The sequence below is a fragment of the Corticium candelabrum genome, chromosome 12 (assembly GCF_963422355.1).
Source record: "Corticium candelabrum chromosome 12, ooCorCand1.1, whole genome shotgun sequence".
Taxonomy (NCBI): domain Eukaryota; kingdom Metazoa; phylum Porifera; class Homoscleromorpha; order Homosclerophorida; family Plakinidae; genus Corticium; species Corticium candelabrum.
Genome location: NC_085096.1, coordinates 5,911,331 through 6,054,321, shown reverse-complemented (window position 1 = coordinate 6,054,321; position 142,991 = coordinate 5,911,331). Strand labels below are relative to the sequence as shown.

The window sequence follows — 142,991 nt, the reverse complement described above, 5'->3', positions numbered from 1 at the left end:
TTAGCTCTTCGATGTAGCCTTAAGGATTTTGAGGGTGGTTGAGAGGTATATCCCAAAGACTGTCAGACAGCATACGGGATGACCTGCCGTACACAAGCATTGCCGGTGAAAAGCCCGTTGAGGAGTGATTAGCCGACCGATAGGCGTCAACAACCATCTGCAACCACAGGTCCCAATCATGTAGGCTCTAAGAACAATATTTGGCTAGCATGTCAATAATGGTGCGTATCATTCTTTTTACTAGACTATCGCACTGTAGATGGTACGGAAAAGTACGCACCTTCTCCATCCCCATTCTACACAGCTCCTTAATGAGGTTGCCTTCAAAACTTCGTCCCTGTTCTGAGTGAAGTAAGTGTGGCACACCGTGTCTCGTTATCACACAGTCGATAAGTGCTGTAGCCACCGTTTCGCTTTTAGTCGAACAACACGACTGCTTCCACCACCGGGTGAAGTAGTCCGTAATAACCAGTGCGACTGTTGCTTCGTGGTGTGCGTGGTAGCTCTAGAAAATCCATCGCTAGCAATTATTATGGTCCACCTATTGAACTCAGAGGTGCTCTGGAGTCGGTCTGCCAAGCTTCCTTTCTCGCAACGAAGTGACTACGGGTACGGGCCCGTACCCCCAACTTGCTCCGGCTACGGGTACGGCACACTGGTCACATGACGCGACACGTTGGTCACATGACAGCTTTGCTTTTTTGACGCTTGCGCATTGTTTGCACGTGCCGGTGACTGTCTGCACGTGCAGACTTCAAAGTTATTCGCGTAAATCTCCCCCGCGCAAGTGTGTTCTGACCACCGCTAGTTTCTTTCGCGCCCAAATGTTTGCGAATTTCTCAAGCTCGACAATCAAGAGCAGGTTAGACAGTCAGTGACTGAAGCCGTACATACATGGTGAGCGGTTCCGATAACGATTCACACTCGTAGGTCTATCAGAGAGCTGACCAGGCAGGAATGCGGTAGACTGAAGTTTCCTAGTGTGAGTCCAGAGCAGGGTCAGGTCATCACTGTCCCCAGAAGCACTCTTTTCAGCAACCCCCACACCAGTACTGTGATGCCCAGTGAGTCTGTGTGCAGAAGACTAGCCGAAAAGATCAATCAAGACTGTGACTGTAAAGATGAAATCCAGGCTGCTGGATTCGAATCTTGTTTGGTGTATTTGATCTTGATGGAATTAGAGAGTTCCTAGCAATACACGAAGCTAAATTCATCGCCTCACAGGTAAATTTGATTGATGCAAGAAAGAATTAACACATTGTTTGTCGTACTGACCCTTGCATACATACTCTTGACACGAATTTCACAGAAGCATGCACGCACATGTATCTGGTAAATATAAGGATTTACACATTCAGTTGGTGCCAACAATACTGGCTGACTTGGAACAAATACCGTAATTCACACCACTCTGTGCCCTCTGTCATTTATTGTAATACATCTTCAACGTAGATACAGAACATACTTTAAAAACCAGCAACAGGTCTCAAAGCAAATTACCATATGCTATACAGACACTATATAAAGCAACTTCTAATCTTCAAATATAAAGTAGTCACGTCACCTCTTTCTCGCCTAACGAAGATACAGAATTGACAATAAATATATCATTCCTCTTGTCCTAATTCAACTGCTTCTAGGGAAGCCTCTAAAGAAGCACTCATTGATGATTGATTTCCGAACTGTGAATTAGTTCCTCATACTTTGCGACTCAATTCCCTCTTTGAACAGAATAATCAGCTTACCACAAAAAATTTCTTTCAGCATGAGTAAAGTATGGTCCTAGCAGGAAAGTTGAGGAGTCATATAAATGAAGCAAACTACTATCAGACAGATCATATTCAATCACACACATTCAAATCTTTCAATTAAATCAATCAATATTAAAATCATGTCACAACTTTCTAGATTCCGAAACTAGTTTTATCAGTTTTGCTTCTCTACCATATAATTATGCAATTCAGAAATAGTGCAATAGAAAACGTTTCATAATTGCTATTACTTCAGGATTAGGGTTTCATGCTTAGGCAACTATATGGTGCTAATTCTTACATAATCGGTACTGCTCCAAATTGCAATAAAATTTTCAATTAATTATTCTTATACTTGGATGTACCAACAACTGACATTAATAGAATATCACTGTGCCACAACTGTCAACATTACCATGCGAACAGTAGCCCTGTTAGCAACATAACTCCATTGTGAAGATGTCTACCTAATTCTGCACTAGGGGTAATATGTTCTTTAATGTTTCTCCATTTAATTTTTTGTTAGGTCAAACTCTTGAGAAAAACTGGTTTTCTACAAATTTAACCATTCCTGACTTCTTGGATGTGACACCACTCAACAACCAAAGTTTCCAGCTATTCAAAAACATGTTATGGAACCAACCAGCATCTGCCATAACAACGACATGTGGTGACTTAAGCAGTCATCAAATTTCCATGTTGACTTGCAATCGTTGGCTAACAGAGGACATTCTGCAATATTTGTCTGATGTCTTAAATCAACGTTCAAGAGACTGTCTGTCCATAGTTCTCTCTGAGTATAACAAAACACGATTGCACGAAGTTGTTTTAGCAGCTGCAGAAGGCAAGGAAAACGTACGTCTTGCATTCTTGATCTTAAACGTTTCAGTAAATCAATTACTTCAGACCACCATGGCTTCCAACAAGTTGCTAACAGGAAATCACTGGGTGGTAGCTGTAATAGACGTCTGCGCTGAAACTACCTACTACTGTGATGCCTTAGGTTTTCCTATTCCCATCAATCTGTCAGTCGAAATACAGCAGGTTTATTTAGAACTGAAGAGGGTTCTTAGCAAGCAAATGAAAATGTTCTATCACACGATTGCTATGCATAAGCCAATGTTTGGCCCAATGGTGAACACATCTGTTCTCGAAATTGTTTGAACTTTCCTGTTTGATGCTGTTCTGGATGAGAATGTAGACACTCATTTAATCAGGAAGTACTTTCAACACGATGCTTGGCTGCTTGTGACCCAAGCTGTACGGCAGAAGCAGGAAACTCAAGGATACATTTGCAAGTACTGTTCCCATGATCTAGATGATGAGTCACAAGCAATTTTGTGCAACCACTGCCTTCAGTGGTTTCACATAAAGTGCGTGGAGCTGAAACAGAAGCCAAAGAAAAAGTACTGGTTTTGCAGACATTGCCACCATGCATGCCCAACAGCCGCGGATCTAGGATTTTTAGAAAGGGGGGGTTGAAAGTTACAACTTGCCACGCCCCATGCCCCATGTTGTACTGACATGTGACTTCGTCATTCCATTCAATTTCTCGTCGCTTCCATGCACGTTGTCGCTCATAGGGTCTCTCAACTCTAACTAGTTACGTACACAGAGACCAAGTCTTGCCAGTAATCAGCTCAATTAATCACCTTTAAGAGTTTCCTAATCACCTAATCCAGTCACGAGTATGCCTGGATTCCCTCCCTTTGAACCTCCCCTCTGCGGGTGTTCGGGAAATAGGATGCAATACCGACAAATGCCACCTTGCAGAACATTGCTGTACGAAAGCCACTCGTAGTCTTCCATCCATTTTCTCTGAAAAGACACCTTCCAGCGTTTGCCACTCTTCGTCACCTCATGAAAGTGGAGGACATCTGATGGAGCAGGTTTGACGTGAAATGTAAGGTGCTGCATTTTTTCGGCATCTGACATTTCATGAATTAATTGTCTAAGGCAATCAAAAGATCTATTTGCAGCTAGTACGAGGTTGCCCAGATCTATTATTTCTTCCACCCCTGACAAATGAACTGGCCTGTCGACAGCCTTGGAGCTAGTACTCACTGACCCGAAATCGCGACTCCGAGGACCTGAATCCGGGAGACTCAGACAGTCTAGAGGCACAGGTAAAACAGAACTGCTTTCTTCGCAAGCCGCTGTTGCTGACTGTGACGGTTGTCCAAGACAAGCGGTAATCAGACGTTGCTTTTTTGCTGGAGGTTGTCTAGCGGCTGCTGCTTTATCTGATGCGAATCTGTTACGCAGTGGAGAATCTGTTCAGAATGCTTACAACACGAAACCTAATTTTCTATTCATGCCTACCTTTTCAAAGCAGAGGACATGTTTACGTCTTTCAGTAAAACGCACGGAAGAAACACGAACACCGCCAAACAGGTAACGCGAGTTACGCAGCCTCGATCTCCGGACGTCTGTTTAGTGAAGGATACTCTGACTACTAGTAGACGTACTGCGTTTGCCCAATTTTTATTTTATTTCTGTCACTAGCTAGTGCTAAGTACTTAGTTTATGTATACTTTCTGACAGACTGAGAAGCAAGTGACTTCACTGGTGTAATTATTACCACACTTTGTCTTCCTACAACAGCGCCAGAAAAGGGGGGGGGGTTGCAACCCCAGCAACCCCCCATCTGGATCCGCTACTGCCCAATGTAGCTAGTGCTCTACCACGCTAGCTCTAGCCATATTTACGTATAGATAATTATCTAGACATACCTATTGCCGACTAAGATTATAGCTTGCGTATAAACTAGCTGTGACAACTCCGTTGGCTTCCTGTTGGGGTCTCAGGCGTCGTGAGCAGACAAGCAATCGATATACTCTGCATCGTTTCCCCATTTCAATCGATAACGACGTAGCAAGGGTTGTCGCCAGAGCCCACGAGAAAACGTCTCCCGATCTGAACAGTGTCGGTCGCACTCGTAGGCTCGTCATGTTCTAGGAGATCTCCTGTCATTAGTGTACTAAGTAACTGAACTACGGATGAATTCAAACCGTGGATTCTAAGATGACGTGTAATTGACGACGACGAGAACTCGGCGCAAGTGCGCTACTATCAGCTACTTGTACACGCATGCGCTCATTGATTGTTGTACACAAGTTATACTGTATAAACTGTATATACTACAGAGCAAACTCCCTTTACTGTGACAAATGTGTACGACAATTCATGACAAATCAAGGATAGAATGGCATAATTGTGACAGAGGAAAGCAACCAGCAAAATCAAGATTGCAGCGTGTCCATTGCAAGGGATTTTCTTGAGAATCTCTGACATGAAAGACTTAAATGCCGATAGCCCGTACAAGGTTGACACGTTTCGTTTTGCTGCTGGCCATCATCCTTTGGGATGGGCTACCGAAGACGGTGTGTGTGTGTGTGTGTGTGTGTGTGTGTGTGTGTGTGTGTGTGTGTGTGTGTGTTTGTGTGTTCGCGTGCGTGCGTGCGTGCGTGTCGGCTCTGGAAGATTTGATCTTCTCCGGCTTACCATCTGGCTTCTGTGATATCTTCAAACGTCATCATCGAGATAAATCATCTCAGATCGACAGAAGTGCCACACCCAGCGTTTGGGAGCGAGCCTACGGCAACATGTTTCTTTGCGAAAAACACCCGTCGCGCTACTCCTACGTTGTAAAGTGCTTCGATTGATTTCAACGTCGAAGTACTCATTGTCGTGACTTTACGTCTATTTCCGGTTATCGCCGATGGAGACGGAGGCCACGTGCACATAGTCCAGCAGTGAAAATGGCGTCTCTGCATGGACAAAAAAAAGTTGGTCTCCAGCGTGGAAAGAAGTAGCGATGGTCTATGGTGTGTGCGGGAGATCTTTACTGTTGGGTTAGCAATAAGCAGCAGTTTGACATCTCTTGCTGTGTGGAGAACTAAACGATTCAGGACACTGTACAATATATTAACAATGTACAAACTGATAGTGGATAAACTGAGTATAGATTTGCTTTTTTCACTGTTTATGCCATCATCTTTTGAGATGGGCAGGTTTAGGGTTTAGTGTGTGTGTGTGTGCGTGCGCCTGTGTGTGCTCGCGTCTGTTGCTACTAAAGGAGGTTATATAGATGTACAGACTAAATGATGGAGGCTGCAACATTGAGAATGGCCAATAACTGTCAGAGAAATAGTTATTGCGCAGTGTTTAACCAGTTTGTCTAGTGAGACAAATCATTGAAATGGTTATTATGCATGATTCAACTGTACGTATTTGCTTGTTCGACTTATCAAAGTATCCAGACATGCTCTTTTCTAGCTGGTGTAAGCTATAAGCTCTAGCTGGGGAATGTTTTTACTGGATATAAAGGGACTCATGAGAACAGAACACGACAACTGCGATGTGTAAGTAAGAGGGATCTGCGAGTGGTGTGTTGTCAGATGGCTCATGAGAATGGCAGCAATAGAATGAAGGCAAGTTAAGCTCTAAGTGGTAGCGACGAAGTTGTGGCCACGGGGTACGATAAACAGAAAAGACAGAAAGTTGATATCAACAAGTTGTATTGTTGTCGCGCGAGTCTGTTGTAGTATTAGATGTTGTTGATGTGTAGCTATCAGGTTGACGGTGCAGTGTAAGTGTATCTAGATACTTGATAAAAGAAACTTTGTAGATGCTGAAAGAAATTGCCATCAATTGCTTTAACTCTATCAAACAGCAGAACATGCACCAATAGAGAAAGCACGTGGTTAGTGTGTAAATGTTTGAAGATGTAGAGATCTATTGATATTAACTTGTAGTGTAAGTGTATCTAGATAAACATAGATTGCTGGGTAGGCTTTGAATTTAGCGGCTAGTGTCTAGTTATGAAAGTCTAGTCTTGTGCTGAACAATACAACGCTCTAATCGACTACGCGAACACGACTATGTCTCTCCATAACACATGGTGGCAAAAGTAAGTTTCAGTCGTCAGGAGTTTTCAGAGTAACAACCGTGAGTATGTCCACAGCTCAACTAAATACTCCAGAACCATTCGACTTTGCGATACCGAAAAGCTGGATCAAGTGGCGACGCCGTTTCGAGCGCTACAGACAAGAGTCAAACCTAATTGAGCAGTCCGGAGAAATGCACGTTAGTAAGCTAATCTACAGCATTGGCGACCAATCCAAAGATATACTGGTAGCATTTGGACTAACCGAAGACGAACAAAGAATTACAGCATGGGTTTGGCAAAATTTGACTGTTATTTTGTTAAAAAACCAAACGTCATACACGAGAGTTGTTCAATCAACGAATACAAGCGGAAGGAAGAGCGGTAGACAATTTCATTACTTCGCTATATACGGATTAGTGAAACACTGCAAATACGGATCTCTATGAGGCGAATTGATCCGGGACAGGTTAGTAGTCGGACTCCGAGATGCAAAGCTCGCCGAACAGTTGCAACTGGAACCCGAACTTAACTTAGAAAAAGCAGTTAGCAAAGTACGGCAATCCGAAACACTAAGACCGCAGCAACCAGTCGCAAGGAGCGAACATTCGAAATCGAATAGCCCAGATACACAAATGGATAGAATTTGGAAAACTCGAAAAGAAACCAAACCAAGCTTGCCTTCGAAGCAGCACGAACGAGACAAGTGTCCGAGATGTGGCCAATTTCCAAATCATAGTAGTAGAGACTGCAAAGCAAAAGATGCTAAATGCAGAAATTGTCGAAAGATCGGTCACTACTTTTACGTTTGCAAAGCAAGCAAAAGTCATGCGCCGTCAAAAGTCCATAATGATTTAGATACAAAATTGTAGTATATTGTAGAGCATGCGCAGTTGAGTGACTAATTGAGTGTATCAGAATTTATAGAATACCACAGTGGCGACGAGGATAGCGCTTTTAGAGCCATTGAACCGTTATCAACGAGACAAGGACTTTGATGAGTACATGGAACGGCTAGAGCAGTTCTTATTAGGCAACGACGTTCCCATAACGGGTGACAACCTGACATCCGCTCAGAAGGCCAAGCACTGGGAAATTATTTTGTCATCGATAGGACCCGATACTAGACGCTTCTAAAGGATTTAGTAGCGCTGAAGAAACCGACCGAAATGCCTTATTCGGACTTGAAGTCGCCATTAGCCCGCCATTTGGTTCATTATTGCAGAACGTTTTTTTCCAGGTTTCACGCGAAAGTTCATGGCGCAGAGGAATCCGTCACGTCCTTTGCGGCGGCGTTACAGCACTTGTCGAAAACGTTTACCGTTACAGATGAGACTCCTAATGGAATATGGGGAGACAGGTTTGTTCGTGGGTTGCGCAAGAATCGATTCGGAAGAAGCTACTAAGGAAAGAAGCATTGACATACGAAACAGCGTTCAAAATAGCCTTGAGCTATGAAGGAGAGGAAGAGGAGGCAGCACAAATCTCGGGGCCGTCGTCATCAGCGAAGGAATTAAGCGGTTGCAGTACACAAAGCTTTCAAGCTTCGTCCTGTTGAGGTACAAAACGTGGAGCGTACCAACAACAAGTGGTGCCTACATTGTGATAAAAGAAAACATGACTCACAGCAGTGTCGATTCAAGCATGTTTCCTGTTTTGAGTGTGGAGAAAGAGTCACATTGCAACCGTGTGCCCATCACGGAAACCAATAAAGCAGCACAGTGATAATGCAAGGGAATCCTGTCAAAATGGAAGTGGACACAGAATCCTCCAGGACCTTGATGTCACACAAGGAGTTGAATTGCCAGGAGACTCCGATGCACAAGACAAATATGAAACTACAAACATTTACAGAAAAAGAAATTGAAACAGTTGGAGAAGCCAAATAATGTTATGTCATCACTGTTGGGTAAGTGATGCTTATCGTTTGATCTCGTTGGCACCGCTAGTTGATTGACCCGTAGATCCTACGCTGCTCTAGGTTGCCTCTCTTTCGTTTGTGAGTTGTTTTGCGGTGGAGTGTTATATATTATTTGTTTGTTGTGTAGAAAAGAACGATGTATTGGTTTAGGCGGTGAGCAGACGTGATATTCAGTCAGTGACGCATGTTTTAAAAATGGAGTCGATATCAATCCACGTTACGAGTATGGGGATGGTTGTGTTGTGAGTTAGAATGTGTGTACAGTATTCTCTGTAATTTAACGAATCAAAACACGCAACAAAATTTTTACAATTTTACAGCTTGTTCTTAATTTTGGGGAATAATAATTGGCGAGCGAAGCGAGCCTCTCTCTTGTCATGTCAATTGAGCTCGAGATATATTATATATCTATATTTATATATTTATATATATACGTACGTCAGTATTTGTCATATCGATTTACGGCAAAACAGAAAGACAAATCGACAAAACGACGATGCCAGATGAATGCAATTTTGACTCCGTAACATATGCGCTAAAATTTGAAGCAAGGGATCCCTTTTGAGGGGTCGACTCAATTGTAATTTGTTGGCGATAAGACTCAAACGACTCTCGATTTTGCTCCCTTACGCGACTAAAGAGCAAAGGAGACCGATTCGTGACAAGCGGAATGAAAGGAAAAGCTAAAAGAAGAGAAAAGTCTGTTTTTTGAGTTTCCGCGCGTTACTTTGATAGAAATTATTGCTACGCAACCATTATCACGTGACTATGCGATCATTGTTACGCGACTATCTCAGTAAACGAGTGAGACGATTGAAGCGTGAACGAAGAATTGAAGACAAAAAGAAGAAGAGCAACTGAAAGTCTTGAATTGGGCGTTCAGTTATTCGATTTGGGCCTTCAATTATCCGACTCATGCATTCAATTATCCGATGTTCTGTCTTGAAAGTGCTAAATTTATAGAAATAATTATTTCAGTCTGATTAGAGTCAAAACCGCGCACATTTCTTTCATGACGTCTTTCTATGATGCTCACTCACGTTTCAGCTGAACGATAAAAGATTGATTCAAGAAAGGTGGGAAGGTGAAGTAGTGAAATTCGAGCTTTTGATTAGCTAAAAACCCGCTACGACGCATGATGGACTGTTGCATGGTATCACGCAGGACGCGTGGTTTACAAAGTATACGGGTTTAATTACACCACGATGACGGAGTATTAGGTGTTGATGTAGGCTTCCTAGATATGTAGATTTAGTTCGCTCCCAACAGCTCAGATAGACTTCCGCAGAAACGTGAGACACCAAGATTAGTACAAACGAAATTATCCTACAACACACGCTAAAAATTCACGCTGAAGTCAAGATTAATTACAAATTATTGCATCTAGACTCTCAGTGATGATTTGTTTTATCTGGGACGTCCAATAGTGAAATTCTATGATAGAAGAATTTTAAAATTTATTATGGCGGAGGTAAAAAGTTCTTTGTGAGTGCACTTGTACTCTTTTGCAGCTGCAAGAGTAAGTTCACAGCTACACGATTATGCAGCAGCAGCAGCAGCCACCGACGCAAGCTCAACAACCTCAACATGCTCGAGACAAGGTGTGTGTGTGTGTGTGTGTGTGTGTGTGTGTGTGTGTGTGTGTGTGTGTGTGTGTGTGTGTGTGTGTGTGTGTGTGTGTGTGTGTGTGTGTGTGTGTCACAGCACCACACAGCTGTTACTGGCCATTGATCAAATCACATCAGAAACTGAATCATGAGATTAATTGCCGAGCGTAGCGAGGCTTCTATTCGGGGTTGCACAACAGAAATGGGCGTGGTCCTATATGGGTCTCCATCGAGCTTTTGGTATATATATATATATATATATATATATATATATATATATATATATATATATATATATGTACACACAAATCTCAAATTTCTCCTCCCCATGACCACGTTTCATGATAGGACCTACCTTAAAATTCGTTTCCGTGTCCGACTACAGATGAGTCTAAGAACGATTCGTGCAAGTGACCAAACCACGAAGAAAATGCTTCATGAAGTTTCGTCGCCCCATCCTTTTGTATTGTAGCTAGGGATTGTGTGTACTTGACAACCAAGAAACACCTTCAGGAGTTGAATGCCACCTTCAGCCAACTATTCACACCTCCCATACTTACAGTATGCATCAATCCTTTACTACACTGTGCTGCATCTAACACTGTTGATAGTCAATGTTTGCTGATATCAATTTCTATGTCAGTAAATACCATACCACTGTCGTTACAACGGAACTGAGTGCATACCTAGACTGTACATTTCAATTGTCTTGATCAAGATCCCAAAACGATGACTACCTATACCAGGCCTTTAGATGTAATCTAAACTACTAGGAAGTTGCATGTTTACTTCCATGACAGCTAGGTCGGGTTTCAACAAATACGTATTGTCTAGCTAGTATATTTATTGGCGAGCGAAGCGAGCCTCTCTCTTGTCATGTCAAATGAGCTCGAGATATATTATATTATATATATATATATATATATATATATATATACGTACGTCAGCACTTGTCATATGGATTTACGGCAAAACGGAAAGATGGATCGACAAAACGACGATGCCAGATGAATGCAATTTTGACTCCGTAACATATGCGCTAAAAATTGAAGCAAGGGACCCCTTTCGAGAGGTCGACTCAATTGTAATTTGTTGGCGATAAGAGTCAAATGACTCTCGATTTTGCTCCCGTACGCGACTAAAAAGCAAAGAAGACTGATTCGTGACAAACGGAATGAAAAGGAAAAGCTAAAAGAAGAGAAAAGTCTGTTTTTTGAGTTTCCGCGCGTTACTTTGATAGAAATTATTGCTACGCAACCATTATCACGTGACTACGCAACCATTATCACGTGACTACGCGACCATTGTGACGCGACTATGTCAGTAAACGAGTGAGACGATTGAAGCGTGAACGAAGAATTGAAGACAACTATAGTATTTTGCGTTCAAATATTCGAACTCGGCGTTCAGTTACCCGATTCAGGCAAGCAATTATCCGAATTGAGCGTTCAGCTATCCGATTTGGGCATTCAATTATCCGATGTTCTGTCCTAATTAGAAGTAAGAAATATAGAAATAATTATTTTAGTCGCACATTTCTTTCATGACGTCTTTCTATGATGCTCACACACGTTGCAGCTGAACAATAAATGATTGATTCAAGAAAGGTGGGAAGGCAAAGTAGTGAAATTCGAGCTCTTGATTAGCTAAATACCCGCTGCGACGCATGATGGACTGTTGCATGCATGCTAGCACGCAAGACGCGCGATTTACAAAGTATGCGGATTACACCACGATTGACGGAGCAAGGCGTTGTTGTAGGCTTTCTAGATATGTAGATTTAGTTCGCTTACAACAGCTTAGACCTCCGTGAAAACGTGGGACGCCAAGATTAATGCAAAAGAAATTATCCTACAACACACGCTAAAAATTCACGCTAAAGTCAAGATTAATTACAAATTATTGCGTCTATACAGCTGATGAATGATGATATTTGAGCAGCTGCCCAACCGCAGACTATGTAAGTTATTTAGTTGCACAACAGCCGTAAGCAACGGATAATTGAACGCAAAATACTTTAGAAGAGCAATTGAAAGTCTGTTTCCTGAGTTCCCGCGTTTGTTTGACAGAAACTATTGCTAGGAACGCAACCATTGTTACGCGAATTGGTTAAGACAGAACACCATCGCTCGCCAAACACAATGCTAACCGAGCATTTACTAGTAAATAAGTTTAATTGACGAGCGAAGCGAGCCTCTCTCTTGTCATGTCAATTGAGCTCGAGGTATATTATATTTATATATTTATATATGCGTAAGTCAGCACTTGTCATATGGATTTACGGCAAAACGGAAGGGGCTTGCTAGGCCAACCACACGTGCGAAACCACATTAACATATACACAGGTGACAGCTAGAACACGTGGTGTAACAACCTAGTGCGGAGGAGGACTGGGCAGGACCGGGCACGAGTCTAGGTGCTAATAACATAACATTTTAGCTGATTAGTATGTGTTGCAGACAAATTACATCAATATTATGCAGGGATAATAAAAGCACTGTCAACCACTTGCTGAAAGTAAAACAACACTCCATTCCAAACCCTCAAGAACAATTCTCAGTAATGAGCGGTAGAGAGAAATTTACCAGACTGGATTTAGCAAACACATACCAACAAATGCTACTAGACAAAGTTTCAAGAGAAATGGTCATAGTATATACACAATCATCGAGAGTTATACAGGTACCTTAGACTGCATTATGGAATATCATCAGCACCAGCATTATTCCAAAGAGCAATGGAACAAGTACTAGCGGGTTTGGACCATGTGGAAGTATACTTTGACGACATCTTGGTAACGGGCCGAAATGAGGAAGAGCATTCACAAACATTTGCTGAAGTATTGAAACGACTGGAAGCAAGTGGGCTTAAATTTAGGAAAGAGGAATGCCAGTTTGTCTTAGATAAAGTCGAATACTTAGAATTCAAAGTGACAAACCTAGGAGTGGGCCCAACAGTGCCAAAGTGGAGGCAGTAAAATAAGCTCAAAAGCCAAGAAACACGACACAGTTAAGCATATTTTTGTGACTAGTAAACTATCATCGACAATTTATTCCCAACATGGCCAACCTCTTACAACTTCTAAAAGACTTGCTTAGTGCGCAGAAGTCAATGACCTGAACTGCCATCAGAGGCGAAGCAGGCATTTGAGATTATGAAACAAAAGCTAGCGATGGCACCTTGTTTAGACCACGTCCATGCAGACGTACCTGTGTTGCTGGCAACTGATGCATCTCAATATGGAGTTGGAGCTGTACTACAGTATAACCTCGGTTATCCGAACCCTGCGTATCCGAAAAGGAAATGACGTCACTAACCCCTCTGCGCAAGCGCAGAAACCTCGTGGGAGTCGAGCGCCGCACACGTTGTGGGAGTTATGACAGAAAAAAATGAGTGCGATCCATCAAAGAAGCGGCGTAGGCGTACAGTTCTTACCATAGACGAGAAGGTGGATATTCTCCAACTGTTCGAGGCATCGTACCTAACAGCGATTGCCCGGAAGTATAACGTAGGTAGGTCAACGATATCTGACATCAGACTCAATAAAGAAAAGATTCTTTCGTATAAGAAAGACATGGTAGAAATGGGAATGTCCCGACCAGCAAAAGTCATGCGAGTAGCGGATGACTCAGAATTAGACAAAGCTGTCTACGCATGGTTTCAATACAAAAGAATGGAAGGTATGCCGATCACTGGTGCGATACTCTGCGAGAAAGCAGTCTGGTTTAACGAGAAAATGAATGGTGAGGACACCAAATTTACAGTTAGTTCAAAATGGCAATGGTGGTTTCGTGGGAGGCATGGAATAAGAAGCCTTTCAGTTCAAGGTGAGAAACTGTCTGCTAATGATGAAGCTGCTGAAGACTTTCGTTCCACTTTCCAATCGTTTGTTCAAAGTGAGAATCTCTCCTTACATCAAATTTTCAACTGTAATGAAACTGGCTGTGCTTTCGCTTGTTGCCAACTAGGACCCTGGCAGCATCATTTGAAAAGTCAGCAGATGGGTACAAGAAGTCAAAAGATAGGGTGACGATTTCTGCTTGTGCTAATGCTTCAGGAACTATCAAACTTCCACTGCAATTCATTGGCAAAGCACAAAGACCAAGGTGCTTCAGGAACATTAGGACTTACTTGCTCCCTGTTTACTACTCAGGCCAACGAAACGCTTGGATGACATCTTTTCTTTTCAAGGAATGGTTTCACAAGAATTTTGTTCCGTATGTCAAGGAGAAACTTTCATCAGATGGTCTGAATCCTAAGGCAGTCCTTCTTATCGACAATTGTTCAGCCCACCCTGACCCTGAGGAGTTGGTTAGTGCTGATGGAAACATTGTGCCAAGTTCCTCCCTCCTAATGTGACATCTCTTATCCAACCAATGGATCAAGGTGTTTTAGAATCTACGAAGCATCGGTATAGGAAAAAGCTGCTTCAAAGACTGATCATAGCAGATGAGATGGAAACATCAATTATTGACTTTTTGAAGACAGTGGACATGAAGATGGTAATAGAGTTGGTTGCAGAAGCCTGGGATGAAATCTCATCTAGAACCTTACAAAGATCATGGAAAAATTATACCTCTTTCCTCTAATCCTTTTGACTCAGGTAAGCACTGTAGCACTGACACAGATGAAAGTTATTGTAATATAGCACTGTAAATTTATGTGAAGGAAATGAACCAGCAGCTGATCTGACTAGACTGTACAGATGAGTTTATTGCCGACTTTGCTGCACTTAACTTCCAACTCAGTGCAAATAAAGTTTCCGAATGGCTTCAAGCTGTCTTGGGTGATCCTGGTGTCCAAACTTTTCCTGACGATGAAATCTGTGAAATGGCAAAGATTGATACTGCAGATGAAATAGAAGAAGCCGATGAAGCTGGAGAAGACACAGGTAGCACCTGCCCCATTAGTCATTCGGAAGCAGCTATAATGCTGGAACGGTGTCTAACTTGGATGGAATATCAATCTGAGGCTTCTGCATACAAAACATCGATGCTTCGAGAACTAAAATCAATTGCCATTCGTAAAAGGGTAGACACTTGAAGCAATCAATAGTTATGGACTACTTTTCCAGTCAGACTAACCATTAGAGGATGTGTGTGCATTGAGGTAAAGCTCTTTTGTAGGGTTATGTAACTGTTAATTAATATACAGCTGATTCTCCTCTTAACGTATTAAGCCTTCAAGCAATAGAAATTGTAACCAGTTGTATGTAAGCAATAGCTATTACAGTGTAAAGTAGTACAACAAGTTGCGTTGATAAACATGTGTATCATGCAGAAAGTATGGTCTGGGACTCCAAGGGGCTGTGTGGGACTCCGATGCTTCACTTATCCGACGTTTTTACGTATCCGAACAGCTTGTTGGTTGTCTCTGTCCAGAGGTGTTCGGATAACCGAGGTTATACTGTACTGCACAAATACCCGGATGTAAAGGAGACCGGTTGCATATGCATCAGGACAATTGACAACAGCGGAACGAAATTACTCGCACTTGGAAAAAGAGGCGCTCAGCATTAGATTTGATGTGCAGAAATTTTATTTGTATCTATACGGGCGTAAATTCACGCTTGCGACAGACCACCAACCATTGACAACCATATTTGGGCCTCATTCAGCTGTTCCACAAATGGCTGCTGCGTGACTGCAACGATGGTCGGTCATTATGTGCGCTTACGTTTATGACACCCAATTCAGAGGCTCAAAGAAGAATATTTGTTCTGATGCTTTGTCTAGACTAAAGTTGCCATTGCAGGGTGCATCTAATTTGGGTCAACAGCAAGTAACAATACAGGTATGCTGTGCACCAGATTCTAGTTTACCAATGACAGCTGAGCGCATAACCAAAGAAACCAGACGAGACAGAACATTGAGTCAAGTTATTAATTTCACACCTAATGGCTGGCCAAAACGGGTACAACCGTATCATATTCAAACGTATTTCTGCAAACGTCAAGATTTATCAGTAGAGCAAGGTTGCTTGCTGTGGGGTCAAGAGTGGTAATACCACCAGGATGTCATGCTGTACTCAGAACATTTGGCTATTTGCAAAATGAAGTCAGTAGCCAGAAGCATAGTGAGATGGCCAGGCGTGGACAAGCAGTTGGAAACAGTAGCCAGGCAGTGTATTGTTTGTGCAGCTTCACAGAAAGTACCACCTTTAGTAAGGGTCCTGTTCATTCATGGGTATACCCATAGGGTCCATGGGAACGAATTGATGTTGATCTAGAGAAGCAAGGCAAAGATCGCTACTTGTTAGTTATAGATGCGTACTGCAAGTGGCCTGATCTGTCTCCTGGGATCAGACACTCACACTGTGCAAAATCGTGAAGAAGTTGTACCTATGGATTGCCTCGTATACTTGTAAGTGACATGGGCCTCAACTAAAAAGTGTCGAGTTCACGCAAGACAATGGGCTACTGCACACGAGAACGCCACCGTACCATCCAACCTCGAATGGTCTAATTGAGCGCTTTGTACAAGAACTAAAGAAATGCCTCAAGAGAAGTGAGCGAGGGAACACACAGACAGAAAAAACAGCAGCAAGTAGACAATTTTCTGTTGTGTTATTGCTCAACTCCTCAGACAGCTACAGGTGTGTCGCCAGCAGAACTACTGTTTCCAAGAAAATTAAGAACTCGCTTGAGCCTTCTACACCCAGATTTCGCCAACAGCATAAGGGAAGGTCAGGAATGATAGAGCAAAAAGACAGATTTAAACTCTTGGAGCCAGGAACAAGTTATGGGTATTGAAAAAAAGGCCGAAACAAATTCAAAACCATGTGGATAGAAGGAATATTGGCAGAACGTTTGGGCCTAGTAAATAGCCTAGTTCAAGAGAAAGGAACCATGCAATTGGTTCATACTGACCACATCAGGAAATGAGTTGGGGAGCAAGAAAAGGAAGTAGCAAGAAAACAGCAAATCCTGGCTAAACTCAGAGAATGCATATGCCACCCTCATATCTGACAAGTAAACAACAAACGATTGCTCAGGAGTTTCGCGAAGAGGAGGAAAGAGTATGGCACCGCTACCTGATTCCAATTGCACGGAAGATCTGCCTGAAGGTGGACACGTCAATGATGAATTCCCCTGCACGAATTCGACAACTACGGAAGAAGATCAGGAGGAATGTCGCTATCCCCAACGAGAACACAAGAGGCCAGAACGTTTGAGGACTTTTATTGCTGAGGACTAATTCTCATTTTGTGTGTCGCAGTTTAGTTGCATAATATTGACAGCTGCTTAGTAAGGCTTAGAATTCATGGGGAGGGAGCGTGACTGCACGTAGTATATAGAATATATAAAATACCACAAGAATGGCCGTATCAAGAATGTATTGCCGCAGATGTACTCAGAACCAAGTGTCAAAATCCACATGTGGATCCTTGGTGGGTGACGCTGCAGATAGACGGAATCCCGTTGAGATCGAACAAGATACTGGAGCAGATGTTACTGTAATTTCGTATAGACTACTCACGACCTGATTTAAGAACGGTCAGAGAAGAGTGGCAAATGTTTGAAAGAACCGAGCCTGCAACCACTGAATGTCAGGGGGACAATTCAAATGTTCTTTTGGAAAAGAGTCAAAGAAATATCAAGAAACAATCTACCTAGTACAAGGACTTTAATCAACCTTTGGTAGGACGACCTGCTATCCAGGCACTGCACTTGATAGAATTCATCAGAAATATTGGAACCCAACAACAAGTCTTTACGCAGTATCCAAAGTTATTCACAGGCTTAGGCAAAATGAAGCATGAATACCACATTCAGTTGACGGAAAGATGTGAGCCATATGCTGCGTCAAGTCCACGCCGAGTTCCAATACGTACCTTTAGTCCAAAAGGTGAATGAAGAGTTGCGAATAACGGGAAAATAAGACATAATAGAAAAGTAGAAGGTCCGACTGACTGGTGTGCAGACATAGTTTCAGTTATCAAATCAAACAATACAGTCACAATTTGTGTGGATCTAACAGAATTGAACAAGGGAGTACGACGAGCACGCCATATTATGCCAAGTGTCGAAATGTCATTAATGCCAAAGTCTTTACTCGATTAGACGCCAACGCTCGATATTGCCAAATTCCGTTATCGCTTCGAAGTGCCAAATTGACGACTTTCATTACCCCGATGGGAAGATATTTCTCCAAGAGGTTACCGTTTGGAATCACTTCAGCTTCTGAGAGTTTGGACAGAGATTTAGAAAAATTGATAAAAATGGCAAGAGTAGAATAAAGGTTATGGTGAACAGCTGGAAAGTATAGTTCAGGTTATCTATTTAACCGATGTGTCGTACAAAGAGAAAGTATAAATGAAACGTGAAGGAGGTGAAAAGGAATCACAGACATTTTCTGTCAGAAGCTGTGTAAAAATTTGGAAGATCATGATCAATCCAGTTTTTTGCAAATATTGAATCAAGGTATATACACCAAGAGGGACAAACCTGAAATGAGGACGAAGGAAGCTCCTTTGAGGAGGATAATCTATCCTTGTAAAGAGACCATATTGGGAATGTAGCCAACAGTCGATCAAAAAAATGACTGAGAGAACAACACTAAACATTACAATTGACATCAAACAATCAAACACAACGGCAACACGTAGTAACATCAGTTCATCTAATAAAGCAAACTGTATTAATATCAAACCTCATCCAACAATCCAACAGTCAGTGCTCGACACTTCATTTCTCCATCTCTTCACGCACGGCAGCGTATGTAGGATTGGCCATTGAGTTACACGCTTCTAGCAGCTTGTCTGCAGCTGCCTTCCCTCCCATTTGCTGTGCTAACTGATCAAAGAGAGCCTGCACTTTGTCACTGTCGTCTGGTAAAGACTTGAGCTGCTGGAGTTGATTAAACGTTTTGCCACAAGCAGAACCGATAGCATACCACCTGCTAGAGCTGACATTCTGAATGGCACGTACAACACGAGACACCCAAACAGCACATTCATCTTCACTCACTGATGCAACTGACACAAAACCAATATTACAGAAAATAATTACAAAACAAAACAACTTGTGAATTGAAATAAACCAGACACATTTCACTAACTGTCTGATCGTGTGTGTGTGTGTGTGTGTGTGTGTGTGTGTGTGTGTGTGCGCGCGCGCGCGCGCACGCGTGTGCGCGTGCTAGGGTGCTCTACTAAGCTAACACAATTTAAATGATTAACATAAAACACAATCTGTCCTCGGTTCCCAAACCCATTTTGTGAGTTATCAAATCCTCATAGCCATGTACAGTGGTTTGCGACAACAAGACAGTATGCTTGTAAACATCTTGCAGCTGTTTCCAATTGAAGATTACTCTTTATGTCATTACCTGCTGCCAGTGACAACATCTGACCCTCCGCAGAAGTCGTGCGACCTTTACCAACCTGCAAGACAAGACAAAGAAACATTCAATCACAAAGACAAAGAAAAAAACCCAATTATTCCATCTCCTTCCCCACTCTGACTAGCTCATGCAGTTAGAAAGTCAAAACAACAATAATTAAAAAAGCAATATCCTACATATCTGCAAGCTCATAGTGTGCTTGTCCTACCTTCTCGCTGGCCACTCTGCTAACTGTAGCAAGAGCAGACACAAGACATCTTATTTCCTCCTCTTTCTGTTGGATCTCCTTTCTCAGTTTCGTCAATTCACTCTCAGGGACTGATTGGCTTAATTCTTTTTTGATCTTCCTGATGTCACTCTGCAGTTCAGCAATCTATGCAACACAAACACAACTTGTGACACAAATAACTATAGATGAAAATGTCATATGTTACTTACTGTCTGTTGGTCTTGATGTCTGATAACAGACACATGACCCTCCATATAGGGATGAGATCTCACTGTAAGACAAACATCAACGTCACTCAAACTGTGCAATTAACATGATGGTAATTTTACACACAACACACACACACACACACACACACACACGCACGCACGCACGCACGCACGCACGCACACACACACACACACAGAGAAACAAACAAGCAAACACCGTCAATATAATTCAATTAAACAACAAGCAATCTCAGTGTATCCAACATGACCAACAGACAAAAATTAACTAAAGACAAACAAAAATACTTTACACACTAAAAAGAGTGCAAAATGATAACCATACAGATATGTAGACGAGAAGACAATAGTAAAAGATTATTAACTCATTAACTGATTCAATTGACAAATGGACAGACACAGAAACACAAAACACACAATAAGACAAGCAGACACGTCACTTCAACCCAAATGTTGAAAGCAAAAGAAGTGAAAAATGGAAACCAGCACATCGATCACTACAATAGCTCGTCACACAATTAAGATAACAAGCAAATCTGACCTCACACCAAATCATGACATTAAGTCAAAGAAGAAGAAAGACAAATTAATTGTTTCCTTCACTTACATCTTATGGCTTCTTCCATCATCTTAATCACATCAATCAGACCACGTCGCTTAGCAAACTCTAGTGGTGATCCACGGCTCCTACTATCACACAATAACATCACGTTAGTAATATTATTGACTGAATGATATTGAATGTATCACCTCATATGTCGGGGATTCGCTCCATGTTTTAGGAGAACATCAACACAACTCACACAACCACCACGGACAGCAAACCACAATGGTGTACGATTACGAAAATCAATGATATCAACAGGAACAGAACAAGACAGAAGTCTCTCTACAATGGCCACATGATTCGCCATTGCAGCATGATGGATAGCCGTCTTTCCCCACTGAATAAACAAGAAACTGATAAAATAGTACAAGAATGCTTATGTTAGAACATGCTAAAGTAACAAACATTCCATTCAACTCACAGAATCAGACATTCAATAGAATGATCAATACACAAATTAAACACAAACAATAGAAAAATGAGTGGCTTACACTAACAAATATGTTTAATAAGTAATACATGCACAAAATACCATAGTATCAACTGAACCTTTCAATACTCAAACTCACACAATCTCCCATCTTCACATCAATATCTTTGGTCTTTAATATTATATTCATAATATCTTCTGATCCATCATCTGCTGCCATCATCAAAGCAGTCCATCCCCACTGCATACACAAGAATGTATTATTATCACTATTCCTCCATCATACACTACACATGCTGGAAGTCTAAAATAGAAAAGAAAGTAGAAAATAAAAGACAACCTGATAAGAAAATAACTTGTGCAAAATGTTCTCCAACAGTCCCAGTAGAATAAATAAAATAAAAAACCATATAATCTCTGCATGCAATGCATAACTGCTTCAGCCGGTTACAAGTCAACACTGCTGCATCTTGACGAGCAAGAAACAACCAAAACGTTGATTGTTGGATAGGATTGTTACATCTAGTTGATATCTTAGAATCTATCATCTTATCAACAACACATCACAATTTCATACACTGAATCAACTCACCCTGTCTCCCTTATTAACATCTGCTGATTTACTGAGCAGCAACTCCACCATCTCCTTTTTATTATTCCTACACGCTATCATCAGAAGTGTCTCCTATTTGAGATCAAACATCGTTCAGTTCATATCAATTAACATTGAATACCGTATTTCCAAAATTTAACAAATCCAATAAATAACAAATTAAAGCATCTTAGGGGATTTTGGCGCCCAAGATATTTTTCCATAGGCATCTAAAAGTAATTTGTCTGCAACACCTACTAATCAGCTAAAAAGTCAGTAGACACCACGTGCGCTAGCTGTCACGTGTGTCTAAGTCCATGTGGTTTCACAGGTGTGGTTGGCCTAGCAAGCCTTCTCCAAGTAATTAACACCTTCAAATGATGATGATCATGTTGTTCCACTATTATTATTCCCCAAAATTTAAGGAAGCTGTAAAATTGTAAAATTTTTGTTACTCACTTTTGATTCGTTAAATTACGAAAAATACGGTACACACATTATAACTCACAACACAACCACTCCCATACTCGTAACGTGTATCAATATCAACTCCCATTTTCAAAACATGCGTCACTGCCTGAATATCACCTCTTCTCACCGCTTGAACCAATACATCGTTCTTTTCTACACAGCAAACAAACAATATAACACTCCACCACACAAACAACTCACAAACGAAAGAGAGGCAGCCTAGAGTCGCGTAGGATCTACGGGTCAATCAACTAGCGGTGCAACGAGATCAAATAAAAAACAAACGAAGAGCATCACTTACCAAACAGTGACGACATGACAGCCTGTACTCACCGCGAACAAACGAACTGATGGTCTACAACAAAGAAACAGTCCCTTTAGAGTGACGTAGATATATTCGACGCATGCTCAAACTATTATATCACGTGACTATTTAAGACTTGTTTACGTTCAACATTTACAAGTACTTAAGCTAGAAACCACAATGACTACATACAAATAACCAACTACAACATGCACAATGACCACAAAATACAGATACGTCTCTTGTTGTCAACTTAACTTCACCACGATTTTAGTCGAGCCAATTTCTGGCCGGTGCAAATTTAGCATAATTGATGGCGTGTTTGCCCTATCTGGGCGTAGTGGTACGTCTGACATGCTTGCGCAAGTGTCGTGTTAAATTCAGTTGGTGTTAAAGAGTATCCGTGTTAAATTGAGTCGTTAAATTGAGTCGGACGTTAAAAACACTTTGTTAAATTCAGTCTGGCGTTGAAAAAACAATGTATCATAGTGACCTCAATCACTTGGTTACGCGTAGACTTTTATTAACACGCGTACCATTCGCCCCGACTGTTTTTAACAATGTACACTGTTAAAATTCAGTCAGATAGCGCGCATTAGACGCTGCTATCAATAGCAGACGATGAACATTCGGGTACAACCGAGAGTCACAGGCTCTTAAGGCCACGAGAAGGTTGTTGGGTATGACCTTCTTGCGCTCTTGCCCTCTTTCCCTTGTTTCTTGCATTTCCTGGTATTTCCTCTGCATTATGACTGCAACTTTGACACTCCACCTCGTAGAGAATTCGGAAATGGAAGATCGGCTTGCCAGTGCAACATTCCATTTACGCTTTCCATTGCGTCAACGTCAGAACAAACCAGAAAGGTAAGCACTAGACACAACAATGCTCGGACATTAGGCCGAGCAGACTTGATTCACAGTTTAACGTCCAGCTTTTTTCACGACGGCATGCGGGCGGGCGGTCATTGTTCATTATTCATCTAATATTTTAATAATAATTGCAACCTCGGAGACAAGGGTCCCGTGATGACCATCTATGTACCACAGGGCGGAGCACACTGTGTTGACATAGGATCTGCCGGATTCTAGTTGGTCAGAAAGGAATTTCAATCCTTTCTCTATGGTGCAAATGTAATCAGAATTTGGAGAGAAAAGAAAGCGATAGAAATAAAAAGTAGGTAAAAATAGATAAAAAGATAGATAAAAAGTAGGTAGAAGTATTGGATTGCTCGAAGCTTTGCGAAGTACGACGACACGTATGGTCTACACAGGACTGGTGAGGGCGGGTGTTCAAATGAACTGGAATGTGCAGAGTTTCCGCCGTCGAGAATTTTTTAAGCAAACCCTACCCTTCGCGTGCCAATTTCGGTTGCGAACGGACAAAAGACGTGGCCACGTATCGCGAGCACACACACACACACACACACACACACACACACACACACACACACACACGCACACACAAACAATTTGAGCTTTATATATACTAGATATTTACAGTTCTGATGAAAGTTTGCAGCATTTCTAACTAATGTATGAGAGCAGTTGCCACCGAAAATTTATCTGTGGGGGAAGCAACCAAATCAGAAATGGCCATCAGAAATGTCTTCTTTGTCTGTAATCCTTCAGGGAATTCCATGGCGTCTACCCTATTCCCTAACAACACTGTACAAAGGCACATAGTACCAAAATGTTCTAATAGGAGCCTTGCAGCTAAATGCGGGGTAATACGGTAGAAGGTAGCGCATGTCGAAAGAAACGTGTAACATGGATTCGGTGCAAATGCAATATCAGAATTTAGAGAGAACGCAAGCGCTAAAAGAGTAATTTTGATAAAAACACTTTGAAACGTTCGGTGAAAACGACACGTACAAAGGACTGGTAGGGGTATGTGCATGTGGGCGAATAAACTGGAATGTGCTCTGTTTGCGTGAGCAAAATATTTTACGCAGGTTTGACCCCTCCAGAAGATCCTGTGTATTCATAAAACGAAACACTGCTACGCGTATATATATAAGCATGCAAACGTTCGCATACAATCTCAGTCGATATATAGAGCACGGACGTCGTACCCGCCGTACCTCACTTGCATTTCAGACAGTATACTGGACCGATGAGTATTAGTGTCGGCTGACAATTGAGCGAGATGGCGCGGTCGTGCATGTGCTCTATATGCGCGCTTGAACCATTGGTGACCACTTAAGATGCATTCAACTCAATTTCCAGCAACGCACAATAAACTTAACAAGTTCTGGTTATAGAACCTAACAAACAACCTTACTCTATATTATTGCTAGCGTAAATTAGAAATAATGACAACACATTACTAGTAGCTAGACAACTCCAAATCCAGTATATTGAATGCCAATCACAGAATTTACGCTTTGCACGAACTACTCCTACGTGTGCATTGCCTAGAAAGTTCTAAAATTAACGCACACGTTGAAACGTTTGGATAGGCGGATCGAATCGACGAAACCAGGAGATTTCCGTCAACCCCTTGCAGAGTATTGGAACAACCTGCCGAGTTTTCTGTATCTGAAAAAAAACAATAATACAAGTATTTTGTTTATTGCAAGTCTATATTACACAAATAAATGTACCCGCAGCCATAATGTAGCGCAAGAAGTATAGTCTTTCAGGTGTGCTGGAAGTGTTGACTCAAACTGGAGCATTGACACGAACTCCTGTGTGGTTAGTTTTATGTCAGCGAAAGTTGCTAGAGGCCTCACAATATCGGGAAATTGTTTGGCAAGATCACCAATAGGTCCAAGTCCAACAACAAATTGATCTATTTCAGCTTTGCGGCTTACTATGAGCTCATTTAGCAGTATAGTTGTTATTGCATCATCTCTATTTGAGATGGTGAGAGGATGAGGACACCCGGCCGCTATAAGTGCATCCGAAATACTTCTAGACTCACGAAGAAATTATCTGTTTTACAATCTTCCAAATCGCTAATCTATACAACACATACAAACATACAAAACAATAACTTTTGACATATACACTGCATGTTGTACGTTTATTACTCACATCATGCGTTTCTGTCATGATTTTGTCATAGCGCGACTAATTACCTTCAAGGTGCATACCGGCCGAGGGTTTGTACTTCTAGTGCTTCTTCATTTTAGTAGCACTACATTCATACATTAGAGTAGAACTTTGTTATCTATATAAAAGACCATAATAACAAACACCTAAAATTAACAGTTTGCGCTTAATTAAAACTTACAAATTATTAGCTTCTAACTGGTTGTACACTTTGAAAGATTAATATACCGGCACTTTTGCAAAGAATTTGGTCAAATGTTCTCTTAGATCTGTTTGCATAAATTCCAATTCACAGTTGTCAAACTTCATTCTAAGACCCAGACGTGGATAGTTGCTACGCTGTAAAAGCAATAATGTGCTAGCGCTAAAGAGATAGTCAAAGGCCATGAACCCTGTGTATCCACGGAAGATGATATAAAAATTGTGATATTTTATGGAAGCACTTCACATCTATGAATATCGAGATTAATATTAACTACAGGTGCCATCCTTACTTGGAAGGGTGCTACCGTACTCCCAGAGCCTTATATGCATCTAAAGCAAAACCAGCTATATTGAAAATAACAACTTTTAGCTGCCCACTTTGCTTTTGAACATTTTTCATGTTCAAAAGCAATACCTGATTACTATAATTCAAAGACCTTAGAATTACCTCAACATGAGTTATTGAAAGAGTTTGACAAAATATTTGCTAATTTGAAAGTAAATGTAGGTGATTTTTTGTTCTGTAAATGTTCAGTAAATTTGTGTTATTTGTTAATGTAGGTGACCCCTGAGGAAGTTGATTACATCAAAATTGCAAATATCGCGGACAGTCTGCCACGTCTTGGAGACTGTATGCAACACCAGTCCCTGTATGCCCTCAACAGACGCCATAAACGGATTTGTTACTCAAATGCCTTCACACCCTCTACAAAAGCACCCAAGGACAATAAATGTACCAGACATGCGTATCTTTACATATATGAATACTCCATTTTCTGACGGGTGAGATGTAGGCACGATACGAATGCTGTATAGATAGGTATACAAAGCTACTGTTCCATCCCGGCAAGAAGATTTTCAGCTTATGAAAAATGGGATTTCATTGACGTAGACAAACCCTTTATTGGGGCATCGCCACCTACTCAAGCAGCAGTCGCTCAGTTTGGTCTACTTTCACGAGTGCGAGCTGATCGAGGCGTAGAGAATGTCAGAGTCGCTGAGTACATGCTAGTAGCAGCAAGAGGAACGGGGAGACATAGCTTTATTGCCGTTCGCTATACACAACCAGAGGATCGAACGTCTATGGAGAGACGTAACCGTGGGAGTAACATCGTCATAAAAATATATTTCAGGATTTGGAAAGGCGTCAGCTACTAGATCCAGGCAACGTTACTGACTTGTTCTGCTTGCAATATGTCTCTATTCCCAGAATTCAAGCCAGTTTTGATGGATTTCGTCAAGGTTGGTGCAGGCATCTTGTGTCCACTGAACATGCAGAACTCCGTCGTAGGTTAGAAATTTTGATATAATGTTTCTAAATACGGTATTTATTGTAATTTACGGTTCGCCTGTCCAGTTATGGATATCTGGCATGTTAAGAATGCTGGGATCAAGCTACTCCGTAGCCGATGCATTGACCGTAGATCCAAGCATTTTGGAATAGATTGGGACGGTCCAGTCTCCCTAGACAAAGAATCGGATTCAAAAGGAGTTAGTATGCCCTTGGACGTTGCAGCTCCAATTGTCCCACGAGATCTAGAGGAACTAAAGAGAACTTACGCGACTTTCTAACTCACATCCTTAAAGATAACGTCTTCCAATTTAATAACAAATATTATCGACAGATACACGGAACAGCGATGGGAACGAAAGCAGCCCCGACGTATGCTTGTCTCTTCATGTGGGACTTGGAGATCGATTTCTTTAATAAAGCCAGAATACTAAAACGTAAACCAACATTATGGTATCGTTACATTGATGATATCATAATGATTTGGGATGATAGCCACGAGGAACTAATGGATTTTCTGGAAGAACTTAATCACTCCAATTCCCACATAAAATTTACTTGGACAATCTCGCAGACACAAGCAACATTCCTCGATCTCGACATCCATACATGGATGGAAAACCCCAGAAATGAAGCGACAGCGGCCAGTTTGTGAGCGACAGAATGCAAGGGTTGGTAGGCTTGAGAGCAGCGAAAGCGGTGAAGGTTTGGATGGAATTGCAGAGGTGGACGGTAGAGAACGAGGAAGGAAAGAAGTGGCATGAGGAGTAAGTAACCACATCTGACTGTTGTTTGTTGTTGTTGTTGTTGTTGTTGTGTGTGTTTGTGTGTGAGAGAGAGAGAAAGAATGCTTTACTATTGTATACTGCACTTCATAGAAACAGTGAACGTTGTATGTATTCTCCAGTGGAGCCCAAAACCGGCTGGACTGAAGAGAAGAGGTTTGTAGGAATAATTAGATAATACAGTTGGCTGGCGAGGTAACAAGAAATACATGTATTTTGTAGGAGACTACTGGCACTAGAGACACACTACCCCGACTGCGAGGATGTCGTCATCACTCCTCCCCTATTTGAACCCACACGTCCCGTCGGTGCACATCTACCCCGCAACCTTCCCGACAACCCAGCACCTATCGACCTCTTCAACCTTTACTTTAACGACGACATCCTCCTCAAGATTGCGGCCTGGACCAACAGCAAAGGGAGATATAGGAAAGCCACCGAGAGGAGCTTCCAATGGCAGCACGACACCACCCCCCAGGAGCTCAGAGCCTATTTTGGCATTTTGTTGGGCATGGGATTAATCCGTCTGCCCCAGATCTCCCACTACTGGTCCCAGAGTGAATTCTGGGGCCACAGCTTTTTCAAGCGTACCATGTCGGCACGGCGGTTTAGGGCTAGCTCTGGTGCATTGAAGGTTAGTAAATAAGCAATTTCTGTGAAAATGGAAAAGGTTACAGAATGTTTCTTGCCTAGATGAATGAATTTGTTCCACCTAAGGGAAAACCGCCGTGCCAGGAGATCGGGGCAGAGGACACAGCACGCCTCAGAGAGCCGGTCCCTGGCCCCAGCACAGGGGTACAGGAAGAAGCACCAGTTGGTCCTGTTGCTGAGGGCCAGGAGGCACCCAACCCCAGTATCGGGGATCAGGGTGCCACTAAATCAACACCAGACCGGCTCTTTAAGATTCGACCAGTACTACAGCAGGTATGGAGACGTGTCACAGCTTGTAGTATGAACAATAATTGTATGTGACGATAGATGAGGCGTGCTTGCCGCATGTATTGTCAACCCGGACAGAAACTTGCAATAGATGAACGTATGCTTCGTTTCAAAGGTTAAATAAATTTAATGTAAATCGATACGTCTGATTGTATTGCAGTTCTATTTTTAGGAAGGTCCGGCATGCGGCAATATATGCCCAACAAACCCATCAAGTGAGGCTTCAAGCTATGGGTCTTAGCAACATCAAGACTCATCCTCTCCCGGTGGAGCCGGTTACGTCGTCGACTTTGACGTTTATGTAGGCTCCCAGGGCGTTCCGGAAGAGGGCCTCACTCAACGGGTAGTATTAGAGCTCCTGGAGCCTCCTGCCAGCAGCAATCTTCCATTGCCTGTCCTTGGGCTGGGTTACCATCTTTACTTAGATAATTACTACACTTCCGGTATGGGTTATATTTTGAGTGCATTGATGTAGTAGGCATTGTGTGTTTCCTCGTAGGTAAACTATTTCGCCAGCTCAGGGACAAAGAAATATATGCTGCTGGAACAATGCGCCGAGGACGCTCCGGTTTACCACCGCAAATTGGTGGACCAATTTTGAAAAAGGAGGACAGAGGCAGTTGGCGTTGGACACGTGACGGCGACTGTCTGTACCTAGTCTGGGTCGACAACAGTCTCCCTGTCTTTTGCTCGACCCTGCACCAAGGGTCGAGCAAGAACCTGAAAGTCAAGAGGAAGGGCAAGGGGACTGGTAAGTAGCGTGAGAATTTAACTGTTTTGTAAATTGAATTACTTAATTAACTTTGAATTTAGGAAAAGCAAGGGAATTTCCTTGTCCACCTGTCGTCCCAGACTACAATAGGTACATGGGTGGAGTCGACATCTTTGACCAGATGGCAGGTGCCTACCCGGTCTTGAGGAAGGTCTTCTGTTGGCCAATCGTCTTTTTTTACAACTTCCTCGAGACCGCGGCAATGAATTCATGGCACCTGTACAAACTAACTACCAATCCAGAAGTAAGTATCATAGGTATGAATTCTCTACGTATATACAGTATAGCTAGTTGTTCATGTTATAGATGAAACATATTGACTATCAAGAACGTCTGGTCAAAGAACTGGTTGCTGCCGAACAGGAAGCTCAACAACATCGATCTAACAGAGGTGGTCGACCACAAGATCCAGTCGCTGCCTCTGCAGCTTCCTATATTCTCCCTATGCACCACACTCCTACGTTTTATGAGCACCCTGCGCGCCGGTGAGGGCAGATGCATGCTGTGTTCAGTAGTACTGCTTCTTAAACCTGTATTTTTTAGTTGTATATATTGCTATTTCCAAGGCAAGAAGGCAGAGGTGCGGAGTTATTGCAGGGAGTGTGGTGTATTTCTCTGTTTGCGTTCAGGCCACAACTGCTATAAACTTTATCATAGTAGAACAAATAGATTAGCAATAGAATGTAGGGAATTTGCAGTTACTAAGAAGGCTACTAAGCCAGGGTTTATGTGTTTTGTGTTAGGGGGTGGTGGAGATGATAATATATAGCGTAGTTCATAGCATAGGTGTACTGTTCATAATTGTACATATGCATGTATGTATGAGTGTGGCCAAAATGGCTGCTATTGAAAATTGTGGCACTGTACTTAATTTCTTCCTTTCATAGGTAAGTAATGCTTAAAACCGTGTAGAGTTTAGGCCGTTCCATCTTCTCATTTCGTTTGTGTGGTCGTATTGCTGTATTGTAGGCTTTGCGCTAGACCATTGATATTGAAGGAGGAGGGTCCTAAAAGGGACCGCCTTTGGTCGTTGATATCAAGCTTTTAAGATGGCAGCTCGACGGGTAACGTCGACGACTACCAGTGTACGAAATGGCAAGTCTGGAGCTGCAAAGGTAGATTTATAGTGAATTTTAGAAGCTTTACATACGGGATAGAGACGCCATATTAAAATAACGTGAAAATGCAAGGGATTATAGCAACAACAACAACGACGACAACAACAACAGAAGCAAAAGAAGTTAACACCATAACTAGACTAACTGAGACGCGGTGTGCTCCCCCTGAGGCTACCCCCCACTTCCTAATCAAAATCTATTCGGAGAGTCATGGTACAGATATTGATCCACTGTAAATGGTAGCTCGTATACGTGATCAGTATGAAAATTGAGATTTGTAGAGTCTCTCTAGAATTGCACAAACACACCCGCGAATCTCTTGCTGTGCGTCTTCTTGCTTCATAAATTTACTAAATTAGTCTAGATCACGACATTTAGTTGATATCATATACATGTCCGCTAAATATATATTTCTTGTCTAATTAATTTAAAGATATATGTTACTATAATTATAGGATGTAATTAGCTTGCGCGGTTTGCACCCTTTACACTACTTGTCGTGTAATACATATAGCGAGAAACACTTCTATTTGAAGGTGGAAACAAGAGTCAGCAAAACCATGTTGCAGGACGCTTTTATGATGAGGATTCATCGCACCCTGCTGGTACATGCAGCTGAAGTGAGTAAAATTGAAATTTACTAAACAAGCCAGAAGCGTACGCCGTTAGGGTTTTGCGCCAGAGTGACCGTCATCAGCCACCCACACCGTGCTCGATACTTGAACAGAAGCTTCAAGGTTTCTTGCGAGACATAGGTACATATCTACTGTCTAACTATTTCACCAACTGTTGCGTACAGCTATAAATTACTTACTAATTTCTAAGGTAACAACGCTAATTAAGAATCGAGGGAGACGCCGGTATCTAATATAACGCAATTTTGGGTCGCACATCGAGCTCTAGAAAGAGGCTGACATGACATTTCGAAAATACCAATACCGTGGGTCATGCTGCACGACCGGACCAAAACCTACGGCACGCGGCAGTAATACGTACTAGACACTAACAAAACAATAAGCAACAAACAGTCGAGAACATCGAGGACACTATATATAATACCAGTTGCATCGGTTCACTAAATATCCAGGCAAGCGACCTCCGTCTTTGCTTTCAGGTTCCTTCACCCGTTACTCAGTCCAGACATCTCCGCTCTAGAAAAGATGAATGGAGAAATCCGCAGTAAACAACCAACAAACAGATGTCTACAGCATGGGGATCACTCTGGTAGAGCTGTGGAGCTCGGCAAAAATACTTCTTTATAGCAATGGTTTCTGTGTCTAAGTCAAAGATATTACATGCGTACATCGACTTGCTTCCTGCTCCGGGAAAAAGTCATCAGCTGCACTACCTCAAGAAAACTATTGGGGAAAGTTTTGTTGAAAAAGACTGATATTTGGCAGAACTATTTTCAGATGACACATCACTGATGGAAGATGAAACTTTTAGTAAACTAGACGAGTGGGTCGTAGTCTTGCCTCGTGAAGACATGATGTTGGCAATGTTCCTCTTCGCATACTTCCAGCGAGAATATGGCGTTGGGACATTCGCAGCTTCACAGAAGGTTGCTGATGATGTTCACCATCCTTGAAAGAACCACTAACAGATGGAAAACAACTTTTCAAGCTAATGGTGAGTTTCCAGTCTTGCGATTGGGAAAGTATGAACGCTCGTCTGTCATCTATGATGAAGTGTGGAGAGAAGCAGTTGCATGGGCCCGAGAGAATGCTAATGTTAAGGAAATGCCTAACATACTGTCCAAGACGTTGGTACCTTAACAATGATATTCTACCCTTTATTTCTTCTCCCCAGGGTTTCCCAAGAAAGTATGTCTAGAAATAGCCAGAAAATTCCTTCACGACTTGGAATTTGAGAGAGTAGATTGTGGCAAAAAGGGTGTCTATATTGATGGGCATGAACGACCTGATGTTGTCAAAGCACCAGCTTCAGATGGGAACATCCTGTTCAATTCCGGCCCCCTATGGTCTTTCTTATTCAGGGGACCGAGACCTGTCCTCAGACTTCACCCAAACATATCCAAGGTTTCGTCCAGTTCAACAAACGACTTCGAATGCACCAGGTCCGTCATTACATTGGAAGCGGAGTACATGTGGAACATATGCGGGGAACGGCCACACAGGCTCACAGGCTAGAAATTACTGCCGAAAAGATGAAAACTTTACTGAAGCAGGCAGTATCGTCCTTGCAAGTCGCCCTAGAAATGATCCAGAACCGCAAGGAAGAACAACACGTCGAGGTGCACGAGCTGATAGGCGAGCAGATGCGTACAAACAGCTACGTAGCCGGACAACCACCATTCACCAGCTCGTCAACGATACACCAGACGACGTTGCCTGGATCCATTCTATCGCCCGTTACGGAAGAGGACGAAGTACACATGCGAAACTTATGTTCCTCCAAGGAGCAACTGGAACTGGAAAAACCACATCAATCGATCGAGTGTGCGGACGAATGTCGCTACACTACTACAAGAAACCGCCGAGTGACAAATGGTTTGACGGTTACATGGACGAATCACTCATTGTGATCGAGGAGTTCCGTACGTGTTTTACTCTAAGTAGCATGCTTGTGTTAGTTGATATTAATCCTCCACCTTTACAAGTAAAGGGTGGATACATGCCTAATATGGATACCCATATTATTATTACTAGTAATCTGCCGCCTGAGAAACAGTATGTGAACTGTGATGAAGCATGCAGAGCTGCTTTTATGCGTAGGTGTAATCCTGTTATTTGCACTGATGACATGTAATTTGCTGACATTGAATATTGTATTGAGAAATTTTTAGCTAACTAATACAAGTATCTATTAACTACATCGCCCACTTATTGTTCTGAAATACACCATTACGCCCCCGGAATTCTATTTCTACATCAAACCAGTACATTAAACTTGCATTATCCAAAGCGTTAAGGCCAGGCATGCCACGGCACGAGACCATAAACGGCTCGTAAATGATAGTATCCAAGTTCGACTGAGTTGTGGATATCCAAGTAAGGCTAGACGACACCAATACGGGACTTGTACTTGTTGATGCATAGTGGGTTTCATTAATGGGGATCTTGAGATACAGGAACTTGCATGCCAGTTGATTCTTCGGATCATAGCCGGTATCCTTATTCAAAGTTTGAAAATACATTGTCTTCAATACAGCACCGCTTTCGTCGAAAGCACTATCGCCCTTGACCGTTTGATTTGCACGCAATCTCCTAGGGATGACAGTAGCGTAGCTAGGCATGAGGCAGTGAGGCAGTTGCCTCGGTAGGAAAAATGGGCGTGGCATTTGTCACGTGGTCACTTTCAGGTCACACTTCTATCACGTGTCTGTGCTTTATTATGGCAGAGCCGCCAAAGAAGAAGAGAAAGCAGCTGTCTATTCAGTTGGCCTTGGGGTAAGCATAGGATACTAGACTGTGTTTTACGTTGGGCGAGGCCCCGTTGTAGTTTGAGTTTGTAGGATCACGTGTCATAGTCTCCCCCATGCAAGTGCTCCCCAGTCACTGCCATCTAGCTCACTGGTGGGAGTGCGTCCCTATACTCAGGCCTATGCATGAATTATCAGTCCCAGTAACTTTTATAGACCTATAGCTAGGCACCGGTAGGTCCAACAGGCGCACAGAATTCCTCCACAGATTACTTCATCCCTTTCTTCTATTCGTCCCCATATACGGCCGACGCTCTCCATGAACTACAGAAAGCTGGGAGTAGTGAATGCTGGTTACGTAATATTGTAATGTTGGAACAGTCATTGAAGAAGAGTGTTCGACAACACCCTATACACGTATATCCACGTTCTGAATGTGTATTCGTCTGTCTGTGAATACAGTGCCAATCTGCAATACATATTATAGACGGGAACCAGATGCTCTCCCTACACTGCGTCCAAGATCCACTTTCTCTCATTTGCTCTAGCTGTCATGGTACATTTCAGGACAAATCCGTAGTTAATTAATTGAAGTCTACATTGAACTCGTTCATGTTCCAGACTGCTATGTACGAGGTATCAATTAAACTTTTCACGTTGATACACATTACGAACGTTCTTTAAATCATTAATGAGGGGAAAGCTTGCAATGGTCAATTAAGATGAGTCAAAAATCTCAAACCATGCATCAAGGTGCTGCTGCATGCACCTGAGTAGCTAGGAGTCGTTCACTCCGGAAGTGAGTAATCCGCGCCGTTAGTATGAGTCGAATGCTGAGGAGTACCTCAGTCACGCCTAGGAGGTTCTGGCGCCAAAGACCGGGGAGTCACCTATGCCGGGGGGATCGGTGGCGCCGCAGACACTGAACTTGCGACGGCTGCATAATTATGTACTTACCCAAGCATGTGTTCCTTTTTACAGAAAGAAGCTCGAGTCATCGGATGGATCTGAGGCCACGTCGTATGCTAGATCTCCTTTCAATGAAGCAAACGGCGATGCAAAGGAGAATCTTCACCAAGATCAAGGTAGTTGGAACTAAGTAACCTTTCCGTAGTGTTACTTGACTGCGGTTGTTGCAGAAGTACACCCAACTGATACAGAAATGGCACAGTCATCCTTCAAAGATCCCACATACTATATCCACAGGAGGATCAGTGATGATGAGAGACTTTATCTACTAAAGAATAAATGGATACCACCTCTTTTGTTCAAATTTCCCACTAGAAATGGCAGGAAATACAACTGTCGATGGGAAGAAGATTATAGTTGGCTTCGATACTCTTCTAGTAAAGATGCTGCTTTCTGTTCTTTTTGTGTACTGTTTGCTGAGCAATCAACTGCCACTCAAACCACTGCACGTTGTGGATTCAATGCAGGTTCCTTCCATTCATCAGGTTTTCATGATTGGAAGAACGCTACTGGGCTGAAACGTAGCGCAATACGTTCACATGAGTGCAGTGAAATGCACAAGAACTCAGCAGCAAAGGCTCGATCTTTGTTGAATGTTGCTGAAGGCAAGTCCAAGGACATCCAGTCATCCATTTCTACATCACACGAAGTTGCAATTCAGAAAAATCGAGCAATCATTTTATCTGTTATTGATTTAGTCATTGCCCTTGGTCAACGCAATGTACCATTTCGGGGTCATAATTGGGACAAACAGCAAAGACGAGAAGACGGAAATTTCGATTTTTTCCTAAATTGGAAGTCAACATTTGACCCTGTACTTCAGGAGCATCTGTTGCATGGAAAGAAAAACGCTGTGTACAGGAGCCCAGATGTACAGAATGAAATTATACAGCTGGCTGGTTTGGAAGTGAGAAAGAAAATTGTAAATGATGCCAAAGTCAGTAAATGGTTTTCAGTGATGGCTGACGAATGCACTGATGCGGCACAATTAGAACAAATGGCAATATGCATTAGATTTGTAGACGAGACCAGCTACAAAAAGTTTGAAGTAAGAGAGGAGTTTATAGGGTTTGTCGAGCTTGCTGTTGCCAATGCTGAATGTATTAGTGCAGCTATTACAGACTATCTGAAGGAGTGTGACTTAGATATTGGATTGCTCCGTGGCCAGGGCTATGATGGAGCCTCCGTAATGTCTGGAAGGGCCTCAGGTGTGTCTACCAGAATTCTTCAGCAACAGCCAAGAGCATTCTACCAACATTGTCGGTCGCATAAATTGAACTTAGTCATAGCGTCTTCGTGCAAACAAGTACCACAAATTAGAGATATGTTTGATTCTGTAGGAGCTTTGACCTGGTTTCTTGGAGGAAGTCCAAAGCGGAAGAGCATTCTTAGTCGATACTTGAAAATTGACGATATATCTGAGTATCTTACAGCAGAATTTGATGAAGAGAATGTAACCACTGCTGAGCCACAACTCAGCGATGTCCTTGTTCAGAAGTCAGCAAAGAAGCAACTGCCTGTACTATGTCAAACCAGATGGTCTGCTAGACTAGCAACACTATCAAGCATGCTTGCTAAATACAAAGCAATATGTCATGCTCTGGAAGACATTGCTATCGAGAGTTCGAGTTCTGATTCAAGGACTCAGGCTACATCTTACAGCAGACTTCTACATTCTTCCCAGTTTATTGTTTCACTTGTGGTGGCTCAGTTTATACTCAGTTTCTGTGACCCGCTGACGATGGTTTTGCAAAAGCCCAACTGTGATGTACTAAAGGCATTTAGAAAGGCAAAGCTCTTGAGGTCAACAATTGCAGCACAACGAAATGAACAGCAGTTTGGGCAAGTGTGGAGGAAGGCCAAAGCAATCGCTGAAGAGCTCCAAACTGAGATTAGGATGCCTAGGATGACTGCCAGAAGTAAACACAGGAGTAATGCTGGAGTGGGTACATTAGAAAGTGAGTGCCCTGAAGCTTACTTTAGAAGAAATGTGTTCTACACTTTTATAGACCACACGGTAACGCAACTTGAAGAACGCTTTCCAAATTCTTCAGAGGGGATGTTTCTTGGGTTTAGTCTTCTTCCTAATTTTGTGCTTGACTTAACAACTGACGACAAAGAAGCTATCACAAGATTTTTCAGTCCAGACTTGCCGAAACCAGAAACTTTCGATACTGAGATACTCATTTGGAAGAGCGAATGCTCAGAAGTTCCAAGAGCGGAACGGCTAAATGCCACATTACTTGACACGCTGCAATTAGCGGATAAAGACTTTTACCCGAACGTGCATGCGATACTCAAGCTATTGTTGACTCTACCAGTAGGGTCAGTATCTTGCGAGAGGTCGTTTTCGAAGATGAGAAGGCTTAAACATTGGTCAAGAACCACTATGGGAGAGAATAGGCTAAATGGGTTAGCTCTCATGTTTGTCCACAAGGATATGAAAATTAGCAGAGAAAATGTTCTGCAAAGATTTGATTCCACGAGACATAGAAGGATTGGACAGCTTCATCTGCCAACTGCTAACTAATCCAAGTGTAGTTTACTGTTTTTACCCTGTCAAATCAATTAAGCATATCAATATGACAGCAATAGCCTTAGGTAGTGCATATCAATAAGGAATTAATATTAATAAAAAAATTAATATTAATATCAATTTGCCTCGGTAAGAAAAAAATCCTGGCTACGCCACTGGATGAGAGCATACTCGACACTATTTCTGCGTCATCGATGTCAACTCTTCCTCATCAGCAACCACCACGTCAACATCGTTAACAGCCAACTCGCAAACAGCCAGCTCGTCGACGAGCAACTCAACCACGTCATTCACCAGCTCCCTCATCTGACTCTGAGCCTGAGCCAGCTGCCCGTCTTGATCGCCGCACTGATGCACTGCCTGTGGAGCATTTGTGCCATGTTCCACCTGTTGATGATTACCAACGGCAATTACCACAATTTGCACTACGAAGGCCTGCTGGATTCTACCCTCCCCAACCGTATCCTACCACTGCTGTAGGATACTTTAAATTATTCTTCACCAACAACATGATCGAGATTAATAGAACGTATGCGTTTGATGTCTTTTCTCTGCATTTGTCTTCATGGTATAATATTTTGTAGTAACTGTAAAAAAAGTTATATAGTTATACTTCTATACTGTTGCTACAGTTGCAAATAATAGTACTTTGCTATGCGCACGCTAGATTATAAAGGCGCGCGCTAGGTAATAAAGACGCGCGCTAGGTAATAAAGACGCGCGCTAGATAATTATAAGCGTGACATAGTAGTGCAAAGGTGATTGAGGGGAGGAACTTCGCGGTAGGGTTCTGAAGGGCTAGAAAGCAGAGAGTCATTTGGTCACCAAAAGCGAAAAAAATGATAGAGCTGTGGACCGATGTACTCGAGAAATACGACGGCAAAATGATGACAAAAAAATCCAAGGAGAAGATTGCCACCCAGCAGCTACTGCGATCAAGTCAATCTTCAACATTTCTCGGAGTCGGAGGTGCGCAATGAAATAGACAGCATTGTCAAGAAAGCGAAAGGGATCTATGCCCAGCATCGACTTCCAAAAGAAAAGGGGCGTGAAACAGATGATGCCGATATTCGCTTGATGAGAAAGCTGCCAAATTAGCATGGCCTAACTTTGCTGTTTTCATTGCTCACTTTCGAAACCATCCCTCACTGGGACCTGGCTCTGTTGAAGACGCTTCTTTGCTACCTAATCTACCGCTATCTCAGCGTGCTGAAGAGGACTCATTTGTAACCACAGGTGTTGTGGCAGAGGAAGCCCAACACCCACTTCTCACACGTTCCAGACCATCTACACCTAGTTCACGTACATTAAATCCCGTACAGCCACCACTAGAGTCTTCCAGCGACAATAACGCTGAAGAGGAAGCAGCACCAAAGGCAAAAAAAGAAGGCTCTCAAGACCCCACGAGTTGGTAGTGCGGGGTCTCAGCTAGCGTTCATTCAGGCCATGACAGAAATGCAAGAATCTAGCCAAAGGCAACAGTTTGAGCATGACCAGGCAATGCAACTGCAACTGCAGCAGTTTGAAGGAAAGAGAGAGAGAGAGAGGCAGCAGCACGACAGAAAAATTCGCCTGAATGAAGAGGAAATGAAGAAAAAGATGTCCCAGGAGAGTCAAATCTTTCAAACGCAGCTTATGCAGCAACAGCAAGCATTTCAGGCTGAGCTCTTTAAACTCCTCTTTCCTGATGAGCAATAGTTATAATTGACAATGTCTAACTTGTTATAGATTTAGTTTGTGTATGCCTTTTACATTTACTCAATGTCTATGTGTATAATTTAAAATATTCTTGAAATAACAACAATCTGTAGGCTAGACTTGGGAAATTATCAGTACCTAGGATTCAGGGTTCCCCAGGCATCCTGGAGCCGGGCGGGCCGCCCGGTTTAAAAATTGGCGGGGCCGCATAATCTCAAACTTGAGCGTTTCGCTTAGATGTTCAGATTATCACAACACTTACGGGGTGGTACCTGGCTGCTCCCACATCAAAACACCGAATTTCGAGTTCTTCCAGAATGAGCTAAAAATGTGTCTAAAAATAAGCCTAGCTATTCGATAATGTTTACCTCGAAGCATTTCATGCAATCTTGATGCTGCGCAATGTTACGGAAGGATTAGTACGAGGTCTTGCGTCGCTAGTGTCGCCGTACCAGCTTGCCGTAGATCTCGTTTTTCTCCGCCATTATGCGCGATACGGGAACGCGGCTACGCTCCTACGTACTAGACACGTGATGCAACTCTATGTATAGGATTCTAATGACGTTCGTTGGATATAATTCAAATTATTGTATCTTGCGCGAACCATGCGCAGTTGCATTATACGGGTAGTTGAGGCGTGGTCGTAGCAACTAATTGTTGCAACGGGTCACCAGATGCATAACAACCAATCAGCACGTCAGAAAGTAATTAACGCACCAATCAGCACGTTGGAAAGTTTATTTTGCGGGAAAGTGTCATGTTCGTTTCCGGTTTCGAAACGAGTGTTGTGTTGGAGATGCCTCGTCCCCGTGCGAGTAGAAGACCTGTCCGTCCCAATCTGGAACGAGGCGGCTACTCCCGCTGTGACGGATATGCTCTCGTGGATCTAGCGCTGCTTTCAGCGCAGTTGGAGGAGGTTGCCGTGTGTGCCACGTGCAAGAAGGGGAACATCAGCCTGAAGATGGGAAGCAACCGACCGGGATTTTCGCTTCCGTTGCTACTGGAGTGCACAAACAAGTGAGTGTCACCGATCATGAGCACAATGAACATAACTAGAATGTGTGAACGTGGCGTATTGACGTAATGCCACAACAATGTCCACCCGCTGAGATTGTGCGTATTTCTTTCTAGTCATTGTGGTGTAAATGTGCGAACTGGCGTTGCTTTCCATTCTTCGAAGCGAATTGGCGGTGGTGGCAACAGCCCATTCGAAGTCAACCGGAGAATGGTGCTCGCTGCACGTGAGATCGGGTGTGGCCAGAAGGCTTTACAGGTGAGAGTCGTCACTTGTGCTTTAGTACACGTTGTCTATTTCGTTTTTTCTACATTTAGAAACTAGCAGTTGTCGTTGGCATGCACGGTGGTCTAGCCAATGAGGGATTTGTATCAAACCAGAAGGCTGTTCATGGTGCTGCTGTTTCTGTAGCCAAGGTGGAGATGGAGAGGGCAGTCCATGAACTGAAAGCATACTGTGACAGTGCAACACCTAATCCTGGTAGGTAACTAACACATTTTATTGGAATGACCTATAAAGAAATTGTTTGTTTTCTTCAATAGCAACCAGTGTTGCACCGATAATCGGATCGGCTATCGGTTATCGGCCGATATAGGCATATCGGTACTGTATCGGAATCGGTAAATTGCGCGTAGGTGCGGAGATGAGCCGGAAGTCTCCCATTTGGGAGCACTTTGAGGTAGCTGAGGACACAAGATTCGGCTATCGGTTATCGGCAGATATAGGCATATCGGTACCGTATGGGAATCGGTAAATTGCGCGTAGGTGCTCGCCGATAGATTGCGCATGCGTATGCAGAACGGTACTGTAGAACCACGTGAGTAGCCTGCATGTCGGCGGAGACGAGACGGAAGTCTCCCATTTGGGAGTACTTTGAGGTAACTGAGGACGCAAGATTCGCTCGCTGCAAGGCTTGCAAGATGAAGATATCACGCGGTGGACAGACGACAAAAACCTTCAACACCACAAATCTCCAGCATCACTTGAGAACTCGACACCAAGATAGGAGTGCGGCATACGAAAGGGCCATAGAGGAGGAGAAGGTGAAGGCTAAAGACCGAAAGCAAACCAAGGCATCTGCGTGCTTTCTCCAGCAGTCGTTGCTGGACGTACGGAAATGGGACATCAATAATGCACGCGCACAAAGAGTGCATCAATTAATCGCTGAAATGATTGCCATTGACTCACAGCCCCTGTCAATAGTGAATGATGTCGGGTTTACTCGTCTGCTACGTGAGCTTGAGCCGAGGTATTCTCTTCCTAGTAGAAGATACATAACTGAGACAGTTCTGCCTAAGGTCTATGAAGAAGTGAGGAGTGGAGTCAGGAAACAGGTGGATGGAGTGTCTTTCTTCAGTTTTACCACAGATGGATGGACTTCTGATGATGGTATTGCAAACTTCCTTAGTCTTACTGCTCACTGGTTAACTGATGATTTTGAAAGAAAATCTGCTATCCTTCATGTCCTTCCACTGGAAGAGGCTCACACTGGTGAATACTTGTGTCATACTTTCCTGCAAATGTTGGACGGTTGGAACATAAAGAAGAACCAAGTCCACTTGGTGCTGCGAGACAATGCTGCTAACATGGTCAAGGGAATGAGAGAAGCATGTGTTCCATCTTATGGCTGCTTTGCCCATACACTACAGTTAGTCATTGGGGATGGACTGTTGTTTCAAAAAGTAGTTAAAGATCTGCTTGCCGTCTGCCACAGAATTGTTAGTCACTTTAAACATTCATCACTTGCCCATTCACGTCTGCAAAAGATTCAAGCTAGTCTCGGATTACCTCAGCACCGCCTACCACAAGATGTATCAACCAGATGGAATTCCTCCCTCTACATGCTCCAAGCAATCATAGAACAAAAGATGGCCATAGCTGCTTATTCCTCAGAGTATAGGATTCCCCAACTGACAGCAACACAGCTGGAAATAGCTGCAAAAGTTATTGAGGTACTTGAACCTTTCGAGGAAATCACAAAAGCAGTCTCATCTAATGCATCGACCATATCATTAGTCATTCCGTTTGTTCGAATGCTTCATAGGACGCTGAAAGAGCAACATAATGACAAAGGAATTCAGTCAATGAAGGATGAGATTCTAAAGTCATTGCAAAAGAGATTTTCGGACATAACTGATAACTACTCTTTAGTCTTAGCAACACTGTTGGACCCCAGATTCAAGGACAAGTTTTTCAGTGACACATCAGAAAGAAGTTTTGCTAGAGGTCTTCTTCAGGAGAAATGTCATGAACTACTGCTAGAAACAAAATCAGATCCTGACTCATGTGCAGAGGACACTTGCCCACCCTCTCCTAAGAGACCTCAAAGTTTACTTTGGAGAAGTTTCTCAGATATTTTAAAAGAAACGGGCTCCTGTTCAGCAAGTTCTAAGACTCCATCGAACATTGACCATTATCTGTCAGAACCAGTAATAGATTTTCACCAGGCCAGCTGTGACAGCTGGTGGATGGAAAACAACAGGAGATTTCCACTTCTGTCAGAGCTTGCACAACGCTACTTAAGTGCCCCTGCAACATCTGTTCCCTCAGAAAGGGTTTTCTCTGATGCTGGCAACATCTGTAATGATAAACGTAACAGGCTAGCACCCGAGCGAACAGAAACATTGTTATTTATTAAGAAGAACTTTGACATATGTAAAAAATGAACATCACTCTTTATCTAGTATCTACAAAATAGTATAAATTTATCAGATATCGGTATCGGCTATCGGTATCGGTTCATTGTGTGCTTGCATATCGGTTATCGGTATATCGGCGAAATTCTCTTATCGGTGCAACACTGATAGCAACCTATCATCCAGATGATGATGATGATGGCGATGATTTTTGCGGTTTTCACGACGATGAGGATGACACGGAATTTCATGGTTTCGCCTCATCTGAGGATGTTGTTGATGTGGCTGTATCTTGTGATGGTACCTGGCAGAAGAGAGGCCATCAAAGTCTGTATGGGGTACAGGCAGCTATTTCTGCTGTAACAGGCAAGGTAATCGATTACGAAATCGAAAGTCGTTTCTGCAAGAATTGCCAGTCGCATAGTTCTTGGGACAGGGGAAGTGAGAATTATAGGGAATGGAAGGCCTCTCATGTTGAGAATTGCAGCTTGACCTACACCGGTTCTTCTAACAGCATGGAGACCCATGGTGCTGTCATCATGTGGTGTTGCTCTCTGGAACATTATAAGCTGCGCTATACCACATTCATTGGGGATGGCGATAGCTCTGCGTATCGATCTGTTGTTGCTGCAAACCCGTATGGTGATGACGTTACAATCACAAAGTCGGATTGCATCGGTCACGTGCAGAAGAGGATGGGAACTCAACTGAGGAGGCTCTGGACTGAGCACAAAGACCTTGCTATTCCCTTGCCATCTGGGACTGTGAGGAAGGGCATCAAAGGACAGTGCAGACTAACAGCTGACTTGATCAACAAATTACAGAACTACTATGGTATGGCCATTCGAAGCAATCTTGGAAACAAGTACAAAATGGTTTCTGCCATCGCTGCTATCTTTGGGCATCATTCTAATGACCACACCTTTTGCCCACCTGGAGATGACTCTTGGTGCAAGTATTTGAGGAGAGACCCAACATACAAGGACAAGGACATCCAAAAGAAGTCCTTGAGCTGATGGAGCCTGTATTTCTTCGTCTGAGTGACGATGATCTCCTGGACAGAGTGCAGCGTGGCGACACCCAAAACTCCAATGAATCTCTTCACAGCCTCATTTGGAAGAGGGTGCCGAAACATCTACCGTCGTCTCTGCAAATTGTAGAGATGTCAACCGCACTGTCTGTCATTCAGCGAAATTCAGGCAACGTTGGTTTGGTGTCTGTGTTAGAGTCGTTAGGTGTTACTAACACTGAGTTGTCTCGCCGTTTGCTGGAACGATTGGACGAAAGAAAGGAGCGTAAGATGCTCAGAAAACGGGATCCCGAGGTGAAGAAACGACGACAGGTTCTTCGAGGTATGAAGAACAGAGGAGAAGACCAGCTGTGGGAGAAGGGGCATCATACGCTGCTGGGTCATTTGAGGTGGAACTATGTAGTGCAAGTCGCAAAAATCGCTATTTTAGATTATTTTCCATTTGCAAACTATAGCATATTACCTTGCACTGAGCAAAATATCAGCGTCGTATCTCGTCAGTAAAGTGTCCCCAAAAACTTGTGTGCGAAGTCACGTGACTACAAAAATTCGAATTTTGGAGGCGTTGGAAGCCGGAAAAAACCGCAGAAAACAGGCAGATACGTAGCAATATCCGGGCTTTCGACCTTGTGACGTCAATGGGCTGTTATATGCATATAAATGACGATGCGCTATGAGATCCCGTCAGATCCGTGTATCGGCTGTTTTCATTGCGTTCTTTCTGCTTTCTCTCTTGCTTAGCATGTCTTTTCAACGTAAACGTCGGTTTCGTGGAAACCAATACAGCAAGCCCAAGAAGCCGGCAGTGCAGTTGTCGCGTTCAGCGGCGAAGCTGGCTGATGCGTCATACGAGACGGCGTCGTCATCGCACTCCGGCCTCGAGGGTTACCGTCTCGTCGACATGAACGTGTTGGCGGAGTTCCTAGCGGCAACAGTTGTTTGCAACAAGTGCCATGGACAAATTTCATTGTCAGAAGATGAAGACCAACGGATGGGATTGGCGTCCAAGCTCGCGGTTACGTGTCGAAAGTGTAAGCACAAAGAACAGAGCTACACGAGCAAGAAGATCAACAGCGGTGCTATGGACGTCAATAGGCGCATGGTTTTGGCTATGAGACTGATTGGCTGTGGACTCGAACCGCTCAAGCATTTCTGTTGCACAATGAACATGCCAGGTTCCTTGACGAAATCGTCCTACTCTGGTCACGTGACCATTCTTCGGCGTTGTGCCAAAGAAGAAGCGGAGAAGAGCATGACAAAGGCCGTGGACGACACCAGGCACCTCTATGAAGCTAATCCAGACGGTACAGTTGACATTGGGGTGTCTGGTGATGGAACCTGGCGGAAGAGAGGCTACTTATCTTTCCATGGTGTAGGCACGCTGATTTCTATTGTGTCTGGAAAAGTGGTGGACATATCCGTCAAGTCATCGTACTGCCGTGCCTGCACCATGTGTCAGAAAAAAGAAGGCACTGCAGAATATGATGAGTGGCTCTCAAAACATGTGCCAGAATGCCACAAGAACTATAGCGGTTCATCAGGTGGGATGGAGGTGTCCAGTATGATCGACATGTTCCAGAGGTCTGTGGCCACACGGCAAGCAAGGTATGTGGAATACCTGGGAGATGGAGACAGCAAGGCCATCAAAGGCATCAATGATTCTGCACCATATGGCCCAGACCTCTTGGTAGAAAAGCTGGAATGCATAAACCATGTGTCCAAAAGAATGTATGCTCGCCTGGAAAAAATAAAATCTGACAACAAAGGAAAGAAGCTGGCTGACGGAAAGGGACTGGATGGGAAAGGAAGACTTACTCTGGCTGTGATGAAAGAATTGCAGATGTACTATGGGAGAGCAATAAGAGAAAACCAGGCGAGCTTAGAACAGATGAAGAAAGCCATCTGGGCAACATTTTACCATCGGTCATCAACGGACAATAATCCGCAACATCATTATTGCCCAGATGGCGAGGGCACATGGTGTAAATACAATAAGGATGCCTCCTCCTACAGCCACCATGACGTCATCCCAGAACCGATTGCGGCTATCATCAAGCCTGCATACGAGGAGCTCAGCAGTGATGACCTCTTGAATAAGTGCCTACACGGCGGCACATCAAACGTGAATGAGGGGTTTAATAATATTTTATGGAGGATAGCTCCAAAGTCGGAATTCTCTGGGCTTCCAACTTTGGAGCTATCCTCCTATTTAGCTGTAATTCGGTTTAATGATGGGGAAGGTTTTTTTACGAGTTTTGAGTAGAGAGGGTGGGGAAGATATCGGGAGGCATGCGATGGTTACAGCTAAGAAAATGGACACAAAAAGAATAAAAAAAAGCGAATATCAGGAAAAACCTGAATCAAAGAAAAGGAGGCACTACCAGAGAAGGGAGAGAAAGAAAAAACAACAGAAGGCAGTGGCAAAAGAAGGAGTAACATATGGGGCGGGGCAATTTTGATGATTACAGCTAGTGCTAGATGTGTAGGTTGTAAGGAATTATAATATAAAATCAGAAGTTACAGAAAGTGTGTGTAAAAAATTATCTAAATTCAGTGAATTGTGTCTAGATCAGCTGGTAGCAAACTTGTTGTGTAAGCGTGTAGAGTAGTATAGTCACTTGGACGATATTGGAACCAGAGACGTCAACCTGAGTCCTGGAATGGGGACCCTTCCACACATTTTGCTTCATATCTCGCCTCACTGCAACTGAAAAATCATTAATTTGGTAACATGCTAACCTGGATGTACCAGGAACGTGTTCGCTGCGATACGAGAGTCAGCCGTTACGCAGATAATTGTAACCGAATTTTGAATTTTCGAACATTCTCATCTGCGTAGTTGCCGTTATCCAAATCGTAGAATGCCAAAAACGACGTGAAGTAGTCGAAAACAACCTGCTAGACAACATTGTTCACTAGCGCGTTCTAAAGACAGCCGGGAGATTTTAGCGGGAATTTTGAAATACATGACCGGATCGACTGGGAAACGTAAACACAGCCGACTACAACTGTTGCCATCAAAACCACGCAAAACATCAAAACTTGCGGACGTAGCAGCAAGGATGCTCCGCTGCAAATTTTGCCATCTAACTAGAAGTCCGGTTACCGTTCCTACTTGCTGCAGTCAATGGCTCGGTTGTAAGCATTGCACAAATCAATGCACACGATGCCTGCCTTGCAATGCAATGTGGTGAGACGATCAACTTCCACTGACTCTCTGCCGTCTGGACGACCCGAACGAACTGTAAAGAGAAATATGAAGAGCTGGGCAGCGCAGCTGCGGCTCACGGTGACAGGTCGTCTGACACAGAGCTTCCAACTGTGTTAAAACTTTACACGTTCATGCTGTTTCTGAATCAACACAAGCCGGTGCTCCATCACGCAGCTTGACGGCCGACGCCGAAGACTGCCTAGAGTTAATCGAGTGACACGTCTGCACGGTACTATTATATGTCGATCTATTACACGCACGCGCGTGTAGTCATCGTGCCCAGTATACTGATTACCGATTATTAGAATACCTACGTGTAAGCTTATATTCAAGCTAGCTAGACACACGGATACGTTGCCGGAAACGCGAAACAAGACAAATAATGCAATATCGGTACATGTGTACATTATTACCCTAGGCGTTGTACACCTAAAGTAGCGGCCAGTCACGTGACGTAACACCAGCTGCGAGGCAACTCGAACTGCGAGGCAGAGTCCTGACCCAGCAGCACCTTTAATTTTGGAAGCGAATATCCTATGCCTACTGTTTTAACACGTGTGAGACATCCCAGCATTGAGTCGTCAAGTTTTACTAACTGCAGCAATGCACATAAAAGCATGGTCACATTCAGATCGGTCACACCACAGCATTCAATCAACATCGCATAGATGCGAATTGGATGCGCATTGACCCATTTCACATTAAGAAAATGAAAAACGCGTGGGAGACATTAAACCGCCTATCGGTGTAACTTGTGTTAGAACCTGCGTTCATGGCTGCCTATCTCTACCCGAAAGCTCTCTAAATGTTGTTAAAAACTACAGTACGTCAATCTATAGAACAAGCACATTCACATTAGAGAAGGAACACAGATCTACTACTACTGCCAAGATGAGGCACAAACAAAGCAGAAGAAGGCGTTTATAAGAAAATATTTTCAGAAGATAAGGCTGTACGTTGAATCAGTCTATACTTATTATCTTATAGGTACCCGTATTTCAAAAATGCATGTTGGCGCTATGCCCAATACGTTTTGTTGCATTTAAAAATGTAATATCGATAACATGTATATCTCGTACATGACTACCTCTCTCATAGTCTCACTGTGCTTGGCTTTGCCGAAAAAGACCTGCCAGAGCAAATGACAAAAGAGGTTGAGCGATGAAGATCTACTCGAGAGGTTGCAACGCGGAGACACGCAAAACTCTAACGAAGCGCTTCATTCTCTCATTTGGAGGCGTTGCCCAAAGGGGGTATTTGCCTCTCTTGAAATTATTCGCTTGAGGACATCATTGGCTGTTATCCAACGAAATGTTGGCAGTGTGATTGGCTAGTGTGCTGCACTCTTTGGGCATTCTACACAATGATGTTTCCATACGCCTTCTTGAAAAACTAGATGTCAAGAAGGAGAAACAGTTGCTCAGACAGCGAAGTGTGGAGTACAAGAGGAGACGGCAGGTGCTGAGAGGGATGAACAAGCGTGGAGAGGATGCATTGTGGCAGAAAGAGATGAGTAGTTACGAGGCAGGCGGTTTGGTATGATTGAGGAGGAGGAGAGTGGATCAAGCAAGGGTGTATGTGGAAGAATATACAAAGTCGAATTTACGCAATACCAGGAAGCGGTTTAGGAGGTGTGCCAAAGTGGGCATTCCTAAAGTAGGCGTCTGACAGATTTGAAAGCCTAAAAACTAAGAAACGGCTCCGTTGTGGACTATGAAACGTTGCAAGCAGATCCCCGACATGGCGGTGCACAACGTATGCGGGCTGGATATTCAATTGCTGCTTTTGATTCCGTTTCGTTGTACGTTAGAGGCGAAAACCACGCGAAAAATATTATTCTAAAATCGCACGAACAAAGCAATCAAAAATGGAACTCACAGGTCTTTGTTGTATCGCTAATTTCTATGTCTTGTGCAAATTTGAAGTGCGTAGCGCGTTGCGTTACTTACAACTACATTTTGAATGCGCACGCTTGGGGGAGCGTTTCATATTACGCATTGCTATTGGTCAATTTTCTAACTACCCGTATGCGAACGGTAACGACCCTACCTACGTCCTTGCAGATCACCGTTACTATCCGTCGATAAGAAATATTTTCCGGAAGTTAGGCTGTACATTCGATCTGTCTATACTATATGTAACAGCTATTGTGATTTCTAGAATGAGTATTTTGGCACCTTACTACAAAACTCCAATGCTACAAAATCAAAGTGTGTGGTGCAAACCCAAGTGCCAAACATACTAAATTTCTGCCAAAGGGAGATCATTTGTTAGCAGATAAATGGAGCAAAGCGTCAACACATACTGCGGTAATTGCCTGTGGGTATCGCTGGCCTCCTACATTTCTCATTACGTATTATAATTTAGCGATTACTCAAAAAAGTGATAGATTGGTGGAGTCGCGTAACATCACCTAAAAAACACTCAAAACTGCTGTAAAACTGTACGGGAGTGTGGTCGGTGGGACCATCCAGAAGATCTGATTACGTGGGCATTTATTCACCTAGCACCAGGTTCGCTATCAAAGAAACTGGTTATTTGTTGTGGTCCAAGCAGCCTAAACAAGACATAAATACACGGGTCACCCGATTGGTTATGCATCCGACCGGGTGTCAGGTGGTCAATGTATCTTCTTCCATTGGCAATGAAATGAAGAGTATAGCGAAACTTCCGAAGAGGAGAGGTACTGTTTCGTAATCTTTTGTTTCGTGTAGACGTGCTTGGAGTGCTGTTTTGCGACACAACGGAATTTTTTTCAAACGCGTCTTACTTTCGATCGGCTTTCTTTGTTTGTTTGTTGTTAGCAACGAAACCATGCAAGGATGCAGCCGTAGCGTTAGTTATTAGAACGTCCTAGGTGAATACGAGAGGTCTCTACGTACAGAGGCTTTGCTGTTGCACATGTGGTTTGCGGTTTGGAGAGTAAATGTCTGTTACTTCGGTACTACAACTGCGCGCTCTGTTCCTGCTGCCGTGGTTTTGTTTGTCATTTTTTGTTCTTGTAATTTGCAGTGAGGGATTGGCATCGTCTTCGAGAGGACAAGTAGGTGCTCGCCCGCAACAACCAACCGCTGTGGCCATTTCCAGCTCCAGGTAAGTAGCTTCCGGTTTTTTAATCCGGGAATTGCATTGACTTCCGGTGTTGTATTTTGAACAACTACTTGTATAGCACCGAGTTAGAATCAGAAAGTGAAGGAAAAGTGAGGAAGGAAAGGAAGACAGCGAGATTGAAGAGGAGAGAAGTGAGAGTAAGAGGAGGAGGAAGAGCAAGAGGAGGAGGGAAAGCAAGAGGAGGAGGGAGAGCAGGGAAAAGAGTGAAAGTGACTGATGAAGTTGAAGAGAACGCGAGACAGAGGAAGAAGAGAGAGTTGGAGGAGACGATACAAACTGGGGACGACTTGGAGGAGTGTATGTGCTGTCGGCATGTGGAATTGTATGTTGATGGGAGACCCCAGAATTGGAGCGACAGCAGCCAGTTTGTGAGGGACAGAAAGCAAGGGCTGGTAGGCTTGAGAGCAGCGAAGGCAGTGAAGGTGTGGATGGAATTACAGAGGTGGACGGTAGAGAACGAGGAAGGAAAGAAGTGGTATGAGGAGTAAGTAACCACATCTGACTGTTGTTTGTTGTTGTTGTTGTCGTTGTTGTTGTGTGTGTGTGTGTGTGAGAGAGAGAGAAAGAATGCTTTACTATTGTATACTGCACTTCATAGAAACAGTGAACGTTGTATGTATACTCCAGCAGAGCCCAAAACCGGCTGGACTGAAGAGAAGAGGTTTGTAGGAATAATTAGATAATACAGTTGGCTGGCGAGGTAACAAGAAATACACGTATTTTGTAGGAGACTACTGGCACTAGAGACTCACTACCCCGACTGCGAGGATGTCGTCATCACTCCTCCCCTATTTGAACCCACACGTCCCGTCGGTGCACATCTACCCCGCAAACTTCCTGACAACCCAACACCTATCGACCTCTTCTACCTTTACTTTAACGACGACATCCTCCTCAAGATTGCGGCCTGGACCAACAGCAAAGGGAGATATAGGAAAGCCACCGAGAAGAGCTTCCAATGGCAGCACGACACCCCCCAGGAGCTCAGAGCCTATTTTGGCATTTTGTTGGGCATGGGATTAATCCATCTGCCCCAGATCTCCCACTACTGGTCCCAGAGTGAATTCTGGGGCCACAGCTTTTTCAAGCGTACCATGTCGGCACGGCGGTTTAGGGCTATCTCTGGTGCATTGAAGGTTAGTAAATAAGCAATTTTTGTGAAAATGGAAAAGGTTACAGAATGTTTCTTGCCTAGATGAATGAATTTGTTCCACCGAAGGAAAAACCGCCGTGCCAGGAGATCGGGGCAGAGGACACAGCACGCCTCAGAGAGCCGGTCCCTGGCCCCAGCACAGGGGTACAGGAAGGAGAAGCACCAGTTGGTCCTGTTGCTGAGGGCCAGGAGGCACCCAACCCCAGTATCGGGGATCAGGGTGCCACTAAATCAACACCAGACCGGCTCCTTAAGATTCGACCAGTACTACAGCAGGTATGGAGACGTGTCACAGCTTGTAGTATGAACAATAATTGTATGTGACGATAGATGAGGCGTGCTTGCCGCATGTATTGTCAACCCGGACAGAAACTTGCAATAGACGAACGTATGCTTCGTTTCAAAGGTTAAATAAATTTAATGTAAATCGATACGTCTGATTGTATTGCAGTTCTATTTTTAGGAAGGTCCGGCATGCGGCAATATATGCCCAACAAACCCATCAAGTGGGGCTTCAAGCTATGGGTCTTAGCAACATCAGACTCATCCTCTCCAGGTGGAGCCGGTTACGTCGTCGACTTTGACGTTAATGTAGGCTCCCAGGGCGTTCCGGAAGAGGGCCTCACTCAACGGGTAGTATTAGAGCTCCTGGAGCCTCCTGCCAGCAGCAATCTTCCATTGCCTGTCCTTGGGCTGGGTTACCATCTGTACGTAGATAATTACTACACTTCCGGTATGGGTTATATTTTGAGTGCATTGATGTAGTAGGCATTGTGTGTTTCCTCGTAGGTAAACTATTTCGCCAGCTCAGGGACAAAGAAATATATGCTGCTGGAACAATGCGCCGAGGACGCTCCGGTTTACCACCGCAAATTGGTGGATTAATTTTGAAAAAGGAGGACAGAGGCAGTTGGCGTTGGACACGTGACGGCGACTGTCTGTACCTAGTCTGGGTCGACAACAGTCTCCCTGTCTTTTGCTCGACCCTGCACCAAGGGTCGAGCAAGAACCTGAAAGTCAAGAGGAAGGGCAAGGGGACTGGTAAGTAGCATGAGAATTTAACTGTTTTGTAAATTGAATTACTTAATTAACTTTGAATTTAGGAAAAGCAAGGGAATTTCCTTGTCCACCTGTCGTCCCAGACTACAATAGGTACATGGGTGGAGTCGACATCTTTGACCAGATGGCTATCGATGATGGCTAAGGTGTTAGTTATCTAGCTAGACCAACTAAATTTCTGATGACGTAAAAATGAATTTTGTCCAGATAATTAAGGGCATAAAAGAACAACAGAATTGTCTCTTAGAAAGCCCGACGGGGAGTGGAAAGACATTGCCGTTGCTGTGTTCGGTGCTGGCGTGGCAACACAATGAGAGAGGTTGGAACAGCTAGATAGGGGAGGTCTCCCTAATGTGAGACAGTTGCGGAGGCGTAGGAATTCTTTGCGCAGATTGTAATGCAGTTGTATCTTTAGGAAAATGCGTCAATGCGGCAATATATGCCCAACAAACTCATCAAGTGGGGCTTTAAGCTATGGGTCTTAGCAACATCAGCTGCATCTTCTACCGGTAAATCTGATAAGATTGCAGCTGAAAGTAGGAGAACGACAGAAGACAACTTTGCATAATACGAGTCGAGACTACAGTCAGGACTATCTCTTCAACAACAAAGAACCAGTTGAGGTGAGTAACAAAGTAGTCCCAAAAAAATTACATAACTGAAAAGAATATAGAGAACGACGTTGGGCCAGGCTCGGGGCTAAGATCTTGTGTGAGTACGGTCTGGCCACGACCAGACGAGAATTGAAGAACGTATACAGAAATGCCACGTATGACAGGTACTATGTAGAATTGGATGATTCTGGACCCAAAAACCAGGAAGCAAGATATCTATGGAGGAACATTTTGGATTTCTGTAGATGTGCCATGCCACCTATTTGAGGCCATGGTCGCAACGGCCAAAATGTGCATCTTCCTATTGTAACAGTGGAAAGAGTGGGGTGCTACAGATTTCAATAAAAACATGATCGAAGAGGCCTACAACGGACACGTTTTTGACATTGCACAACAGTGAAAAGAGTGAAGCGCAACCGATTTCGATGAAGTTATGGCTGAAGTACCGCAGACACCTCGAGATTATACGCTAGTGCTAAGACTGGAGCGCCACTGCTTTCACTAAAGCCATAATTAAAGCCACTCGCTATGCGCATTTTGAGCTTGTGCGCCAGCGTAAAGGCAAAAGCAGCCTACAAAACGGGCACCTCGACATTGTACGTTAGTGCAAAGAGTGCAGCGCCACCGATTTCAATAAAGCCATGTGCGTCGCAGTCCTCTATCAACACCTCTACCTACACAGAATGTCACTGAATGTTGATAAACAGTACATTGACAAGCAACTCTTCAAGAGAACACAGATGGTCACCTGAAGGTCGATCGGTCTGAAAGTAGATTTAGTTTTTGGAGACAAACAGTACATTGATGTTCCTACGTTTGTCAGCTAAAGCAAGAAGACGGCTTGCAAAACGTTTACGATATGAAACGAAATGATACGATGCTATATGACATGCGCATTGAGAATTAGCATTGTGAAAATGTTCATTTCCGTTTGACATTATGGTGTCCAGTATTAAGTCACAAAAGTTTGCAGGGCAAGCGAGCTAATGCTTGTTTCTCAGCACTGGTCACCAAATACCCGGAACTGAAAAAGGGGTTCATTGTCCATACCATCAAAAGCAGCTGATTTCTCTGAAGATGCCATCCAACTTCCAGAGTCACTCGTCAACTTGTTGACTTGGTTGGTTGGTGGCGCGATCTATAAAGATGGTGGCGTGATCTATAAAGATGACTGCTCTGCTTCCAATCAATCTTTATGTCGTCATGCACTGTCCCTAAGACAAGACATTGTCCCCGAGATGACCAAAGGCCAAGTAAAAGCGCCAAAAAGAAAATGACAGGAAGTCTTAAAACAGCGGCGTTGCTTAATAGACTTGGACATGAGTTGTCACAGACGCAGCTGTGTGAAATTGAAACAGCTATGTGCTTAATACGCTATCACAGGAAAGCCATCAATGCCATGTTCCACCAAATATATTTCCACAGGAACATTTGTCACCATTTGTTGGGACAACATCGATGAACCACCGGAATCATGATCCAAAGAGTGAGTAATAACGTTATGATACAGTCAAGAAGGTGTCGAGGGACGTGCAAGTTCCACCCCAAGCCCACAGATATAGACTACGTCAGTGGACGTCGAACTGATTCTGCCCTGAAATCAAATTTTACTGACAATCTTGTAGATATCGTCACATCTGATAACTGCAGTTGGATGTGTCAAAGCAATGCTTTCTATGAATTCTAGCAAGACTTTCATTGTCACATGGCAACATCCTTGGCCAGCTAAGAAACCAGAAAGTGCCTTCATGGTCAACTTCAGTGCCTCTATTTCTTCTTTCGATAAAATACGACTATCACTACTATTATGGTTACCTAGCAGTAATTTCGTTTGCAAGTTGTAAATCGTTTAACGCAGTTGCAAAAGTATCCTATCAGCACGGTCACCGAGGAATAGTTTGTCCGGGTGCGCTGATTAACACACAGTTCTTGGACAAATCGAGTAGTGAGAAGTCGGCGAGGAAAAGCAAGAAGACCGACATTTACAGCATGGGGATCACTTTGGTGGAGCTGTGTAGCTCTTAATAGCCTTGGTTTCTGTTTCTAAGTTAAAGCTTTTGCATGGGTATCTTCAGTAAGAGGTCATCAGCTGCAGAAAATCAAGAAAATTTTGTTCAAGAGATTGAAATTGTAACTTGAGAACTGTAAATACTACCTTGACTCACTTGAGTCAAAGTCATGCAGTCGTAAGAAAGAGAGGTATGAGTCACTGAACGTCTGCATCTTTGGTTTGAGACATTTAACGCACTAGTACTCACAAATTGCACAAGTGGATCTGTTGACGAGTGACGAACATTAACATGTGCCCATAATATATTATTGTACATGCACTACTACATTTGTGTGTCAATGTTAGGTTGCGGATTTCTGTCGATACTGTCTGAATGATATATTCTTTACTGATGAGGCATGGTTTCATTTATCTGGCTCTACGAACACGCAGAATTCGAGAACATGGGCAACTGAAAATCCCCATGAAATATTCGAGAAGCCGCTTCATGACCAAAAGATCGGTGTCTGGTGTGCAGTATCCAGGAGCCGTATCATTGGGCCAATCTTCTTCGACAGCACCGTTAACTCTGATCGGTATATTAAGAACATTTTTGTTCCGTTTTCTGAACAACTTACAGCATCAGAAAAGCAAAGAACATGGTTCCAACAAGATGGCGCCACTGCTCATACTGCACGAGCTACGATGACAGCCGTCCGCAAGGTATTCGGTGAACGCGTCATTTCACGAGATTTATGGCCACCACGCTCACCAGACCTGACGCCACCGGATTTTACCTTTGAGGAAAATTGAAACATCTTGTTTATGCCGACAATCCTCGTTCAATCAATGATCTTAAACATAATATCAGACAAATCATTGCCGATATCAGATGTGAGGAACTGCACCGAGTCTTCAGCAGCCTGCGTCGGAGAGTCGAACTCTGTCTCCAAGTGGATGGCTCACATTTCCAGCAACTGTTATGATTAGTTAATGTAGCAAATATTTCTAATTATAAATATTTTTAATTATAAATACTTTCGGTATGTTACTTTTGAAACACCCTGTATATCTCTGCAGATGCACCCGTTTATGTCATGGAATGACGCCAGGATACTGAAAAGAAAAAAGAGACGGCCACCACCGCCGACTAGACTTCCTGTTTCAACACTTGCGCTGTTGTAATGAAGATCCACAAAACACTACTGAATAAGCCAGAAGCCTACGCTGTCACGGTTTTCCGGAACCAGGTGAAAGCTAAGGTAGCCAAAAACGGGAAAAGACAGTAATAGAAGCTGAGGAAGAGAGAACCATTGTCGAAGCGTCCTCAATGTGAAGCGTCTATGAGCTGTTAACTATCTGCACTTTCGTTTGACAGTTATCCACCACATTGCCGTAGAAGTGAAACAAGACGAAGACATGATGACTTCGACTGGTACCTTTAGAAAAGTTGCACTAATCTACACCGTCTGGTTAGTGTGAAAAATTAGTGTAAATGTATGTGATGATAACACCCGCACAGAAGCAATCAATGAACGAATGATTTGGTTCGAAGGTTCAATAGATTTAATGTACATCGATGTCAGATTATAAATGCAGTTGTATTTTTAGGTAAGTCTGCATATGCGGAAATACATGCCTAACAAACCCATCAAGTGGGGCTCTAAGCTATGGGTCTTAGCAACATCAGTCGCATCCCCTCCCAGTAGATCTGGTTAGATTGCAGGTAAAAATAGGAGAGCGACAGACGACGATTTACATGATACGAGTCGAGATTACAGTCAGGACTACCTCATCAACAATAAAGAACAGATGGGAGGTGAGTAACAAAGTAGACCCCAAAAGATTTCATTACTGAAAACAATATAGTGAACTGGTGTTGGGCAAGGGTCGGAAAAGGTCTTGCGTGAGTACGGTCTGGCCACGACCAGGCGAGAATTGGAGAACTTATACAGGAATGTAGCCCATACATCATGCTGGGCTGCCACTCCTACGGATTTTACCGTAGGCTACGGTAAAATGGCCTTCATACTTGCCTACGGATTCCGTAGGCCATTCCTACGGATAAATGCAGCACTGAGCAAACACATACTCGATGATCACATGGCATTTAGTTGTAGGTCTTCCGAAGTCACTCAACGTCGTGCTATCGAACCGTGGTGTGTACTGTACGTAAATTTGTATGTCTAACTTACCTAGTACAATGTACAAACAGTACGAACGTCGATTTCTTTTGCAGTAGTCTAACAGTTCCGGGATGTTCGGGGATGTAAGGTAGTCTCGCGTAGCCAGACCTTTCACTACTTGTCAGGCGCCTAGCGCCTGAGGTGAAAGCCTGGCCACGCGAGGCTAGATGCGGGCAGCGTATCCGGGATAGATCCGATCGTGCATCATGAAACGATGGCTACAGGCCTACAAGAAGGAGTGGGAGAGCGATCCTGTATGCTCTGGTTGGTTAACAGAGTCGAAGAGAAGTGCAGGCATGGCCTTCTGCAGTCTGTGCACTAAGGACCTCAGCTACAAGACTGGCGGTCTTAGGACCTTGCGTACCCACGCAACCTCGCGGGAGCACGTTGCAAGAGTACAACAAAAAAATTTTGGATGGAAAGGCACTATCAAGGCCAGCTTTGCTCCAAAGCAAGAGAACGCTGTTTCGGTAGCTGCAACAAACGCCGTCCTAAAATTGGCATTCTTCTTTGCTGAGCATGACGTAGCTCTTGCAGTGTCTGATCATCTGACTCCACTGCTTCCAATCCTTTTCCCGGATTCTAAGATTGCTTCAGCCGTTTCTGCCGGGCGCACCAAAATGACTGCAGCCGTGCACACCGTTGCTGATAGCATGCACGCACATCTCGTTTCCCAGATGAAAATTGGATTTTTCAGCATCGTTCCTGATGAATCTACTGATATATCAGTGTTTGAACAGGTGGCAGTATCAGCTCGCGTGATCGACACTACAGATGGATTGGTGAAGTCCTATAGTTTGGGCATTAAACCAGTCCCGTCAGCGTCTGCTACCAACATTTTCGGCAAGATTGAAGAAATGTTCAAAGATGATGGTATTCCATGGAGAAACATGATCGCTTATGGATCAGATGGGGCCAACGTCATGCGTGGATCAAAGAATTCTGTTTTGACTAGGCTCAAGAACGTTCAACCTTACCTGTATTCTATTCACTGCACATGTCATCAGCTCCACCTTTGTGCTCAGGGTGCTTCTAAATGCATACCACCCATAGTAGAAGACTTCGCTAGGAATGTGGCATACTTTTTTGAGAAAAGTGCAAAACGTGTCGCGAGATACAAAGAGTTTCAGGCAGCTGCAAACGTTCCTTCACACAAGCTCATAAAACCGTCCTCTACAAGATGGCTCAGCTTGCATCAAAGTGTATCAAGAGTCTTGGAGCAGTGGGACGCTCTTGAACAGTACTTCACCCAAGACAACGATGTAAGGAACGTTTCAAAAGTAAAGGAGTGGGTTGAATTGATGGCAGCCAAGTCCACTAAAGCCTACCTATACTTTCTGAAGGAAGTCTTACCTATTTTTACAACAGTGAACTGCCGCTATCAGACAAGCAATGTTATGATTCACAAACTGTATGATGACCAGCGACAACTTCTGAAGATACTTCTTCTCAACTGCATCAAGCAGTCAAGCATAAGCCAAACCACTGATTGCCTTACCCTTGACCTAGACAATGAGGCACTGTGGATTGATGTGATAGATTTGGTTATCAGCAAGGACTGCGAGGCTATTGTGGCAGATATGTCTCATTTTGAAAGGAGCGCTTTCCTGACTGTATGTCGAGATTTTTATCTTGTGGCAGCAAAAGAGGTCAAACGTCGATTGCCTCTGTCATGCCCTGTTCTATCTGCTCTCCGGTTTCTATGCCCCGAAAGAGGCAAGGAACGCTCAGCAAGAGAAATTGGCCACCTAGCTAGCCAATTCTCGAATGTTGTCCTCCCAGAGAATATTACCAAGCTGCAGCGGGAGTGGCAGCGCTATCAGACCGAGAGCACTTCTAGTCGAAGTTCATTACCTCTGGCTATAGACAAACACTGGCATGAATTGATTAAAAGGTCAGATGCCTCTGGCTGCCAGGAATTTCCTCTTTTATCTTGTTTTGCATCAGCTATGCTAGTTATACCACATTCTAGTGCAGATATCGAACGAAATTTTTCAAACATGGGCAGCGACAAATCCAATACCCGCAACAGTATCGGTACGCCCTTGCTTAACAGCTTGATGACAATTGGTTGCAATAAAGGTCAAATGACGTGCTTAACGTTTACACCCACGCCATCGATGAGACGGGAGCTGCCACAACATGTGGCTAAGGCAGCTGGTCGTGCCAAGAATACCAAGTCCGCTGCAACAAATAGGAGCACTGGAGTAAATCAAGAAGCAGCTTGTGCAAAGACACCCGTCCTAGTGTGTCAATCTGAATCATCTGCACACAACCCATGCCCAATGCAAGATTTGAAAGAACCTGTTATTCAATTCCAGACAAAACGCAGATCTAGTTCAGTTACAAAGCATCCTCCTTTCTCACGCAAGCGTCCAAGTACTTCTGCTATCCACACCCATCCTGCCACAACGGCCAGCAAAATGAGCAAACGAGGTGATACTCCAACAGCCCATAATGCAAGTAGTCCGAAAGTTAATGCATTTGAGTTTCTTCAATCACAGTTACTTCACCACAATGAGAATCTAGACTCTAAAGAGATATGGACATACCGGGGTTCAGAATACCTATTAGCACCTTCGCTCTGCCAGTCTCGTATTGATGGACGTGATGGCAGCAATGCTTGCACTGTCATAGCAGCTCAAGTGTGTCAGCTGATTCTTTTGCAGAAAGACTCGTTTTTACTACCGCCTGAAACCTCTTTCCTAGAAGAGACTCTTGTCAACGCTATGAGGGCAGGAAATGCTACGTACGATCAGATGGGCTTGAAGGGGTTTCTGAGTGCATACGATGTTGTAAGCATGGAACCCTCGCCCACCCTTCTAGCTTCGGAGGATTATTTCATACGACCGGGATGTTGGCAGGGGCTAGTAGATTTTGTCTCCGGCAGGCTACGTTCTTTCACTGATGACAAAGTGGTGGCTGGCGTGCTAGTTGTATCACCTTATTCATTTGCAGTGTGCTACCTGCAGGAACACAGCTTGTTCATTGTGTTTGACAGCCATTCACATGGTAACGCAGGTGGCTTGATTGGCAGAGTGCCAAAGAATTTTGCTGCTAAATACTTTGAAGAGTTCCTTGGTCGCCACTATGCACACCTAGAATTTGTTCCTTCTAGTAGCAACAAAGTAGCGCAATTTACAAGCTTAATCGTTAAGGATTTGTGGTAAATAAAACTTTCTGCTGTTCTTTAGTTCTAACAGTTATGGATATATAGTAAATAACTGTTGCTGCTGTTCTGCAATTACGCGTAGTAGCATTTCATTAATACACTGTACCAAGAAAACGTGCAAACAAAAAATGCGTGGGCGCGGTCATTCTAAATTCTAAATTAGGTGGGCGTGGCCGTGCGTCACTGCGCCTACGGATATTTTGCTCTTCCAAGTGTGGCAGCCCTGATCATGCCACCCATGACAGTTACAATGTACGGGAGGACGATGTAGAATTGTATGTTCTGGACCCGAAAACCAGAAAGAAAATACCTCTGGAAAAACGTTTAGGATTTCTGTAGGTGTGCCACCTATTTCAATGAGACCATGGTCGCAACCGCCAAACATGGGCATCTTCATATTTTAACAATGCAAAGAGTGGGGTGCTACAGAGTTCAATAAAACCATGATTGAAAAGGCCTTTAAAGGACGTTTTCTTGACATTGTACAACAGTGCAAAGAGTGGAACGCCACCGATTTCCATGAAGTCATGGCTGATGCCCACCACTGCGTACACTTCGAGATTAAGCGCCAGTGCCAAGACTGAAATGCCACTGCTTTCAATAAAGCCAAAAGTAAAGCGACTTGCTACGGGCATCTTGAGCTTGTGCGCCAGTGCAAAGGCGAAGGCAGACTACAAAACGGACACCTTGACATTGTACGCCAGTGCAAAGACTGGAGCGCCTTCAATTTCAATAAAGCCATGCGCGTCGCAGTCCTTTATCGGCACCACTACCTACATAGTGTCTCTAAATGTTCATAAAAAGTGCAATGACAAACAACTCTTCAAAAGGACATAGATTGTCAACTGAAAATTTATCGATGTGAAAGTAGAAACAGTACATTGATATTCCTACGTCTGTCAGCTAAAGCAAGAAGACGACTTGCAAAACGTTTACGATATGAAATGATATGATATACAATACTATATGATATTCGCATTGTAGAGAAATTAACATTGCGAATATGTTCATTTCCGTTTGAGATTATGGTGTTCCGTTAAGACAAAAATTGTTGCAGGGCAAGCGAGCGAAGACGTGTGAGTAACCACCGGCCACTACCAAAATACGCGGAACTGAAAAAGGAGTCAATTGTCCATACCATCAAAAGTAGCTGATTTCTCTGAAGATGGCTGCTCTGCTTCCAATTAACCTATACGTCATCATGTACTGTCCCTAAGACAAGACATTGTCCCCTTGATGACAAAAGGCCGAGTAAATACGCCATAAAGCATATGACAGGAAGTCTTAAATCAGTGGCATTGCTTTAATAGACTTGGACATGAGTTGTCACGGATGCAGCTGTGTGAAACCAAAACAATAATGTGCTTAATAAGCTATCACAGCAGGAAAGCTATTGACGCCATGTTCCACCAAATATATTTCCCCAGGAACACTTGTTGGGACAACGTCGATTCTAATGAAGAAACACTCGGATGCAACAACTCACTGCACAGTATTCTAAGAACAGCAAACCATAACGAGAACCTGAACTCATCATTCACAGAAGTCTCAGGCAGTGTAGAAATACCACCCATTTGTGTGACTCGCTGTGGTCTGATTGAAGAATTTTTACTCCGGAATTTGTGACGATGTCTGCGGAGAAAGGTAGCCAACGAAACTCGCCTATTCTAATACGCGTTTCTGAGACTTGGATCTCAGGCTACAAGAAGATTGTTCATGATTCTGAATTTGAAGAAGCTAGTGCCCGCATCAGGAAAGCTCAGGATATGCTGACATCGGTAAGAAGCGAATGAGTGCCTATATGTAATACGTTTTCAGTCGCTGGTACCTACGTATACCTTTTGTACATGGTCTGCATACAATTCGCATCATAAGATTCTTAGTTCAAATAATAAAATAACATCTGAGCAGTAGACAAGTAGACAAGTATGAATATTACGTACTAGTATACATGGCCCGTCCTTGGGACGGGCAAGACAATGCAGTTTAGAGATAGGTCTGTGGCGTCCAGGACACGTCACGTGCAATCTTTGTTGCGGGGTCCCGGATGCACTGAATGAATTCGAATCTTGCTCTTCGCGCTTGTTTCGATAGAAATCGACACACTCCCCGTGTAACGCTTGCTGCAGGAAACGTGTAAATGGGATTCAGTGCAAATGCAATCAGAATTTGGAGAGAAACGAAAGCGCTAGAAGAGTAAGTTTCGTCGGCAAGAGATATTCGATTGCTCGAAGCTTTGCGAAGGACAACGATGCACAGTCTACACAGGACTGGTGTGGGCGTGTGTTCGAATGAACTGGAATGTGTAGCGTTTGCGTCATCGAGAAATTTTACGCGGGGGTCGACCCCTCGAGAAGGGACACGGTGGATATTTATTAAATTTTTTACCCAAACCTTCCCCTGTGTGTGCCGATTTCGGTTGCGAACGGGCAAAAGACGTGGCCGCCAAACGCGAACACACACACACACACACACACACACACACACACACACACACACACACACACACACACAGTTTGAGCTTTATATATTAGATATGCCAAGGCAATCGCGTATGCTTTGTGTTGCATCTATTCAGTATGTAATCTGTTTGAATACAATACGGAAATCAGGAGTCTTATGTGGTCTTCCATGTTCCATTGGGACTACAGTTTGTTGACTCGACAGGTCACGACATCTCAGTGGCGTCGGAAGCGTAGCGGCTGGGGCGGCCATGGCCGCCCCACTTTTCAAAAAGTGCCTTTCCGCCAGCCGCTCATTGCCGGTAACTTCCGTTGTTAGTTGTGCCGATTAAATAAGTAATATATTTCTAGCATTCTTACGAGACAGCATGAATGCGAGCGAACGTGCGCTGGGTTGCTTGCTGTACAGCGCACAGGCGCGTCCGTTATATGCACGTGATCACCGCCACGTGGCCTTTCAGAGGCTCTGATTGGCTGTGTGGAAGGCGTGGCTAAGCTGTGGTTGGAAGACGAGAATGGGTTGTCACGCCTACGCAACTGCCACTCCAAGGCGTGCGGCACTGCCTCCGGTGTCACACACAGTTACGCGCTGATGAGCTTCCTTTATGCTGGATACATCTATATGACCGCTCACTGCAGCTGTTTACGATCTAAACACGTACAACGAACCCGGACACGTGCAGATGTCGAGCGCTAACGCATGCGCAATGACTCCAGTTTTAGTAGGCGCGGTTTCTTTGGACTATAGTAGAAGGGTCAACTGGATACGTGATAAGTAGGGCTGCAGGGCCCTAGGAGCTGCGAGTCGGTGCGACCAGAGGCTCTGAATATGCATACGTGTACAACTAGGACCACACCTTCGTATGGTAGCGCACGCTAAATGATTACGCCTTCTAACGCGCGTTAGGCCGCACCACGTTTTAATTGCTTCCGACGCCACTGCATCTTGACAGGTATGAGCTATTCACTACTGTCAGCTTACGACTTGGCGAGAAATGTAGCGCCAAGGGGCGGTGCGTGGACTCAGAACACCCGAATACGATAACTTGTCAAGGATTGATTGCTTTTATGATCGGTGAATCACCCAAAGATAACAAGTTCCGGAAAAAAATCAGCAAGGATCTGATTTGACAACCACCCCGAATGATACAGTTCTACCTAGTTATGATAAACTACATTATGTATAGGATTTAGAGAGCTTACATGGGAAATATCAGGGCGTCCTATACAATTAAAAGCGACTCAATTGAGCGGAGAGAAAGTAGTTATTGTGATGCCTGGTGAGATGAAGCATGTCCATTCGCTGACAGATTTGTTGGAGTGGACAAGGTTACCGCATGTTGGAGTGAAGGTCGAAGACATCAATTTCGCGTTGGTCACAGAAGTGATCTTCACGTATTTGGAAATCATGTGCCTCAATTTCTCCTTGAGCAAGACTGTGATACCGGAGCCACACCAGAAGTAGCATGGGTTGGTGGTCATAGAAAAGTAATCGGGAGACATAGGTGTGGGAAAAGCAGAGAAACGAGCCTACTAGTAGTGGAAACGATTAGGGATCTTCATATTAGGATGACGCTGGCCACGGCATCCGTCCAAAAAAAGAATGGACGAGCACAAATTATGAAAGCAATAGTTTCGGCCAGTTAAAAGGCATTCTTTACTAATTTGATTTTGGTTGACAATGAGACAGCTACCGTCCACAGGATGGAAGGTTTAAAAGAGAACTATGAGAATTACGTCAGAGGTTAGTTGACGAGAACTGGTTACCAGTGTTTTCATAATGTCGACCAAACCGTGCAGTGGGAAGCCTTAGTCCAAGGTTTCAAGTACTCTATACACGTCAGTCGAATGACAATGAAGATGAATACAAAAGTGCATTGAGATCGCCTTACCTTTTGGTTAGTGAGATGGCAAACGTGGTTAGAGAGAGTCCGGTTTAACCTCAGTACTACGAGAATGGCGCACTACAGCACTGCACCAGGCTTAACTCTTTCATCGTGATCTCTCTAACTTAGTAGACAGAGCTACTACATACCTCTGTGTACAGGTATGGCAACGCCCAGAGGTCATAATAGGAGAATCCTACTTCCAGGACGAAAGGACCTCGTCAAACTGCATGGACAGAGCTTCAAAAGTTCACATTGCTCTGAATCCTGCGGAAGTCCAAAAGACGTCTAGAAATAAACCTGTAGTACATGCAGGTAAGTATAGATTATAACCACAAGCGTTTCAGAGCAGTATCCAAGCACCGTATATATTGCACGAACCGCAGCAACTTCGATAAACAATGGAAGAACAAAAGTTGGGGTATGCCAAAAGACTGGAATGAACATATAGTCGTTCATTACATTCGGCATTCTTGGACCCGCAAAATGTGCATGACTATGACACCAGCGAATAATCCATGCGACCCAGAAAAATTTGTTGCCAGCGCTTCAGAAAAAATTTGTTGACGGAAGACCAGGATAGCCTGTCTGTGACCATATCCATGGCTGAGCTGAAAGGCCTGATGGCAGAGATAGCCAAAAAGACTGCTCGGGCTGCTCTGAAAGGAGAGCAAGAGAAACTTCCCTCTAAACCTCAAGCTGCCTCAGAACAGACGCTCGGAGCGCTACCAGCAGCACCCGTCATTCACGGCGTTCCATTAATGCAACCATCGACTGTGCCGTCGTTAGGACCAAGCCTAGCGACGTCTGTCAGCGTCGAGGCGGTGGCGCCGACAGTAACAGCGCCCAGCTCCAGAGTTGAAGCCTGCATCGTGGGAGAAGGAACCACACCGATGCCAGCTCGTCTGATTCGATTAATCCAGGCACAGGAGTACGTGGACTTTGCGGAGCTCCTTCCAGATGACCTGGAGCTACTGGCTATTATGACGCGCGCTTTCGGCAGTTGGCAGCATCCACCGCAGTCTTTCTTGAAGCCAGCTGCACGCGCCTCTCTTTGCTGCGAAAATCTTGGTAATAGACCAAGCACCGACAGCGAGTTGCACTTGCTGTCTAGAAGCGAATCATGCTCCCGGTTCTTGCGCGTTAGAGCCGAACGACGCTCCACTGCAATTCATGCACGAAGCAGGACTAGGCTCGAGAACGCTGTCCAGAGGCGGAACAAAATACCGATGTAACAGGCCATGGGATGGTCCAAAGCCAGTCTGCCGTAACTACAATTTTAGCAGTTGTGCCGACTATCTCGACTGCACGTTTCGGCATATTTGCTTGCGCTGTCGAGGCAACCATAGGATGCGCGAGTGCCCAGAGCAATGCACAGCTACACCGACAGCCTCTGGAATGCCAGCAGCATCCAGCAGAGGACAAGACAACGAAAGGCAATAAGCCAACCATAGTGTTGCACTTAGTATACAGTACTGTGCAAAAGTTTTAGGTCACCCAGATATTGTTCTAAGGTTGTATGAAAATGTAGTTCTGCACCTGAAATATGAACGTCTTGAGATCACATACTGTCTGGAGATATTGAACAGTATTTCATCAGTTATATTCTTGCTGTAGACAGGCTGTAGCTAACGAGAACGTCAAAGTGCACTACGAGTTCACGTTGTGATGTCGCCGTTGCTATGCAGATGGCTAGAATGACTTTGGGATGAAATGAAACGCCGACTAGAGAAGGAACCCTGCAGGAACAAGCAAGAGTTGACAGCAGCTGTTTTCCAAGTGTGGAATACCACCACCAGGGCTGTTACCACAAACCTTGTAGATTCGATGCCTTGCAGGTGTGCTGCAGTAATTGCTGCTCATGGAGGACACACTAAGTACTAAACAATATTTCTTTGTCAAGATTACTTGTGAGTAGTATGCAAGATGTTTTTTGTTGTTTGTGATACAATAAAGCTGTAGCTGTTGACTGTAGTCCACTTTCTTCCTCCAGATTAGTGAAGTAACCAGGGTGACCTAAAACTTTTGCACAGTACTGTATACGTTTATTGCTGAGCAGAATTGTCTATATTCTTACTACAATATAGCCAATGATGTTTCGGTGTCTATAGTACATCGCAAAATGATTGGAGGAGAGCTCTCGATTACGATACACGACCGGGGGGTTAGCCTCAGAGTCCTAAACTAGTTGAAGGTTTAAAATACACCCGGACGTTAGCGTTCGCGTACGTAACACGCTGATATTGCATTCGACTGCATCAGTGGAATCGTCTATTATTCTTGACAGGTGCTTTCTCGAGTTCCCAACCGCTCTACAGTCTGTAAAATTGTAGGCGAGTGTGACCATCACATGTCTTCGTGTTGTGGAAGTAGACAACTGCCACTGCCGGTTGGCGACAAGGCGCACCAGCTTTTGAACTTTTACTTTCCCCAGCGTGGGTTTGGAATGGAATCAGCGGTGAAGCGTTCCTTTCAGAGGCAGTGGTTTCAAAAAAAATGGCATGGCTGCACGAAGATGAAGACCGAGACCTTGCCTTCTGTTCCACATGTGTTGTTACCTATAAGAACAATCATCTACATTCTGTTCGTTGCCTGGAGAAAACGTCTATTTCAACTGGATTCTCAAACTGGAATGATGCTGTTTCTAAGTTTGCCAAGCACGAAGGCAGCCAGTGTCATAAAGATTCTGTGCTAAAGACGGTCGCACTTCCTGTCAGGCGCGTACCGTGGCATGGGCTAAATGGGCTATAGCCCCCCCAGTTTTTGTGGGCGTTTCCCATTTTGTCAGGTGAAAACTAGCGTTACGTCGCTTTTTGTAAACGTGCGCGTCTGTTTACAGTCTGGATGTTCGAGGCCGAGCATGCGTGTCTCACACTAGGCTGCAGACATCGGTTTCCGTGATCAACACTACTTCACTGACACCATGTCGTCTCATCAGCAAAACCAGAAGTACAAAAAACAGACGAAACTGTCTCACTGTTTTCGGTAAGATCTATGGTCCACGCTGATATGTGTCAAACAGAGTTTACGCAGTAGTGGGTGTGTTACAATTCTTTACTAGAGTATAGTTCTAGTAGCGAGTATAAAATGTCAATTTCTGTGTTAGGTTAGTCCAGCCGGCTATGCGCAGTTTGCCAGAATCTGAACAGCAAGAGGAGGGACTTGAGGAAGCAAATGACTCTACTACCAAACTGATGCCAGACACTGCCATTGCAGCGTCAGCAGACAGCCATAACAGTGAAGAGATAGCGCCATCGACTCTGTGCAATATGAAAGATCCCTGTCTAGGAGCAAAGACAGCTGACGTTCTTCGAGGTCCTTTTCAGCCAACAGCTGATTCTGTGATTGGTGGAACATTTCCTAAAAGACAGTTTGGTAAACAACAAAGGTGCTTTCAGTCATCTTGGTATGACAAATTTGTATGGCTAGAATACAGTCCACAGTTGGACGCAGCCTTTTGCTTTTCCTGCCGTTTTGCAGAATGCAGTGCCAGTGGTACAAAAAGGTTGTCCTGATCCATCCTTTACACGGAAAGGCTTCAGAAACTGGAAGACTGCTCTTGATGACTTTAGAAAACATGAATTGAGCTCAGTTCATTCCTTGGCTTCTGGGATGTGGCATCAGGCTAGGCATGTTGCGGCTACAGGTAGTTCTGTGGCACAAAGCCTTAGTGACGACTATGCCAGAAGGGTAGAGCTCAATAGACGAAATCTCAGCAAAATCATACACACAATTCTCTTCCTTGGTCGCCAGAACATACCTTTTCGTGGACATCATGAAAGTGAGGGTTCCTTAAACAAAGGGAACTTCTTAGAGCTACTGAATTTGAGAGCATTAGATAATCCAGACCTTGCTTTACATTTGAAAGGAACATTTACCTATACGTCGCCAAAAATACAAAATAAAATCATTGCATTGTGTGGAAGAAGAATTCAGCGTGGAATAGTTGAGGAGGTCAGGAAATCCGGATGCTATGGTTTAATATGTGACGAAACGACTGACATTTCTCGTCAAGAGCAACTCTCAATTTGTCTTCGATATGTTGACGAAACAGTAACAGTGCACGAACGTTTTCTAGGATTTTGGCCTGTTAAGGAAACTGATGGTGAGTCATTGCATAACTTTCTCAAGGACGTACTGAAAGAGCTCGGTATTCCAGTATGCATGATGAGAGCACAATGTTATGACGGCGCTGCAAATATGAGAGGACGATATAAAGGAGTTAGCACTAGGTTTCTACAGGACGAGAGCCGAGCCATATACATCCACTGCCATGCTCACGTATTAAACCTAACCCTTGCCAAAGCTTGTACTTCTGTTCAGGATGTTCGGAACATTCTCGGTGTAGTGGATTCCTTATATAAATTACTGGAAGGGTCAGCAAAAAGGCACATGCGATTCAAGAACATCCAAGAATCCGTGGATTCAGAAAACCCGGCTACCACTCTGAAAAGAATTTGCGAGACTCGTTGGTCTTCTCGTTACCAAGCAGTTAAAGCCATTAAGGTGGCTTTTAAATCCATAGTTCAAACCCTTCAAACTATTGCAAGTGATGATGCAGAATTAGGAGCAGACGCTGTGTCTCTTCAGAAGTCGGTTGAAACGTTTCAATTCTACTTCTATATTTCTGTTCTAGAGGCAACTTTGGGGAAAACGGCTGTTTTATCTGAATTTCTCCAAGCAAAGCATGTAGAACTATTTGGAGTAAAGGCAAAAGTTTTGGGCACAATTGAGGCGTTGAATTGTGTTAGAGGAGACTTCGAGATGATTTGGAAGCAAACTGAAAAGCTTGCAGAGGAGCTAGATCTAGAAATGCCTCGTTTGGCTCGAAAACGGAAAGCATCTGAGCGCTTAGAGTGGGGAAGAAGTGAACCATATTATCCAGCAACGCCAAAAGACCAGTTCAGAATGACTGTTAACGAACTTGTTGACACGATGATAATGGAGTTGAGAGAAAGATTTAACGAAAACGATTATGACGTTCTCACTGCTGTAGAGACTCTTTTAGCAGATGCCTTGACAGAGACCAAACCAAACTTGAGTCTTCTTCAGACAGCTTGTCAGTTTTATAGAAGTGATTTTGACTATTCCCGTCTACACCACCAGCTTACTGTCTTCTATGGTGAAATAAAGGCGATAGCATCTTCTCATGGAAAAAGACAAATAGAGTCCGATTTACCGGCAATACAGCATATTAGGCAGCTGTTTGCTGGAAAGGGTCTTAGAGACAGCTATCCAGAAGTTTTAAGGCTTTTGCAAATATATCTGGTAGTTCCAGTCTCATCAGCAGAATCTGAGCGTTCCTTTTCTACTCTCCGTCGTCTAAAGACTTGGCTTAGGAGTTCTATGGAAGAAGAAAGACTTGCAGCTCTGGCCTTACTAACAGTTGAGAGAGAAGAGGTATTGAAGTTAGAGGAAGCTATTGATGAACTCATAGAAGAGTTCTGTGCAAGAGGAAACCGCAGGATGATTTTTCAGTAAATAGATGCTTGTTTAGTCTGCTCCATACTGTATATATGTATACGAGTAAACGTAATACTTTGTGGTCTGCATTGTTGCTACTAATACAATTTTTGTCAAAGGGGCGTGTCAGTGTTCGGGTATTTCAGCCCCCCCACTTCCAATGGCCACGGTACGCCCCTGCCTGCTACAACAAGAGATGCTAGTGAAATGCTGTCATCACAGCTTGCAAGGGACAGGTTGCAACGACGAAAGTGCCTGCCCAAGCTTCTATCAAATGCTCGCTTTCTTGCAAGACAAGGCCTTGCTTTTCGTGGTGACAAGGACGAGTCAGATTCTAATTTCATAAGAATGATTCATCTACGTTCTGAAGACAATGGAATGCTTGTAGACTGGCTAAAGCAGACAGCAGACAAATACACTTGTGGTGACATGCAGAACGAGATGGTGAAAGTGATGGCTTTGCGTGTTTTGCGAGAGATTGCTGCATCAATCCAGAGTGCACAGTTCTTCACAGTAATGGTTGATGAAACAACAGATGTTTCTAACATGGAGCAGGTTGTAGTATGTCTTAGGTATGAGAAGTTTGTTGGATTATATGATGTAGCATCGACTAGAGCTGAGACCATCTACGCTGCTATCACCGATGTGCTTTTGCGGATAAATCTTTCTGTTACAAAGGTGCGTGGCCAGTGCTATAAGACCTACAAGAAAGTCCAAGAACTCCTCCTCAAGGCTGCAGCTGCAAAATCATATGAAGAAGAACTGCATTTTGTTCTCTCCTTTTATGGTTCTGACTTCGATTCCATACTTCTCCCAACACACTTGGAACTTTTTTTCTGAGAATTTTCCAAGTAATGGAGGCGTGATTCTATCTGATGTCTTTCAAGGTTGCACCGCAAGCCAATTGGAGCTGATGTCCCAAGTCCCCAAATTATTAAAGCTATTGCTTGTGATGCCAGTTACGAATGCAGAAAGTGGAAGGTCGTTCAGCGCCCTTCAACGACTAAAGTCTTACCTAAGCTCAACGATGTCTCAGCAGCGTCTGAACCACTTGATGCTCTTGCAAGTGCACAAGAGCCATACTGACAACCTTAATTAATCTTGTGGAAGTCGCAAACGACTTCATTACTAGTCATGACCATAGAAAAGATGTGTGGTACAGAGTTCGAAGTCTCTGATTTTGAATTTTAAAGTACTTTTTATAATGTTAGCAATAGTGCCGTGACTGTTAACTAAAAAGATGTATGACCAACTGTCTTAAAAACTTATCGCCCTTGGGCCGGCTCTTCCCTGGCGACCAACACAAATTACGTAATGGCCACGCCTTTTAGCGCGCGTTATTCCCACCCACTTTTATCGGCGGGCGTGACGAAGATCCGACGAAGCTAAGGGGTCAAATTTCCTCACCCACTCCCTACAAGTTCCCGTATGTATTGTTAGAGTAACGGGTATAATGTACACCTCAATCTATCCAGGTCAACGCCACTACTGCCATCCTCAGTAAGCTACACTACCCTAGTACAGTATTACTGTCTAGTAGCTAACTACGGCCAGGAAAGACGTGGGCGTAGCCACAACACAGCTAGTCGCCACCAATCTTCATTAGAACACTACCTAGTCAACTGCTAAATGCAACATAGAACTAGAAACACATTGACAATCGAGTGCTTCCGAAACAGGATTTGTAGTACCCCAAAATTCGGAAGTAATCGGGAAGGATCACATCTACCCAATTCACCCAACCATGCTGAAGTTATCGTATCACACACCAAATACCACATCTGCTACGCGTGGGATTGCAAATGTTATCGTTCTGGCAACGAGGTTGCGAAGAACACCAAACACTACTCCGTGGCATGGGGAGCGCCATGACAGTTACGCCAGCTATCCCGTATACTTTAATCGATGTCCCGGACAAGTCACCCTTGCGTTAGTGCATTGGCTGCAAAGTCACAATAAAACTGCTTAGACGTTGATTATATTTCACACAATTTATACAGACACTTTATTCGCTAATTCTATCACACACTAACAGCAACCATCTGTGTATTAGCTAGAGGCAACACACATCACTGTCATAACTTCTAGCCTGCCACAGTAGCACTTGCTGCAATTACGAGCATCCTGTGTTCTGTCAGCCATTCTCTGCTACTACGGATGATAAACTGTTTCTCTCTATTTCGACTTCTCTTTATGCTTACACTGCTTCTTGTGGCTAAACCAATGCAGTTTCTGGCATCTTACACTGCAGTAAAAAACCTGGACAAAACCAGTCAATGAGATATACTAGATAAATATAGAAACTAACATTACGTAAACACACCTCTTTACAAGCTGAACATCTTTTCAGGTTTGATTCACTAACTCCACACGTAGCACATTTGTCCACAGGCTCGACCCTAACCAAGTAAAATATAATTCATAAAAGAATTTAAGTTCAATAAACAATAACCAACAAATCATAGTTCTAGGTCTCTCAGATGTTGTCAATCCTCCTCAATTAATTATTTAAATTTCTATTTCCTGTTCTCACATAAACAGCCTCAAAGTACACATTTCCTAGTAGCTTACAAGCCAATTTGCAACTAACTGAAAAAACTACAATTTGTGAAAAGCTTGCACCAAACGAAGAACTTTTTTAGCATTAGCGGATTGCTCTAATTGACATGTACATCTCATCAATATAAACTACTTTTGGAATAACAATACATTAAAATACACTAATTTCAAGCCTCACAGCTAGACAAGCATATACGTCATGAGTTGTTATTGTTTCATCCCTAGTGTTTCACTATGCACTGCAGCTGCAAGTGTTAATTAATATCTTAGAGGAATAACTTCCTAACCTACATATGTTAGAAAGATGAAGGAAACATTTAGTTTATGTTTGGACCATGCATACCGTATTACATGAATCCCATCACACTTAGTCATTCACATGTACTACACAAGGACCTGTAGCTGAGCAAAAGCCTACTCATACTTTACTATAGATAGTGTTCGTATTGCACAGACAGATGTGGCCTGCAATCGCTAATAAAATGTGCTCAAGTCATATTTGAAATTTCATCAACATCCCAACATGGCAGTAAAACATACATCAGTAAGGAAACGTACTTCTTTAATCCTCTCGCAAAAGACATACCTAACGTAGCCATTACTTCCATTTATCAGTAACAATACAAACAACCAATACTGAGTACATGATAGAAAATGTGGACGTCCAGTAATGCATCCACACCTGAAGAGCCACACAAACAGCCACAGCCCTAACACCACAGTAACTTTTGCACTTTGTAATTTAGACCTATACTAGCAGGCAATAATGATAAATTCTTAACAAATCTATTATATACTACGTTTACACTGACAAGAACAATGGTGACTGGCCAGCCTGTTTGGGCATTTCAGCCAAGCATAAATTGTTGAACGAGCCAGCATGTGTTTACACTGCTGGTTTAGGAGCAATCCAGGTAAATGTTTTATTATATCGTGATTTTCACGTGTCTTTACACGTAATACAATATGAACACAAGAGCAATTGGTTTGCACGTGTTCTCGAAAGATGGCAAAATACTACTTTAAATTCTAGTCGAATGTGGCAGACAAAGTAGCTCAAGAAACTGCAGCTGGAGCACAAGAAATTTTGGAAATTTGGAACAATATTGCAATATTTTGAACAAGGTGCAATATTTGGAACCGCCGTCAGTCTAGAAACTGAGCAGCGCTACTGCTCATGATGATGGCTGCTGAGTTTGGATGATTTCGTCTCCTTACAACAAATTTATATACAAACATTCATTGTCATACCACACCATATTTGGCAATACATCAGCTGTGCATGCCTCGTCAACATACAACCGTTCAGTCTAACTTACTCGACACTATTCCATGAGACCAGGCTGTGCCAAACCAGCTCACTCTAATTGATCGAGCTGAGCCAGTCCACTGCAGCCGCTCCCTACTTGGCCCAGTCGCATCTACATTGGCATGTTCCCCAGATAGCATCAAGCTGGTGCGGTATGGCCCACTCAAACATGCCAGTTTAAACGAGGTAGTAAGAACATAGGTGTGTGTGTGAGTATTACATTGTTCATTAAAGACATGTGATATCTTACTCTCGACTGCTGTTAACTGCTTGTTCCAAACAAAACAAAGCTGATGGAGGATCTCCCTACAAAATAAAGAGTGGAATGTTGACTTTCCTTCAGTTGCAACAGTTAGTCGTCTGACCAGTTTCACTTTGCTAATGCCCTTCACCAGACTACTCAGTAGCTGACTGTCTCGATACCTAAAGTCTCGTATGCTAGTGCGAACAAAATCCTCCAGGTTTAGCAGTGCTCCATCAGACTCCCTACCCTTCAGCAACCTAAAAGAATGGTCATACTGTACAACTCAAAAAACAAATGTCATAGCATTTACTGATACAGTACATTGTGTCACAGTAAGTCAAAAATGAAAACCCTTGCAATGCTCCACAGTAGCTGCAACCTAGCATAATCAGTAACATAAACACTATGAACAATTGTGCCATCCTCACACCTCGGTCACAACCATCACTATAAGACAAGGGCTCAAACAGGTATGTTCAATGTATTTATCAATACAATAAATTGATAATACTGTAAAACAACTTTGTTGTACAATATTTTCAATAAGGATATTAATTGACCAAAGAATTAAACAACCAAATTTACATTTCAAGAAGCATCATCAATTTGAGATTTCTTGTCCAAATATGCCATTATAGAATCACGCCAGTCTCTCCCCACCCCTGCCATTCCCTATATGTCACTCTGAAACGGGAAAGACTAGTACAGAACCCCTTCTTCAGGTGCTAATTACTTTAAAGATGTGCCTATGCACAATTACATTGCATACTTCTAACAGACAAGACTTCTTAAACGACTCCCAGGAGCCATTTAGTCGACGCTTGCATCATAATGTCATGCATTTGTTGCAACATTTGCACAAGATCCAACTCCTTCAACCAATATCGATAGCGGCCGTAAGCCACCTGCTGATAATGGCGTAAATCTGTAACAGACTTTTGCAATGGAAAAAGGCAGTCTAGTACAAGTCTCTCCAACTTCAGAGTGACATACTGGGAACAGCAGAGGCGGGGAGAGACTGCATGGCTCGAGTCTAATGACATTCCACTGCAATCACTCATTCATGTAGTTACTGTTTCATAAAACAAAACCACCATACAATTCATAACTCAAAAGCTTACTCTAAATCACTTTCTTATAAATATCTATATTATTTTCATAAAGCATTGCAGCTAACCACTTTATCCAGCCCAATGGACCGCCTTTGTGTGTACTAGCTTGCTGCACCACATGAGTAAGATAGTGCATCTTGAAACACAGTGGCTCGTTGAGTTCTTTTACATTGAGCTCCATAAGCTTTTCCAAGATGTAGACAACTGAAGCATGTTTTGCCAACAATTCTGTGTTTTCATTCAGTAGCAATGACAGCTACAAGCAATACAACAGAATCAATGTAAGCAAAGAAAACTGTAACACATGCCATACTAAAAAATTTTTTACAACAAAATCATGATGTTCCACAACAATAAATGACAAAAACTGCCACCACTTTAACTTGAAGATTGAAATTTGACAAAAACCACCAACATTTGCCACAATAATCATTTGTTGTATTCAGATCACGTCAACTTGATTTGTTGTTTCACGGGCCCGAATGACCTAAAATCTTGCTAACAAAAAATAAAAAATCATGCGGCTTAGGTGATACACACGTATTTCTCAAGCACATGGCTTCTTCCACATGTGTTTAGACAAGTATCACCATCAAACAAGCTGCAAAAGTTTTAGTGTCGCGCAAGTAGTCAAGTGTGAATGAGAAGCTTCATTTGGCGACTTGCTACAGCTGCTACGACTTGTGTCACAGATGTAACAGTTTTTCGAATCCCCAAATTTGCAGGTCCGTTTTACAAGCCGACCGACCGACCCTAACACAGCCTACAGTTGGCCCATGTAACAACAAATCAAGTTGACGTGGCCTCATTACATAAAATCAAACTGTACTTTACTTCATTTACTGATACAAACCACCACAGATATTATAATTTACGGTGTTTCTGCACCAATACTACTGATACTTAAACTTTAAATATAACTGTTCTTAAAAGCCATTCAACATTCCAATCTGTTCAACATTTTAAAACAATTAAACCATGCAATGTAAGTAGTCATTTACAAGTATGCATAGGTCATTCTGTGAGTGTGTGTGTGTGTGTGTGTGTGTGTGTGTGTGTGTGTGTGTGTGCACGTGTGTGTGTGTGCGTGCACGTGTGTGTGTGTGTGTGTGTGTGTGTGTGTGTGTGTGTGTGTGTGTGTGCGTGCACGTGTGTGTGTGCGTGCACGTGTGTGTGTGTGTGTGTGCACGTATGTGTGTGTGTGTGTGTGTGTGTGTGTGTGTGTGTGTGTGTGTGTGTGTGTGTGTGTGTGTGTGTGTGTGTGTGTGTGTGTGTGTGTGTGTGTGTGTGTGTGTGTGTGTGTGTGCATATAACACCAAACACGTCACTACTATCAGTTCAATCATCATTGAGCTCTCCACACACACTAGTTCAACTGTATTGGCCAAATCAGTTTCAACTACACGGTTTTCATAGAGTCACCATTGAAGGATAAGAATTCATGCCCTATCAAGACTGGCATCAGCAAATGTACAAACAATAGGCATGGCCATATAAATGTAAGAAAAAGATGTGTCATAATCTGAGACATTGGCTTGATAGATGCCTGAAAGAAATACTCAGTAAGATGAAACAAAATACTAACACAATCAACCATCTAATTTGTCTGGGTAAGAACAAGCTGGTCACCTGGTGTTCCATAAGTTCTAAACTAAAACCTTCCCAGCACAAACTACCCCCTTTTAAAAGCAATAAAATCTAATTAAAAGTTCATACCTTTTAAATTAAACCTTTGAAACCAATACCATTAGTGCTATTGAAACCAAATTACCAGAATGAGTATGATGTTGGTGTCTGTGGTTGTCAAATATATTATAAATACCAAGCAGACTCAATACATTTCAACCAACAATCTCATTAGTTACACAACTAACATTTCTATGGCATGAGAATCATCATCATCATTATGCAGCCAGTCAACGCGCCTTTGACTGTTTATGGCTTTGGCATATCTTGATAAGCTTACTCCATACTGGTCGGATTTCGCTTGAGTTTTGCCATCTGCTATAATCAATTCCTTTCCAATTCATATTCATTTTACAGTATCTTTGAATGTCATTCTAGGCCTTCCTTGGTTTCTTTTCTCATGCATAGATGCGAGTAAAGGAGTTGCCTGGGGAGTCTGCTGTCGCCCATCCTGTGACGTGTCCCAACCATCATAAGTATCTATCAATGACCATTGCCATCATAGAGGCCAGCATGCCAGAGGATCTCTTCATTTCTGACCTTGTCAAACAGAGTAATATTCATGATTTACCGCAACTGTCTATATAAAATCTTGCCTTTCTCATTCACCATAGAACTGCTCGCAAATCATGAAGTGAAACTAGCTTTAGCAATTGGCTAGTATCACTCTCTCGGTAAACACTAATGCTGTCCAGCAGACAAGGACAGACTAAGAAATGCTGGCATCAGTGTCATACTGCAGCTGCTCTTCGGATGATAGGTTTTATCACTGCCCTTGGGTAAGATGCCACGGGTTACCATCTGAGTGGTCTATCACAGACCTTGTAATAAATATTTCGTTCTGCAAGGATGCCCAGACTCACCCGCCACACCAGAATAATAATAATAATAATAATATATCGAATTGGCTAGTCATTGATCGCCGTATGGACTACACGAAAACATGTACCCCGCTGGGCTCACCTGCCGGGTTGGTGGGCGCCCAGATGGGGGTAAAGACCCCACTTGCTCATTATGGAGGGGCATAGCGACACATAACAATAATAATAATCATGTTTCTCTAGCTTTATCCATGAGACTGACTCGTTTCAGTCGTTGGGGAGTTTCTGTGGTCTGGCGAACGGTCCGTTGATGATGACATTCAGTGCTTTCCTGGTGGTCATTGATATCCACTAAGCGTGCTGTCCCGATGTTCGCGGTCACCGTAATGCCTGCAATCTATATCGAATTGGCTAGTCATTGATCACCGTATGGACTACACCGAAACATGTACCCTGCTGGGCTCACTTGCCGGGTTGGTGGGCGCCCAGATGGGAGTAAAGACCCCATTTGCCCATTATGGAGGGGTATAACGACACAATAATAATAATAATAGCTTAGTGGTTAGTGACAATGGCTACCACTCCATGGTTTGGGGGTTCAAACCCCAGTGACGACTGTAAATTATGAAACTTGTCTGTCTTTCTTTCTCATGTTTCTCTAGCTTTATCCATGAGACTACGACTCGTTTCAGTCGTTGGGGAGTTTCTGTGGTCTGGTGAACGGTCCGTTGACGATGATGTTCAGTGCTTTCCTGGTGGTCATTGATATCCACTAGGCATGCTGTATCGAGTTCGTGGTCACCGTAATGCCTGCAATCTATATCGAATTGGTAGTCATTGATCGCCGTGTGGACTACACAAAAATTTTACTCTGCTGGGCTCACCCGCCGGGTTGGTGGGTGCCCAAATGGGGGTAAAGACCCCACTTGCCCATCATGGAGGGGCATAGCAATACATAATAATAATAGTAACAAATATTTTGTTCTGCAAGGATGCCCAGACTCACCCTCCACACCAGAATAATAATAATAATAATAATAATAATAATAATAATAACAACAATAACAATCAGCGACAATGGCTACCACTCCATGGTTTGGGGGGTTCAAACTCCAGTGACGACAGTAAATTATGAAACTTGTCTGTCTTTGTTTCTCATGTTTCTCTATCTTTATCCATGAGACTATGACTTGTTTCAGTCGTTGGGGAGTTTCTGTGGTCTGGCGAACGGTCCATTGACGATGACATTCAGTGCTTTCCTGATGGTCATTTATATCCACTAGGCGTGCTGTCCCAATGTTCGCAGTCACCGTAATGCCTGCAATCTATATTGAATTGGCTAGTCATTGATCGCCGTATGGACTACACAAAAACGTGTACCCCGCTGGGCTCACCTGCCGGGTTGGTGAGCGCCCAGATGGGGGTAAAGACCCCACTTGCCCATTATGGAGGGGCATAGCGACACATAATAATATATTTTGTTTCATACCACTACAGGTACAGTGCTCTAGGCCAGACAAGATACATACACTAACAAGTAAAAATAGATAGTCATAGAAGAATAAACGTAGAAGAATAAACAAACATAAATTAAGGTTTAATCCAGCTCTTGAAGTCCATGCAGGACAACACCATGATTCTTGTCCTTGTCTCATTGTCCACTGATCGCCACAGATTGACTTGAGTATTCAGAACGAACCCGCTCACTAATTCATTATTAGAACGAACTGCTTTCCATAAGAGAGCTGGCTACCACACAATAGATCTGGAGCTTCTCTGATAGGTTCTCCAAGAGTTTCACGCAAGGATGTTCTGTTTGAAATCCCTAGCCCTCTACGATACCCTCTTCTCCACACTTAATGTAGTAAACCTTTCCCTAGCCCTCTACGATACCCTCTTCTCCACACTTGATGTAGTAAACGTTTGGTACTTCCCATTCCCAAATCCCACAGTTCGCATCCATAGCCCAATACAGGTAACAATACAGAGTACATTATCATTGTTCATACTGTAGAATTACGACCCACACCTTTGACAGCCTCTACAATTGAGTATAATGAAGAGTAGAACTTCCGACACCGCTCTTCCACCGCACCAGTTGTTTCTTTCAGAACAGTCGATAATTTATGACCTAAATGAATGACATCATGTACTTCAGGCAGACGCCCTCCATTGATGAAGAAAGCTGTCTCTTTACAGTAAATGGATCGCCTGTTCCTAAAACTAATTGATTTACTTTTCTGAATACTAATTTCAGGCAGTGGTCTGTTGCAAAACTCTCGCAGATCTCCAATAACCTCTGCAAGCACTCTCTGCTTGTAGACAGAAGCGATAAATCATCCTCGTATGCGATGCCACCACTAAACCTCCCATTAATTCGAACACCTACTCCCGATTGTTCCAATCCGGTAATAAGGTCATCAACATAGACATTAAATAGAGCAGAAGAGAGTACACTGCCTTGGTGAACTCCATTAGATGTTTTGAAAGATGCTGATTTTGACGAGTTCCATTTCACATATAGGTCTTGTTCTTTATACCAGTTCCTCAAGAATATTACGATAAAAGTAAGGGTATGCTGTTCCATCAGTTTCATAGACAATAGAGCATGATTAACTCTATCATATGCTTTCGATAAGTCAAGAAAGCAGCCAAATACAATTTCGTTTCCATTTTCAAGAAAATAATTGATAGACTCCTGTACAACAAATGTAGACATATCACAGCCATGACCAGCCTTAAAACCGAATTGTTGCTTGTTTGTATGCCAAATTCTCTGATATTTTGCCATGATAATTTTCTCTAATAGTTTTCCCAGCACTGACGATACCGCTATGCCTCTATAATTGTGTGGATTATTTCTATCTCCAGCTTGATCTTTCAGGATGGGGATTATTGCAGTTTCTCTAAAGTTTCTCGGAATACAGCCATGCTTGACCAATCCTGTGAACAAGCCAACAATATGTCTATAGAGATTCAGGGAGCCATTCTTGATATGTTCTGCCTGAATACCATCCAAATCTGAGGCCTTATTGTTCTTCAGTTGCAAAGAAGCCTTCCTAAATTCTTCTGCATTGATAACAAAGTGCCACCACGAGGTTCTTTTTCTCATATCTTCTTTTCTATCATTCTATCAAGCTGGTTGTTCAATACATCACAAAATGTTTGATCTTGAATATTTCCTAATTTTTGGTACTCTTTCCAATAATTGCTAATGTCGCTGTCCGTTCTTGCCATCCGTATCTGAACACCATTGCATGATGGTCGCCCTTGTTTCTTAATTCTTTTCCAAAAATCGTTCTTGTCTGCTGAACAAAGTTTTCCAAGAGGATCTCACTCTCTCTCTCTTTTCACTTTCCGGCTGTCCCTCATTTCATCAAAGAGTGTACCAGATCAACATTTTCCACTTTGCTTCCATTTCCAGTATGCTTCACTGGCTTCCTGTTGTCTTAGTCAAATATCGTTATCCCATCCATTGAGCCAAACTCGTCTGTATTTCTTCTTTAGAATACTATTTTGCCCTGCAGTACGTAGTGCATGGATAATACTTTCGCAATATGGTTCCAAGAGTGGTTTGTGACAACACCGGTCTGTAATTCAGTGAGGCTGTCGGTTTAGTCGTCGACGGCCCTGACCCATGCCACATTTGTACCAGTTTTCTTGGTTACCCCAAGAAAACCGATAGCAAGCGAGCCAGCACTTGACTTTACATTAAAGCACTTCTAACGAAAAGCCTAAACCATGGCTACAAAGAGCAGAAGTCAATGTCATGTCTCTCTTAAATTATGCAACTCGCTATTTTGCAGCAAGCTTCACTGTAGACTGTGCACATTAAAGAATAATTGTCGTTTTACTATATTCCATTGTCATTGCAAGCGCTAATACTTACATAAACAGGATTCAAGTTGATTGTGGTAACAAATTTGTGAGCAGCGGATAGGAGATGACTGGGCAGCTTTGGTTCCTTGTCTAATCCTGCAACACAAACAAAACATAAAACAACCACCCCTCGGGTACTTCCATATAAACATTCTGCTATCCATCAATTTCCAATCACATTCACATTAAAATTGATTACATCAAGTGAGTTAGACACTAACCTGTAGTACCTAATGACATAGTGTCTATGACATCAAGACAGCTTTAAGGCATACTTTAATACTAGACTCGATAAAGCCAAACTTTGGTAAACCACAGCTACACTGAAATGCACCAAAAAGTGGTAATACAGTATGGTATCTGTCCAAATGAAAGCCCTGAAACTTGAAATAAATGGTGGAATGCAATAAGCATGTTTGTGTACAAATAAAGACTCAAGGCTTGTATTTAGACAATGGCATACGATATGATACAAAGATATTGACTGCATGCTAGAGAGTTGCAAGTTGCTTCACATGTCAATTACATATACTACTGGTATCTGTTCACGCAATTGTCCTTCTACCTAACAATTACAGCAAGTCATCTGCAGCAAAGCCTTCAAAGTACGATTCTTCCAAATTGTTAGATCATTTTCCTCCTGTCCTATGACATCTGCCAGCATCAGACCAGATGTTTCTGCTGATCATGATTTGTCATTGTTAAGGTACAGATGATGCTTGACTTGCTTCGTAGTGCTTTCGTTCTTCACTCAGGTCATTAGAGCATCTTCCACGCCATAAACATTGGTAGTGATTGATGCACACTTGAAAGAATATATGACAGTTTCAAATGAGTGTTTGAGTAGGTGTACCTCAGCTGCAGGCTGAAACACATCCCACCTGTATGCAGGAAGCTGAAGACAGGGTGGATCTTCTATTCAGTCTGGGTCTTTATTACCGTACTGATGCGATTAATACCCCAGGACTTGAGTAAAGTCCCATCCCCACCTTTGGTCCAGGTCCTAAGATTTTCACACCTTTTTGTCAAGCCCTTCAGGAGCATTATCAAGATGACCTTCTCGGATTTCGTTGACAAATTACCCGGTTGAGTGAGACACATGACAGGTGGTTAATTGACACACACTAACTGAATGAAATCTTAAATTGAAGGTGCTACCTATTTCAAAAGCAACTCCTAACTCAGAATGAACAGAAATAGCACTACACTACGTCTACATCTAATTCTGGATTTCTAAAATCTTTCCCCACTCTTAAAAAACCTAATTTTGCTTCTGCAGGTGATTCGTCTGAGTAAGTGGCCATGTTCGGGTTTGCGCTAACCAATCATAACACCTTGCTATGCTACCATGCGCAAGGTGTGTTCTCACATGTTGAGCTTGCCCAATTGTCTCTAGCTAGTTAGTCATAATAGACTGTGTAAACTATAGCAAACAGCAACTGATTGTATCATGTATTCGAGTGATGCTACTCAATTTCTGCACAAAAATTAAAATGTCTTCGAACCGTTTTCCGTCTTGGAGTGCCTTCTCAAGATGTAGGGACAACATACGCATGATAGAACAGCAACAGCTGCCTGAATTGGCGGATGCAATGTCTTTCACTACAGAATTCCGCCAGTCGTGCTGTGAATTCGATTTGCTCAAGAAAAACTGCCAGACCAACACAAAGTACAGCAATCTTCTTTGATTCATTACAGGCACTATGAATAAACTGGAATGTTTTGGTAAGCAGTAACCCCAGCTAAACCCCGCTCTAACTCTACTTTAAGCAGGGCTACAATAACCCTGCTCTAAGCCCACATTCCTGTCATAAATCAACCTGATGCATTGTAATTGGTTATGCTAAGCAATAGCAAACCCAGTTCTAAACCAGACTGTCTGTTCCCCATAAGTGTGAACTTTGAAAATCATCAATATCTCTACTGTTTTTATGGACTTATAGCGAACAGACAGTAGTGTGAACACGGCCAGTGTTAGTCTTCATAATTAAGTAAACATCAACATCTGAAACGTCTATTATCCCTTAAGTAGTAATGAATGACTAAACTCTTAGAAAAGTTCTTGTCACACTTGCTGTACCTAATCTTATTCTTCTATCTATACATTATAAGGACGTTGTGTGTGTGTTTGTGTGTGTGTGTGTGTGTGTGTGTGTGTGTGTGTGTGTGTGTGTGTTTGTGTGTGTTCGAAGTAAACACTTTAACAGATCTGCAGAAAGAGGTGATCAAACTGTCGTTCGTCTGCTCTTCTATCCTAGCTCAGTCTGCACCCATTCGTGGATCGCAGTCTCCTCTCGGAGAATCAACCCCACATGAAATCTTGCGACGTGGCCGTGGTGTGACTTCAAATTTTAACACATTTGATCCCCATGCGATGAGAGACCGTCAATTTCCCGCCGATTGAAACTATCTGTCTCATGTCTGGGTTTCGCTCTAACGGCGGATCAAGTGTATTCTCTACTACCAGACGAAAGTAAGTCACGAATGAGACATCTGCTATTGTGACAGTGGCAATCAAAGTCATCTGGCTGTCTTCTTACCATAATCATATATCAACCAAAAACTTGAAGGCACTCATGTATACAGGACCTACACGTACCTATGCCACACTACATTCGCACAATTTTTCCCCTGTAAATGGTAAGCAGCTAGGCTCTCAAACCAGCGTTGTGCGATAATGAAAATAATTGGTATTGCCGATTATTGCCGATTACTTGAAGTCAGTATCACGATTTATCGATTAATCGGTAAGTCTGACCTCGTATTTCATTAATGCTCATTTACACACACCTTCACAATTTTACACAACAGCACAGCTCCATTCGAGATCATAGTAACACAGTGAAGACTCTATCAGGCAATAGTTACATAACTACTGCAAGTTTTCTGCAAGGAAACACAACATCGATGCATTATGGGGATCCAGGTTCGCTCGTTTTGAGCTGATAATGTTCCCAGCTGTTGAAAAGAGCCTTTCTGCAGGAGTACTTGTGGCTGGTATACAGAGTAGTCTTTGGGCAATTTTGGAAATGGCAGGAAACCGAGAACTGTTTTGCTCCCACCACTTCAAAGCATTCTCATCAATGTTCAAGCATGGCTCATCAAGATACTTCTGCAAGACGTTTTCTGCTTTGTCCCTGGAGGTCACTTGTTTCGCTTGACTCAGATTGGTAAACATGTCACCAAGAAGCTGGCCTAATTCACTCTTGTGCTTTTTTGGCAGTGGAAGCTGGTCTTCATTCTTTTCTTCAGAAGCTGCTGGTTCTGTGTCTGAATTTAGAGACTCATAGTGGTCGATTGCCTCCTCCAAAACAAATGTGTGAAGCTTTTTCCGATTGTCCTCACTCATGAAAGGCAGGCTCTTGAATCTTGGGTCAAGAAAGCATGCACAGTCAAGCAGGTTTGAAATTGAAAGTGATTGGTATCGAGAACCAAGGTTGCTGACCATATCCCTCTTCATGTTCTTGATTACGGAGGAGTCAGTTTCCTGTAGTTGCAGCACATTCTCAGTGAGGTGATGAAGGAGTGGTCTAATTATTGATATAGTGACATACTGTTCTCCTTGAACTTGAATGGTCACATCTCTAAATGGCTTCAGGACATTTACCAACTGCTCCAGCAGGGTGAAGTCTTCTTCCTTGGGCAACAGGTCTAATCGTTTTAGCTCTACCAGTGTTGCACACACAGGACCTTGTTGTTCTATGATCCTTTGAACCATATCATAGGTGGAATTCCATCGTGTCTCCACATCCTTCACCAGCTTATGCACTGGAGACTCCAACGCTGCTTGTTTCTTGGTTAGGAGGTTCGCAGCAACTGTGGATTTCCGAAAGAATTTGACCAGCCTGGAACATCTGGCAAGGGCCACCTGTATCTGTTGCTGTTTCAGCCCTGCTTTCACACATAGATTGATAGTGTGACCAAAACAACCTAAGCACTTCCATTTCAAAATATCTGCTACTGCTTTTTGTATGTTGGCTGCGTTGTCTACTGTGGCACCAGAAAGTTTTGTAGAATCAAGTTCCCATTGCTTCAGAATATCCTCCAGACTAGCAGCCAGGTTCTCAGCTGTGTGCTTGTCAGGTAGCTCCACATTCTCCAGGACGAGGTGCTGAAGCTGCCAGTCATTACTAATGGTGTGAAAGGTGACACCGATAAAAGAGTTGTTGGCACAACTGGTCCAACAATCTGTTGTTATGGCGTACCATTCTGCCAAAGATACCACGGTTGCAACTGATTCCTTGACTTTCACATAGAGAGCGGGAAGCACTCTTTGGGTGAATGTTTTTCGGCTCGGAATTTCATAGCGAGGTTCAAGAACCTTGAACATACTTCGAAATCCGAGGCACTCTACGGCACTAACCGGCTGCATGTCTTTAGCAATGAAGTAGGCAACGGCGTCAGTGATCACAGAGGCTCTCTTACTGGATGTTGGTAGCTTTGCTGCGAGTTGGAATGGACTGACGAATGCAGCTTTCTCTCCTACAGTAGATGACATCGAGACGGCCTGATCCTCTTGCGCACGTTTCTCCTTCTGCTTCGCGGGATTTGAGTCTCTTGAGAGACTTGTTTTCATAAACACTAGCGGGTGACGAGATTTCATGTGAGCGGCCAGGTTGGTGGTGTTACCACAGTACTTCAGAACGGCGCCGCATTTGTTGATGGTGCATACAACCTATAGACAGAGCGAAGCCAAAACTGCAATGGCGAAGAGTACCGCCAGACATGCTGCAAGATCTATTACGTGTTTCGGATCCTCAATCTTCCCGTTTTCACCACGGAAGCCAAAGTACCGCCAAACTTCGGAAGAGCACTGCCTAGGAGGCAGGAGACCCGCTTCTTTCAAGTAATTTCTGTCTGGTACTTCCCTTACACTCATTTGAAGTCAAGACTAACAGACACTGCACTGAGCAAACGACCTACACGTGACGACTGAATGCGCATGCCCGATTAATCGATAGGGAGTTCCCCGGCCATCGATGCCTTATCGATGCGTCACAAGCAATCGATAAATCGAATAATCGATTTAATCGCACAACGCTGTCTCAAACATGATTTTGCTGCTTAGTACAATATACAGTAGTGTCAAGCGTGTGAATGTTTATTCAATTAACCTGATTGTCATGTCATTATACGCGTATAGTAATGCCCACCTTTTGCAATAAATTTGTTACTTCGACACTTCCATCCATATTCACGATCAGCTGGTCTGTATCTACACAAGCTTTGTGCGTGTGTGTGTGTGTGTGTGTGTGTGTGTGTGTGTGTGTGTGTGTGCATGCGTGCATGTGTGTGCATGTGTGTGTGCATGCGTGCGTGTGCGTGTGCATGTGTGTGTGTGTGTGTGTGTGTGTGTGTGTGTGTGTGTGTGTGTGTGTGTGTGTGTGTGTGTGTGTGTGTGTGTGTGTGTGTGTGTGTGTGTGTGTGTGTGTGTTTCTCTCTGTCTCACTCTCTCTGATGTTTTTCGGCCCATACCTGAATTGTATACTAGAATTTGTAATAATTATCTTAATCAAATTTTTCCTGGGCAAAGAACAGGCTAATTAGCTAGTAGGTTTATATATAGTCTTATATAACAAGTCATAAATTAAGACCAATTAACCTGAACAGCATCTGCTACTCAGAACAATTAGTGTTGAGGCTAAACGCATACCTAAACGTTTTTAGTGTCAAATTAAGTACATTAAGAGTAATAATTACCTGACAACAATTTACATGACACTTTTGTTTAGTCTACTCTAGGCCTCTCTATGCATGCCCAGTAAAACTACCAAGCAAACCAAATATAACAGCCAAACAAGCACATGGTTAAAGAAGCACTTCACCGATTGACGCACGCGCAGTAAACAGTAACGTACGTTAAAGACTTGGGCTGTGGACCAAACTCTTGCTGTGTTGCATGGCACATTGTTTTGGCCTTGCTTTCCAAGGCCAACTACGAGAGCACACAAGAGACGGGTCTAGACACTTCAGGCGACTCTAACAGTGAAAGAGAACAAGTTACAGCTCATAAGCAACTCAGTCGTTCGTACCTTGTACACTCCACATGATCGTCTTGAGCAACTTGCAATCGCTCGGTCTTTTGCGCTTTCCTCCATGTTTCTTTCTACGAATGGAGGCCATAATACAGTTTAAAATGGGCTTGAGTGATGCGAAATACACAAGGAAACATCCATCACGGCACATATTCACGTGACACAAAGTGCCTTCATTCTACAGCCGAACCATCGCCTTATGTGTGCTTTACGCCATCGGTTGAAGGTGAGTCAGTGATGCAATAGCACAATTACTTTCGCCTAAGCAAATATCAAAGTTTACACGAAGCAGTAAAACGAAACCTTCATGTAATGGATGTTATTTGAAGAAACTGTCTTGTACAATTTTTGCGTTATCATAATGCTCAGCTATTAAGTTTGCTCTGAGATACCGCCAAACTTCCCAACTTGAAAAAAGACCAGAAACGATTAGCTAAGGCGTGTGCGTCAATCGTTGAAGTGCTCCTTTAAACCGATACATGTAGACCCCAACTCAACCACAGCACAAAAATAAAAAATCATACATCACAAGTATCATAACTTTTAGCATACCTTGAATAACTGTAAACTGTTCCAATTTTGACTGAGGAATAAAATTGCAAATAACTGTTACACATTTCTGATATCCTAAAATCACAATTGAAAATTAAATCAATCAAACCAGACAAGTCACTCATCAAAATACCAACAAATCCAGCTAGTTGGCATGCAGTCTTTCCAATATCATTTTTCTTACGAGGACTGGCACCAAATTCAAGAAGAAGACGTGTTACTTCAACAGAGCCTACAGACAAACACAACAAACGTATGAATTACCGTCATATTTGACAGGATCAAAGCAAGTCTGCATATATCTCTGACACCAAACGGGAACTAAATATATGACAAGTTTTGGTATAAACTAAAACATAAAAAGAAACTAGGAAGGCATACAAAACTTGGAAACAACAACAGCACATTCTTCACTGCAAATTGAAATACCGATACTATACTAATGACATCGATTAAGTTACAAAAATTGCCTTACATTTTATCATCATATCTAATATCTAGTTGATGAATGACAATCTATATATAAAGGAGAAGTGTGTGTGTGTGCGTGTGAGTGTGTGTGTGTGTGTGTGTGTGTGTGTGTGTGTGTGTGTGTGTGTGTGTGTGTCTGTCTGTCTGTCTGTCTGTCTGTGTGTGTGTGTGTGTGTGTGTGTGTGTGTGTGTGTGTGTGTGTGTGTGTGTGTGTGTGTGTGTGTGTGTGTGTGTGTGTGTGTGTGTGTGTGTGTGTGTGTGTGTGTGTGTGTGTGTGTGTGTGTGTCGTATCTTGGGCATCTCCAACAGGCAACAATGGTCTGAGCACATCACAATGGCAGAAGTGAGGAGGTAGGGAGATGAGGAGACTGCATCTGAGAAAGTGAAGAAGAAAAGGTTAGAATGGTTGAGACACCTAGCAAGAATGCCAGACCACAGAATGTCAAAATCAACCTTATTTGGTTGGTTGCCCCAGCCCCGCCCCAGATGTGGTCCAAAGAAGAGATGGAGAGATATGATGAGAAGAGACTTTAAAGACATTGAAATATCAGAGAAGAAATGGTATGATAAGGCTGTGAGGTTGAGAGCGGGCTGGAGTACATTGTGTCGTGATGGTTTGGAACGTTGGAGCGAGAGAATGGGAGCACATGCTCCGGTGGCAGACAGGGATGTGATGTGTGAGGTGTGCTCCAGGACCTTTAGAAGACAAAGTGATAAGGCGAGACACAAGTGTATGGAAGAAAGAAGGAAACCTATAAGGGAACAACAGGGTGCAATCCAATGTTCAAATTGTTTCAAATGGTTCCGAAGTAAAGGAGGTTTGACAGTTCACAGATGTTAGAATTCTAGTAATCACAATGTTCCATCATTGGACTTGTTGCCTCTTGGAGGTAAGCTTGACCGTTTACGGTAGCTTTTTAGCAGGACAGGACAGGACAGGTGTGTGTGTGTGTGTGTGTGTGTGTGTGTGTGCATGTGTCTGGATGTGTGTGTGTGTGTGTGTGTGTGTGTGTGTGTGCATGTGTGTGCATGTGTCTGGATGTGTGTGTGTGTGTGTGTGTGTGTGTGTGTGTGTGTGTGTGTGTGTGTGTGTGTGTGTGTGTGTGTCAATGTCGACGGTGCTTCAAATCCAAGCCAGGATTCCAACAGCATAACTGTCATCTTGGCAAACGCTGTTCAGAAAAAGACAGCAGTCAACTTCCACTGTCTTGCACATAGGAAGACGTTTCCGGTGGCTCAAGGACATACGGAGACATAAGTGCAGACAGTAACTACCTCGTCTTTCAGCTCTCCCCATATCTGAGGCGGCGTAGCCACACACTGGCAGCTGTAGTCAAGTCAGATGTGTTTGTGTGTGTGTGTGTGTGTGTGTGTGTGTGTGTGTGTGTGTGTGTGTGTGTGTGTCGCATGTAAATCAGAGTCTCCAAGTAAGGCGAGTCTGATCTCCACCGAAATTGGCTCAAGCACGCCAAATCCATATATCTCGAAAAGTAGATTGCCATTGTCCTCCAGACTTATCTCGAGATGACACAATTTCCTGCGGATGGAACACGCCTAGAACCCGTCTCTGCTCTTGCGCGAATATCTCCATAAAGGCCAATCGGATCTCCACCGAATATAAACTGCCCATTCCCAACATCGGACGTTATGTTTCGTTTATCGTGGGCAACATCGGAAAAAGGAAGATAGATTTGCATATTCTGGGTCTTGAAAACAACGCCCACAGTCGTTTGCCCATCTCTACGCCCGCTGGAGAGCTGCCAACTATGAAAACATGCACAGTGTCTGATCAGACTAACTCTGTTTGGCCCAGCAATAAAATTGATCAAAGTGCTACTGTTTTCCTCTTACAAGAAGCGATAATGCAAGTGCAAACAATACACACAAATTCAAATGCAGACACAAACAAAACACAATTTTCATACAATTAGACATTAACCACAAATTCTCTCACAGCAAGTACATTACCATAATTATGCTCAGCATAAAAATTCAGCACTATTGCCTACATGCCCTACATTTCTCTGTAACCAAGTTGTGAATGCACGCTTGAATCAGTGATCTCCCCAGACATCTCAATCTCAACGTCTTGGTCAAAATTTATGAAGACACGCCCATTTCCACCATCCCTTGGCTGACACCACCACACTTTGACTAACATTCCCCATCCTTACTATTCATGGTCTTAAGCAAGTGGGTGACCAGAGTGTTGGGTTTTATGTTGGCATTGACTTTGTTCTATGTACTGGGTAATGAACACTTGTTCTTGCTGTTGTTGCTACCGTACCAATCATAACTAAAAAATTTACCACAATATACTGTAACTACAAACATCGGAAAACTTTATCCTCTTGCAGTTACTCGCATGCACATCCTGCGTGTGTACGCATACACCTGTACTGTGACTACAAGTTCTCGTAGCTCTTTGAAAAGACTTGCAGACAGACAATGACGTATTATCCAGAAGATGGAGCATGATTACACACATTTTAGACCAAACACAAGCACCTTATTTTGCTCCAGCACTGTATTATAACAACACCTGTAAGACCACGCCCAAATGTACCCCTGTGTGGCCACGGCCACACTACAACACCCTTGAAATATCCTAGGAAGAACACTACTTGAATGAATGTAACTGAATGTACTCTTTCAACATAATTTCATAAACTATTTTCTATTACAATTACATAGCCAACATCATAAATTAGTTATATAACAAATACACTAGCCATGTCATACCTGACAGCACAGCAAACATGAGAGGAGTGTACTACCAACAACACAATTATCAACCACCATTTGTTACAAAGTCAACAACACTTGGTACCTCGTGGACATGAAACGTTTCATTTACTTCGGCCCCATTTTCCAACAAATACCTGCACATCTCTAAGCGACCCTTAAACGCTGCGTGCATTAGTGCAGTCATTCCATCCTAAAAATAATCAAAAATTTAATTAATTCGTGTAGCAGTATTTATCCTTGAGATGTGACTGGCCAATATCAGTGTTCTAGCCAGGATTCTTTGCCAACCATCAATATGACGTCATTAAATAACATGACGTCAATTAATGACATCATCAAATGTATGATGTTGACATATTTGGTAATGGCATCATAAAATTGCTTTATCTGTTCCTTAGTTATACTAGAGTCAGATGCATGTATATTAGTAGTAGTAGTATGAAACAAAATATGATAGACGTAACCTACAACTTTAAAAAAGCAGTTAGCTAACTGTGTCAGAAGACGTACTCTATATAAAGTCTTGAAGTTACTGCATGATTGGTAGTCTAGACTATATTCAATATAAGTAATTGCCACTCAGACCTTGTTGAATAAACGCCATTGAACATACCCTGGTTAAACATACCCCAGACAGACAGACAGACAGATAACACAGTAGATTATTACAATGACAAGTTGTTATGACAAGGAATTATGAGCTGACCTAACAGTGTAAGGGTGTACAGAACATGGGATTGTAAATACACAGTAATTAGTAGAACACCTGCTGCAACCATAGTCTCACTAGCACTTCTTGTGTAAAATTTCAACAGGAATTCACCTCAAACACCTACAAGGAGACCATGCACTCCACATGATTACCAGATGTCTAACATGAGAATATGTATGGTTTTGTAGTCACATTGGGACCATCAAGACCACTAATGTCTTTAGATCCATGATCTCACACTATGCATGCTAAGCCTTTCTAATTCTGTTCCCAACTGTCAATAAAATGCTGTTTTCCCCACTCCAAACGTCCCTTCCCTCTCCCAACCGTCGAAATGACGGTAGTGACTGTACTGGCGAGAACACTGCAATATCATTCATATCATACCATAGACCAGGGTTGTGTCCATGGTGGTCAGAGGGATTGGGCCCAACCGTCACTCGACAACACCGACCATCATTCCAATGTTCCAACCACCACCATATATATTAACTAGAGTTTTACTTGCTCCAAGCTAATGAGGATTGAAAGGTCAGTTTGTTGAAAGGTGAGCACTTTGTTCACACTGTGACACAGCAGCAGACCCACCCTGCTATAGATACAATCTATAATACCATCTATTGCTTAGGGCACTAAGGTGGGGTAAGATCCAAGACAGCAGTGTGCATGTCAGCGATGAGCAAGGCAATATCATAGGCTTCCTGTGACAGAGGGAGTCAAAGTTGTCTTCAGAAATTTTTGCCAGACAGAAGGACTGGCTGTTTGAAACCTGTAGCTGATGCATGGATGACAGCATCTAACCATGCCATAGTATAAATGGGAGACTGGAGCTTCCATACTTGCTCTTTCAGATCATGGGCCATCAACAGTCCCATACATTCTGTTTGGCATGTTGTTGTCTGTTTTGCTCTACTCCATTCCCGGATTCGTCATCCCAGATATCTAGATCATGTGAACACTCTAATGCAGTGTACACTCAAGCACTACTCAAAAGTCCTGGACAGAACACTGGTAGACAAAAAAATAGGTGACAGTTACAATTTGGCAATTAATAAGTAAATCACCAAAATTAAAGTTTGTCAATATTTTTCAACTTGGCCTGCATCTGTCTCAACAGGTGTGATATAGTTGCCTCAAAAGCCAGATTTAGGAAATGAAAAAACATACTGTCACATACACTGACAAAACTCGTATATATTGAAATTTTGCCAAATGTTATCATTGACAAAATTTCCCGGTCTACAGTATCCTATTGCTCCTAATGTTTTCAAGACTAATTCTTTCCAAGACTCCAAAAATAATTTAGAATTCCTTTATGAATCCTAATTTTTTGAGGTCTTGATGTTCAATATTAGTCATTTTTCAATTTAATTATTTGTTTATTTATTCTTTCAAACTGATTCAATTCTCGACCATGTTTGATGATGCTTCATGCGCACGCACAAGAACCAAAAGCCCAGACAACCGATAATTTTCAAGACCAAGAATGGTTTCTCTGTTATCCTATTTTGCAAAGGCAAAATTTTCAAAAAGGTTATTACTCAAAAAACATTAGAACCAGTAGGCTATCCAATTGTCTCCAGAAATAGAACATAACTAATGCAATCACGCTGCACTAAAAACAGAATTAGTGTGCCTATACTCTTGTATCACTCCATCATCCATCAAGCATTCATCCCCAACTTTGGCCCAGCCTCTTAACATTTTTGCACCTAAGTTCCACTTAATTGGTGATAATTGCAACCAAGATGAAAAAATTTAAAACATACTAAAATTAAACATTGAGTTCTTGATCATGGCCAAGAAAATTTGCCATCATTGAGCACCATCGTCAACTGGCTCAGTACTGTAGTGTCAAGGATGGCAGACGGACGTATTGGTCTAGACGACATGAACAGCTATCAGAGATGACATAATCATGAAGTCATTTCTATGTTGTGGTATTTCAAATGGGGTGTACAACTCACAAACGACGAGCTCCTTGACCACTTTCCTTTTGAGCAAAAGTAAACTGAAACAAGAAGCTGCAGACTTGTTGTTTACTGACTGTGACTCTGGTGCAGAATTAAAAGCTTTAGTGAATCTGAGATGACAGAGGATTAGTAGCTATACCGGTAAGAGCTGTCTGTATTTATCGACATTTCACAACGGTCGATGCCCGCACTTATCAATCTGTGTGATGTCACCCTACCTAAAATCTTACTAAGTATGGTACTTCCATTGGCCTGCTCTAACTGCCATCAAGCCCCTACTCATGCGCACTGCACAGCTATTCACTGCACAGCTATTTCTACCTCCTATACAATTGAGATTAAACGTGTAAAGCAGAAGCTAACGAATCACAAACATGAAACCACACAAATGCGCATGCTCTGTTCCATGTCCACAGTACTGTAGACCTACCACGGCCAAAACAATGCGATGTAGCTACTTAATTAAGTCACAGCGCAGCACCGCACCTTGTCAGCTGAATTGACAGAAGCTGTACTCTCCGTTTCTATCAAACTTTTTATCGCTTCCACGTCTCCTACAATCCAAACATTGCAAAATTACATTTCATAATACTTGGAATCTCCATTACTTGCATCGTGCTTACCCAAGCTAGACAATTCAACTATCCTCTGACTGACATCGTCAGATGACATTTTACCGTGGTCTCCCGTATGTTTAATATAAATTTTCTCGAAAACCCTGTAATACTTACTATGCGTGATTATGTCTCGGAAGCTCATACGTGACGGATTGGAACTGTTCGATTCGCTTCAGCACGGGAATCCTACGAAGAAGAAAGAGTTGAAGAAAAGAACTAAATCTAAGGCTAGAAAATCAATCAAAAGGTTACAGACGCAACAGACTTCAAATACGGGTACTAAGACTGCACACAGTAACCAGAAGAAGGGAAGAACGAGGAAGAAAACGACTGGCTCCAGAACTTGTATTGTTTCTCATATTTAGGAATTAGAATCAATTTGTTTTAATTTTAGTCATTAATATAAATAATGTTGACTAATGATATCACTTGTGTAATATTCATGTCAAACATTGTTTAACTTAAAAGTAATTATAATTTAACTATTTAGTCATTAATATAAATTATGTTATAATATATCACATTCAACATAACCTAAGAAATTATACTGCAATTTAAATATTCAGTCATTGATATAAATTGAGTTAACCAATTCTAATTTTAATATTTAGTCATTAATAAAAATTATGTTTAACTGCATTATGATATAACATATCCAACATTTGAAGATGATGCTCAACGTGAGCATCCACACTTGGCACAGTTTTGAACTATGACACAAATATAGTGGGTGCCCTTCCTTGATTTGATATCAATCATTAGTAAAGGAATTTCAAGTTTTGGATTTTAAAAAGTGTATCTTGTTTTATTCTAAATCTAGTGATTCTATCTAGTAATTTTCACAAAGCTGTAACAATTTACAACACGTATTGATGGATGTTGTAGTACAAGATACATCAAGATGTGCTGAATTCAGTGTATATGACTGTTTTACTTTTTGAAATTGTGCATGCTGATTATGCCAGATTTGGTGTAGCAGCTAGTGTATGACTTTATTTGTTGTATATGCCAGCATATAGTTTGTGTCAGCATGCTGTGTTATGTCCATTCGGTATGTGTGTGTGTGTGTGTGTGTGTGTGTGTGTGTGTGTGTGTGTGTGTGTGTGTGTGTGCACGTGCGCTACTCAGCAGTAGTTATGCTAACTGCTTTCTTCCAACAACAGCTGTTGCTAGTTCAAAATCAGCTGAAGACTTCTTACAAGAGAATCTGACATTACTAAAGAAACAAAATCCTTTCAAGCAATATAAGGAACTAATTGAAAAGGTGAGGATGGAATTACTTGTGCTAATGAAAATGATTATAGTAATACACAATATACCATACTGTGTACACCTATAGTAGCCCATGGACTCTCTAAACTGTGACTGTAATGTGTAGGTGACATTTCGCAATACACCAAGATGGCACAAGCCAGCCAATGTAAACATAACCAATGAGGACAAGGACGAGACCAATATCTCAGAAGCAACTAATGATATTGACTACGATTTCAATGCAACATTATGAAGACTACTATAAGAGTTTACACCATAGGTTAGTGGTATCATTACTATCTTAATTAAATATTGCCCGTATCGACCTTCTAAGCCTGCTTCCACTGGTGGAGCTGTTGATATCTCCGAGTCTCCTGTTGATAATTTGAAACAAGTTCGAGGCTGGTACACACAAACATGTTTCCAACATTTCTAGTTTCACTAAAATTGAATTTGATCACTCAAATCTATTATGTCATGATTCCTGGCAGTGCTGGTTAACCAAATTCTGCAGGATCATATTATTAAAGGGACATACTTGCACATCTCTAGGATTCAGCAACTGTTGCTTGTATTAGGGACCATATACAATTTTACAATGTCAATCAGTAACTTAGTAAAATTAGTAAATATACATTCCAGTCAGTCTGTGTAATGTACTTTTTTCCATGACAAACTATTAGCAGACATGCGTAAGTGTGTGTGCACACACGCACGCTCACACACACACACACACACACACACACACACACACACACACGCTCACACACACACACACACACACAATCTCCACATGAGTTCAGAACAACTGGTGTATTGTACGTAATACAGCTATGGTGCTCTTCTATATCTCGGCATCAAAAATAGAATTTCCTTTAGACTCAACTCTCTCAGTCTCTGCAATTAGAGCAGTAGACTCAACATATAAAACGGGAATTTCATTGCATATGTCCAGCCTGTACAATTGTCTTCAACTCTCTGACTCTGTGTCCTTCCATTTTGCCGTTCGCTCTCAACAGCATCAATGACAGTCAACACACAGCTTGCACAATGACATCACGTCGAATACGGTGGAGGGTCCTCGTTCGGTAGAACCAGTGGTGGAAAACGAGATGGTGAGGGAAATGAGGTGTAGGAAAGCCGTCTGAGATCACCTGAAGAAACATCAACATGTACGTATGTGTCTCAAGTTGGTATAATAATTAATTAATATTATGTATATACACTGTCACAACTTTGTATAGAATGTATGTACTGTCAACACAGTCTTACTATGTCTTTACTGTCATAAATTGGTATATTATGAACACGCCTGTACCTTCGCATGCTGGCGTACAATGGATGTACATGTACTGTTACAAGGTCTTAGTATGTCTGCACTGTCATACGTTGGTATAATATGAATATGCCTGTACCTTCCGAGGCTTTGCATGCTCGCGTACAATGAATGTACTGTCACAAGGTCCTACTGTGGTACACAAATTGACACATACTGTAGTGGGCATGATGCACAAATATACTTGTCAAGCTCTACAAATACCTCATTTCTTCACATCTACTTTTAGCTAGGGTTCCAACTGTGGCGTTTACACGAGGGGGTGTCTATACGCTTTAGGGGAGTGTATGTGTACACGCTGTAGGTTTGACACCATTTCAAGACAGCGATACTTATCATACTGGTGAAACTGAGAGAGAAATTAATTAATATAATTGAGATTCAGGGAATTACTGAGAAAGTGTCAGTGGCTTAAACTGCCACCCTCGAATAAATGCCACATTTCAATAAATCCAATGGACTTAGCAAGATCTATTGCTCGAATTTTGAAGGAAAAATCACACGTCGGAGGGATACATGAGGCATACGTGAGGAATTCATGCTTTAAGTAGTGGTGAAACGGTACTGTATATCCGGGAAATGTTTATCTCGCGTAAGCCTCAGAAGTCGTGCGATTTTTCTTCAAACTTTGAGCAATAGATCTTGCTAAATCTATTGGAATTTATTGAAATGCGGCATTTATTCAAAGAAATAAGGTACCCAAGCCACTGCCACTATCTTAGTAATTATTGGATCTGGGAAGCTAACACACACACACACACACACACACACACACACACACACACACACACACACACACACACACACACACAGACACAGACACAGACACACACACACACACAGACACACACACACACACACACACACACACACACACAGACACACACACACACACACACACACACACACACACACACACACACACACACACACACACAACCTAAACTAGATGGCAAACTTCCATACACGGTATCCACCGGCATGACCCATTGTTATATTGCCCAACAAAGCCATTTGTAGATACGTATCACCAACACGGTATGTAGGGTTGAGTTTATGCACAGTTCTTCTGTAACCTCGGGTAATGGTATCAACCGTTTATGCTACAAAGTTGATTTCTATACCAAACCTCTGCACTTGCAACAGAGCATGTCCATGACTACTCAAATTCGTAACAGTTCTTGATGATGCGAACGCTACACCTTCCAGTTCATTCGAACACATGCCCACACCAGCCCCATGCAGATTATACATGTCGTCACCCTCTGCAATGCTTCCAGCGATCCCAGATTTTATGTTGATTGAAGCCGCTGTTCTAGTGTTTCTCTCTAAATTCTGATTGCATTTGCACCAAATCCAACACACACATTTCCTGTGGCAAGCGCTACACACACAGAGTGTCGATTTCTAGCCTCACTGTCCACCTCGCCAACTACATCTACGGCTCTGGCATCCTGTATCTGCTCGCATACACCGTTACCGCTGTGCATATCTACACTTACGCAGAAAAGAATGCAAACAAGTATAAAAACCTATTGAAAAAATGAGATGTACGGTTGCCGTACGAAAAAGAAAAGAAACAAGGCCATGTAAGGGTGTGCTGTAACATCTTTCCAGTTTCGTATACAGACTGAGCAATACATCATCCCTACATTGCACCATTTTCTAACTAGAGACACTATAATATGTGTTTTATACATTACTAATTAGAAAATGGTGCAATGTAGGGATGATGTATTGCTCAGTCAGTCTGTATACGAAACTGGAAAGATGACACAGCACACCCTTACATGGTCTTGTTTCTATACTTTTTTGTACGGTAACCCTACATCTTTCTCTATTTTTCAAAATGTTTTTATACTTGTCACAACTAGGATTGCTAACCTATTCGAATCTGTTGTCTCTACATCAAACTCAATGAGATGAGTCTGTCAGATAAGGGGATTATTAGGAAATCCTTTTGTGTACTACCGTGTAGAGCTGGGTCAACCAGTCTACATGATCCTCGAATATGATACGAGTTTAGCAACAGAACACAGCACCATAAATCCTAGAATTCTTATACTCATGTCAGAATCTCAACTACAAGTTCTAAAAAATTCGACTTTTTGACGAAATCATGAGATGATGTCATGCTTTTGGCAAAACCCTCAAACAGAGAAGCAGAATCCAAGGTAATCCAAAAAATCGATTGGTAAGTATGACAATATCAGTAAATACACCATATCTATAATATACATATTGTATCAGTAAGTGTTGCCACTACTTCAATGTACCACAACAGTGCAAACAGAAAAACTATAGATATTTAATTAAATAGAAAATAACATCACACACAATGCCTGCATAGACCCGGTAACACTGCCTACTTGTCCATTGTTTTCCAACTCACAAGTCATGAAACAATCAGCTCAGAGAACTAACACTAACACAGTCACGAATCAAGGGTCACGATCACTATCAGGAGACTCACAAGATGAGAGGAGAAGACAAGAAAATAAACTGTTAATCAACAAACTGTTTGTTACCTCTCTGTCTAACTCTGCAAGGTCAACCCAGTCGTCACTTAGTACACCTTCGACTCCCAAGCCAACTTCACAATCTACTCTTCAACTACTAACATCACAGCTAAGCCACTCCCTCTCCCGTCAGATGACGTCATTGCCGGCTCCACCAAGCTCCGCCCACTTCCCAATTTACAAAACAAATTCCAAACAGCTACAATGCATGCAGTCATGCAGTCGGTGCATGTGCAATGTCAGAGTAGTATACAACAGTCGATCATTGGTCATTGATCGACCAACTGGTGTTCATGACTAACCATAATTTTGCTTTGATCGGACAGACCTACATGATTATCATTCAAGGCATAAGAATTACTGCATGAATGGTTGAGAATCAATGAGTGACCCAAAAGTACAGACAACTGACGAAGCAGCAGTGATAGCAAATAACTATGGTTGTAGTGAAAAGTGATGCAACAAATAAAGAAATTGAACTAAACGTTGATGTCAATAATTACAAGAAAAGATTATGAAATCAAATAAGAATGAATGTCAGGTCAACCTCTTTTGCTAGAGCATGATGTCCACAAAAAGAATTTGTCTTATAATTATATTCCACTCTGAATCTTATGTGCTTAGTGTTTGCAACAACAAAACATGCCTACCTCCGTCCTGCAGTCTGCCACCCGCCGTCGCTCCGCGGAACGGGCTAATGTGGTAGGAGGGCGGATTCTGGGGCGTGTTGAGTATGTCCCAAGACGCCGGGCTGCCGCCTTGAAGCGCCGCATTCCTATCACCAATGGTTAGGGGCTGCGAGCGGGCGACAACACCATCGGACAGTCCTCCACCTCGCTCACCTTCGTCTAGCACGCGATACGCCGCTTGAGACCTCGACGCCAAACTTTGCTCTAGACCCAAATTATATTCACCGACCATACGAGGCAGTCTCAGCAAGTCGAGCACCCATCCGATAACCAACAGCCCACCCGTAAAGGCGAACAAAAAGCCGAAAAACGGCTGCCCGAGATAGAAACGATGGACGCCCAGAAAACCGAGTGGAAAAGCAAATAGATACGCGTCGTCGAGATTCTTTTTGTACTTCAAGTAGAACGCCTTCGGGTCATCAGTCTCTTCGGCAAACTTCTGCCGGTTTGACCTGGCGACGAGAAACGGCAGTCTGACGACGTCGACTAGCCATCCGATGCCTAACAAGCCGAGGGTACAGAGGTAGATAACTCCGACACTCTTGCGACGTAGATAGAAGTGGTGACCGCCAAATAATCCGAGAAAAAGCCAGAGAAGGTAGGCGACGAGGCAGTTGCGACTTCTGCTGGTCGCAGCTCTCTGAACGGGTTCGATGCCATCACTTCCGGTTTGGCGTCGTTCGACGCCGTCATTTGTAGTTGGCTGGAATCGGCATTCTGACGTGTAGCTTGGCGGTCGACTCGATGCGATGGTGAGACGCTCGTTGAATCGTACAGAACTAGTCGCCTCCGCCTTCCCGATCCGTGCAGAAAACATGAACGAGCGCGCTGAGCTCTTGTGCTCGGTACACTAACCGTCGCTGTGTATACATATACTTTGAAGCATAGTTCCCGGATAACACCCGCCTTTTTGTCAGTCAGCATTCCTAACTAGCAATTGTACACACGTATACAGTAAATCATCATAGAATGCTAGCTATCGAATAAATGTCGCATCTGTCAAATATAAGCTGCTTGAACAGCTAGCTCCCCTCACTCTTGAGACGCAAGTACACTGTACATGTACTGCCTATCAGAGCTACTACCAGTACATCAATGCTCTGAAGACAAGAGAGTCATCGACACTGATTGTTACATTTGCATGCATATGGTCACCATTGTGGCTAGCTCTATTGGTGCTGTAACTGCGACTCTGAGTCTCAAGGTGATGTTGAATCAGGTTATAGAGAATTCAGCACGCCATGCAGTCTCTAGATCAAGTGATAAAGAATTCAATAAAACACAAGCAGTCTCATACAGTATCCACTAAAACATTAATTAATTATTTAATTACTGCAAACATCCTGTACCATTTCCAAATATATACAGCACCTGTAACTATGCTATTGTATACAACTGACATTCGTACAGCTGCAGCACCAGGCTCCCATGGTTGGAAAGACAGTTAGCAAGCTGACATCAAACTCAATTTGTTTGAACCGAAATCAGCCACATGCGAGAGTAACTCAGATTGCTTGCCCATCGCATGATGCCTTTATATACATTCTGCTGTATTCCACTGTTCAGCTATTCATGCAAGTCAAGTATAGTTACATTTTAAAATTTATCGTAAAAAGGGTTTGTACTGTAGGAAAGCCACTATGACCCAAGTTGGGAGGTCCGTGCCTCCACTATAGCTCCTCATAATGATACCACTAATTTGTATTACTATATATAAATAATAAGAGACCTACCCCATTTAATCAAATAGAATAAGGTATTGAGAAACTACTCGTTAAATCTCAAAACCAGAAAACTCTCATTCGTCTCTTCAATCAGCCAATTACAACGATACAATTCAAAGAACAACTTTGAATGTACTATTGGGATTGTCCTAAAATCCTGCACAAATACAGTAAAAAGTGATCTACAAGCAGCAAGATTACCAGGTGCGTTAAACTAAAGTATGATACACTAATACATGTTGCTAAGTAACTACACCTATTCAGTTACATCTTCACGTGTCACCAGTCATAATGGCCATGAAGTCTTCTTTACTAACTGCAACATCAAACAAACCATCAGGTACAACACTTAATTAATACTACTAATACATGTGTAAATAATTAAAATGTTACATACAATTAAAAATGGCAACAATATATTTGGCATTTCCCTCAAAATATATATTGCCCAATTATACTTTGGCAATTTCATATAATATTAATTCTTTTATACTCTCAAGCTACACATCTGACAAGTCTCGTGCCTCCAAAGACAATATCCTCAGAATCATGAGGGCATTGTGTATGCACAATCTGACTGAGTGTCGCTCAGCAATTTCTATGCTAACCTATTGATACCTATCTTCTACCCATTTTTGGTCACTTTAATATTCAGAACTTAAGAAAAGTGAAAAGAAGCATGTGTAGGTCCATTTCCAGCAGATTAATTGCCAATCTCTATTCTCTCAATCTTCCAATGGCTGTTGTATATGACCTATTTTTTCAAGTGCCCGGTTTCTTAGTCTTCCCTCTGCATCACCAATTGACTGTTGTTCATGTTTCTACAGATAGGGTAGGAGGTGTGTGGACTGAACTGCTTGATGGACTTTTCACACAATAACATCACATCATGATGTTGTCACATGTTGTCAAGTTTTATATTTGCAGCGACTCATTAAATCACCAATTTCACCAACATAAATTCCCTGCCCATATTAAATCGTATACATTATTTACTAATTAAATATTAATATGAATTAAACAAATTTTCAAGTCAGATATACTTCTGAATTATCATCAAGTGCACAGCATGGATTAGTTAACCCATGGCCAAAACCCCTCACACCTACAAAAAGGTGACAGAATTGAACTGTCACTACATTGCAAAAGTGATGGAACCAGCCTGCTTTCGCACTGTACCCTGCCAAGTGTAGATCAATTTACCAATTATCACTTGTCATGTCTGCATTATCAAATTGTATTATCTAACCATTGCAAATCACACGTCACTTGTAGCAAATAAATATTTACATAATTAAATTATCCATATCCTGTCCAACTCTTTAATCAAGCTCTCTCAAGACAAATGTATTGGAGAAAGCTGAAGAATAGCAACCACCTTTATAACAAAACTACCTTCCAGTCAAGATCATTTTGCCTCGGTAGCCAATGAAAGTCTATTACAATAATGACATACTATTCCAACCACTTCCATATTCACGACAACGCCCAAATCCTAAGGACATAAACTGTTCATGGTAACACTTTTGTTAACTAACCCTTCCTTTGTGCTAGACCATAACAACAAAAACTATAATCTCAATCACACAATCAAGAAACAAGTTTACAACTTGTTTAGTGACATACTCTGCACACTCGATGGTGCAGTGTGTATGTGCAATGTATCAGAGCAACAATCTATCCATGACTTCCAACAGAACGACTATTTTCTCTTGCTGAATGGTTGATACGACAAATCGAAAAACATCAGTGAACCAGCAACCAATTTGTTCAACACATTAATTAACAAGAGACATGTACAACAAGTCAGAGTAAGTATCAGCCCACTGTATTACCTCGCAAACAAGAGCATGCAGTTATACAGTGAGTTCCACCAGACTGTCGTTATACCTCAAGGTCTATAAGAGCATGCGGTTGTGAGTGCAATTTACCAAGTTTCATGCTACGGTACCTCCACACCAAAGACCACATGCACACAATTCAATCTTCCATTTCTAACATGAACATTTACCTAAAACAGTATGAGTCAAACATTACAAAAATTTAGTGTTTAGATTCCTTCTGGTGAGTCACTTTCTGTCTCTGTTATCCCGATGGATGTGTCATCTAGACACTAGTTACTTTCCTTCACAGACACTTGACAGTCCTTCTGAGGTCTGCCAGCTGCTGCCTCTGCTTTATCAACGTTTAATTAAAGGCAACCTTGTAAAATCACTGTCTATCTTTTGAACCTCTACTAACATTTCCACCTAGCTCATCAAACTTCGTGATAGCCACAAACCTAAAATTGACTGTATATGATTTCCTGCAGCCTCTCGGCTTACTTGTTTGGTCACCAGCTCTTCCTGATTCATCTTCATTTTAAAATAGGCACATTAATATAAAATACAAATCAACCTTGAAGTCCAATGACTACCTCAGTAGATAAGGGAACCTCCCCTTATTCTAGCATGCTGTTATAGCTACCAAATCCATTCAAAGTAGTTTCTGGTACAACTCACTTATAACGGCATGCTCTTGTTTGCAAGGTAACATGGTAATATGGTACAATGACCTGACTAAGAACAATGACATGATGCAAGTGAAGATCAACAGCCAAGATAAAGTCATCAAAACTGTGTAGTGCCAGTTGAAAAAAAAGTAAAAGTCCAATTTCAAAATAAAGACATTCTATAACAAATGCAAACAGTTTTCCATTCACTCCGTACTGTGCGAGTCAGAAGTTATTTCAACAAAAAAATTCACTGGTCACACTGATATAAGTGGCAACAATTAATCTTGAGAGTCATCCAATTAATCTTTCTACTCACATGCACTTTATCACTATGATTACAAGCTTTCACTAACTGGTTGTTTCAGTATATTCTACTACCATAGCTGTTCATGGTACTGTATCGTTTTGTCTAAGCCACCCTAATTTTAAAGTTCTATAAAGATGTTGAATAAAGAATTAAACTATTGCATAATCTAACAAAGAAGTCTGGTTCCAATCTTACTTAAGTTGTAAAGCTTCAGTGTAACTTCTAAAACTAAGTCACCCTGTGCCCTCCCAATATAGGCAAGAACGCAATACAAGATTTAAGAACTGTCCACACTGGCAACTGAATCGTGATAAATCCAATCCACACCGTGAGTGGTTTCGATTGCAATCGGTTGAATCCAATAAGAAATAGTAGACGTTACCTCCACGTACGCTACGCATGTAGTCAGAACATCTAACACCAGTCACTCGTCTTTGTTCTTGCCCACCTTAAGTCGCTGTATCAACGCATTCCACAACCAAAGAAGCCACACGTACACATCGGTGATTAGTCACATGATACCGAAAATGAGGCAGAGCTAGCGTTTTCAAAATGCAGTGTGGACACTCGCTATCCCGATCAGCAGGATTGCGATCAAATCGCGATCCATTCAGATATAGTGTGGACAGGGCTTTAGTATCCTCTAAGGTTGGAGCCACATTTTCATGTGACATTGATATGGTACACAGGGAGGCAATACAGTTATGGCAATATGTCACTCAACCTCAGCCTCTTAATAACATAGAAATTAAATTAAATATCTGTCAACAATTTCACAAACATACAAAATGCAAGCTAGAGAGAAGGCAACGAAAAACCTCTGTACACCTCCTAATATGTCAATATGGCTTTCAAGTGTCTCCATAATCTAATCACTCTATTTTCATTGCAAGACGCAATACAAGTGTTGTTCACATGCCCCATACAAACAGAACACCAAACATAGCAAACTAAACAAAACCTGTTTTAGTATCGCTCCAGATAACTCTCAGCTGTACATAGAGCTGTCTCTATCACAGGGTTTTCCATATATATCCTGGAACCAGGCGAGCCACTCGGTCCAAAAAATGGGTGCAGTCACTTGTATAAGATATGATCACCAGAGTTCTAGTCAGAGGTGGGAATGACAACAAAAGTTTGCCGGCTGGAGGGCTTACACTATGATTGTTTCAGCTAGAGAGCCAGCAATGCCGGCTGGAGGGCTTACACTATGATTGTTTTAGCTAGAGAGCCAGCAATGCCGGCTGTAGAGCTCACGCAAACTACGTTGTGTGCAGCAAATTATGTGATGGGTGTGAGTATTCTTCCAAAAACAACTGTAGACTGTGTACCATGCCCCGCTGTTCGCATAAAACTACTATATTGAAGATGCCTTGGGACAATGCAATGTACTCTCCATTCCGGTTGAAGAGCCAACAGAAGTAGATAAATGAAGGTCAGGCTCCATGAGTGCTCTTTATATCTTTATTGTTAATTGTATTAAGGTAAAGAGTGAGGTTACATTATCATAAACATCAAGAGTACAATGACTAAACAAACCAGTGACAATGACAATGACTAATGTTTAATTAGATCAAATCTTTAGCTTAATAAAAGGACAGTGTAAAGACCATTACTAGTTGCAGACCCCCTCTGTCAAGAAATATATTTAATCAACAGGAAATGGTACGAATTAAAATATATTATAATTATTAAATGATACGCTACAGTGGGTATGGTCAGTGGGTGTGTGGTCAGTACTAACTGATAGCTTGCCAGCTCAGGGTTGTCCCCAGGATTCTCGTGACCACGCCCCCATATAATTTTTTAATGGCACGCATTTTAATCTAGAAGCCTATCAAACTTGCTACACAGTCTTATAGTATATATAGACCTGTCTATTTACACAGTGTTCTACTGATGTGAACCAAACCTAAAACATATTTTGTTCTCATTTGTTGCAACGTTTTAAATTTTGGACAATTTCTACTGGGAATCAGATGCCATTACCTGTTAAGGAAAAAGAAAACACCTTTTAAACTTTACAACAGTACGCATTCTTACCGCTACACTTTGATGGTCACGTTTGTACAAAAGACTGGCAAGCGCATGCCATGCATGTGCATGATGTACTCAGATCAAAAAATTCTAACTAAATTGTCCTCTAGTGTAGATTCCTGTAAAGGACTGTCCATAATTATCGTATTTTTAGCAATCTGAATTGTAGACAAAAGTGCATGCCTACATGAGTGTGTAACACTGGCATTCAAATTAATTAAAATGTACCTTATCTGCTTATGTCAAAATGATCGAGGCGGGTCTAGGACGGCGCTTTACACCTCACAATGCGGAACTTGTCAGTTTTTGGGTTAAATAATCATCGTAACTACCCCATCTCTATTTACTAGTTGTCTCCACCTGCTTTCGGCACATGATTGTACGTGCTCGGAATCCGGAGATCTAGAAATTTTCCCACACTGCGCAAAATGTGTGAACGGACTCTAGAGTAGCCACTGCCTACTCAGTAAAGCACGGCGGGCCTGTACCAAGCGAGAGCCAAGGCACGGCGAAGCGCCATGCCTTTTGTATGCTGGGGACAACCCTGCGGCTGTCACAATTTTCTGGTTAAAACTCTGGATCACTATGTCAATCAGTGACACTTTGTGACCAACGAATGCTGTACATACTACTCCTAGGGTTAGTCTTTGTAGTGTTGTTGACGTTGTAAAGGAACTGACTGATATCATTACTTTAATTAAGTACTAACTGTCATAATACAGTCACGTGACTAACTAATATTAATCCCTACCAAGGTTAATAAAAAGCTGGGGAAACCTGCTATCATGACTTTGCCAACATCTTTGCAGGGCCGTAGGAGCCGGTCCGTCCGGCTCGTGCCGGACAACTTTTTCTAAAGTAAACCTTCACCAGTGACTTATTACAAGGCCGTAGAAACCGAATCTGTCGGTCTGTTTAGGCCAAACCATCTTTCAGAAAATGTACTTGGGTCAGTCGATGATTAATTAATGGAGGAAACTTTCTGTTGAAACTATAAGTGATTAAATAACTAAAATATTTATAGTTAAAACGAAAGTAAACTAGAGCACCTTGACTTAATTTGTTAATTGCTATCTAACTAAGGCAAGTCTTATTGCGTAGCCACGTATACGCCTATTACAATTGTTGGTAAACGAGACTTTCAAGAGCCCTTCAAGCAACAAAAATCTTTATATGCTCCTGGTATGCTAGATGACTGCTCTTTTGGCGCATTATCTTTGAACCACACCCTTTTAGCGCACGTTAGACCAAACTACTTTTGAAATGCTTCCTACGGGTCTACTTTAAGTTGACAATTCTGACCGCAACTCCCTCCCACTTACATACATTGAATGCATGTTTCGTGTGACTTTCGAAAAGATGACAAGTTGTAGCTAGTAGATAAAAAACTAACAACAGACATGCATACTTACTTTCACCATCTCCATCTGTATCAAATTCGTCAATCATTGCTCTTAGTTCGTCTTCTGATATCGTTTCTCCCAAGTCACGTGCTACTCGTCGAAGATTTCGAATGCTAATCTTCCCGGTTTGATCGTCATCAAACAAGTCAAATGCCTTCAAGATCTCTTCTCTTGGGTCACGATCTCGAATCCAGTCACTCACTGACAAAATAGATGCACAAATTGTTCAACATATATATTTATAACAATGATTATTATAAATTGCTTTAATAATAGTAATAATACAAAACAATAATTATTTTATTTTATTATATATCTTTGTTCTCAGATACAGTATTGCAGTCTCCTGTATGCATCCAATGTTGATAATTAATTAATTAATTCAAGGTATCTCACTGGATTTCAAATTGTGTCACTTACTGACTTCAAAGAAATCCTGAAACGTGATCTTTCCTGTTCCCTCTCGATCGTAATCTCGCAGTACTTTTAGCACTTCTTGTTTCTTTACCTCAAAGCCTAGCGCGCGCATTGCTACCTACACATAATACCGGGTATGTACACAATAGTCGCGATTTTTAATTAATTAGGCAACTCGCTCAAACGACTTGATGAAAACCGTACCTTGAGTTCGTGGTAGTCTATTGCTTGATCTTTGTCTGCATCAAAGAGATCAAACGCTTCTTTGATTTCCTGCTTTTGCTCTTCCGTCAGCTCACGTCGCTTTCGTCGACGGCTCTTCTGTAAAGGATCTTCCGGACGAGCAGACATTACTACCGAACCGCCACAATTTGTGCAAACAAGTTATTTATTTTAATGGTAATATCAACGTCCAAAGCACCCGTATGTTAACAATTCCTGCAACTGTAATCGAGTGTACTAGAAAATCACAGTAATAATCAGAATGTGTTAACACACATTTTATTATTTAACTAAAAAAATTCGAAGATTGTAATTAATTAGAGCAATATAAATCGTAAACCATTATTTATAAAACTATTATTTTTACACACACACACACACACACACACACACACACACACACACACACACACACACACACACACACACACACACACACACACACACACACACACACACACACACACACACACACACACACACACACACACACACACACACACACACACACACACACACACACACACACACACACACACATTATACTAAAAAAATTACATACAACGTGGCACTAACATAAATTCTTGATATTATCTTTACACTACATGCACTATAAGGTATTGTCACACAGCCTCCTTCGCATTAATTAAAGCGTTTTTAGACACCTGAATCACAACTTGAGAGCAAGAACCAAGACAAAGACAAACCAAGACGCACCATTTACCTGACCACCTTTAGCTTGCAACAATAAAAAAACATGAGAAACTGTTTAATGGCTGGACTTAATTAATAACAACTGGGCCAACAGTGTTGCCAACCCTATTTTTGCTGGAGCCAGAATTGTGGCTCCAGAGCAGTCTCTGGTGCCTCTTGATTAGTACAGTTTTACTAATATATTAGCAAATTCGCCAAGTCTAACACTTGAAAAATCGACTAAATTGAGCAAACTGCTATACGTACACGATGCTCATAAATCAATGAATGCAAAATGCTCTAGACAGGGTTAGCCGTCTATCTACAAACCTTAGACTAATTTAGGTTAGCCATAAAAATACCACGTGCATAAGGCTCCCATGTCACGTCTGGTGCCACAATTGGCACCATCACCATGCAATGGCATTTCCGTTTGGCTCAATCATATGAATAGAAAAGAAATGTCGAAAAGTATGTATTATCATATAGCCACATGCAAATGTGCTAACAACACACGAAATCAACTTTTGAACAAAGGTAACACGGTTTTGTTCCAGCTGTCCTGCCATCGATCGTTCTGAAATGATTTGAGATTACCGCGGAATGTCTCCAAACGTTCCTGACTATCGGGAAATCCACTAGCAAGACTCTAACACAGAACTCAACGTCAACAAAAAATTAGCTACAAAACATGGTACACATCACTTCACCTGTAATTGCTTCGCCAACTGTTGTGAATTGTGAAATACGAGTCCATTGTGCTCGTGAACAACCAATTCATGCAGGCTAGACAAAACATAACCGTGTAATGCAAATGGATGGAATTGGTACATTCAGACACGTTCATGCTCTGTCGATGAAGGTGTGTGTGTGTGTGTGTGTGTGTGTGTGTGTGTGTGTGTGTGTGTGTGTGTGTGTGTGTGTGTGCACGTTCGCACATGTGTGCACGTTCGCACATGCGCACACGCATGCATGTGTGTATACATACAACAGTGTCACAATTGTTTATACAAACGACTCAAACTGTATGTACCATTGAGCTGACAACTGTATGTGCCAATGACTTAGCATTCACACCAGTCTGTAATAATTAATTCTAAACTCGTTGCAATAATATATAAACTACAATAAGCACATGAGTACAGTACTACATCTGACGATGACTTATACCAGCTTTACACTAAACAATTTGACTCGAGCCAAATTTGCTCGAGCCTGGCCCGTGCTAATTTGCATGATTGGTCGGATGTTTAGACTATCTGGGATAACTGGGCGTGGTGGTGCGTTTGGCACTGTTTTTACTTCTATCTTATTTTGTCGATTCCGGTGCAAAACCTTTCTAAACGATTCTTTGACATGTTCATCAAAGTCTTCAAGGTTGCAAATATGGAACGAGAAATATGACAATAGGAGGAGGGAAATATACTATATGTATTGTTGCCCAGTAGCACGAAAAATATGTAACACGTGGTTAGGTTTAGCTGGAGCCTGGCCCTAGGGTTTAGCTGGGACTAATTTAGCACGAGCTAAATGCATAAAAGTTTGGCTCAAATCAAATCGTTTAGTGTATTGTCTAGTGTCAAGCCGGTATTAGTCCAGTATGCTAATACATTCAAATGACAGGGTTTTCCGATTGGCCAGCTCCACTGTAATACATACGTAATACAATGATCACCACACAATACATATCCAAAAAGGCCATCCAAATAACGGCTCTGAAGAGGTTAAATGATAAAAATGTGTGTTGAAATCACTAATCACAAATGTCTCCAATTTAGGCAAGACCAACTAAATTTTTTGATGTTCGGATATTTGAACATGAAACCTACACCAACCAATCAAAATAAGAATAACAAAGTCATGATCATGTGACAACTTGGGCATGTGCAGTTTTCATAGTGCTGCATACAAATGTGAGACAACAAACGGACAATAAAAGAAATAACACTGATACCCAGCAGAACACAAACAGTTTCTGGATCACATGCACTATTGACACTTGTGTCCTTGATATGTATTAATAGGATATATACTACCAAATTATTTTACAGCAAGCATATCATTGTGCATGTGCATATCAAATTTTGTTGTTATTTTGGTCAAGCTCAAAACTGGACTGGCCAATCCAAGCATCAAGAAATATATTGGTCTGCACAAATACCTATACAAAAGTGTTTTAGTGTAACTTGAAACAACATTGTAGTAGACTACATCAAGTTCAGCCAACCAAATTCTTACTATATTAACCTTGAGAGTGTAAACTGGTGCATCAACCATATAGATGCATGCTTTGACCTGAGTGTTGTCAACACGCATTGTTAGTCTACAGTGCTGCAGCTTTGTTGCATTCTATTTTCCACGCATGGTCTGGACAAATGCAACAATAACTGCCTCTGCCTAACTGATGGCCCTGAGCAATCATTCAGACATCGTGCAGGTTAGATACTTCCATAACACAAACAAACACCTTCGGCTCTTCTGTCGTAATGCACACCATATTCCTTCTAATACAAACGCATCCTTCCAATAATTTCCACCTTCTAATGTGTACAGTTCGGAAAACGGCTCATTTCAATTAACAGACACTCTCCTTATAATGCACATGCTGTTGTTTCAGTGGTAGCTCAGTAACTCAATAACATTTCATATGTACCATATGTGTTTTTCAGTCATTATGTTCACTGTTATATGAGGTTTGGCAAAACAAAAGCCCACCTTCAAATAATTTCCCGCCTTCTAATACAAACAATGAACCATCTAGTCTTATTGTAGATATTTGATACTGGAACATTCCAAACAATACAAGTGGTAGGATTGTATTAGAAGAAATATGGTGTGTACAGTTGTGGTCAAAGTCAACACTTCAAGCCAAATTTCACGAGTTAACCATTCTAAGAGTCTTAAATATGTATATGCCATAATGAATTCAAGCCACATGTTTTCTCAGTACAGTATGAGATCTCTCAAAATCTATACAACAATACCAACCATACATAAAAGTAAGAGGTAGGATCAAAACAACAATACAAAAAAATGTCACTGACATACACAACAAACATGTCTGCATTATCTTATATTAACTGATCTCTTCGCTAGTTATTTCATGAGGTAATAATTCTGTATTAATCAATTATTGTTCAAACAGCTCATTATCTACAAATCATTGAGAAGTCTGTGTCGGCTAATTACGCTTTCCATGTGACACAACAATAATTCTCACCACTTGAAATGTATGGCACAGACAGGAAGACCACAGCCAAACATATCAACAACCTACACACAATAAATTTCTTATCAACATAATAGTTCACATCAAAACGAGCATCACTCGCCTGAACACACCAGTAAAGTAATCACAACCAAAAAATCAATTTGCTCTAGACTCCTTACATATTCTTCATTAATTGATTTCATAACTTATTACTAAGTGTCAGTCAGAACCACAGTATTACTAGTAGTCTCACGAAACAAGATCCTTCCCTGCCCTCACTCTTCCGGCAAGAAGAACTAAGCAAGACTATACGACTGTATTTAAACACTGCTAAAATACCTAACTGTTAACACATCACATCTAATTATTCTCCTTGCTTTCTAATGTTACGACACTGATATGTCTGGTTACATCAACTGCAAAGAATTCAAAGCCGCCAACGAAAATCTCCAAACCAGTTGCTCTGTTAGGTAATATGGTGATTGGGATTTGACTCGTGTTGGAAGACATTGAAGATCACGTTTTAGAGTTGTGCAAGGGCATTCATGTACAGTGCCTTTCTGCGTCTCCCCACTCACAGTCAATTCTCGCCTCCGACAATCAAATGAGGCTTTGAGCAGACAACTTTAGTTTGCTGACGAACAGAAGAATGTAAGTTAATTGTGGGTTTGTTGAGTGCGAGACAAGATAACAGTTGAAAGTTGTTTGTGTCTGTGTGTCTGTGTGTCTGTGTGTCTGTGTGTGTGTGTGTGTGTGTGTGTGTGTGTGTGTGTGTGTGTGCGTGTGTGTGTGTGCGTGCGTGTGTGTAGCACAAGAAGACAGATTGATTATGAGTTTCTGTGTTTTGTCGAATCAAAAGATGTTGTTACAATAGACCTTTTCACAGGGCGTGGCACCAACAACGTCATCACCTACCGCGACGTCAATTTGGTTCTCTTTTGATGCATTGGCGTTTGCTAACCGCGTGAGTCTAGAGCCAAAGCAACAATTTTTCTTTTCGAACTTTAATCGGTGCGTATAGCGATGCATCGAATTAGGTGAGGCCTCATTAAGACTCGGCTCTTGTGTGTTTTGCGTGTTTTACGGTGATGAACAACCTCTTTCTGATCTCTTTCGTGACTCTACCGCGTCATTTTGAGTGATGATTTAACATTGAGACTTGACAGACGTCAAATGCGGGTACAAACGTGCGTACGTAATCTATGATGCGTGTTCTGTGTGGTACGCACTTACCAAATGGTTTGGTTTGTACCTCCTGAATACTTCCTAGAAAGTGCATCGTCTAGGGAATGTCTGACGTGAAGAGGAAGTCTTTAGACAAGTCTGGTGGTACTGAGAGGTAAGAAGAGATGCATGATTTCATCATGAGGTAATGTCCTCAGCTGTGGCTGTCATATAGATAAACCAGTCACTCAGTGTTGCTGTACTATGTTTACTTTTCCTTCATGTCGTTTTCCAAAGTGCTCGTAGATTCAGTGTTTGGCAAGAGTCCTGAGATGTGTACAAAAAGAGATCTTTGTATGTTCTTACAACGACATCGTACTATTGCCAGTGACCTTGCTCTTTCAACAACTGGAACAAAGTCTATTCTTATTGAAAGGTGAGATAACTGACAATGCATGTGCTTGTTTGCCACTATTGCTTGACTAGTTTTAATTCTGTGTACAGAGTCACGAATGCCATCAAACAAGGAATGTACCTGCTAGAAGATTCTAGTGAAGAGGCAGAACAAGAGTGTGTTTTTGCACTGCCTGATTGTGCTTCAGATGGTTGGCAGAATCAGATGGAGGAAATACACATGGTCTGCCCAGTAGTAACAATAGCTAGCATATTACACCACATGCGACCAGCAACAGGCGTGTCATCAATTCAGGCCGCTGCATTCAGAAGTCTGACAGAAGGTCATACCGTGTGGAAGTCTGGTCATGTCATTGAGATGGTCCTCAATACAACTCAGTTTGCCTATACTTGGATGAAGTTCAAAGTGCTAGCTACAATGAAACAAGAGATCAGGAGAGTATGCATCGCCTTTGAGAAACGTAGCCACAACATCAAATTTGCACATTGCACTTGTCCTGCTGGCCTATCACATTCATGCATTCATGTGTCTGCTGCTTTGTGGTCAATGGAATCATTTGGAAGCAAGCTTGCTCCTACATCAAAGCCCTGTGCTTGGATACAACCAAGAAGCAAGGAGAAACCAACTGGACCTATCACCAGTATCTCTCTTAAGAAGCACAAGATCTTCAGACAAGAGAAGCTTTCTTCCATGACTACCACTAAGGCAAAAGATTTTGATCCAAGACCTCCTGCTTTGAGAGGAAAAGGAGAGATCATGATGAAATGTTTTGCTTCTGACCTTATCAACAGTTACAAAAGTGACAACATGCCATTGCTTGTCAGTGTCTTTATTCCGCCACCTCCCCCACCTCCTCCTCTTCCTGTGGCAAGATCTGAGAACTTCCAAATGTTTTTGTCAGATGATGAACTTTTACTGGCAACAACAACAGACATTGCTTATCCTGTTGAAGACATGGGTCATACTGACCTGAATGAACTGAGTGATATGTGTGCTGACCTGGATGAACTGAGTGCTATGTGTACTGCTTTTAAGGCATCTTTGCAAGTGTCTGATGCGCAGCGTAGTGCTATTGAATTTACAACAAGAGGCCAGGCATTAAACCCAAAATGGTTTGAAGCGAGAAAGAACAGACTAACTGCCTCCATATTTGCAGATGTTGTGAAGAGAAAGGCAATGACATTGCCAGATCCTCTGGTAAAGAGAATTTTAGGTTATACAAAAATACCAACATGGCTGCCTGCAATAAGGTGGGGCCAAGATAATGAGGTAGTTGCTCGCTTATTTTACCTTGAAATGCAGCGTCGAAGAGGTCATGCAGGAATACAGGTATCGGAATGTGGATTTTTTGTTGATACAGAGCGTGGATGGTTGGGAGCATCACCAGATGGTTTAATCTATGATCCAAGTAACGTTGATGACACAGATGGTGTGCTTGAAATCAAGTGTCCATATTCAATGCGAACAAAAACGATCTCTGAAGCTGCACAGATGCCTGGCTTCTACTGTAAATGGAAGGATGGCCAGTTGCACTTGAATAGAAGGCACAAGTATTTCTACCAGGTGCAAGGTCAGATGGCCATAACAGGAAGGAACTGGTGTGACTTCGTTGTATGGACACAATATGACATATTTATAGACCGAATTAAGTATAAACATAAATTTTGGTTACAGGAATGCTTGCCTAAATTAGAAAATTTTTATGACAAGTGTGTATTAGCAGAAATAGTTTCACCAAGGTTTCCACTTGGCTTGCCCATGTTGGACCTTAGGTAGCAAGTAGATAGAGTTCTGTTTGTACTATTAATGTTGTAATGATTGAAAATGAAATTGAACAGCAAGTGGTAGTGTGATGTATTCTGGAACATGTGACACACAAGAGTACAGAATTATAACAAAAGCCAATATATTTACTTTTCCAAACAAAATTTAATATCATGACACTAATTAATATTAATCTACCCTACAAAATTAAATTTACCGTACAAGAGGTGGATGCAAATTCGTTAGATACGAACATACAGTAAATACCTTATCTAAAAGATCCATACTTGAACTAAGTGTTATGCCTTGTAAAATTCTATAGTTCTTTATCCGTCTGATCACCCTTTCTACATCGATTCTAAGAGACGCCACTTGCCGGCATTTAATGACTTGCTCCTCGGCAAACTGACCTCCTCCTTTTAGAAAAGGAGGTAGCACAAGAGATGCCCCAACGTCCATGAGAATGTCGGCAATAATAAATCCTTTGTCTGCCATGACTTGGTCTCCAGGCACCAATTTATTAAGAAAACCAGACTGCTTGGTAAGTTCCCTGTCTGATATAGCACCAGTAAATAGTTGTGACACAAACATGACATGACCACATGGCGATATTGCAACCAATGCTTTCACAGTGTGGTGGTGTTTGTAACTGGAGAAGAAAGCTGATTGCAAACCCCTATCTGAAGGACGTTCTGTAAAAAGCTCTGTTGCATCAATGATGCAGGTGGTTTTTGGAAAAGCCTCTCTAAATGACTGCGGTAAACTTCGACGTAGAGTGTCCCTTGGCAACCACCAGTCAACATCATTCAAATGGCAATAGAGAAAGTTTATCCATGTGACAAAAATATTATGAACTTGAGAAAGAGAGAAGCCAAACCTGTAGCTAAGGTCTTTCATCTCTAGCCCCAAACGAAGACGAACCATTGTCAGAAAAAACTCATTTAGAGGTGAAAGAGAACGAGGTTTTGCTGATTTACTCTCTGTAAATGCTGTATGTCTCTGTGACCAATATTTCAGTGAAGTGGCAGCATACTCTAACGACTTGAAAAAACCCTTGAAATCATTGTAGCTGCGAAATCCAGTATAAAACAACGTCTTTTCATCATTATCTTGAATTGCCTCAACCCTCCAATTCTCGCCACTAGACATTTGCTGTTCAAGTAATTTGATACAGTTTTCTTTTTCCTTTAATTCCTCCTGCAGCTCAAAACATGATGCACAGTCAGAGTGAGGCTCAACATCAATACTTAGACTGTGAAACATGTCTTCAAAGTCTTCTGCAACATCCACATCTCTGTCTTCATGTTCCCGTATTGGGGAAATAAGACTTAGAGACCGCCTGCATGCTGCAACGTTCTTCTTAGGAGTAGAAGATTTAGGCCTTCTTGGTCTTGAAATAACTCTTGCAGCAAGCCTTTTCAAAGGAGGAGTTTGTTTTGATGGTGACCATGTAAAAGAAGCTCTAACTCTGGATCGCTTTATTGCAGCAACAGAAAAAGGTGGCTTTGTCTTGGACAACGTTGGTATTACTCCTGTTGTTGATTTGGTTCCACGAACAAAATGCCTACCACATACCCTGGCATTGGTCGAGACATCATCAAGTCCTAACTGTTCTAACCACTTCTGACGTTCCTCTTCATTTGAAGGAAATCTGAAAAACTTCAAATATTTCCCCTTGGCAGATACATTGGTACATCCAGGAACACAGCACATAACCATGATAGAACGGCAATTACACGCTCCAAGAAATAAAACACAGTACAGCAACACTGAGTGACTGGTTTATTTATATGACAGCCACAGCTGAGGACATTACCTCATGATGAAATCATGCATCTCTTCTTACCTCTCAGTACCACCAGACTTGTCTAAAGACTTCCTCTTCACGTCAGACATTCCCTAGACGATGCACTTTCTAGGAAGTATTCAGGAGGTACAAACCAAACCATTTGGTAAGTGCGTACCACACAGAACACGCATCATAGATTACGTACGCACGTTTGTACCCGCATTTGACGTCTGTCAAGTCTCAATGTTAAATCATCACTCAAAATGACGCGGTAGAGTCACGAAAGAGATCAGAAAGAGGTTGTTCATCACCGTAAAACACGCAAAACACACAAGAGCCGAGTCTTAATGAGGCCTCACCTAATTCGATGCATCGCTATACGCACCGATTAAAGTTCGAAAAGAAAAATTGTTGCTTTGGCTCTAGACTCACGCGGTTAGCAAACGCCAATGCATCAAAAGAGAACCAAATTGACGCCGCGGTAGGTGATGACGTTGTTGGTGCCACGCCCTGTGAAAAGGTCTATTCTGAGCGTATTGTCTTTTTATTGGTCCAAGATGTCCAACTATGCTACAACCCCTACTAAGATAGACACACATAGATCAGTAACATTTTGCTCATTAGTTGACATTAATTTCATGGAGCAATATTACTACATCCTATAGATCTCTAGATCTCAAAAAAGAGATTCACTGAAAACCAATACTGTTTCGATATTTTGTTATACTGATCCAATATTAGTAACATTAATTTTTCTACATACACCTATTAGTTAAAGCTTGATTACCATACACGCCCAAGCATTACACCCACACCTATGGTTTGCCAGCATCAAAGTAAAAGTATGGAACAGGACATTAATGGATAATCTGACACCTAAAGGTGTTAATTGGTGGAAGTGATTAATAAATTATCTCAAGAGCTAGTGACACCACCTGTCAATGCTAACTTCATTGGCAGTTTTCGACACCACTGCAATGTTTATCTTCTGTTCAACAGTGAATGAACAAATTCTCTTCAGCATAACTGCTGCATGTTGTCAAAGACGTAGGCAATGAGGAATAATTAGCATTCCTACAGACAACTAAAATCTAGCAGACAGTCACTGTAGAAAGCACCAATTAGCACTAATTAAAGAACAAAAGGGTATGAAATATCAGAACCTAGGACAAAAGAGGGATGGGAGCTTACTTAAGCAGGGCTATACTCAAGGCAAATATGGTATATCCATCCAAATACAAGCCCCACCAAAATTCAAACTGCTTTGCAACTTTGTTTGAGTTTGTCCCTAATAAAAGACCAAGACTGAATACCCACCAAGCCTTCAGCTGTATGTATACAAGCGAGATTTGTTTCAACCAGCAACTGAGGTGCCCACTTAACCACTCATTTGGAACTATAATATATTCAACAAGTGTGAAGAATCACTACCAATGTTTATGGTGTGGAAGACGCTCTAATGACCTACATGAAGGACAAAAGCACTACAACGCAAGTCAAACATCATTTCTACTTCAGCAACATAAATCACAATCAGCGAAAGCAACTAAGCCAATGCCGGCAGATGTCACAAAACAAGGGGAAATGATGTAACGCTTTCGGAGAATCAGACTTTGAAGTCTTCACTGCAGATGACTTGCTTTTAATTTTTAAGTAGCTGGACGATCATGTAAACAGATATCAGTAGTATACATAATTGACAAGTGAAGCGACTTGCAACTCTCTAGCATACAATTGCTAATATCTTCGTACCATATACACTCAATCCAAATACAAGCCCTGGGTCCTTTATTAGTATACAAACAAACATATTCCAATATTTAATTGAAGCCTCAGGGCTTGTATTTCTTTCTAAATGTACAGCCTTCAAAGATGTATACAATTTCTAACCTTCATAGGCAAGTCCAGTCCTGAAGAAGACACATGAAGACAAACCCCTAAATCAGCCGAACCTAATAGCAATAAAAATCAAAATTTTAAAATGTATTATAGGTAATTAGCAAAAATCTTTGCTCCAACAAGTACACATATGTAAATAGGTATAAGGAATCATATGATTAGAGTGCTTTATGGCTTTTACAGGCATGAGGGACGTGGTTATCACCCAAGGCAAAGCCAATGTCTATAAACCCACTCCGAGTGCTCAAAAAAGCCATTTACCATGCTAATCATACGATAAGTACTCTATACCATGGTCACGTGACGTGTATAACTTACTGCACACTTGCTATGCAACAACATCATATACACCATCTGAATACAGTCCACGTCAAAACTACTGACACATTTACGCTTGGAGGCGTGGCCATGGGTAGCGTGAGTAGAAACGCATCTGTTTTCACAAGACGTACGTTTTCTAGATAGACAAGAACTATTGTGTTTGCTCGCAGGTTTGTTAGACTTTTGGAAACACACATGTACGCATCAGTAGCTTGTGTCCTCCTTTCATTTTTTGATAGTATTTCCCCCGCTAGCTACACAAAGGCACATTCAGCTACACATGCGTTCGATGTATGGCAACAGATCACAAAGTGTGAGCAACTGCCACTCTGCCTGGATTGCGTCTTCAAGTTCATGAATGTTTTGAGGCGTGCGAAGCTTAACACACTGCTTGATGACCTCCCAGAGGTTTTCTATTGGTGCAAGATCTGGTGAGTTAGCGGGCTAATCAAGACTGCGACGCGCCCAGAATCTCGTTTCTAGCTTCACTAGCGAAATTTTCTTAGGCATAGTGTAGTGATAGCCTGCGTCATGAAGTTCTCTTCTGCTGGTGGAAGACCTGACGACAAGTCCTTCTTGCGCTGTTAGTTGATGGGAAAGTTTGTTTGCTGATTTTGTTGTTCCTTGTGTGCGTCATGTTCACTAGGCTGTTCAATGGTTTTCAGCTAGTTTTTTTGGTCTTCCACGGGAAGCTCTACGTTCTCCAGCGTCCAATCTTTTGAGAGTTCAGTAAACATTAGAGCGAGAAACACGTAAAAGTTGGGAGATCATAGATGGCTTCTTGGTACCAGAGCGGTATAGTAACAGAATATCGCGACGTTGTCTTCATGACTCATTTGACGATGGAAAAGTTCTCTAAGCGGATGCCCAAACTATGGAATAGCTTTTGTGGCTGCTTTTCAGCTGTTTGAGAAGAATTTGGCGATGGTTTCTTATTACATAGCAAAACAAGAAGACTTTCCAAAAATAGTACAACTAAACCGGAAATGTGTCAATAGTTTTGATGTGGACTGTATGTGCTCATGACTAGTCGCATGTCACATGACCACAGATTAACAGTATAATGATCTAGTTCATGTCCTCCATCAACATACCAAGAAGAACGGGATAATCGTTGGGTTCAAGCCACGGCAAACAAAACTTGACATGATTCAACTGTTTCTCGGCAATTATTCTTTCATAATGACTCTTCAGAGGGCCCTTACCTGAAATACACTAACTTGCATTACTTGCATGTCACAATGGATAAAATCAAATGCAAACCTGTGATGACACACACTACAGATGGCAAGCTCTCATGTCCTTGTCTGATAGATTGCTCATACACTGTAATAAAACACAGTTGAATCATAACCTAACTGGGTATAAGCTCCGTAACACAAAATCACTACATTGTGACACCCAATGCGACAACTCACTTTCAAGTGCTTGGAGCAACACCGAAAAGTCCTCATCTTCTGCAGATACACAAAATTCTGTATACACATTTTGCTATATCTAGATCATCAATCACATAAATCTGACCCGTCCAGCTAGTGCTACTTATGACGAGAAAAGGCCTGTCAGACCGAAGATGTACATTTCCGTTTGTTTTCCTTGTGAATGCCGTTTCTACACCAACCACTGTTGACCTGCATGCAAATACAGCACTTTCAAGTGTAAGTCTTAGTAATCATTGAGTAATTGCAGACTCAAAAAAATGAGACACTATACAACACACACACACGCACGCACGCACGCATGCACACATGCACGCACGCACGCACGCACGCACGCGCACACACACACACACACACACACACACACACACACACACATACACACTTGTTCACCTTGAATCACCTTTGAAAACTACATAATCAGTTGAAAGACGTAAAAACAACTGCAACAAACACAAACAGTATTGTAAATTAGAATGACCATGAAGTGTAGAGTCAAAATGATCGCACACAGATCAAATTATACTGCCTGAATGACATATGATGTTAACTAAATTTCAAAACAACATGATCTACACTACATGACTTGCTACAAAAGTCATATCAAACTATTCACTTGACAATGTACTCACAGTTTCTCAATTCTCTGTCTGCTTACATATACAGTCACATGTCCATTATATAAACGCCATGAATCCAAACATGCCAGATAACCGAACGTAGAGTGCCTGGGACGTCCTCTAGAAGTAAACTGTAAACTGTTACATGCTTGTGCAGCAAGGTGCAATGTCAAGTTAGTAACATTATACAGTACACCTTCGATTATCCAGACTTCTCCAAAGACAGGTTAAAAGTCTGGATAATCGAGTGTCCGGATAATCAAAATTGATATATATCAACTAATTTTCATCCACTGTACAAGACCACACTCTGTTCCTACACTTACTGTACATTCATGTCTCTAGAAGAGTCATCATCAATAACTACCTATTTATTAGATTATTATTACGTTCTCTGTTATGCATTTGATCATTTCTGAAAGGCTGTAAACCTACAGCGTTTTAGTATGAAGTGAAATATGCTTTATCCAGGAACACATTATCCGGGAGCACAAAAAGTCATTTGTCCGGATAACCAAAAGTCCCGGATAATCAAGGTCCGGATAAGCGAGGTGTACAGTATAGTAAACTACATACTTTCCCATTATTACATTATACAGTGTTGAGTGCAGACCAGTTTGGGTCTTCATGCAATTTTTGTTCAGTATACATATACATATGTTCAGTTTAAATGAGAAAAAAGGACACCTACAGTTATCTGAAATATTCAGAATTATGAACAGGGTCGGGTCCAAAACTGTTCGGATGACTGACATCCGACTGTAAGACACATACAAGGTGTACACATCACATCATAATGTCTATGGCAAAGTTGATTCACAAAGCAGAAAAGCCAGAAACATGTTACTCAAAACTACCTATATTTCATTGGATACCTACTTACATATTAACCTCATGCCGAAGCTCCACACTCGTTTTTTTGAACATGGCTGGAGGTCGGTCATACATCGTAGAAGCCCTAAAAAGAAAACACCGATGAATAAACCGTAACACTGTAGCCAATGTAGTGTGCCGATGGCAAACCTGATGCCCCAGTTGTCTACTAGATCCTCTTTCATTGCTTTCGTTACACAGATGTTGTTAGTTGCTAGACGACCAAAACACTTCTCGTACCTTGTAACACAAACATTACTATTTCAATCTGCTGCTGAGTTGCACGAAAAATCTCTGAACACAACTACACAAAGACATCAAAAGTCCAGCCCAGGCAAATGTCAGCTGCAATAAAAGCCTTAAGAAAAAGTCTGCAGTCTAACTCTTCCTTGTTAAAGACAATTTTGCCTTTGCCGACATGAAAGATCCTATGACACATTCTCATCGTTTAGTGATCTTACAAGTCCCGTCTGTGTTTAACTATACAAATACTGTAATCACTAATGCATAAACTGGCAACTGGTAAATACCAATTTGTTGTTAGTCGCCATCTAAAAATAGTCTCCATTAGAAAGCCACATGATGCTGTCTTTCTACTAAATACCATTAATTACAGAAAGACATGGTGTATTTGAGTTGATAATCAGTGTAGAATATAAGGCAATTTTATTGGTCGCACATCGTGCTGTAGCCAAACATGTTCACCTGACATTTTAAATTTTGGGCATTCATTCTTATTTGATTTCACAAAATTTCTTGTAATTATCAACATCAACATGTAGTTCAATTTCTTTAATTGTTGCATCATATTCACTACTGTATGTGTTTGCTATCAAAATGTAAACATAAAATTTCGCTTGTTTGCTGTTGTTCTATTGCATTGATCATGATGACGACATGTTAGAGTAATGATATGAACAGTTAAAAGTTAAATGAAGGTTACAGTAATGACATGAACTGAACAAGAGATGAGCAAACTAAGTCTATTGCGCGGAGCCGATAGTAAGGAATCAGCAACACAAAGTCCAGACTACTGATGGAAGCAGCAGGCAAGATCAAATAAATAGTTTGTTGAACAATGTGTTTTTGATCAGCTTATTACGCTTTAATTACCCAATCATGTAGGTATGTCCAATCAAAGAAAAATTGTGGTTGGTCATAAACACCAGTTGGTTGGACAATGACCGATGACTGACCGTTATATTCTACTCTGGATAACACTACGATACAATTCAACAAACTACACTACAATATATTGAAACATAAATAACAATAATACTGCAACCACCAACTGGAAAACAGTCATTGGTTGATTAAAATCTTAATAACTATAAACTCTCAATGAGAGTAACCCCTATTCGCCTGTAATAACTCCCCAGGAGTATAGAAAGAACCTCTTATTTCGAACGTATACTAGGGCATTGGTGTTAGTTTGGTCCCGGGCATATACATGGTTGCAATACGCTGCCATTTGGCTATTCATTAACGAAACACTTAAAGACCGCTAAACAACAAACACCGATTTGCATGCAAGATCTGGTAGCCGTACAGCATCAGCAAATTAAACCAGAGTTGTTGGGCTGAAGCCTGTCAACAGCATCAGTGTCAGTAATTGCAACAAAGACGTGAGTATAGCAGTAACTTAAGCACTTTAACTCAACACTGACACCAGCTCATCAAACGCACACACACAAAGATGGATGTTCTGCAGACACTATTTCGCATACATATCCCGAGCGTACACATTGGGGGGTTTTAGGGCAGAAAGTTCTGACTTGTTGTATATAAGCATATAGACGACCATGGGCATTATTTCAGTATGGGCATATTACAAGTGTTTGCAGTCTAATTGTCATGTCTAATATTTACTGAAACATATTGTATTAGCAGGGACGTAGCCGCCAGTCCGGTTGGCCAGGTTTCAACCAAACCACTCTTCAATATTTGAACTTCATCAACGGATCATTCCCGGCAACTTCCGCAATGGGGTATAGCTGATTAAATAAATATTATTTAATCACTCTGAGACAGCCTCATATCAAGTGCCTGCAGACCCGCAGACTAAAACGCATACAGCTCGTAGATCTGTTCATTTGTTTTAGAATACCAGATAGTAAGTGAAACCAGATGGTGTTGCTTTTGTCACCTCCCTTTAATTACATGCCTCATCACCCTATGAACTTCTTGCTTCCTATCAGATCTTTCTGGAAGTCTAAGAATTACCGTGTGCTGTATCGTACTCTGTACAGATACAATGCATGAACTTTTTGCTTCCTAGGAGATCCTTCTGGGAGTCTAAGAATTTAAGTGCTGCATCATACTCTGCACAGGCCCAACACATGGTTTTATACATGGCCACCTCTTTACTAGGACGTCAATGATGCTCAAGACATTGTATTCTGTCACTTCATTACTATTTAACAAGAGAAAAATTATCTTTTTGTCTTTCTGCGCATGCACGTCTGTGCGTCAACCAGACCATTTCCAAACTGCTGGCTACGTCCCTGACTAATATGAACTGCTACTTACCACTTTGAAATAAACACAAGTGGATGATTTGGTTTCAGGGCCAGTTGAAGTATAGAATATCCATAATTATGCCAATCAATAGTCATGCGACTACCAGTCAGCAAACAGACCAGCCAAACAGCACTTAGAGTAGGAATGGCTGGTGGATTCTGCAAACAACAGATACTGTTAGAAAACTTTACATACATCTATCTGTACTGTACACATGTATGGACATTTGCACAAACAGGAACAGTTATGGTGGACACAACTGTTGAACATACATTCACATATCCTATATTCTTAATTTATTGCTTGCCCAACTTACATCATATCAATTGATCTTTTATTGACAACAACAAATCCAGAATATTGCCAAAAAAGGAATAAGCACATGCAAATCATTTATTGTGCCATTTGTGTGTGTGTGTGTGTGTGTGTGTGTGTGTGTGTGTGTGTGTGTGTGTGTGTGTGTGTGTGTGTGCATGCGTGCGTGTATGTGTGTGTGTGTGTGTGTGTGTGTGTGTGTGTGTGTGTGTGTGTGTGTGCGCACTTGTGTGTGTGTGTGTGTGTGTGTGTGTGTGTGTGTGTGTGTGTGTGTGTGTGTGTGTGTGTGTGTGTGTGTGTGTGTGTGTGTGCTCAACCAACCGGCCACACCAACAACTAACTACAACAAACCACAAGCTCCTGAAACAAAAAAGAAGGATACACCAATATTAGCTTACTTGTAGCAAAAAATGGCCGGGTTTTCTTGTTCGGAGTAGAAGCACCAATGGCAACTGCACGTGTTGATGCATTACTTTCAGTACATATCGCAGCAATGACGGCACGTACCATGCTACAAAATTAAAAAACAATTACTCGACATTCTAAATGCAACAAAGTGCTTCTGCAACACTCAGTCATTTCCCCATTAGTGCACTTTTTTTAGTAAGTGGTTAGTATTATTACATGGCATAACATCTCAATATTATTTAAATTTCAATAATTGATGTGGTACGTTCTGTTATAGCCGCGGTGTACTATGTAAGAATAGTAAAAATACTTTATTTTCAACCTGGGTCATCATCTTTGATCTGCTTGCTGTATATGTAAGTACAGTGTACAAAACAGTACATCTGGGTAGAACACATGCGAATAGGCTTGGTTATGTGGCTAGCATTGCTCAGCGTTGCCACTACACTTTAAGGAAAACCCTGAATTAACATTTAGGTCAACGACTCGGCATGTTTACACATTTAATAATTAGATGTAAAAAGTCTTCTATGGTTCCAATTTCGAAGTAGGCATACAGATTTCAATGTTGGAACAATGTCGCATAGGAAACGCATAAAAAACACGTGCATTTCAAACAAAAATAATTCCAAGTTTGAAATGGTTAGTGCTGTGTGCATAATTCGATGCAATGGGCCACTCTCACATACTGGTAAAGTATGTATGTATGACTGGTAAGGTACGTAAAGTATGTAACACCCAGTATCTGCATCTCAGGACGAGAGTCGCCAGACCTACTTTTGCTTGGCCAGTAAAGTCAATCGTACTTTGCTTTGACACAGTGACATACTTAGGCACACTGCTGGCTTCGAACTTTCAGACCAGGGAGCGCACGCAGAGCATAAACTCTAGTCTGGACCATAACGGTATTAAAATAATTTTGGAAATAGCCTTCTAAGCTAATCAGCGTCTTAGAAACAGATTGTCAGTTGTAAATTCTGATTGGTTTAGAAGTGCATGCCAGAGGCACTAATTGCATGCCAGAGCAGTGAACAAAGACTCCGGTGCACGCCGGCATCTTAGTTTTAGTTTCAGCTTCAGTTCTTCAATCTTTTCAAGCTTGCGGTGACAGGACTTGCACAGCAGTGTCGCAACCATCGCCTTTGACAACTGGTCGAGCTGTAGTCTTGCTAGTCGAGCGGTTAGACTAGATAGCATTCTGTCAAAGAATCAAAGAGTCGTCGTTTCATGCCGTCCACCAAAACATTACGACAAACACAGTAGAAAACTCTTCTTCGTTCGTGAGATCTCATGGCATTTACAAATATGTTTGCATAATGCAAAAGCATGGTGTCTTTCCATCTAATTATTGAACTAGGTAAAACAACCCTATGCTGTTAGACTACTGTTAAGCATCGCTTTTTATAAGTACTTCCGAAATCATTTTAGTATCGTTTTGGTCCAGACTAGAATTCGTGTGCTTTGCATGCTCTCTGGTCTAGAAGTTCAAGACTAGAAGACTAATGGGGTACCAAAGCATTCACATGGCACCCTTGGCACCAGATGAGCGCCGTTGGCACGTTAAGCCAAATTAATACCAAATCATTGCTTGATATTCAAGTCAAGAAAACAATGTAGTCTTGCATTGTCTAACCGTCACGTCATAAATGTCAGACAGTATCCGACCTTGCAGTATTCGTGGCGATTCTCCGAGTGTCAATATTCTAACGAGACCGCTACTGTGCTCTCTCAATTGCTCCAGTGGCTTCGACCCTATTAGAGACCACACAATAATGTGTACGGTAAACTACAGACAGACAAACAGACAAACACACAGAAAAATACAGACAGACAACCAAAGCATACAGCCACACACAAACAACAATTAGGTTTATGATATAGAGTGCTGTCACCATCACGGTTTTTCTGTGTATAGTGATGACCTCTTGCTGCAAATCAACAAGTCTGCATGGCTACAAAGTGGGAAACGTCACTGTAGGAGCGGTAGCCTATACTGATGACATTTGCCTCGCACAAGAGCATCATTGAGACAGTCAGAGGTGGCGGAGCTGGGGCTAAGTGGGCTAAGGGGGCTTGGTCACACTCAACTTTGAGTACCTCAAATTATTTGTAAGCAAACAGTACTTTCGTATTTCATGTACTCTGATGTCCTTCATGCCCCGCTCCAACTTGTAAGTCCATCTGTCGCCCTTGGCACTATATTGCTCAAGATGTGTGGAATTATGCTGTATGTTCTATGTCAAGACACTCTGTAGCAGACTTGGCCTTTTTGGGTTTTAGAACTTCCTTGTAAGAAATAAAGAATTGACGCTGTTATTCTCTGTAGATTAACACCAATATGTTTAGGTAGTAGGATATGTAGTTGTGTGTGTGTGTGTGTGTGTGTGTGTGTGTGCGTGCGTGCGTGTGTGTGTGTGTGTGTGTGTGTGTGTGTGTGTGTGTGTGTGTGTGTGTGTGTGTGTGTGTGTGTGTGTGTGTGTGTGTGTGTGTGTGTGTGTGTGTGTGTGTGTGTGTGTGTTACTCTGCATGTACTTGACCAGATTTCTGTGTACGACAAGAACAGTAACAAACAACAATAACTAATAAAAATAATAACAACAATAACAAACAACAATAACAACAATAATAACAACAATAACAATAACAACAATATCACAAAACAAACGACAAAAACCATCAAGCTAGCTACAGCCACAACAATAATAGTCAGCAATAAGGTAACACACCCTACCTCCGTACCCTACAACATCCACAGAAAATCCGCCATCAGCCAACGACAAGGCATGGTATTGCATACGGGGACTTCGTCCGACATCGCCGAGAACAACAACGCAAACTCCGCTCCTATTCCTTACCGCTCGCCATGAAAGCACGTACCATAATAAAATCGCAACCAGGAAACCGATTGCTAGAGTGATAGCAATAATTGCCATACAAACAAAATGCCCGGATAATGTTGCCTCGCTGTCCAGGAAGTGCCCACCAGTCATATTGAATGCGCAGTAGCAATTTTAGATAGAACGAATAATCAACTATCCCCAACCCTAAGCTACACGTTACGTCTAGTGATAGAAAGCCGTCATATAGAGCCGTCATATATAGCTAGATTTACTGATGTAGAAAACGTTCTCTCGAAACTAGACTGTATCGTCTAGATACTCTAGTTGACTACGCAGTCTAACACAACTCAACAAAACTGCTAGTGGTACTGTACACGTATTCTACGGCTACAGGAGTTCAGTCAGGAAACCAACATGTTCCGGATACCGACCATTCTAACAGCGACACAAATGAAGGTGCTGAAATGTCTACCAGTATAAGACTTCAAACGCAGCCATTAGTTCACTATTAGAAGCAATATCCGCCACAACATTCTTCCGTCCCCACAGAGGAGTTAGCACTGGTTTTGTCATAAGAAAGCAACAGGCAGTCCGGTTTCCAATCAATCTTAGGTACAAGACAATCTGCCAGACTTGGTCAACGTGGAGGTTTTATCCGAAGTTGCTCAGACGTTTCAGTCTTTGTTTTGCACGAGGTCAGTCAATTGTCTGCTCAAAGACCATCCATATTGGATAACTATTTGGGAGTTACTGAAGTAAACCTCAGCACGATGCCAACCACTGACATTCCATCCGAAAAAGTTTGGAACATGATCGTCTGCTGGATTAACAAACAAGGTGAAGGAGCAACACTGCACGAGTTGTTGGAGGTGATGTAGTTTATTGGATTGTTAGGAGCTCTCAAGTTGAGACTAGATCAGACGGTGGAGGATGTTTTGTGAATGAGTTGATATTAATTGTTTGTAATGTAGCATCTCTTATCTGTATCATGTGAGTCAACCTTGTTTGGTGTTCTATTATGTTTAGACATATAGTTAGTATTGAAAGTCTGATCCACAGCTCAGTCTTGTTGATGGGGCTGCCCAATAAAGTCGAAGGTTTGTTAGCCAATCCCTTCCAAACAGAGTAGGGGCTACGTCATCCTTCACTATAATCAATAGTAATCTTGCCTTTTGTTCTTGATATTCTACACATACTTTGACCTTTCCAACTGTTTCAATTTCGTGCACTTCAGGTAAATGTTTGTAGTTTCACGTTTGTCTTGTGGATTGGAGTCTCCTTGAAATTCGACTTGAATTCCTTGAGTGATATCAGTAGCAAAGTAGCGATTCCGATTAGACACAACACGTGCTTACTTGTTACACACCTAAGTCCCGGATATCATGTACCCGTGCGTACTACTCACTATGCCTCCCCTTTTCAAGCTAAGGATCTAGTTTCTGGGGAGGGCGACTACTCTACCAGAGCGCAAAACAGTTACTCCAGTACTTGCAATTGGCACCGTTGTATTGCTGGATTGTTCGCAGGACAGTGCTAGCTAGTCTAGGACTGTCTTGCTGCCGAGTCTCCTGTAGTCCCACGCTGGTGGTTCCTCGGATTGCTCTTGTGGCTCAGGCTCACGAGAAACTTCTTCAGTCGGTTGGTTTTCAAAATCGCGCAAAGAGATTGGATCTAGACTTCGTCGATTGCGGCGTCTAGTATGTGTAGGCGTTTTACTAAGTACGATCGATTGCTTGAGCTCGAGATTACTGATCCGAATAGCTTCTGGTCAGGAATCCATACTCCTCTACCTGGAGACAACTGAGTTAACTCTCTACCCTTGTGGTGTCGGTCAAACGATTGTTTCATTTTCTCTTTCCTCTTTCGTTCCCAATCTGTCAGTGATGGTAGGTCTGGTAGTTTGGGTAGTATTAGCTCTTTCTCAACCATAAGAATGTTTGTTCAAATCTTTCTGGCCATCATCAACAAAGTGTGTGTTTGTGTGTGTGTGTGTGTGTGTGTGTGTGTGTGTGTGTGTGTGTGTGTGTGTGTGTGTGTTTGTGTGTGTGTGTGTGTGTGTGTGTGTGTGTGTGTGTGTGTGTGTGTGTTTGTGTGTGTGTGTGTGTGTGTGTGTGTGTGTGTGTGTGTGTGTGTGTGTGTGTCCGTGCGCGCGGCGCACTCGCCATTTGCAGCCCGGACGCTTAGCGCACTTGGCGGTAAAGGTGAATTCAATTTTGTGTAATTGTATTTAATAAATTTACCTTAGCTGATTGAACATCACGTCATTTGACGAAACGTTGCAACACTAAACAATAGTCGAACACATAGAGATTATAACAAGAGGTAAATAACAAAACGTAGATACGGTACAGCATTTGCAAATGCATACCGTAAGTTCTATTGACTAAATTGAGAACACAAAGATTTTATCAATACGTTTGCATTTTAGATATTTCTGCAAGCACATTTAATCTCACAATACCTATAAATAACAGTCTCTATCATATCTCAGCAGCCACGGCCATAAAACAGCGCAACTCTAGTAACCTTGAGCAATCAGTTTCTTACTTAGTCTGTCAGTATACACACAAATCTTTCTCAGATTCAAGAATCGAAACCACCTCAGAGAAGGTGGGCCGAGCTGTCGGTTCAGCCTCCCAGCATTGTTTCATCAAAGAGATCTGCCCTTTCGGCCAGACTTTATTAATAATCGGTCGCCTGCCGGCAATCACAGAATCTTTAAAATCGATAATCGAAACGACGCTGTCTTCATTATACGGGACTTTTCTCGACCATATTTCCCACAATACAATTCCAAAACTACGAGAGAAAAAAATGTGTATTATTAAATATCGTTGTGTGGCAACATGTTTGAGTTGGTTGCAAAACATTGTTTCCAAAAATGGAACGGACATTAAGTGGATCCCCGCGGTGTATTATAGTGGCAGCCGCGAATGGGTCGGGATTAGGGTAGGTTAGGATTAAGATTAGGGTTACAGTTCAAATATACCAATACCTGTCACTGGAAACAGGTTGTGTGTGTGTGTGTGTGTGTGTGTGTGTGTGTGTGTGTGTGTGTGTGTGTGTGTGTCGGATGTGACATGTCGGCGGCCAAAGTAATCTATGTTGTGTAGCTGTTTGCCTCCTTCCGACTACATGCAACTTCCACTCAAGAGACCCATTAGATGCCCGATTTAGATATATACCGATGAGAACGAGAAATAAGGCACACGGAGGGCATTGCAGGAGAGGATCATTTTGACCGCGAGGCACAGGATGTCGGCTAGATGGCGTCACTCAAACTCGATCCTTTCCTGATCAACTGCAGAAGTCTTCCAAGCCTGCTTCTTATGCACAGAGAGCAGCGGCAGAAGTTTTATTATCTACAGACCTTGGACTTTGCCGTTTCGCATCCCTTACTGGGAGAACGTGCCCATTTTAAGGCATCGAGGCAGCAGAAGGAGGAGGAGAAGAAGGAGAAGAAGCAGGAGAAGAAGCAGAAGGAGGAAGTGATGGAGGATGTGTGTCCCTAATTGTGCGTGTGTGCACTTGTGTGTGTGTGTGTGTGTGTGTGTGTGTGTGTGTGTGTGTGTGTGTGTGTGTGTGTGTGTGTGTGTGTGTGTGTGTGTGTGTGTGTGTGTGTGTGTGTGTGTGTGTGTGTGTGTTTAGACGGATAATATGAATCGTCATTAGCACGGTTCAAAGAACAGGTGAGTCGGTACCATATAACGAGACCTGGTGTCATGGAATATTGACTTGTCACAACTTGTAATAACCACACTTCCTGGCCAAAAGTTCTGCCATAATGTGTATGTATTAGCGGAATTTCAGATTCCATGTGTTCCGTGTGGTGTGTGTGTGTGTGTGTGTGTGTGTGTGTGTGTGTGTGTGTGTGTGTGTGTGTGTGTGTGTGTGTGTGTGTTTGTGTGTGTGTGTGTGTGTGTGTGTGTGTGTGTGTGTGTGTGTGTGTGTGTGTGTGTGTGTGTGTGTGTGTGTGTGTGTGTGTGTGTGGTGCGACAGCTCAGTTGGTTAGAGAGTGACTTTACGGAGTGTTTACATCCGGGACCTTAAAGGATTACAAGTTCAAGTCACAGTGATGGCGAGCTATGGCATAATTTCCTTAAGCAAAAAATCAACACACATTTGCTTTCCTTGACTCAGGAGTATAAATGAGTACCTGGTCATTGACTGGGGTCCTAAGCAGTCGTCGTCTGGGACGTGGCATCAGCCACTGAGATTCTAGCGAGATTTCAAGTGCTTTCAGCACAGTTAGACTTACAATTCGGTGCTCCTGCAAATCCCTGGCCCGTCTCCAAAAGTTTGCTAGCGCAGGCCCAGAGTTTCTTGAGTAGCGCACATGGCCCAGCTTAACAGCTGAAAGCGTGACCTCTGAGAGGCAGCTCATAACATTTAGGATTTTAGGATTTAGGTGTGTGTGTGCGCCCGCGCGCACGCGCGCGCGCGTGTGTGTGAATGCTCTCTTGCATGTGTGATAGTTAGAGTAAGGTTTACGGCGGTTTTTCATTACTAATTTTGGCTGCCAAAATTGAACCACCGTTCCATTTTTATGACCCGGTTCGAAATAGTATATAATTCACCTGTAGACATCTACTGGCGTGCCATAGTCGTCACCGCGGAAAACTTCGGGAGCAGTCCACTGGCGAGTTCCTATGGCAGTAGTAAGTTCGTACTCTGGTTCCAGTAGAGGTTGAGATAAGGAAAGAGGACCGCACCCTCGTACAGCAGTCTGAAGACATCTTTCAGTCTTGACTAAGCGCGCACTCCCAAAATCTGCCACCTTCACCACATATCTGTTGCTCACCAAACAATTTCCACTCTTCAAGTCCCGATGGATTCTCGGCGGTTTCAGATTGTGGAGAAACTCCATGCCTCTCGCCACGTCGAGTGCAAACGACAGTTTCGACGTTGTCTCGATGATGTAATCGAAATTTCTTAACATGGAATGAAGGGATCCTCTCGGCATGTACTCGATGACAAGAAATTGACTTCCGTCGTCGCGAAATGTGCCTCTCCCTATGAACATGACGATGTTTCGATGCCTGATGGATCTCATCACCTCGATTTCTCTCTCGAATTCCAACTCATTTCTCTCGATTCTCTGTAGTTCTTGCAATCGCTTAACAGCGACCGTCATTTCTCTGTATTCTGCTCGGTACACCTCGCCAAACCCTCCGGGAGAGTCTTGGTCTATACGATCGTGCATGACAAGCTCAAAAGGGTCGACGACCCAAGCGTTTGTGAGATCATCGAGTTCTTGTTCTTTGCGCTCGATATTTCGTTTCTGTTCTCTTTGAGCAGAACACAGTCTCACCACAGCCACAACCATCAACAGAATCACAGCGACACCAGCAATTGCACTTGAACCCGCAATATAGTACGTGGCCATGGCGCACTGTCCTTTGTCATTTTTTGTAAAGCCAAAATTGCATTCGCAGTACGCTTGCGGTCCAGGCAAGACACCCCGGCACGATCCGTACCCGCAGTGATGATCCACGCAGACGCTGCATTCCGATATTTCCCTCTTGCCGACGCTATCGGTCGTCAACCCCAACGGACAGGGGGTGCAATTTGGCGAAGAAGAAATTTCAGAGAATGTTCCGATGGAACACGCCTGGCATGGTGACGAGGGAAAGTCCCTACTGAAATGCCCTTTGGGACAACCCAATCTCATAAAAGAAAACCCACCTGCTGGAGGAATATTTTCTAATCCAGGATTTTTTTTCACACTGCCTCCCAATGCTATCAGAGTGCCTTTTCTAATGATAAACGACGGGTAGAGTTCTTGATTTCGGGGCAACGTCTGATCTGATAGCTTCATCCATTTTCCATTATCGACACTAAATGCCCACACTCCTTTCATATCTTCCGTCACGAACTCGCAGTAACCTCCGTCGCCTCGTGGAAATACGTACTCACCGGCATTGGTCTCGATCTTGGATGCGGCGGTCACCGATGAGCAGCCGGCTGTTAGAATGATGTGTCGTCCGTAAGTCGCCATGAAGTGATAGCAGCGGTTTCCTGGCGTTCGTACACCGACGACCGTCACGTCTTTCCAAATGTTATCTCCAAATTTGTACTCCCAGAACGTTCTGTTACATGCTATTTTGTTGTTGTGGTCTGTGCGATTAACTGATCCGCCATAAACAAACATTCTAGAGTCGAAGACCGTTGCGGCGTGACCGAAAACGGGCAACGGTAAACCACCCGATCTCCAAAGAGGTCGGACGGCGGTCCAGGTGAAGAGTGTTCCATTCGAGTTGACGTTAAGCCTCCACAAATCTGCAAGAGAAAAACGTCTGTAGCCGTGTCCATATATTGTACCCCCAAATAGAATCATCTCTAATTCATTTCTCTTCACCAGAGTGTGATACCTTCGTCCTATGGGCGCCACCGTCGCATTTTCGGGTTTATAAGACCGCCATTCATCAAATTTTAGAAAATAAGCAAAAGTGGTATTGCTGCATTCCGGTATTTTAGTGGTATTACCGAAAGTCGAGCACCAACAAGTGTAGTAACATCCGCCGAAGACAATAAAGATCGATTCAGAAAGGACAACTCCCTTGGCGCCAACGGGTGCCATTTTTGTCGGAAACTGAAAACAAGAAGACCATCTCATCGTTGTAACATTTAAAACCCACATGTCGTTTAATCCTAAGAAAGTGCTGAAATGTCCACCAGTAACACCCCCAAACGCAGCAATTAGTTCACCATTAGAAGCAATATCCGCGACAATATTCTTTCTTCCCCACAAAGGAGTTAACACGGGTTTTGTCATAAGAAACCAACAAGCAGTCCGGTTGGAGATCAATCTGAGGTACCAGACGTCGTCAGTTGGCATGGCTAGAGAACCCGCCCGTCCCCCAAAGATAGCGATTGCCGACCCAAAAACCGCAACGGCAGGTGATAATATATGGGGCAGTTTCTCGTTGAAAGTAATCTGTAGAATTTCAAACCAATATTCTTGTATTAGATTGTATGCAATAATTGGCTGTTGACAACAGAACACCAACATCGCTTCTGGATTGTCGACAAATACACCTGTAAGTCCTGAATGGATTTTGTACTGATCCTGAAGAGAAGACGAGATCTCGTTCCAGAAATTGGAAGTCACGTTGTAAGCTAAAAGATTGCGAAGACTTTCTCCTTGGCTCGAGTCGTCGTTTTCGCCACCGTAGATATACATCATGGTGTTCTCAAATGCTGATATGGCCAGGTGATCGTATCTGGGTTGAGGCCACGTTTCACACTTTGTTTGACCCTTGTTTGCGACGCGTTCTGTCCAACGATATAAGACTCCCTCTTCAACACATTGCAACTCCCAAAGATCTCCTAAAATGGTTTTTTCTTTTGAATTCGAAGTAGTACTGACAATTCCCCCAAACACCAACATTGATTCTTGACATTTGCACCTTCCGGAGGAATCCCTAACGGCGACAGCAGAATGTGACCGTCGAGGTAAAGGCTCTAAGGAATCTTCAACAAACTGTACTTGTCTCCAAGAATAGCTACCAATCTCAAATAGCCATGCTTGACCATTCAGGCAGTAGATCATCACAATTTCTTTACAGAGACTAATCATTGTGTAGTTTTGCTTTGCTGACAGGCAGTTGTGCCTTGGAACGTTATCACTGAAAGACGGTCGCCACGAGTTGTGATGAACGTTGTAGATCCAGGTCCTGTGAGCGTGGCGGCTGTATTGTCCACCAGTGAGAACGACTGCGTCGTCTGTAAACCCGTTGTGAACAATTTTTATCGCCTCCGCTCTCGCTCCGTATCTGGGAGAAGGCCAGCTGTTGTTCCAAGTTTCAAGCGAAGTCCACGTGTTGTAGGACGATGATGAAGAAAATGAGTCCGACACCTGATGAGAAGAGGATTTACAAGAGAATACGGTAACATTGACCGTCCCTGGGCAATTGACAAGTAAGAAAGCTACAGAAATTATTTTTTCGGCCATTTTGTAATAATTAAGCGCAAATGTTGATGTTCATCAACCGTCGAGATTATATATAGAGACTGATCATTGACATCTTTTCGCTCAGCAGTGTGAATGTCGTCATTGCACTGCGCAAAAACGTCTTTCGAGAGTTTGACATCAATTCAGAAACTTAGTTCTTAGTCACACACTTGGTGTCACTCTCACACGTTCTACCAATAATAATAGAGGTGTGTACATACTCCCATCGCGTAATCTATCCTTTCTATATTATTTTCTACTGACATGATAAAGTTATAAATAATAAACCAACGCATAGAATTTCATCGTTGCATGTGTTGTTATCCAAGACGTGAAAAGTTGGGAACAGTAACGCCGGGCGTAGACCAACGACCGACCAACGACAGGTGTTAGTGTAAGATTGTTATCAATAGTATTTTATCACCGCACTTTACAACTGCACCTGTCAGTCTACTCTCCGTTCACTCTCATTTCAGACTTAGTAATATCGCCATGACTCTGGTATATTTCCAATAGCACAGCCAGTCTTGTAAACTAGGCCTTTACGTGAGGCTAAGAATTCTGCATACAACGTCTTTGGTATATTAGCATGTGCTAAACTGTCACGAGAGCGGATGCTGCCATATTTAGGGCTGTAAAAATCAAATTCTTAAAATTAATTTTAGTTAATTAATTAATTAATTAAAGAATATTTTAATCTTTGAAAATAAAGCATGCCAAGTTTCAAAAATTAAAACGTCAAAAAACCGCAGCAAATCTGGAATCCAAATTTGGCCATTTTATACTCTTGAACGATTTCGACTAACAGAATGCACATTAGTATAGTAGTGTACACATAACTTGTACACTTAGTTCGTTTGTACACGCAACAGTAGGTACACATAATCTCTCACGATCCTAACGCTAATGAAGGCCCACTGCAAGGTCGGTCCCTCTGATGGAGCCCTTCCTTTCTAATTAGAAGCCCAGATTCATAGTTTATTGTCTTCGGCGTGACTTCTGTAGCTGGGCAGATGTCATCTTCAAAAGTCAGCTACATTACAACGAGTAAAACACTCAGAATGACTGCCTAGACGAGAACCAACTTGCTGATGGCTGACCTTCACTATCACCGTCAAGTTATCAATATGTATCATAAAGTTGCCGTCAACAGTGGGAGATGTTCTTACACGCTACTCTGATGGTTTCCATGTACAAAAAAATTACGATTTCGCTACGAGAGAACTCTGCCTCCGCAGAAAAACTTTCACTTCCCTTGTTCTCGATATAACCGTTGTCGTCAACGTCCCTTCTTTTAGTAAACTCAAATTCGTGATGATGGAACGCCAAGAAAATCGGCGTTTGCGCTTATTATTTCCGGTAGTTGAATTCAGCTGTAGAAGCAGAATCCCCTTATAACCAAACAGAAGTCAGAAATGACCCCTTTTTACGACTCGGGGCCTTTTTTGCCGGTTTTTTGCATTTCTAGCGTTAGCGTGTACTCTGGAAAGATATCCGACTGACTAGTTATCAGTCTTTTGCATTTCTACAAATTTCTCAAATTCTAGTGGTCAACGTAGAATCGTCATTTTTGTTTTGAATTTCTTCGTTTTCGTTGCCAAGGAGACGTGTGTGGTTGCAAAAAAATAAAGCTTGACCATTCATCATGGCAATGATCGACTGACTAGACTACAGACCAAGTTGCAGATCAGTGAAAGATTTTCTTGCATTTTGGTAGATTTTTACCACTACTGCATTAACATAACATGTATGTACCTTAAACCACTTGTTAAACCAGCTTTGGCGTTAGTGGAAACGCACTCTAACTGTTGTAATAACACACCTTGTTATGTCAACAACACAAGACTAAGCTAAGCTGTATACAATTAGTTACTGTTGCCGTTTACTAAGAAAACAATATATATATATATATATATATATATATATATATATATATATATCAGTCTAGCTGATGTAGAACTAATGGGCAAGAGAAAAATTGGCTAGTAGTCGAGGGTTTAGCACTTTAGTGCCTTTTTGATAATCTCGAGCTAAAAGGTGCAGTTAGTACGACCCCGGAAACAGAACTGCGAGCCTATGCGTAGATGTTCTGCTCGGTTTCAATGCATATCTAGATAAAATAGTGTTACTAGACAAGCCAGTCTCGCCTGCCGCCTCTCCCTTGCTGCTTTTCGCATGTGCCTCTCTCTTCCCTCCAGACTGAGAGTGACATTAATTATATCATGTATACTGTACAGTTAGCCAATTCAAGAGTGAATCTGAAACAATGCTCTTCCTCTATCGAGCTCTATTAGTAGGCTTTTCTACTTTCAAAGAAGTCAGTTATCAGCATCACATTTGAGCGTTATCTTTACACTAGATAAAGTATACATTCGAAGATTCGATTAGTGATCCGGTGTATCTCAACCTGTGACGTTATGGTTGCTCTATGGCTGCTAATGTTCGTCATGTGCGTCAGAGGCTGGGAGCGCGAGACATATTCTTCTACATCTGAAAGTCAGTCGCTTTCGGACGCTTTTGATTCATCAACTTTCAATACATGGACGGAATTCGACGGTTGGAGAAACAGTTGGCCATCTTCAATGCACAACGCCATAGCATCGCCTATAGAAATCGTTCGCAATGGAGTTCAATACGAAGCGGCCATACTGCATGGAAGAGTCCCAGATAAAGATCCTGACATGTTATGGATCTACGACGTCCGGCGCAACGCTTGGCAACCCGTCAACGCAGAGGCTCCGCGACAAAACTGTCTTTCGCAAAAAGAAACGTTCAGAATGATAAGCCTTTGTAACCAAGTCGTTTTGACTTATTGCTCGAACCACGTGATCTGGGCATTCAACGTCAGCAACAACTCCTGGACGCGATTGCGTTTCGTTGACCAATCCATGCAGCCTCCAATTCGACAAGCATTCTCGGCCGTGACCGTTTCCAACCCGTCGATCGACTGCAAGTGCAAAGAATCAATATTAATATTTGGCGGGAAATCTCCAACTACCAACACAATACTTGGAGATCTATGGGAGCTCCAATGCGCAACAACTCTATACTCGTGGAGACAACGAACAGACAACATAAGTAATTACGGCATCGGCCACGGACCGAGATACGATCATGTGGCCATTTCAGCATTTCACAACACAATGATGTACATCTATGGCGGTTATTTCGTCGACTCGACAAACATTCTTCAGTTCAACAATTATCTCTTAATGTACAACGTGTCGTCCAACGCGTGGAACGAAACGCATTCGCCTTTCAAGTCCGACATCCACCGTGGCGTCTTTCTAAACATTCCCTTCTCTATGTTAATGTTTTTTGGTCATAAAGAAATCACCGCATACGGATTGATAGAGAAACGTTGGTTTCCGATTCGAGAACTTGCTTTTAACGTTAGAACGGTTGATATAGAGCGTGCAGCAGTCGTCGCATTTGAATCAAAAATTTTGGTTTTCGGACGACATTCACTTGCTCGTACTTTCAATGTATGGCATCTGCAGATGATTGGAAACGATGGCATTACTTGTTGGCATCTTTTGCCAAAGCCGGCGCGCACACCACTAGAGAGAAAGAGCCTTGTGGCGACTACGGCTTCTAACGGTGAACTTATTGTGGCGTTTAGTGGCACGTCTGACGCTTTTTCTTGGTCGAAAGAAATGTGGGTGTTGAACGTGACGACGACGAGGTGGTCGTTGCGTTTTCCGTTTCCCGAGGAAGTCGCACCTATAGGCATCAAGGGCGTCGTGCTTTTGGAAACCAAGCTTTTTATGTTTGGAGGTTGCTATGACAATTTATCTGGGAACAAAGATTTGATTAATATTAATAGCAGTGGAAATAAACCGGTTTGCAGTAGTTCGACTTATTTGTATTCTATTGATCCCAACGAATGGATAATTTATAATTTCCAGAAACGAGGAAGGAGACCGACAGGTCGAAGATTTCACTCTCTGGTGAAGAGAAACGAAACAACAATGGTTCTTTTCGGAGGGGTAACGTATGGTAACCATGGTAACCATTACATTTTCGACGACTTATGGATGTTTGTCAGCGATCTGTCTGGCCTGGAGACAGGATGGACAAAACTCGAGAGCAAACAACCTGATGGTTTGTCACTAGCCATTTTTGGTCACTCTGCTGCAGTTGTGGACTCTTCAATGTTTGTCTACGGAGGACTCTTCTACCTCAATTATTCCGGGAGTGAATTGCATTGCAAAAGTTTATTCTGGGAGTACCTATTTGTAGAAAACGTTTGGAATAATGTGAGTGCCGCTAGTTGGATCACTCCAGGAAATCGATGCTTTCACTCTATGGTGGCTTATGGGACACACGTCATTCTAACAGGTGGTTGTCGTTCACTTTCACTAATCAACTTCTCTCAAAGAATGGATCTAGATGGTGCTGATTACTGTAGGTTTGAGACGAAATATCTAAGTAGAGTATGGGCGTTTAATATCAACAGCTTAAAATGGATTGTACTAACCGAAGAGATATTTCCTATTTTTCAATCATTTCATTTGACTGTGATAATCAGGAATGACAATCTGATAGCTCTGGGAGGCAGTTCAAACTACTTGACGTACTCGAGGAATACTGAAAGAGAAGCTGGTTTTTTAATATTGAAACTTGCCTGTCCGAAAGGTCGCCATAGTGAAAATTTTCCAATCTCTTCGTGTAAACCGTGTCCGATTGGGACGTACTCTGAAGATCCTCTACGAAACTGTACAGTCTGTCCGGTGGGATTGAAAACTCTCAATGCCAGCAGTAGAGATAAATCGGAATGTGAGGTTTGCAAGAGTGGACATTGCGGATTCGGAACGTGTGAGGTGGTTCTGCCCGGTCCGAAATCGTTTTGCGACTGCGAGTTCGGATATGAAAAGAACGAGACCGGGCAATGCGCCACGGCTGCTTATTACATAGCTGGATCCAGCACGATTGCAGCCGGTGTTCTCTTTATTTGTGCAATAGTCGTGGCAGTGATCGCCATCGCCGTGAGGTTTTGCTCCGCTCAGAAACGACACAAACAGGTCATGGAACGAAGAAACCAGGAACTCGACGACCTGACGAGTGTGTGGATTGTCGACTCTCGCGAGCTGATTCTACAGGAAAGAATCGACGGGGACTCCCCGGGAGGATTCGGAGAGGTATACAAAGCCGAGTATAGAGAAATGACGGTGGCGGTTAAGCGCCTACAAGAGTTACAGAGACTAGAAAGAATGGAATTAGAATTCGAAAGGGAAATCGAGGTGATGAGATCGATCAGACATCCTAACATTGTCATGTTCTTAGGTGGAGGAAGGTCACGTGATGATCAGTGCCCGTTTCTCGTTGTCGAGTACATGCAGAGAGGATCACTTAACTCGATGTTACGAAACGTGGAAAACGAAATTGATGAGAGGATGAGGATATCGTTTGCGCTGGATATAGCACGAGGTATGGAGTTTCTTCACAATCTTAGCCCGCCGAGAATCCATCGTGATTTGAAGAGCGGAAATTGTCTGTTAAGTAACAGATATGTTGTCAAGGTTGCAGATTTTGGGAG

The 142,991-nt window shown here is 42.4% G+C and overlaps 14 protein-coding genes and 1 long non-coding RNA gene across 20 annotated transcripts; 6 read left to right on the top strand and 9 right to left on the bottom strand.

Moving 5' to 3' along the window:
- Nucleotides 1-18,693: 18,693 nt before the first annotated feature.
- Nucleotides 18,694-22,464, bottom strand: LOC134187972 (E3 ubiquitin-protein ligase HACE1-like). 5 transcript variants are annotated; one of them, XM_062656154.1, is made up of 10 exons: nucleotides 22,369-22,464; nucleotides 22,093-22,220; nucleotides 21,597-21,689; nucleotides 21,144-21,245; nucleotides 20,718-20,911; nucleotides 20,575-20,654; nucleotides 19,950-20,011; nucleotides 19,720-19,884; nucleotides 19,482-19,551; nucleotides 18,694-19,143 (listed from the first exon to the last, which is right to left on the bottom strand). In XM_062656154.1, exons 1-10 carry the CDS (start codon nucleotides 22,382-22,384, stop codon nucleotides 18,854-18,856), a joined length of 1,200 nt encoding a protein of 399 aa, XP_062512138.1. In that variant the 5' UTR covers nucleotides 22,385-22,464; the 3' UTR covers nucleotides 18,694-18,853. The 5 variants fall into 5 exon arrangements, with proteins under 5 accessions (XP_062512138.1, XP_062512137.1, XP_062512140.1 ...); XM_062656153.1 differs by having other exon boundaries at nucleotides 20,575-20,657; nucleotides 22,369-22,463; XM_062656156.1 differs by having other exon boundaries at nucleotides 19,497-19,551; nucleotides 20,575-20,657; nucleotides 22,369-22,463.
- Nucleotides 22,465-24,570: 2,106 nt separating this feature from the next.
- LOC134187862 (uncharacterized) lies at nucleotides 24,571-27,509 on the bottom strand. Of its 2 annotated transcripts, XR_009971184.1 has the most exons (3): nucleotides 25,607-27,509; nucleotides 24,975-25,543; nucleotides 24,571-24,909 (listed from the first exon to the last, which is right to left on the bottom strand). It is a non-coding gene; the product is annotated as an uncharacterized LOC134187862 (long non-coding RNA). The 2 variants fall into 2 exon arrangements; XR_009971183.1 differs by having other exon boundaries at nucleotides 24,975-27,509.
- A 6,379-nt stretch (nucleotides 27,510-33,888) lies between these two features.
- LOC134187653 (52 kDa repressor of the inhibitor of the protein kinase-like) lies at nucleotides 33,889-37,415 on the top strand. Its single transcript, XM_062655804.1, has 3 exons — nucleotides 33,889-33,944; nucleotides 34,898-35,001; nucleotides 35,056-37,415. The coding sequence occupies exons 1-3, from the start codon at nucleotides 33,889-33,891 to the stop codon at nucleotides 37,413-37,415; spliced, it is 2,520 nt and encodes an 839-aa protein (XP_062511788.1).
- A 3,549-nt stretch (nucleotides 37,416-40,964) lies between these two features.
- Nucleotides 40,965-43,143, top strand: LOC134187651 (zinc finger BED domain-containing protein 4-like). The gene has a single exon (XM_062655803.1). It carries the CDS (start codon nucleotides 40,965-40,967, stop codon nucleotides 42,798-42,800), a length of 1,836 nt encoding a protein of 611 aa, XP_062511787.1. The 3' UTR covers nucleotides 42,801-43,143.
- LOC134187650 (uncharacterized) lies at nucleotides 42,969-43,827 on the top strand. The gene is made up of 2 exons (XM_062655802.1): nucleotides 42,969-43,022; nucleotides 43,082-43,827. The coding sequence occupies exons 1-2, from the start codon at nucleotides 42,969-42,971 to the stop codon at nucleotides 43,784-43,786; spliced, it is 759 nt and encodes a 252-aa protein (XP_062511786.1). The 3' UTR covers nucleotides 43,787-43,827.
- A 13,767-nt stretch (nucleotides 43,828-57,594) lies between these two features.
- Nucleotides 57,595-60,511, top strand: LOC134187999 (uncharacterized). The gene has a single exon (XM_062656183.1). The coding sequence runs from the start codon at nucleotides 57,745-57,747 to the stop codon at nucleotides 60,292-60,294; it is 2,550 nt and encodes an 849-aa protein (XP_062512167.1). The 5' UTR covers nucleotides 57,595-57,744; the 3' UTR covers nucleotides 60,295-60,511.
- A 7,402-nt stretch (nucleotides 60,512-67,913) lies between these two features.
- Nucleotides 67,914-70,125, top strand: LOC134187649 (zinc finger MYM-type protein 1-like). Its single transcript, XM_062655801.1, has 2 exons — nucleotides 67,914-68,063; nucleotides 68,125-70,125. The coding sequence occupies exons 1-2, from the start codon at nucleotides 67,914-67,916 to the stop codon at nucleotides 70,123-70,125; spliced, it is 2,151 nt and encodes a 716-aa protein (XP_062511785.1).
- Nucleotides 70,126-72,069: 1,944 nt separating this feature from the next.
- On the bottom strand, nucleotides 72,070-94,891 carry LOC134187527 (ankyrin repeat and MYND domain-containing protein 2-like). Its single transcript, XM_062655664.1, has 12 exons — nucleotides 94,832-94,891; nucleotides 94,695-94,762; nucleotides 91,606-91,713; nucleotides 91,518-91,548; nucleotides 88,438-88,536; nucleotides 88,305-88,379; nucleotides 81,728-81,813; nucleotides 75,397-75,587; nucleotides 74,341-74,476; nucleotides 74,226-74,281; nucleotides 72,431-72,506; nucleotides 72,070-72,366 (listed from the first exon to the last, which is right to left on the bottom strand). Exons 1-12 carry the CDS (start codon nucleotides 94,878-94,880, stop codon nucleotides 72,283-72,285), a joined length of 1,059 nt encoding a protein of 352 aa, XP_062511648.1. The 5' UTR covers nucleotides 94,881-94,891; the 3' UTR covers nucleotides 72,070-72,282.
- Nucleotides 84,381-86,742, bottom strand: LOC134187526 (E3 SUMO-protein ligase ZBED1-like). The gene is made up of 2 exons (XM_062655663.1): nucleotides 86,462-86,742; nucleotides 84,381-86,392 (listed from the first exon to the last, which is right to left on the bottom strand). Exons 1-2 carry the CDS (start codon nucleotides 86,594-86,596, stop codon nucleotides 84,590-84,592), a joined length of 1,938 nt encoding a protein of 645 aa, XP_062511647.1. The 5' UTR covers nucleotides 86,597-86,742; the 3' UTR covers nucleotides 84,381-84,589.
- A 26-nt stretch (nucleotides 94,892-94,917) lies between the features above and the next one.
- LOC134187525 (uncharacterized) lies at nucleotides 94,918-96,826 on the top strand. The gene is made up of 3 exons (XM_062655662.1): nucleotides 94,918-95,170; nucleotides 95,989-96,089; nucleotides 96,204-96,826. Exons 1-3 carry the CDS (start codon nucleotides 94,951-94,953, stop codon nucleotides 96,330-96,332), a joined length of 450 nt encoding a protein of 149 aa, XP_062511646.1. The 5' UTR covers nucleotides 94,918-94,950; the 3' UTR covers nucleotides 96,333-96,826.
- A 47-nt stretch (nucleotides 96,827-96,873) lies between these two features.
- Nucleotides 96,874-101,476, bottom strand: LOC134187524 (uncharacterized). Its single transcript, XM_062655661.1, has 2 exons — nucleotides 100,585-101,476; nucleotides 96,874-97,233 (listed from the first exon to the last, which is right to left on the bottom strand). Exons 1-2 carry the CDS (start codon nucleotides 101,438-101,440, stop codon nucleotides 97,136-97,138), a joined length of 954 nt encoding a protein of 317 aa, XP_062511645.1. The 5' UTR covers nucleotides 101,441-101,476; the 3' UTR covers nucleotides 96,874-97,135.
- Nucleotides 101,477-102,364: 888 nt separating this feature from the next.
- Nucleotides 102,365-109,383, bottom strand: LOC134187875 (centrin-3-like; the record flags this gene model as incomplete). Its single annotated transcript, XM_062656043.1, has 4 exons — nucleotides 102,365-102,663; nucleotides 108,598-108,789; nucleotides 109,009-109,123; nucleotides 109,210-109,383. Coding segments are annotated over 4 exons (525 nt in total), but the record flags the coding sequence as incomplete, so codon positions are not given.
- A 927-nt stretch (nucleotides 109,384-110,310) lies between these two features.
- LOC134187739 (chitobiosyldiphosphodolichol beta-mannosyltransferase-like) lies at nucleotides 110,311-128,403 on the bottom strand. The gene is made up of 14 exons (XM_062655887.1): nucleotides 128,292-128,403; nucleotides 126,649-126,761; nucleotides 125,945-126,093; nucleotides 123,566-123,655; nucleotides 123,434-123,500; nucleotides 122,316-122,365; nucleotides 122,008-122,114; nucleotides 121,902-121,940; nucleotides 121,747-121,809; nucleotides 121,578-121,688; nucleotides 120,154-120,215; nucleotides 113,141-113,193; nucleotides 110,631-110,706; nucleotides 110,311-110,569 (listed from the first exon to the last, which is right to left on the bottom strand). The coding sequence occupies exons 2-14, from the start codon at nucleotides 126,718-126,720 to the stop codon at nucleotides 110,441-110,443; spliced, it is 1,068 nt and encodes a 355-aa protein (XP_062511871.1). The 5' UTR covers nucleotides 126,721-126,761; nucleotides 128,292-128,403; the 3' UTR covers nucleotides 110,311-110,440.
- On the bottom strand, nucleotides 116,606-118,852 carry LOC134187738 (uncharacterized). The gene is made up of 2 exons (XM_062655886.1): nucleotides 118,439-118,852; nucleotides 116,606-118,373 (listed from the first exon to the last, which is right to left on the bottom strand). The coding sequence occupies exon 2, from the start codon at nucleotides 118,191-118,193 to the stop codon at nucleotides 116,688-116,690; it is 1,506 nt and encodes a 501-aa protein (XP_062511870.1). The 5' UTR covers nucleotides 118,194-118,373; nucleotides 118,439-118,852; the 3' UTR covers nucleotides 116,606-116,687.
- A 3,551-nt stretch (nucleotides 128,404-131,954) lies between the features above and the next one.
- Nucleotides 131,955-137,452, bottom strand: LOC134187648 (uncharacterized). The gene is made up of 2 exons (XM_062655800.1): nucleotides 134,076-137,452; nucleotides 131,955-132,297 (listed from the first exon to the last, which is right to left on the bottom strand). Exons 1-2 carry the CDS (start codon nucleotides 137,450-137,452, stop codon nucleotides 132,054-132,056), a joined length of 3,621 nt encoding a protein of 1,206 aa, XP_062511784.1. The 3' UTR covers nucleotides 131,955-132,053.
- Nucleotides 137,453-142,991: the final 5,539 nt, after the last annotated feature.

Excerpts from the sequence above, each read along its gene's own strand:
- LOC134187972 (XM_062656153.1), bottom strand. Across the intron at positions 21,246-21,596 it reads ATGTTAATAAGGGAGACAGG|TGGGGATGGACTGCTTTGAT; the intron begins GTGAGTTGATTC and ends TTGTGTATGCAG. Across the intron at positions 20,012-20,574 it reads GATGGAAGAAGCCATAAGAT|TGAGATCTCATCCCTATATG; the intron begins GTAAGTGAAGGA and ends TTTGTCTTACAG.
- LOC134187653 (XM_062655804.1), top strand. The coding sequence starts at position 33,889 with ATGGCAGAGCCGCCAAAGAAGAAGAGAAAGCAGCTGTCTATTCAGTTG. Across the intron at positions 33,945-34,897 it reads TCTATTCAGTTGGCCTTGGG|AAAGAAGCTCGAGTCATCGG; the intron begins GTAAGCATAGGA and ends TCCTTTTTACAG. Across the intron at positions 35,002-35,055 it reads GAATCTTCACCAAGATCAAG|AAGTACACCCAACTGATACA; the intron begins GTAGTTGGAACT and ends CGGTTGTTGCAG.
- LOC134187651 (XM_062655803.1), top strand. The coding sequence starts at position 40,965 with ATGTCGGCGGAGACGAGACGGAAGTCTCCCATTTGGGAGTACTTTGAG.
- LOC134187650 (XM_062655802.1), top strand. The coding sequence starts at position 42,969 with ATGGCGATGATTTTTGCGGTTTTCACGACGATGAGGATGACACGGAAT. Across the intron at positions 43,023-43,081 it reads GGATGACACGGAATTTCATG|AAGAGAGGCCATCAAAGTCT; the intron begins GTTTCGCCTCAT and ends GGTACCTGGCAG.
- LOC134187999 (XM_062656183.1), top strand. The coding sequence starts at position 57,745 with ATGACTGCAGCCGTGCACACCGTTGCTGATAGCATGCACGCACATCTC.
- LOC134187649 (XM_062655801.1), top strand. The coding sequence starts at position 67,914 with ATGAAAGATCCCTGTCTAGGAGCAAAGACAGCTGACGTTCTTCGAGGT. Across the intron at positions 68,064-68,124 it reads CATCTTGGTATGACAAATTT|AATGCAGTGCCAGTGGTACA; the intron begins GTATGGCTAGAA and ends GCCGTTTTGCAG.
- LOC134187526 (XM_062655663.1), bottom strand. The coding sequence starts at position 86,596 with ATGAGTGTAAGGGAAGTACCAGACAGAAATTACTTGAAAGAAGCGGGT. Across the intron at positions 86,393-86,461 it reads AGATTGAGGATCCGAAACAC|GTTGTATGCACCATCAACAA; the intron begins GTAATAGATCTT and ends CTCTGTCTATAG.
- LOC134187527 (XM_062655664.1), bottom strand. The coding sequence starts at position 94,880 with ATGTCATCTGACGATGTCAGTCAGAGGATAGTTGAATTGTCTAGCTTG. Across the intron at positions 91,714-94,694 it reads CTGTCAATTCAGCTGACAAG|GATGGAATGACTGCACTAAT; the intron begins GTGCGGTGCTGC and ends GATTATTTTTAG. Across the intron at positions 72,507-74,225 it reads GCAGTTAACAGCAGTCGAGA|GGTCGAGCCTGTGGACAAAT; the intron begins GTAAGATATCAC and ends TTACTTGGTTAG.
- LOC134187525 (XM_062655662.1), top strand. The coding sequence starts at position 94,951 with ATGTCTCGGAAGCTCATACGTGACGGATTGGAACTGTTCGATTCGCTT. Across the intron at positions 95,171-95,988 it reads AACGACTGGCTCCAGAACTT|CTGTTGCTAGTTCAAAATCA; the intron begins GTATTGTTTCTC and ends TTCCAACAACAG. Across the intron at positions 96,090-96,203 it reads ATAAGGAACTAATTGAAAAG|GTGACATTTCGCAATACACC; the intron begins GTGAGGATGGAA and ends TGTAATGTGTAG.
- LOC134187524 (XM_062655661.1), bottom strand. The coding sequence starts at position 101,440 with ATGTTTTCTGCACGGATCGGGAAGGCGGAGGCGACTAGTTCTGTACGA. Across the intron at positions 97,234-100,584 it reads TGGCAGACTGCAGGACGGAG|GTGATCTCAGACGGCTTTCC; the intron begins GTAGGCATGTTT and ends ATGTTTCTTCAG.
- LOC134187738 (XM_062655886.1), bottom strand. The coding sequence starts at position 118,193 with ATGGTTATGTGCTGTGTTCCTGGATGTACCAATGTATCTGCCAAGGGG.
- LOC134187739 (XM_062655887.1), bottom strand. The coding sequence starts at position 126,720 with ATGCATCAACACGTGCAGTTGCCATTGGTGCTTCTACTCCGAACAAGA. Across the intron at positions 121,689-121,746 it reads TGTAGTGTGTGTCATCACAG|GTAAGGGCCCTCTGAAGAGT; the intron begins GTTTGCATTTGA and ends AGTGTATTTCAG. Across the intron at positions 113,194-120,153 it reads GACTGGACTTGCCTATGAAG|GTTGTTGATATGTTTGGCTG; the intron begins GTTAGAAATTGT and ends TATTGTGTGTAG.
- LOC134187648 (XM_062655800.1), bottom strand. The coding sequence starts at position 137,452 with ATGGCCGAAAAAATAATTTCTGTAGCTTTCTTACTTGTCAATTGCCCA. Across the intron at positions 132,298-134,075 it reads ACGCCAGTAGATGTCTACAG|TTTTGGAATTGTATTGTGGG; the intron begins GTGAATTATATA and ends TTTCTCTCGTAG.